The 120035-nt window shown below is 54.5% G+C and overlaps 10 protein-coding genes and 3 long non-coding RNA genes across 25 annotated transcripts; 5 read left to right on the top strand and 8 right to left on the bottom strand.

Annotated features, from left to right (window-relative positions):
* Window positions 1-7625: 7625 nt before the first annotated feature.
* Window positions 7626-10174, bottom strand: LOC134170318 (uncharacterized). The gene is made up of 3 exons (XR_009967231.1): window positions 9577-10174; window positions 9287-9472; window positions 7626-8352 (listed from the first exon to the last, which is right to left on the bottom strand). It is a non-coding gene; the product is annotated as an uncharacterized LOC134170318 (long non-coding RNA).
* Window positions 10175-14049: 3875 nt separating this feature from the next.
* LOC134170086 (uncharacterized) lies at window positions 14050-15808 on the bottom strand. The gene is made up of 2 exons (XR_009967121.1): window positions 15530-15808; window positions 14050-14268 (listed from the first exon to the last, which is right to left on the bottom strand). It is a non-coding gene; the product is annotated as an uncharacterized LOC134170086 (long non-coding RNA).
* A 1088-nt stretch (window positions 15809-16896) lies between these two features.
* LHX5 (LIM homeobox 5) lies at window positions 16897-23869 on the top strand. Of its 6 annotated transcripts, XM_062631149.1 has the most exons (7): window positions 16897-17346; window positions 18924-19147; window positions 19563-19748; window positions 20248-20525; window positions 21750-21915; window positions 23418-23595; window positions 23673-23869. In XM_062631149.1, the coding sequence occupies exons 1-7, from the start codon at window positions 17174-17176 to the stop codon at window positions 23722-23724; spliced, it is 1257 nt and encodes a 418-aa protein (XP_062487133.1). In that variant the 5' UTR covers window positions 16897-17173; the 3' UTR covers window positions 23725-23869. The 6 variants fall into 6 exon arrangements, with proteins under 6 accessions (XP_062487133.1, XP_062487131.1, XP_062487129.1 ...); XM_062631147.1 differs by having other exon boundaries at window positions 16899-17346; window positions 19563-19752; window positions 20267-20525; window positions 23418-23869; XM_062631145.1 differs by having other exon boundaries at window positions 16900-17346; window positions 23418-23869.
* Window positions 23870-28373: 4504 nt separating this feature from the next.
* SDSL (serine dehydratase like) lies at window positions 28374-30352 on the bottom strand. Of its 2 annotated transcripts, none has more exons than XM_062631633.1 (8): window positions 30316-30352; window positions 29882-30071; window positions 29752-29791; window positions 29530-29669; window positions 29224-29312; window positions 28907-29134; window positions 28688-28812; window positions 28374-28593 (listed from the first exon to the last, which is right to left on the bottom strand). In XM_062631633.1, exons 2-8 carry the CDS (start codon window positions 30047-30049, stop codon window positions 28400-28402), a joined length of 984 nt encoding a protein of 327 aa, XP_062487617.1. In that variant the 5' UTR covers window positions 30050-30071; window positions 30316-30352; the 3' UTR covers window positions 28374-28399. The 2 variants fall into 2 exon arrangements, with proteins under 2 accessions (XP_062487617.1, XP_062487618.1); XM_062631634.1 differs by having other exon boundaries at window positions 30336-30346.
* Window positions 30353-31961: 1609 nt separating this feature from the next.
* On the bottom strand, window positions 31962-36402 carry PLBD2 (phospholipase B domain containing 2). Its single transcript, XM_062631152.1, has 12 exons — window positions 36160-36402; window positions 35971-36064; window positions 35730-35888; window positions 35158-35258; window positions 34625-34839; window positions 34453-34547; window positions 34221-34381; window positions 34033-34128; window positions 33740-33811; window positions 33475-33627; window positions 32611-32773; window positions 31962-32532 (listed from the first exon to the last, which is right to left on the bottom strand). The coding sequence occupies exons 1-12, from the start codon at window positions 36375-36377 to the stop codon at window positions 32365-32367; spliced, it is 1695 nt and encodes a 564-aa protein (XP_062487136.1). The 5' UTR covers window positions 36378-36402; the 3' UTR covers window positions 31962-32364.
* A 1066-nt stretch (window positions 36403-37468) lies between these two features.
* Window positions 37469-42391, top strand: SLC8B1 (solute carrier family 8 member B1). 2 transcript variants are annotated; one of them, XM_062631168.1, is made up of 15 exons: window positions 37471-37826; window positions 38100-38252; window positions 38325-38377; window positions 38476-38533; window positions 38739-38844; window positions 38926-39093; window positions 39168-39275; window positions 39357-39413; window positions 39581-39711; window positions 39828-39969; window positions 40340-40461; window positions 40604-40757; window positions 40843-40923; window positions 41323-41387; window positions 41474-42391. In XM_062631168.1, exons 1-15 carry the CDS (start codon window positions 37668-37670, stop codon window positions 41669-41671), a joined length of 1755 nt encoding a protein of 584 aa, XP_062487152.1. In that variant the 5' UTR covers window positions 37471-37667; the 3' UTR covers window positions 41672-42391. The 2 variants fall into 2 exon arrangements, with proteins under 2 accessions (XP_062487151.1, XP_062487152.1); XM_062631167.1 differs by having other exon boundaries at window positions 37469-37826; window positions 39168-39413.
* An 825-nt stretch (window positions 42392-43216) lies between these two features.
* Window positions 43217-90028, bottom strand: TPCN1 (two pore segment channel 1). Of its 3 annotated transcripts, none has more exons than XM_062631166.1 (28): window positions 89194-90028; window positions 73314-73378; window positions 69626-69750; window positions 67124-67300; window positions 65744-65857; window positions 65355-65485; window positions 64458-64546; window positions 63853-63887; window positions 63201-63259; window positions 62323-62422; window positions 61195-61311; window positions 60144-60268; window positions 58863-58911; window positions 58612-58675; window positions 57539-57583; window positions 56495-56551; window positions 56352-56405; window positions 54941-55013; window positions 54613-54720; window positions 53358-53429; window positions 52450-52539; window positions 51605-51720; window positions 50870-50916; window positions 50262-50330; window positions 49761-49845; window positions 48335-48471; window positions 47023-47103; window positions 43217-45847 (listed from the first exon to the last, which is right to left on the bottom strand). In XM_062631166.1, exons 2-28 carry the CDS (start codon window positions 73372-73374, stop codon window positions 45725-45727), a joined length of 2403 nt encoding a protein of 800 aa, XP_062487150.1. In that variant the 5' UTR covers window positions 73375-73378; window positions 89194-90028; the 3' UTR covers window positions 43217-45724. The 3 variants fall into 3 exon arrangements, with proteins under 3 accessions (XP_062487150.1, XP_062487149.1, XP_062487147.1); XM_062631165.1 differs by lacking the exon at window positions 89194-90028 and adding an exon at window positions 72539-72777 and having other exon boundaries at window positions 73314-73368; XM_062631163.1 differs by lacking the exon at window positions 73314-73378.
* RITA1 (RBPJ interacting and tubulin associated 1) lies at window positions 48587-94718 on the bottom strand. Of its 2 annotated transcripts, none has more exons than XR_009967123.1 (3): window positions 94534-94718; window positions 93054-93887; window positions 48587-48599 (listed from the first exon to the last, which is right to left on the bottom strand). XR_009967123.1 is itself a non-coding variant. In XM_062631177.1 (3 exons), the coding sequence occupies exons 1-2, from the start codon at window positions 94716-94718 to the stop codon at window positions 93398-93400; spliced, it is 675 nt and encodes a 224-aa protein (XP_062487161.1). In that variant the 3' UTR covers window positions 93058-93172; window positions 93355-93397. The 2 variants fall into 2 exon arrangements, 1 of the variants encoding a protein (XP_062487161.1); XM_062631177.1 differs by lacking the exon at window positions 48587-48599 and having other exon boundaries at window positions 93058-93172; window positions 93355-93887.
* On the top strand, window positions 75973-87881 carry LOC134170100 (uncharacterized). Of its 2 annotated transcripts, XR_009967126.1 has the most exons (4): window positions 75973-76194; window positions 79580-79705; window positions 84579-86358; window positions 86491-87881. It is a non-coding gene; the product is annotated as an uncharacterized LOC134170100 (long non-coding RNA). The 2 variants fall into 2 exon arrangements; XR_009967125.1 differs by having other exon boundaries at window positions 84579-87881.
* An 85-nt stretch (window positions 94719-94803) lies between the features above and the next one.
* Window positions 94804-102364, top strand: DDX54 (DEAD-box helicase 54). 2 transcript variants are annotated; one of them, XM_062631161.1, is made up of 19 exons: window positions 94804-94865; window positions 96570-96708; window positions 96791-96861; window positions 96934-97119; window positions 97609-97658; window positions 97762-97803; window positions 98052-98147; window positions 98229-98350; window positions 98528-98589; window positions 98703-98834; window positions 99263-99473; window positions 100142-100276; window positions 100449-100670; window positions 100762-100835; window positions 100917-101123; window positions 101232-101377; window positions 101449-101562; window positions 101643-101747; window positions 101881-102364. In XM_062631161.1, exons 1-19 carry the CDS (start codon window positions 94824-94826, stop codon window positions 102278-102280), a joined length of 2556 nt encoding a protein of 851 aa, XP_062487145.1. In that variant the 5' UTR covers window positions 94804-94823; the 3' UTR covers window positions 102281-102364. The 2 variants fall into 2 exon arrangements, with proteins under 2 accessions (XP_062487145.1, XP_062487146.1); XM_062631162.1 differs by lacking the exons at window positions 94804-94865; window positions 96570-96708; window positions 96791-96861; window positions 96934-97119 and having other exon boundaries at window positions 97610-97658; window positions 97743-97803.
* A 426-nt stretch (window positions 102365-102790) lies between these two features.
* Window positions 102791-105044, bottom strand: CFAP73 (cilia and flagella associated protein 73). The gene is made up of 7 exons (XM_062631175.1): window positions 104863-105044; window positions 104317-104401; window positions 104107-104211; window positions 103840-104040; window positions 103523-103744; window positions 103088-103246; window positions 102791-103003 (listed from the first exon to the last, which is right to left on the bottom strand). Exons 1-7 carry the CDS (start codon window positions 104919-104921, stop codon window positions 102878-102880), a joined length of 957 nt encoding a protein of 318 aa, XP_062487159.1. The 5' UTR covers window positions 104922-105044; the 3' UTR covers window positions 102791-102877.
* A 545-nt stretch (window positions 105045-105589) lies between these two features.
* Window positions 105590-114504, bottom strand: VSIG10 (V-set and immunoglobulin domain containing 10). Its single transcript, XM_062631176.1, has 8 exons — window positions 114213-114504; window positions 112798-113082; window positions 109266-109547; window positions 108152-108445; window positions 107562-107672; window positions 107144-107156; window positions 106242-106399; window positions 105590-106143 (listed from the first exon to the last, which is right to left on the bottom strand). Exons 1-8 carry the CDS (start codon window positions 114295-114297, stop codon window positions 106073-106075), a joined length of 1299 nt encoding a protein of 432 aa, XP_062487160.1. The 5' UTR covers window positions 114298-114504; the 3' UTR covers window positions 105590-106072.
* Window positions 114505-115241: 737 nt separating this feature from the next.
* On the top strand, window positions 115242-117610 carry PEBP1 (phosphatidylethanolamine binding protein 1). Its single transcript, XM_062631178.1, has 4 exons — window positions 115242-115439; window positions 115739-115848; window positions 116335-116435; window positions 116785-117610. Exons 1-4 carry the CDS (start codon window positions 115305-115307, stop codon window positions 117000-117002), a joined length of 564 nt encoding a protein of 187 aa, XP_062487162.1. The 5' UTR covers window positions 115242-115304; the 3' UTR covers window positions 117003-117610.
* The last annotated feature ends 2425 nt before the right edge of the window (window positions 117611-120035 follow it).

Raw genomic sequence — 120035 nt, forward strand, 5'->3', positions numbered from 1 at the left:
CTCTAAAACCCATTGCACACACTCCCAAACAGTCCCATTCAGCTACACACCAAGGACATGAGAAGAGACACGCACCCAGCACTGCTATCTCCCAGGCCCTATCCTGCATGCGAGTGCCTGCAGCAGGGGGGGCTGCCCTGAAGGAAAGAAAAGGCTGAGCTTGGACCCAGTTTGGATTTGCTTCCTGCCTCCATCCCGTATTTACGGATGTGACCTTGAATGAGCCTAGCAGCACATCACTCCTGTCTCATTCAAAGGAGGTATTTATTTGTTCCCTGCCAATGACATGGGCCGATGGTACCCTCTGAATTCCAAACAGGGCTCAGCTCTGCTTTGAGAGTCTGCATGGCTCTGCTAGAAAACAGAGAGGAGAGAACCCAAAAAGCTGAGACCCGGTTTCTTCATTGCCCCCCACATCCAAGGGCTCTGTGCAACTCCGTGATCCCACCAAGTGGGCTCAGTGCGGTGCTGGCACTTTGCACATGGGTTTAAGAAAGGAACCTCAGGTCCCCAGCAAGCGTCAAGGTCCTCTGCTAGATACCAGCACTTAGGGACTGCTCCAAAGCAGCATCGCCAGAGCTGGAACTACAGAAGGCAAGCAAGCACCAGGTTAGGAGATGGAAAGGGTGCTCAGGTTGGTGTGAGCTCTCCTGTGCTGATGGTACTCACTGTCCCAGCATCACCCTGCTATCATCCCACATCTCCACACACGCCAAGTTCAAAATCAGCTGTCTGCTAAATAAAAGGAGAGAGAAACCTTGTTCTTCAGGACATAGTGCTCTGAATTTGCCAGTCATCTGATGGACACTCAGTACCCCTAAGCTTGTGGCATGCACCGAGGACAGGGAGAGCTAGAAGTAGGGTTTGGTTTCCTAAAGGTGAAACCTTCTCCTCTGTACAAACTCTTCCTCAATGAGATCACCTGAACAGGTCCCCAGAGCACAGGAGCAGAGGAGGAGCATTGAATTCCAAAACCAGCAATAACCTCAACACTCTTTGTGGTTAAGAGAAAACCAGCTGAGCCTCAAATACAGCAGAGGCAAATTCATCAGTGCCAAACTCAAACCCCTGGTGTCTGAGATGAGGATACCCCATTACCTGGACACAGCAAGCTCCATCCCATCCCATCTGAGCAAGGTGAGCCCATGCCAGCAGCAAGTCCATAGTAATGAGGCAGGTTTGACATCGGGCTGGAAACACAAGTCACATCCAGGAGCACCAGGCAGCAACCACCAGACAGGTCTATGGTGACAAGAGAGGTCCAAGTTGGGAAGTTAGCTCACAGGTCCACATCAAAAGGGTCGATAGCCAGACATGGACAAGGCTGAAGCAAAGCTCAGGAGGAGAGCAAAAGCCCAGGCCTGTGCTTAAATAGACCTCCTGCCCATGGGCAGAGGGTGTGGAAGGAGACCCCAGGTGAGGCTGGTCAGAGCTATTGAAGCCTGTAATTGCCCACAGGCCCCTGACACCCATTGCCTTCAAGGCTGGGAGGCTTATCTCAATGGAATGAGTGCACCAAGGCAGAAATGTTCTTCCTTGGGCTGTGGGTGTTTGCTTGCATCCTGGTGAAATTAAGAGGTGTGAGCAAAGGTACTGTATGTCAAGTGGACATTCAACCTTTTGGTTAGATTGAAGCCCCAACAATTGGTCCGTGGCAGAGCCAGGTGAGTTTTGGTAGCCACAAGACCCTCTCTCTTTGGGGGTATGAACTGGTTGCAAGAGCCAGGGCTTTGCAGGGTAACAAGAGTATCTCTGAGGTAGGGGCACATCTGCCCCATCACCACTACCATGTAACGCCATGCTCCCCAGCAGGCACCCCAACAGACCCTACCGCAGCCGCTGCACCACGGGGCTCCTCACATGCTTCTACAGGCAGATCCTTCCTCACAGGAGACAGAAGATGCTCATAAAGTCACCCTTAAGCAGAACACATGTATGATAGATGAATCAATACTTTCAAGCTGTAAAGGAGGAGCCCGGCGTGTCCACCGCAGCAGATGGAACAGGACCCAGAAATACCTCCAACCACATGGCACCTCCTAGGATCAACCCAGGAGGGAATGTAAGGCTTCTCGGCCAGAATGTGAACCAGTTATCTTCTGGCAAACATGATGCCCTTCAGTTCACCAGCACTGAGAACAAAACCACCATTTCCACCCCATTCTCTTCTTGTTTAAATAGGAGAGGGAGAGCGAGCTGTAGCAGGCAACGGAGCAGAAAGGGATCTAGAGGAAGGCACTGCATCCCAATGGGAAAGAGCCAGTGGCCACTGCCCAAGTGAAATTCCAACCTTATGATATAATGGGCTGCTTCTAACCAGTGCTTGCTATTAACTTCGGCACTGGCTTAAACCCCCTGGCCTCAGGCACAAGCAAAGCAGAGCTCACATACTGTAAATGTTAATACTGCTTTAGCACTGTAATAAGCTAAAAGGTGGACGCAAGATCTGGCACATTAATTCCTTTTTTCATCTTTTTAGCACATTTCAGGGTAATATGAATAATAAATATTTGAGCTCAGGAAGGTTAACGGATGGATAGCCCTGGAGACTGGGACTCTCGAGGTAGGAAGGCAGCAGTTCCCTTCCTCATATCGGTGTCTCCAGCAGCGATCCAGGGAATCGGCCTCCAAAGAAGAAGTCAGGAGTGCTTTTTGGCAGGAAAAGAGCTGGTGCAGAAACTTGTTGCCTGGCATATTTGTTCACACTTCAAATAAGGGCTTTTGGCTTGGCGACTGAATAGAGTGGATGTTCCCAAGCATCACAAGGCAAAGCTATGGAGAGAAAAGAGCCTCATCCATCCCAGCACAAGCTCTCGTTGAACAAGCCAGGTTTGGTCAGCAAAGGGTCCCCAGATTCAAAGCTGTTCAGGTATCTAATTCCTACTGCAGCTAGGCCTAGATTCATGTGGACTGAGGAGCTCAGTGATGGAGAGTGGTCTAGAAACAGAGGCAGTGGATGGATCCAACAGAGACATCTCCATTAGCCCTGAGTCTCCCGGTCTGGCCTTGTCCTGCAGGCACTGGGTCTAACTTAAAGGGCTTTTGGTGTCTGTCTCTCTGCACCCACACGACGCCTCTAGGTGTCTGCAGATGCTGAGCATGGCAAAGGCTGGGCTATTGGGAGAGCCGGGTGAAAAGCCTTGGGCCTTGCCCATCACCTCCGGATTGTGAGAGTACCACAACAGGGACAACAGTGCTTGGGAAGAAAGTCACAAAGCTTTGGCATTCAGTCAGGCTCCACCAGAGAGCCCCAGCTCACCGCAGAGCAGAGAAGCAGTCTAGAAGGGATGTGGAGCATCTCCTAATCCAGCCTCCCCCTCCACAGCAAGACAGGAGCTGTAGTGCTGCTTTTCTGTGTGGCCCAAGGCTGGTGGACACCAGCACTGTGGGACTCCAGAACACCCAGGACACATCCCTTCTCCTGGTAGCTGGTGATGGGATAGGTGAAGGAGGCATGCTCTGCTCCCATGATGTGTTACTACAGGTTAAGGGTGCAGGAGGAAGGTCTCAACAGTGCAGCCAACCCGGGGCAGAGACGCAGTCCCCTTCCTGCCTTACGGAGCTCTCCAGGATCTGTAGGGGCTGATGGGGCAGAGGTGCTGCATCCCCCTGTCTGATGCCTGGTGCTCCCATCCTGACCAGTGCTGCAGGAAACTGGGATAAGCAAGAAGCACTGGGCTTGCACTGTTCTGGGAGGACACTCAGGGATACAGGGCAACTGGCAGGAGACACGGGAAGGGCAGTCTGGAGAAGCACTGCTTGATGGAGAGGGATGCTCAGCAAAGGGCCGGGTAGCACAAACCAAGGGGTGACCACTGCAGGTCGCTGGGACCCTCGGGAGGAAGCAGCCATAAGGCCACAGGGCTGGGGACCACTGATGGCCAGCATCTTGGATGCCGGGGGGCTGCAGCGCTCCTCACCAGCCCCATGCCCACCTCCATGTGCACACACAGATATCCGCAACCATCTCCTCCGTACCCCAATTTGGGGGGGGGGAGAAGGATGTACAGCCCCCAACCGCTGTCCAGGGGTGTGTGCCTGGGTGCTATAAGAGGCTTGAGCCCCCCATCCCCATCTTCTCCTTTCACTTGGCTCACCCTTGCGTGACAGCAGAGCCCCCCCTCCTTCCCTGGCAATCCTTGGGGGATATCAAGGGCAAGGAAGAGAAGGGTTACCTGGAGGAAAGGGTTGCTAAGCAACAACCCCCCCGGACCCCCCCTCATCAAGCACCGCAAACCCAAAACTCGTTCCAGGCCTGCAACCAGATTAGCATATTAATGAGGCTGTAATTTCCCTGGAATTGTCTGCACGTCTATGCCCGCTCACAGCGCACTGGCCCAGGAGTTTGCTATGCAAATAAACTGGTTTTACAGGCTGTGGCTTAATTAACTCATCAAGTTCATCTCCCTAACAAAAAAGGCAGACTAACTGCGGATTAATGGACCTGTGTTTGCTCTTCTCTCTCTCTCTCCCTCTCAGCAGCTCCCCAAGGCAATGCTTCCCTGTGGACCCTTCCATCCCCGGCCGCAGCACTGGGTAGATCCTCCATCCTCGCAAGGAGATAAATCCTGGGAAAAGAGATGGGGGGGGGGGGGGGGGGGGGGGGGGGGGGGAGGATCTTAACTCTGCTTCCAGCAGAGTCGGGGAGGTTTCCTCATCGACTTCAAGGGGAATAAGATGGATCAGGCCTCAGGGATGGTAATTACGCCTTCAGTCGAAGCTGGCAGGTGACCACTTAAGAGAAGGAGGTGGCACATCGTGGCACTGTCTCTTTAAAATGGTTGTCTCTGTGCAGATCAGGGGTCGGGGAGTTTGGGGAGCGGGATTAAGGCACCGTTTCTAGGTGAGCTCTGGCAGTCCTGCTCCATCGCTGACAGTGTGGGGTCAGAGCAGGCGAGAAGGATGCTCTCCCTCCTGGGTTAATTAGAAAGGCCCCTCTTGCCTGCATCCCATGCTTGGTGACATCCTGTCTGGTGAAAATGACCCCCAAAAAAGTAAGTATAAGGATTTACAGAGCCATGCTGTAAGAAAAGAGGAAATTCACACAGCCCATACTCTGTGTTCAACAGCAAATCCCTGCACCGGAGCTTCCTTTGAACATCAGCATCACTAAGACTTTATTTCCCTTTCCCTTCCCTGCTTTTCCTGTTCCCCCTTTCCTTCCCTGGGAAAAGGGGAGCAGTTTTCTGTGGTTTTCTATGTGCTACCCAAACAGCAGCTATTTGGGTTCACATGTACCCAGGTTGCTCACACATCCGTGGGGGTTTGGAGGCATGTGGAGCTGGGCTGAGAGCCCCGAGGCTGCGTGTGAAGTGACTCCAAGTGGAGATGAAATGTCTGAGCATATCTTTTCCCTTTTATTTCTTCCTGCATTGTCAGTTAATTGGAGCTTGACCTCCAGGAAGGTTTTCCACAGCTGGGAAGGTGGCCTAGGATACTGAATTCCGAGCTTAGGAATGGTGGGAATGGTTTCTTCGGCATTCATAGGACGAATTGTGCTGGCCCCATGCACAGAGCCCCGAGCAGCAGAGAGCCCAGCCAGCCAAACAAGCAAGGGGAAACTGAGGAACGGAGCTGCTGAAAGGGACTCAAGGTGGCCCCATGGCCACACAGCTTGGGCCCTTGGCTTCCAACCCAACAAGCCACAGCTTCCAGCTGCTCCATGCACTCAACTCCACAGCATCTCCTCAGGACCCTTCAGTAGAGATCCACGTCTCCCTTGGAACAAAGTTTAGGATCCGTCAGATGAAACCCATCCCTCTTCCAGCTTACAGCCACCTCGGGATGGACTTCAGCTGAAGCTTTCTTGCTAAAGTTGGTTCAGACTGGACAAAGTCCTTGAAAAGAATCCGGCTGCACTCAGAAGCTTTTCTGCACTCACAAGGAAATGGACTGCCTGACCTGAAAGGTCTTTTCCATCTCTAATTTCTGTGGTTGTGCCATTCATCCCTCGTCTTTGAAAGTGTTTCCTACATGAAACATCCAGTAGAAGGGGAAAAAATGATACTAAATAATCTCTTTTCATTTCCTCTCATCATTGTCAGAGATTATGAGAGGTGAGGGATATTTCTGCTGTGACATTAGCCAAGCAATGGAACAGAAAAGGCAAACCAGGATTCAGCTTAGCAGCCAAGAAAGAAGCTATTCATGCAAGGTGGGATAGGAGGAGACCTGCTTGGAGACATCCTTTTGAGGAATGCAATTGTTCCCTGGTTTCTCAGATCTTGACAAAATACTGAGCTGAAGGAAAACCGAACATCCTGTAAGAGCAAAGGAGGAAGGAACCAAGGAAAGGACCTCACTCACAATGCTGTTACCAGGAGAGACAAGGAGCCACCAGAGGAAGGCCTGCACAAAGGGATGCTCTTTGGGATCACTGGAGCCAGCTGTGTATTTAGTATTCCTAACATCCTTCAAGGAATTTCTCTCCTATGAGCTTGTCCAGTTTCCATTGAGCTCTTGCAGCAAAGAGTTCCAAGGATAACTCATTGCAAGAAGTATAGATTCTCTTATATCGTACCTCTACTACCTTCACCTGAGCATATGAAAAGGGGTTGGTTTCATGTTGGTCTTCTAGTAGCTGTTTCATGTAGGAAATGCTATCAAAAGCATCATGTAATCTCAGCAAGGAGATAAAAAACTCCTGAGGTCAGCCAAGACATTCCCTTGGGAATGGTGAGTCTTTCCATCTTGAAGCATGGGCAGGAACTGGGAGTTACTCCAAACAAGGGCATAGGAGAGGTCCACTGGCTTGTCCCACCTCAGCTCCCCATCCCAGCCTCAATCCCACTCCTCGAGTCCATACAGCTACATGGAAGCTGTCCCATCCCTGCAGACTCTGTGTCCACTGCTGTATCCCTCCACTCCCCATATCTAAAGCCCCCGTGGTGAGGTTGTCTCTTCTCCCTTGCCTACCTGGTGACTTCAGCTCATAGCATTGCATCAGCCCAAGGTAGCTTATGAGGGATGAACTGAGGATCATCAAATTACACCTTTTTCCCTGTCAAATAATGCCTTGCAGCTGTTAATTCTTCCTATCCCACATGCTCAGCAGCAAACACAGGGTCATGTTGCTGGAAAAAAAAAGAAGGCCCTTTCAGCTAGTTTCTGCTTTAAAAGTTGAGCATGGAGCTGGATGAATGGTCCCATCAGGAGGTTTCCAGAAAGGCTGAGGAACCAACACTGAGGGCATGCTTGTGCAGACAGCCCAGCGCCGCGCATGCAACCACTCATCTGATGGCATCAGGATGGTAAGGCAACGGGGGACAGAGCTGCTCTCCCTAAAATGAAGGGGAAATGGGGGAACACCACTGGAACAAACCCCTGTAGGAAGGCAGGCTCAGATTTCATTGGTGGTGTGGCGATCAGAGGTGGTTTGAATGATAACTGCCCATCTCCATCAATGAGGAGGTGTTGATGTGAAAGGGTTTTGTGACCATAACACAGGACTTTCAGCTCTTTTTGTTTCATTGATTTAATGGATTTTCATTCTCTTCTGTCATTTTCTGGGAGCAAGAGAAACAATTTAACCCCAAACCCATCTCCAGCATCGCTCCTTTGCTGCAAAATGCATTTATACAGTTTGGCACTTTTTGAAACAGACTAAATGTTTTTCATCACAAAGGATGACCCCACATTTGAACACTTCCCAGCTCCCGTTTCTCTCCATAAGAAGGACCAATCCTTTAACAGCCAACATTCCAGGACACTGGAACGTTTCTTTTCTCCTATGTAGCCACTACTTCAACAAAAGGGGGAAAACATCATTCTGGTACAGAGGAAGGGAGGGAAGATGGGACCTGAGAGGACCAAGTGGTGGGAAGTTGGATCTACACAAGCTGAGCCTTGAAATTAAAGATTTCCTTTTTATGATTAATGAGGAGAGGGATAAAAGGAGGGAACAGATTTAAAAGGGGGAGACATCAACTTCTCCATCGCTGAGTCGGTGCCTTTCACAGGGGAAGCTGCTGCTTATCCACGAGTGATGGGGCTGGATGCAGAAATAACCAGGCTCGTGCTCCACGGGAGGTCAGACTCCATGATCACCAGGGTCCCTTCTGGCCCTAAAATCTATGAATCTATTGACGCTCTGAGGCTTAAAAAGCAGCAGCTGCTCCTATGCAGCACCTAGTTCTCATAAGCATTTGGAATAATGGATCCATATTGTGCCAATGCATACTAATGTTAATATACATTTGCAGCATACAATGTGATGGCTTTGGAGACACCCGGGTGTCAGATTGAATCAGTGTCAGTGACACACCGTAGCAGGACTTCGCGGCAGGTCCCTGTTGGCTTCTCTGGTGGGAAGCTTTCGCTTCTTTGAAATGATTGTGTTTATCCCTTATGTTTCTGGAGAGGGAAAGAAGAGGAAGGAAGAAAGGAATCGTAGCAGGCTCACCATAGGACTGGTGCCTGCAGGTTGCAGCCTGGTTTTCACCGGGTTAGAGGTGTGGATGTGAGGGAAAACAAAGAACAATTCTGCATGAGGAGTGACCGAACAGTTCAGAGGTGCAGCCTTCTGCTCTCTCTGTTCATCTCTTCTCATGCACCAGTGCAAAGAAACGAAGAGCCAGGCCCAGGGGCTGCTCCCAGCTCTGTCCAGGGAAGTTGCACAAAGCATTTGCGAGCCAAAGACCTGAAGCTGCCGCTGCCCCATTTAATCCCCACCCTGGCTTTCAAATGCAGAATCGGGCTGAGAGAAAACGGCCTCTTTAATTGCTGCCCTGGGATGGGATTGAGGGGGGCACAGGAGGGACACGCTGCTCCCTCTGCACCCACAGCCATGCATGTGAGCACACATGGGTGTGCAAGTGGGTAGAAGCACTCCAGGCTGCTTGAGCAGGACGTGGGGTGCCAGGGGAAGGTTTGCACCCCAGGCATGGTTTGGGGAGAGGGGGATCTGTGTGCATACACGTGCAGTACCTTCACACTTCCATATACACATGCAGACACCTTGTCTTTTCATAATAACCAAGCCCACAACAGCCTTGCCTGAATTCCCTGCCAAATTCACTGACATGAGCCCACATAGGAAGCTGGCCAAAACACGGAATCACAGACTCACAGAACGGTTTGGGTTGGAAGGGAGCTTAAAGCTCATCCAGCTCCAACCCCTGCCACAGGAAGGGCACCTTCCACTAGAGCAGCTTGCTCCAAGCCCTGTCCAGCCTGGCCTTGAGCAGTGCCCAGTCAGCCCCAGTGCTGGGGACAAAGGGGCTCTGTCACCACCCAGGTACTGCAAGGGTTAAAAGCATCCCCACACAGAGGATGCCCCAGGACTCACCTGCAGCAAGGCCTGGGTGGATGGAGGTCTCCTTGGGGGTGCCGCTGCCCTGAGGAGCATCTTCAAGGCTGGATCCCACATGGTGGCTGAGGTGAGAAGCCCTTCCAAGGTTGGCCCTTGCTCAGCTGTGAGAAGTGGCTTCCAATGTCAAAGCTAAACCTATGCTCCCCCATGATGGTTTTTGCCCTGCTCCAAAAGCAACAACGACAACAGCAAAAGCATTTAAAGGATAATGGAAAGAAACCAAGAACCCACAGGGACCCCGCTCCCCTTTAAGCCCTCAACCTTACTTCACAGTCCTACACAGCATCCTGCTGCCAAGTCTTCTCTCTTTGCACCTTGGGAAGTCCAAGGTACCCAGGTACTGATAGGAGATCCCTTGACCAGAACAGGTGGGGCTGCTTTTGTGGTCCTGATTGTGGTTAAGATTAGAGCAGGTTGTGCATTTCTAGTGAGGACTTGACAACAAAAGCAAGTGGGGATGGAGGAGAAGGAGAGACAGGAGAAAGGAAGCAGCATGGCTTTGTGCCCGGGTGACGGTAACAGTCCAGGAGCCTCACTGCACATTGGGCAGCTGATGAGGTTAGGGAGGTCCCAGGCACAGTCTCCCCTTTCCCTGAGGCAATGGAGAAGTTTCAACACCCCTGCCCAGCATGAGGTGCCCCTGGCTTCTCGCCTAGGTTGTGAAATGGGCATTGGAGCCCACTCAGCCCCACTCACGGCCCTAAGGCCACCCCAGGAAGGGCTCTCTCCTCCTGCCTAAATAAAGAGGAAAACCTCATCTCCTGGTGGAAAAAGATGGGGCTGAGGGACAGTGTCAGCTCCCACAGAGCCTGGGTACATGAGAGAAGGCAGAGCTGCCGAGATGGGTGTTGTGAGGGCTGGTTTTGTGTGCCTGTGTGTGCATGTAACCTGCCCAAGGGTTGTGCTTGAGAGCCGGGGAGGCAGAGGAAAAGAAGGTTCAGGTGTGTGCAGGGAAGCGTGTGCATGAGTGGGGTACATGCACATACATGGACACACATGAAGGGACAGTGCGGGTCGGAGGGTGCGCTCAGGGAAGGGGCGTGAGTGTGTGCAGGAGAGGACGAGGCAGACAAAGAGCCGCACAGGCGGGCAGGGGCAGACCCCGGCCCTCCCCGCGGTGTCGGGGCTGGGGGTAGGCAGGTGAGCCCTGCCCGAGGCTCCAGGCAGGGGGGCCATGGGGGTGTTTGTGCAGGAGGGACGCGTCCGAGCATCGCCTCCCGTGAGCTCGGGCTTTGCCACTTCGTTTCCTCGCCGCCTGGGTCCCCCCCCCTCGTGCACGGCTCGGGGCGGGCGCGCACTCGGGGTCTCGGTTCTAATCGCAGCCGCTGTAAGAGGGAAAACCCCTCGGAGCCCCCGCCGGTGCCGACCCGTGGCAGAGCCGCTGTCCCCGTCGGGGTTGAGCAGGTCACGTCTGTCCGGCACCGGGGCGGGGGGGATCCGGTGAGCCTCTGCTTGAGGTAACGCCTTGCTCGTGAAATTCCGGTCTCGCTGGCAAAGACCTCCTGCGGGAGGGGAGAAACGGGGAAGGAGAGAAAAGCAGAGAGAAACCGAGAGATCGGGGCTGGATGTGTGTGAAATGAGAGGGGAAAACGAAAAACAGAGCGGGGAGGGGCGGGAGAGAAAGAGAGGGAGACAGAGAGAGGAAAACGGGATAGGGGGAGAGAAAGAAAAAGGAGGAGGGAGGGGAGAGAGAAAGAGAACGAGAGAAGGGGAGAGATTTGAGAGACAAAAAAGAAAAGGAGAAAAAAATAAAAGGAGGGAAACAGGGGAAAAAAAAAGAAACTGAAAAAAAACCTAAAAATAAATTAAAAATAAAACCAGAATAAAAAACAAATGAGAAAAACGGTTAAAAGAAAAAAAATCCCCAGAACAAACGGGAAAACAGAAAAAGGAAAAGGGTTTTAGAAAAGTAAAAAAAAAAAAAAGGAAAAAAGGAGATAAAAGAAAAAAAAAATTAAAATAAGGAAAATAGGAAAATAACAGGAGAAAAGCAGAGCGGGGAAGAGCGAGCGAGGGGGAAGGAAGGCGGCACAGAAGGAGGGGAAGGCGGAGGGCAGCCGTGCCCGGTGCCCGCGGGGCCAGGCGGGAGCGGATGGGCCCGCACGGTTCAGGACCCTGGAGAGCTCCGCGGCGCCGGACTCTGGGGCCCGGGGGGGACCGGAGGGGCCAGGGGCTGGCACGAAGGGAGCCGCGCTTCCAGGGCCTGGCAGGGAGCAGGGGGGAACGGGGTGGGTCGGGGCCGCTGTCCCGGCAGGGTTCCTCCATGCCGGGGCTGAGCCCAGCGGGACCCGTCCCGGAGCGGGGCTCCGAGCCCACCCGGGATGAGGGAGCGGGACAGCGGCGGCCCTGCTCCGGCAAACCAGCCCCCCCCGCCCGGGAGCTGCTCCCGCAGCCCCTCCTGTCCCCATTGGGAAGCGTGGCTCTGGGGCGCTCTCAGCCCATCCCTGTCTGTGTCCCCTCCGAGTCACCCCCGGTGCCCGTTAACTGGAAGGCAGGAGCGCTGTAACCCGGCCCCCTCATCCCGCCCGCAGGTGCGGGCCCTCTGCTCCCCCCTCCCCATTTCCCACTATAAATCCAAGGGACAGGATCCGGGGGGCACAGCCCGGCAGGGACACCCAGAGACCCGCCAGGTTTGGGGGTCCCCGGGACACCCAGAGACCCGCCAGGCTTGGGGGTCCCCGGGGATAAACCCCCGACAGAGCTCGCTTCAGCCCCGACGGGAGCACCTGGAAGAGCTCCCTTTCCCTTTGCAGCTTCAGACCTAACCCCCCCTTCCCCATTCCCGTCCCTTTCCCCCCCCCCAATCAGAGGGTTTCGTCCCCGCCAGCGCGGACTCCCCACGCACCGGCTCGCTCCGTCCCGCCGCTGCTATGCGGAGCTCCGCGGTTGCCGCCGGCTTTTCTCATGCAGATTCCCTCTTTCACACCTCCCAAACAAAAGCAAACGGGGGCATCGCCTCGCCGTGTCAACACACACGCTCATTAGCGGCAAGGCGGCGGGGGGAGCGGGTGGGAACGACTCGAGCAGCCCCTCCGGGGGGGCGGGCGCTTCGGAGGGAGGCTGGAGCGGGCCGGGGATCACCCGGGGAAATTTGGAGCGAGTCCTTCAGCGCATCCCGTCCCAACACCCCCATCTCCAGTCAATAAGTTCCGAAGCTTTGGGTTTGGCTGCCTCCGGTTCGTTTGTCGCAAACACAACGATGCTCACAGCCAGGCTTCGCCCACCCGCGCTTGGGCACCGCGGCGAGCGGCAACCACAGGGCCCTCGGGCCGGGATGGGATGGGTTGCATGGGGCTAAGTCAGCCTTGGGGCAAGGAGAACGGAGCTCGGGATGGGGCTGGAGCTCGGAGGGGCGGGGGGGCAATTAACGCTTCGCCAATTACCGCCGTCCAAGGGAGAAGAGGAACTGATTGAAACGGCTGTGAGGAACCGCAGGGAAAGTCCGGCCGGGAGCAGGGCGAGGGCAGAGCTGGGGGTTTACTCGGTCTGGTCTGTGGGATTCTTTCCCCCCGTATTTCGGGTCTGGTTTTCCCCTTTCTGCTGCTTCTCTCGGGGCTTCACCCCGCCGCCGGCACCAGCAGCACCTTCCGTTTGGTGCCGTTTCTTCCCCCGAAGCCCCGCGCTGGGGCTCGGAGGGCAGGAAACTGCGAATTCGTTTAAAACAATAAAAGCGGGATAAATAAACCCAGCGTTCCCCTTGCTCTTCGTTTGCGTTTGAGGTTGGGGGGTGGTGTGGGTTTGTCGCTTTCTTTTTCACCCACCCGCCTTTACAGAAACACCCACGGCTAGCAAAGAGCTGCCGCGGGGCACCCCCACTCCCCAGCACCCGGTATGGGGGGGGACGCTCCAGAACCCCTCCATCGGGGCCTTGTATTGTGAGAGATGGAGGGGAGAAGGTGCGGGGAGGGGGGGGCCCGCGTGGGGCTCCGCGCATTGTTTGCCGCGGGTGAACCCGCACACACATTTACACGCACCTCGCCCCCCCTCTTTTTCCCCCCAATAATACGGAAATTTCCATGTCCCAGCTGCCTTCCCCTTTTAACCTTGGTATTAATTTAGGACGGATCTTTTTAAACGCCCCTATAATGCATGCAGGCGCTGCTGGGGGTTTATCTCTTTTTCTCCTTTTTCTCTCTCTCTTTTTTTTTTTTTTTTTTTTTTTTTTTGTACCGTGGGTTATATTTACACCCAAAACAAAATAATTACACTTTTGTTGGCGAGAGAAAGCTGGTGATTAGGCTGCGGCTCTTTGCAGCGAACCCTTTCTCAGTGGTACACCAGGACAATTTTTCACGGCTGGGTGAAATCAGACGCGGGAGGTAATGAATCCTGTGAGCTATTTAAATTTACAATTTGTAACGCAGTCACTCAGAAACGCCTATGGCCCGGCGAGGAGATGCTTGCTGGGTTTGTTTAATGTTAAAACCTGCACCGTCCCCCCTCTCCTACCAAGGGGAAGGAGGGGGACGCGGGAAGAAGAAGCCTCTTCCTTCCCCAAACGCGCTCCCGTCCGCAGCAGCCCCGCGGAGGAGCGCGGAGCGGTGCGGAACCTCCGCTTCCCACCGCGCCCAGCCTCGGCTTCCGCGGGCCGGGCAAAGCTGCGGAGCTCGGCCCTGCTCCGCGCTGCTCCGCGTTTCCTCCGCGCTTCCCGGCCTACAACCAAAAAGAGTTGGAAATATCAACCCGAGTCGCCGGCGGAGCATCCTAGCAGATAGATAATTAATTACAAAGCACAGGGGGAATATGCAAACCGCGTATTACAAATTCTACAGGGCTTAACTGATTGGAAACAGATTATTATCTTGTTTGTCTTTTGTCTGTTTCACTTATCCCTCTGCCGTCTGCTGGGCTGTAACTTGATACACTTTATTCTTGAAAAGGGGCTTTTCTCTTTTTTTTTTAATACATAAATTCCATCAACATCTCGCATAAGCGACGCTGCTTCTCTGTGCGTTACCCTGTTAAAACACAATAGGTTTATTAGTTACATATAGGCGGATATGATGAGGCTGGTATCATGGAGAACGTGGCTGATGGGCTCGGGGCGGGGGGGTGGAGGGAGGTATTTGGGGCTTTGGGGCTTTTTCCCCTCCTCGGCTTTATTTATCCTTCTTCTTCCAAACAAAAAAGGGCGCTGAGAGAGGCAGCGGGGATCGGGGACCCCCGATATCCTCTCCCCCGTCCTGCATCACAGGGGACAGCAGTGGGGGCGGCCCGGCTGTCGGTACCGATGGGGAAGGCACCAGCCGGTAGCAAGGGCCATGAGGGTGTGCGCGGGGACAAGAGACGCATCCGCACATGGCCCATACCGTTATCCACAAGGAGCCCGTTACGGCGTGGCCCCGCATGCTGCTCCCGGCCCCGCCGTCGGGGCTGCGGCTCTCCGCGGATATGAAAGACCCGCGGCGGCTGCGAGCGGGGCCGACCCGGCCCCGGTGCTGCTGGACCCCGTAGGAGCCTTCCCCGAAAGCCGGGGTCCGCAGCGGGCAGGGCCCCGCTCCGAGGCCCCAGAATCCCCCCAACAGTTGCCCCGCAAACTTGGGCAGAGCCGCGGCTTGAGCGCGGCAGCGATCGGCGGCCGATCCGGTCCCTCTGCCTCCCTTCGCCGTTCCTGCCCGTTTCTTCCCCTTTTAATGCGCTCGCCTCCTGTTGTATTTCTTCCCTTCTCTCTTCCCTTTCTTTTCTTTTTCCTCCTGCCTTTGTTTCCTTTCGTTTCCTTTCCCTCCTCTTCCTCGCTCGCTCGCTCTGGCGCTTTTCCTTCGCTCTTTGATGTTTCGTTTCCTTTCTTTCCCGTTCTCGCCGTCATTTCCTCCTATTTATTTTCCGCGTTCATTTTTCCTCTTCCTTAATTTTTTCTTAATTTCCGCCTTCTTTCTTACTTTCTTCATTTCCATTTATTTATTCGTTCTTTCATTTATCTCTTTTTTCTTACCTTCTTTTTCTTATCGTTCCTTCGTTTTCAGTCCGTTTTTCCTTCCGTCCCTCCTTCTTTCCTTCCTTTTTTTTTCGTTTTCGTTCATTTATTTTTATTCACTCTCTCCTTTACTTTTCCTTTCTCATTTTATTTTATTTTTAAATCAATGTTTTTGGACACGTTTTCTCTCTTTCCTTCGCTATTTTTCTCTCCTTATTTCCCTTTCCTTTCTCTATTTCTTACCCCCACCCTCTTCTCTCTGCATTTTCATATTTCGATTCTCGCTCTTTCCACACACCCCCCACCCGAGGGCACACACAAAACCTCCACCACTTCCCCTCCGATCTCCTCGCATCTCGGCGGGTGGATTTTCTTCTTTCTCCTCTTTTTTTTTCTTCTTTTTGGCGCTACCGGACACGTTTCCGCGGGGGGGAAACAACACAAACAATTAGAGATTTAGGCATTTCGGCAGAGGAACGGACGGGAATGGGGACGGGAGAGCCGGCCTTCACCTGCCCCGCCGCTTTCCTCCTCCTCCTCTTCCCCACGACCCCCAGGGCAACCCCATTTCCTCCCCGAACCGCGGGGAAACAGAGGGAGAAGCTGCCGCGCTACCCCTCACACCGGCCGCGCTGGTCAGGGAGAACCCCCATAACCCCCTTCCGTAGCACCCCCCCCCAGAACCGCTGTACCGGCTCCAGTCCTTCCATCCGTCCCCTCCAGCACCACCGCTCCGCCGCACCTGGAATTAAGGAGAAACAACGGTGTCGGAGGCGCTGCCCCCCCCCCCCGGGGGTCCCCAGCGACTTACGCGGAGTGCGGAAAGCCCATGGGACAAAGACTGAAAGGGGCGGTTGTTGGGTGGGGGGGGGGGGTGCGCATACCTCCGCGCAGCGCGCAGCCAGGGCAACTTTTCATCCTGCCACGCTGCGCGGGGTGACACCCCCCACTCCAAAATCCACCCTCCGCCCCGTTTTCCTCGCTTTTTGCTCTTCCAAAACCAACCTAAAATGAAATCAAAGTAAAAGACTAAATCAAGTCCCAAACCTGGCGCTGCTCTGCCCCGGGACCCCCTAAAATCCGCTTTTAAAGGAAAACAAGCAAAGGAAAAGGTTTTCTTTTGGGGGGAAGCGTGGTTCGCGGGGGGCCCCCCCGGCCCAGCCAGGTGCGTACTCACTTGCCGGCCCAGGTACAACCACCCTCAACAATAGAGGCGCGTTGTTTTTTTCCCCTCTGTGCCAAGCACAAGGCTGGAGCCAATTTAGATATGCTATAAATTAAGAGGTTGCCATGGTGACCGCGCTCCCATTGGCCGCGGCCGGGACGACGCGGCCCCCGACGTCACCGAATCTGAATAAGGATGCGCGAATTACTAAGGCGGGGGACAAAGCTGGCGATGGGGACAGCATGAGAGTGGCGGCGGCGGAGCTCAGCGAGGCACCGGGGCTGCCGGCTGCAGGGGGGGGGTTCATGCACCCCTCCCGCCGCGCCCGCTGCCGCAGAGCCCGCCACCAGCGCGGCCGCCGCTCCGCCGGCTCCCGGGACGCTCCGGAAGGACCGAGGGGGGCGGTTGGGTTGGGGGGTTTATTCTAATTATTATTATTATTATTATCATTATTATTATTATTATTTCTCGGGGGCGATTTGGAAATTCCCCCCCCCCTTTTTTTTTTTTATTTTATTTTTAGGGGGGGCGCATCCTTTTTCCCCTCCCGCCGCCGATGCTCCGGAGAGAAGAAGGGGAAGAACTTGACAGCCGCCTCGCTGCCCTCCCCTAAATCTTTTCGTTATCCCCTCTTCTATTTCTCTGTGATTTGACCATTATTCGATTTTTTTCCCCTGCATTTTTGAGTCGTCGCCGTGTGCCGGCGAGGGGTTTTTGGGCTTTTTTTTTTTTTTTCCCTTCCTTTTTCCTTCTCGTTTGCGCGTCTCCACCCCCGGCGGAGGTTATGATGGTGCATTGTGCGGGCTGCGAGAGGCCGATTTTGGACCGGTTCCTGCTGAACGTCTTGGACAGGGCATGGCACATCAAATGCGTCCAGTGCTGCGAGTGCAAGTGCAACCTCACCGAGAAATGCTTCTCCAGGGAAGGCAAACTCTACTGCAAAAATGACTTTTTCAGGTGAGCATCCCCCTCCCCTTCCATTGCACCTCGCCGAAGGGTGCGGAGGTTCTCACCGTCCGCGGCCTCACGGAGCTTTGCGGGGGGCTCCCCGCATCTCCGCCCATCGCTTTGCACTGGGGACCCGCACCGAGTCCGCTTCGGAGGGGGAAGCGCAGGGGGGGGCTGCGCTTCGGACGCTGCTGCAGCCGGAGGTGGGGGCACCCCCCCCATGTCTCCCCATGACCTTGCCTCCACCAGCACCGGGCCCCTCTCCGCCGGTATCGTTCCTCAGCCCGTTCCCGGGACACCAGGCCCCGGTGAAGCCGGTGGCCAAAACCTTCCCCCCCCACTTTTACCGGTCCTTAAACGCCCCTAATGACTGCGATAAGGTTCCCCTGAGGAAATTAGGGGCCGGGGTGGGAAGGGGGGGGCAATGACTTATGACTCCTAATGCTCCCACTACATCAACGTCACGGGGAGCAGCAGCGAGGGAGGCAAGAAGTTGTGCCACGACCCGAGGGGAAAAAGGGGGGCACCCTGCATGGGCCCCCTCTTCCCATAGGGCCTGGCAGCAGCCGGGGACCCGCTAGCGGCGGCCCCGCGCCAGGGTTTGGGGGGATTTATTGTTTGGTTTGGGGTTGTGTTGGCTTATTTTATTTTCATTTTTATTTTGCCTTTTTTTTTTTTGCTTGTTTTGGGGGTTTTGTTTTTTTTTTTTATTATTATTATTATTTGGGGGGGTGTTTTGTTTTTATTTGTTTGCTTTTGTTGGGATTATTTTGGTTGGTTGTTGTTGGCTTTGGGTTTTGTTTGATTTTGGGGGTTTGGTTTTTGGGGGGGTTGTTTTGGGATTTTTTTTGGCTGTTGGTTTTGGGGTGGTTTTTTTGTGGGGGTCTTTTTGTCAGTTATTTTGCTGGGTTTTGGATTATTTTTTTTCCTCGCGGAACCGTTCCCAGCCCGTTCGAATTCCCTGGAATTGAGTTTAATTTTTTAAAGAAGCATCTCCTGGGGAGTAAAAAATGAAACAAAGCAAAAAAATCCCAAACCAAGCCAACAAACCCGGCTCTGCCTCCAGCCAAGAGAAGGAAAACCGGAGCTTTCCAAAGCGCCATTCCCGACCAAGGAGAATTCCCCCCCTGGAGAACGGGACAGCGCGGGGCCCGGGGGGCACTTCGGGGAGCAGAGCTGCTTACACCGCCTCCCGTTGTTGTTCTGTCCTGGGGGCTCAGTGTCCCCCGACCCCACCGCTCCCTTTCCCCGTCGCTCCGGCCGCCACCATTCCCGTTTCTTCGCCGGGATTTCCAGGCCGACACCTGAAACCTCCCGTTCCCTTCCCGGAGTCACCGGTTGGAGCGAAACCCGCACCCGCCCCCCGCTTTGCGGGCTGAATGCTCCCTCCTCATCCTCCCCCCCCCAAAAAGGGACAGCAGGGAGGGGGGGGGGAGTGGGTGGGATTCTCCCGTTCCCCCAAATCTCCCAGCGGGAGATGCTGCAGGCTCGGACTCCCGCGGTGGGATTTGGAGCAGGGGGGCTCGCTACAGAGGCCCCATCGCCGCCGGGGCTCCCAGCTCTTCGCTTTTCTTCCCCCTCCGCAGGAGGTTTGGTACCAAATGCGCCGGCTGCTCCCAGGGCATCTCCCCCAGCGACCTCGTCCGGAAAGCGCGGAATAAAGTGTTTCACCTGAACTGTTTCACCTGCATGGTCTGCAACAAGCAGCTCTCCACGGGCGAGGAGCTCTACATCATCGACGAGAACAAGTTTGTTTGCAAAGAGGATTACTTGAACTCCCCCAGTCTGAAGGAAGGAAGCCTCAACTCAGGTACGAGCGGCCCTGCCCTCCGCACCGCCCGACCCCCGGAGCTTTAGGGTTTTTTTTGGGGGGGGGTGTGGGGGGTAAGGGGCTGCACCCCGCAGCCAGCCCGACCGTCATCGTTAATCCGCGGGGAGAGGGAGGGATGTGGGGTGAAAGCCTTCAATCGGGGTGGAAGCGATCGCACCCCCCGAGGGATGCGGACGCGCATGGGGCAAGGGGCGGCCGAGGTGCAGCCCCGCAGCATCGCTCCCAGGGGCAGCATCCCCCCCCCCCCCCACCGGACGGTGAGGAGCCAGGACCCCACACCCCGTCCACCCCGGCCTAGCCCGGTGCCCCTCCTTCAAACCCGGGAGCATCCCCCTGCGAGTGTGCCCGGTCCCCCCGCGCCGCGGGCCTGATCCTTCGCCTCCTTTCAACCCAGAGGCAAAGCTCCCATTTGACTTCCTTGGAAGCTGTCTCTGCGTCAGGACAGCAGGATCAGGCCCACTCCCGCTGTCCCAGCCATGCCGGGCGCCTGTGCTCACCCCCTTCCGTGGGCTCTCTCTCCGTCCAGCACCCGGGGCCGGATCCTGCCACGTCAGTCAGTGGGGCCGCTGCTGTGAGCGAGGCGAGTAGAGCATGGCCTTGGGGGGGTGCTGGCATCAGGGGCCCCGGGAGGAGGGGTGGCTGCGTGGGGGGGGTGAGCCAGGCTCAAGGCAGCGACTGGGGCCCCCACCTCCCCAAGCCCCGACAGGGACCGGCCGCATTTTTCCCTGCGGCGCTTCCCGGTGTGCAAGGCGCAGGCGGGGGGAAAAGGGGAGCTCGGGGGCCTGAGGGGGGCTTGGGGGATCCCCCCGTCCCCAGCTGCCCCCGGACGGCACAACGTGGTGCACAGGGCCCGGTCGGGCAGAGTTTACCTGGAGCTCTGTGTAATGCTGGGGGGCTGATGCTTTCGGGGTACCAGGGGGGCAGAGGTGATCTGCACCTCTTGCTGCTCTCCAGCACCCCCAAACGCCTCTCCTGGAAAGCAGCCGGGCTGGGGAGGGCAGAGGAGAAGGGGGGTTGATGTCTCCCCTAAGTTATCCGCACCCCCCCCCCCCCCCTTCCTTTCTGGGTCTCCTTTACAGTGTCCTCATGTACAGACAGGAGTTTGTCCCCGGATCTCCAGGACCCCATGCAGGACGACACGAAGGAGACGGACAACTCGACCTCCTCGGACAAGGAGACCACCAACAACGAGAACGAGGAGCAGAACTCGGGCACCAAGCGGAGGGGGCCCCGCACCACCATTAAAGCCAAGCAGCTGGAGACCCTCAAAGCTGCCTTCGCCGCCACCCCCAAACCCACCCGCCACATCCGAGAGCAGCTGGCCCAGGAGACCGGCCTCAACATGAGAGTCATCCAGGTAGGGCAGCCCCAGCCCATGGTCCCATGGTGTGATGTGGCATCATTCCCATCATAGAACAACATCAGCACTTCATGGGGCCATTTCCTCCCATGGCAGGGGAAAAACCCGCATAGGAAGGGAAGGAAAAGAGGTGCTGTAGGAGCTCTGATAGCTCAAGGCTGTCACGGTCTCCCCTAGGTGCTGGGAAGGGGCTGGGACACTGAGGCTGATCCCATGAGCTCTGGAAATGGGGTCAGGCAAATCCCATCCATCCCCTGACAGCGTCACACCTCTGCTCCAGTGGGATAGCGGGGATCCCCCATTCTGTGCTATAATGCACCGATCCCATGGGGAGCGATGAAAATCAATCCCAAAACATAAGCCGGTCTGAGGCCTTACCGTCAGGACTCTCCAGCGTGCCCAGGAGATGGATGTTCCAGCCTTGGGAAAGCAAGGAGAAGCCATTGCTCTCTGCAGGCAGCCCGGCACTTCCTTACTGCACTGCCCCCGTGAAGAAAATCCCCGCGGAAATATAGGGATTAATGGGCTTTAATAAAGGCACTAATAGGGGAGGACTCTCCGGCTTTGCCCTTAGCGGAGCTGCCATTCCGGGCTCCCAGCAGAGGGAAGCAGGAGAAGGGCCCTGGAGGAGCGCAGTGCGCTCGTTCCCTTGAGCTGCCCCATCCCGGGGGATACAGAGGGGAAAGGAGCCATAATCCAGACACCGCAATACCAAGACAACACGGTGGCCTGGGCCGTGGATGAGACGATGCCCCGTGGAGAGTCGGCTGCATCTTCCCCTTCCCTGTTACCTTCATCCCCACCGGTCAGCTTTTCCTCCCGCTGCAGCAGGTCTCATCTTCCTGCAACCTGCTTTTTGCTGCCACCCAGAACTCCTCCCCGCCTTTTCCTACCCTCTTTTCCTCCCTTTTTCTTCCTACCCATAGAAGAAAATTCTCCCTCTTGTATTTTCTGACTGCCTTCTCCCTTGTAGACACAAATCGGCTGAGGATGCATGCAGGGGGACGCAGCCTGGTTGTTTGGGGGGGGGGATGTGTGTACCCCCATCCATGTTTTGGGATTTACTAGCAGCAGGAGGTGTGGGTTGTCATTAAAACATGGGAAAACCCATGTGGGTGCAAGATTCCCATCCCCTTCTCCAGCCATCCCTAACCAAACACGGGGAGGGGGTGTCCCCGGTACCCCCATTCCCTTTGGATCCTGACGCTGGCCCTGCCGCAGGTCTGGTTCCAGAACCGTCGGTCCAAGGAGCGCCGGATGAAGCAGCTGAGCGCGCTGGGCGCCCGCCGGCATGCCTTCTTCCGCAGCCCGCGCAGGATGCGGCCCCTCGGCGGCCGCCTCGACGAGTCCGAGATGCTCGGCTCGACGCCCTACACGTACTACGGAGGTGAGGGACCCCTGCCCCGTGTCCCCACCCGCTCCTTCCCTCCCTCTTTCCCATTGTTCCTCCCATATCCCCCTTTCCCGAGCCGCCGCAGCATCCCGGCTCTCCCCGTGCTCACGTCCATGCACACGCTCCCCGCCGTATGCACACACACGTCCACGCAGGCTCGCACCCACGCCCATCCCCCGGGCCTTGCGGCGGCCCCTCTCCCCGAACAAAGCCCCAGCTGCGGGGCTTTTGTGCCCCTTTCAGGCCGCATTTGTTCCAATTACCTCCCGGGCCCGCAGCATATGGAAGGTCACTGCCGCCGGGCCGCCCCCCCGCCGCCGCCCCGACGGGACTGGATGGGCGCAGCGGGGCGGCCCCACCGCCTCCCCTCTCCCCCCGCTCCATGCAGAGCCCCCCCGAAGCCCATTTTCAAAGCCTCCCCTCCTAAGAGGGGCTTTCCACGCACCCCTTGCTGCCCCCAGTGAGTTTCTAGATCCCTTCTAAGCTGCTAAATATATATATATGTATATTTCCCCATTTATATATATTTTACCCCATTTTATTTATATAGATTTTTCCACATCGTATATATTTTTCCCCATTCCCTTGTATGTTTGGTTTTTTTTTCCCTATTCCATTTAGATATTTTTCCCCCAATTCCCTTTATACATGTAATCCTCGGATCCTTTATATATATATCTTTTCCCCATTCCCTTATACGTTTTTTTACCATTCCCTTTAAATACTTATTTTGCCCATTCCCTTTATACATACCTCTTTCTTTTTCTCTCATATGTTTTTCCCCATTCCTTTACACATGCTTTTTCCCCATTCCCTTTATACATCTTCTCCCTGTTCCTTTATACATACATGGGTTTTGCCATTCTCCTTATACATATCTTTTCCCTCTTCCCTTATATACATATATAAATGTTTTCCCCACTCCTACAATCCTAAAATCAACTAGGTTGGAAAAGACCTTTAAAATCATCAAGTCCAACCATTACCCCAGGACTGCCAAGTACATTAAACCGTATCACTGAGGACCATGTCCCCTTATACATATCTTTTCCCCATTCCCTTATATATATGTTTTTCCTCATTCCCTTTATACATCCATTCACCCATTCCCATATATATCTTTTCCCCCTTCCCTTTATGTACATATGTATTATTTAATGCATTAACCAAGCATTAAATTGAGCCCATCCTCCCCCTGAGCTGCCCCAGCCCCAGCTCCTTGCCCTCCTGTATCCCCTTCCTCCCTCCAGGACAGGCAGGGAGAGGACGGTGAGCGCTGCAGCCCTGAGGACCGGCTTATTTCTCCCTTAGGTTGAGCTCCGATTTGCAGTGGGGTCTTTGAGCCCCACTCCCCAGGAGCCAGCAGAATATTTCGGCATGGGTGGCAATGCGGGTCCAGATTTGTGCCCAGAGGGGAGGACAGGGTTGGGAATGGGGCACAGCGGAGGTTTCATCCCTGAGGGACCAGCTCCATCCTTCTCCCTCCCGCCCCACAGATTACCAAGGTGACTACTACGGACCGGGAGGCAACTATGACTTTTTCCCCCACGGGCCGCCCTCCCAAGCCCAGTCCCCGGCCGACTCCAGCTACCTTCAGAACTCAGGACCCGGCTCCACACCCCTGGGACCCTTGGAGCCCCCCTTAAGCGGACACCACTCCTCAGAAAACCAAAGGTACACGGATATGATCTCGCATCCCGACACCCCCAGCCCCGAGCCGGGGATGACCGGCTCGCTGCACCCCATCCCAGGGGAGGTCTTCAGCGGGGGGCCCAGCCCACCCTTCTCCATGTCCAGCAATAGCGGCTACAGCGGGGCCCTCTCGCACCCCAACCCGGAGCTCAGCGAGGCAGCGGTGTGGTAGGCCTGGTGTGGGCACGTGTGTGTGTGGGGAGGGGGAAAACACCCCCGTGTTCCCCCACCCCACGCGTGTCCCCCCTCCACCCCACGGATAAAGACCCCCGTCCGATGCCAAAACGCATCCCTGCGTCCCCTCCAATCACTGCAGATCCCTCCCTCCATATGGGACCTTGGGGCCACCCCACTACCTCCCCCTCCCGGCACCTTCCCCCCCCAGCACTGGGGGGGGGGATAAGGAATGGTGCCCAGCCCTGAAGACCCCCGTTGGCAGCGGGACCCCCGCCTCTCGGACCAAAGCTGAACTTGCCTGGACACACAGGTCCCACCGCCCCGGCGGCTCCTGGGGGGCTCTTGGCAGGGCTCCCCCCTGCTCATTAGCATCCTTTTTAATTATCCCCGACCACATCGCAGCAGGGGGGAAACGGGGAAGAGCAGGAATAACACCCCCCAGCCCCTTCCCTGCCCTGGTTTTCCGTTGTTCGCCTTTTATCCCCAAGGACAAGGCGGGTTTGGACCCGGTCTTTGGTTCAGAGGGGGTGTGGAAGGGGGTGCCCAGGGCTGCCCCAGTGACTGGCTGAGATTGAGCTCCCACACGGTGGCAAAGACAGAAAGAGGCAACCCCCCCACGCACACACTAACCAGGGAAATAACCCAGGACAAACCCAAGCACCACCAGAGCAGAAATCAAACCCTGAGCCTCACCACCGAGCTCCACCCCAGCGGCTCTGCCGAGTTACGGATGTATCATAGTTTTTGCTTCTAGTTTCTTTATTTTGTATAAAGGAGAAACAAATAAAGTATGGTTTTGTGTTTACTGATTATTTATTGTACTTTTAGTCACGGGAGGCTCCCAGGGTTTTCTATTCCGCAGGCTGGGGGGAGGGGGGGGGGATATAGAGTGGGAATGACAAAATAAAGAGGAAGGAGAATGGAAAAGGAAAGGGGAAAAGTTGTTTGCTGAAAGCGCCGTGGGTTTCCTGTCCCCGCTGCCTCTTGCGGAGGCTGTTAGTGTGAATGGCTCTTGTTGTTCGATGTGAATAAAGAACCTTTTAGTTACCTACTGCTCGGTCACCTGGTCCCTTTCGTTTCGTTTTGTGATCACTCCAGAGAAAGGCAAAGCCACGGGAGGTGCTGGTTGGGTTCCCCCATTGCAGCCCCCAGCACTAATGTGGGGTCGGGGGGAGCCGCTACCAGCGCTCCCCTGCATAGGATGGGTACCATGGGCACCTCAGTGCTGCTGTATCACCCACCTGGTACTCCAGAACCCCCACATCCCCCCAGCTCTCCATCACTTGGGGGGGGGGCACATTCCCCAGAGCAGAGAACCTGGGACATGATTCCTTTCTTCTGGGGAAGGGATCATATGGACACCCCAAAATCCCCCCCCCCAAGCAGTCCAGAGGCACCCTCAGCCACGCTGATCACCATGGGATGCTGCATCCCTACAGGAATACTGGGACACACACCACGGGGGTGGGATGTCCATGAACCCCATCTGCACCATGCAGGTACCAAGGGGAGGCAGGAGAGGGGTCCATCCCCACCAGCATCCAAGTCCATCCCCATCTCTCTTGCTTTTCCCTCTCTTGTTTTCCAAGATCCCAAACCAAATAAAGCCCACAACCGGCTGCAGCTCTGAGCTAATATTTAAAGCGCACAATCGTGGCAGAGCTTAGAGCTTCCCCCCCTCCCTTGGCTTGCAGGAAACCGATAGAACCAGAATGAATTACCTCCTCTGCCTGGCTTACCAGCGTCCCTCTCTCCTGACCTGAATTTCAAGTCCTGGCTGGGTTGCAGCACGGAGCGCTGATGATTTATGGAAAGCCAACCACTGCTCTGCATATTCCCCTCTGCTCAGCCAAGTGGTGGAATTTATCCTTCCTATGCCATTACCAGCATTAATAACGGGGTGGCAAACGAGCCGGGCTGAGCCCTGAGGAATCCCTCAGCCTGAGACCATCACAGCAGCTCAGCACACAAAGCACCTTTCCCTCTTTTATCAGGTGGGGAAACTGAGGCAGGATTGAAGCTAGGCCCTCCCTCGTGCTCCACCCCTGCCAGGTTGGGGTTATCAGGGCTTGTTATAAGGATGGGGCGTTGCATTGTTAAATAGCTCCCTCCCAGCATCGTTCTGAGGGTTATAAATGCAAGCACAAGGTCATTCAGTGGGTGAACACGCTGCCTATTATGATGATCATTGCTATTACTATAGCCAAGGCATACACTGGAGGGCTGTCAGCAGGCTGCTGGGCATCCCATCCCTGCAGGAGGGATTTGGGATGCTCCAAGCTGCCTCCTCCCATGCAGGCGGCTGGGGCTCAGCACCCATCCGAGCAGGGACCCGCTGGCACTGAGGGGTGTTTCTGGTTGGGACCCGCAGCTCAGAGCTGGTTGCAGGAGCGAGGCCTTGCCCTGCTTCTCTTGCCACCGGCTACTGCTGCCACCCCATCCCTGCAAGCACCCACCTGCGGCTTGGTGTCATGGAAAGGGCTGGATCCAGGACACAGAGCAGGGAGCAGATGGGTTCAGCCCCTGAGCCGCAGCCAGGGCTGGGTCCCCATCACAGCCAGGGTCCCCGCTGCAGCTGGGGTCAGGGTCCAGTATCACAGCCAAAATGGGGGCCCCACCACAGCCATGTCACAGCCAAGGCAGGGATCCCCCCCCCAGCAACATCATAGCCAAGATGGGGATGCCAAGTGTGGCCACGCCACCCTCAGTGGGGTGTCCCCCACGTAACCTGCACCCCCATGTCCCTGCCTTGGCCTAATCTTCCTCAGCTGGCGCCCAAAGACCAAATGCTCCCTCAAGGCAAGAAAGGGGGCAAAGCTCCCCGTTGGGGTCACCCCAACCCCAGTGTCAATAACCCCCCATGGGACCATGCTGGGGACACACCAGTGTGAGCTCCCGGCTCCCCCCAGGCCCAGCAGAGCATCCTTAGTCCTGGGGATGAATTCCTTTCCCACTTCCAGCCTTTGGACAAGCATCATTGCTATTTTATATTGTATTCTGACTTTTCCCCCTTTTGGGGGGAGAAAAAGGAAGGGGAAGGTCTGCAGAAAGTGGAAAATAACCAGGTTTTGGACCCGGGATAAAAAGTAGCTGGAGTAGGTTGGGCTGACTCCTTACAATTAATAGTGTGTCTTGCAATAGGATTCTCCAGCCCTTGGTGCTCCTTGGAACACCTTTTTCCATAAGAGATTGCTCACGATGGAGTGGCAGAGGTTTGATTGATGGGGATTTGGCCTCCAAGAGGCAACTGGGGAGCAGGCCTGGACACTGGGAGAGATGGGGGGAGGCAGGGAGGGTGCTGCTGGGGGGGGCTGGCCAAGAGAAAGAGCTTCATGGGGCTGCCGGTGACACAGGGGCTGAGCCCCCTCTGCTCCAAGGGGAGAAGGGGGGCACCAGCAAGACCTTAGAGCAGCTCCAGTGCCTAAAGGGGCTCCAGGAAACCTGGAGAGGGGCTTGGGACAAGGGCCTGTAGGGACAGGCCAAGGGGAATGGCTTTAACCTGCCAGAGGGGAGACTGAGCTGAGCTCTGAGGCAGAAGCTCTTCCCTGGGAGGGTGCTGAGGCGCTGGCACAGGGTGCCCAGAGAAGCTGTGGCTGCCCCATCCCTGGCAGTGTTCAAAGCCAGGTTGGACACAGGGGCTTGGAGCAAGCTGCTCCAGTGGAAGGTGTCCCTGCCTGTGGCAGGGGTTGGAGCTGGATGAGCTTTAAGGTCCCTTCCATGATCACCCAGGAATGGAAAGAAGGACAGGGGAGAAATGCACTGAGGGACACAACACCCAACAGGAGGTGCATTAGCAACAAGCTAAAAGGAAATGCAGCACTAGTGCAGGAAAGCCTAGAGGAAAAGAGGGGTTAGGAAAAAGAGTGCTATGGGAAGAAAGGGGGATCTTGTGGCTCCAGGATGGGGTCTACACACACCACACCCCCCCCCATCAGTGCACCTCAGAGCCCATGGGTGTTAAACACAGCCAGGGAGCTCCACCAATAAATCACTGCAACCAGCAGGTCCATGTGTGTTATTCTCTTCTGACCACAGACAGAGCGGAAGGAATGGGAGAAGACTGTAATAATTAATAATCATTAGAATAATAATGCATAAAGGCAGTCACAAAGTAATTAGTCAGAGAAGGAGTGCTTGCTAATTGGGGTGGGGAGCTGCATCCAACAGGGAGCAGGGGGTGCGGAGCAGGAGCTCATCCAAGGGGCAAAGAGGGGTGCGTGTACCCCAGTCCTGCCCTCGGACGGGCAGGAAGGGCCCTGGCTCCATCCCTGCCTGCAGGGTGAGCCCTGGCTTCACCCACCCTGCGTGCCTCAGTTTCCCCATCCTCTATAGATGCTGTGTGCTGGGCAGGGACTGCAGGAGGAGGCAAGGGGTCCAGCTCAGGGACCAGGCTCTATTTGGGTTATCCTAAAGGCCAGTCTGGTGTGACACAGTCTGGTGTGAGGCACCGCTGCCCATGGCAGCGGGGTGGAACCGGGTGATCTTCAGGTGCTTTCCAACCCAACCCATTCCATGGTTTGGGAAGGACCCCACACGGGCCACGGGCAGGGATGCCTCACACCAGACCGCGTCACACAGGGCTCCGCTGTGCCCCCCGCCTCAACGGACATCACTCCAGCCCCAGCTGGTCCTTGAGGGCGCGGAGCTGCGCGGGCCGGATGCTGCTGCCGCCGCACACCACCAGCACCACGGAGGCCAGCGGGGCCCGCAGCCGCCCCTCTCGCTGCAGCCGCTGCAGCCCTTCCGTGTAGAGCAGGGCCAGGGCAGCGCCGCACGCCGGCTGCACCAGCATCCTCTCGTCCTCTGCGGGGACAAGAGCCACCCTGAGCCGCGCCGTCCCAACCGGCACAGCACAGGCTGCTGCCCCCGGTGCCGTCCCCATCGCCCCCCGGCTCACCCAGGAACTGCTCCACAGCCCGCACAGCATCCGCGTCCTCCACCACCTGGGAGATGACCTCGCATTCCCGGGCGCACTCCAGCGCCCGCGCTGCCACGGTCTTGGCTCCCAAGCACTTGGCAACGCTTGGGATAGAAGTGGATGGGGTGTTCCTGAGGACCCTTCATATGGAGCTGGGCTGAGACCCAGCAACTCCTCGCACGCCCGGCACGGCCTTACCTGGTGATGTCGGGCAGGGTGATGAGCCGCCCGGCCTCCAGCGCCGCGTGCAGGCTGTGAGCCCCCCACGTCTCCACGGCGATGATGGGGGTGTCCTGCCAGCCCACCCGCCGCAAGCCAGCCACGACACCCGCCAGCAGCCCCCCGCCACCCACCGCCAGCACGATGGCGTCTGGCTTGGTGTCCAGGGAGTCCTTCAGCTCCTGGACCAGGCTGGCGTGGCCCTGCCTGCGGAGTGAGGAGGGGAGGATGCGGCCCAGAGCATCCCGGCCATGGGGATGGGGATGGGGAGCTGAGCACCGGCAGCACTCACTCACCACACCAAGGGGTGGTCGAAGGGGTGGATGCTGACCCAGCCCTTGGTCTCCACCAGCTCCAGGGCTCTCCCGTTGGCATCATCCCATACCTGGGGAAGTAATAGGGGCTCCCTGCGGCCACATCAGCTTTCACACCCCCCCAGAAATGGGTCCGTCATCACCATAAACCCACAGAGGCACTGGGTTGAGGTCTGGGGTCCCCACGGTGACCATGCTGCAGTGCCGGGGTGCAGGTGATGCAGGACGGGGGTTTGCCATGCGCACCGCAGAGATGCTCCCACCCCGCACACCCCCAGGCTGCGGTACCTGTCCCGAGACCTCCACCTCTGCCCCCATCTCCTGCAGCCTGCGCACGGTGCCGGGGCCGGTGCTGCTGGGGACCACCACGGTCACCGGCACCCCCAGCTTCTGCGCCGCGTAAGCCGCGGCCAGCCCCGCGCTGCCCCCTGCGGGAAGCGGGGGTCAGGAAGGGCTGGATCCCCCCCTCCACAGCCCTCACAATGGGCCCCCTGCTCCGGCTCCAGTTACCTGAGGCACAAACGAAGTGGCTGCAGCCCTTCTTGGCAGCCTGAAAGGCAGGAGAGGAGGGAAAGGGATGGGGTTTACCCCCTCGTTGTGCCCCGTAAGGGCAGGAGCAGCGCCTTGGTACAACCCTCACCTCCTGGCAGAGGTGGCCGATGCCCCTGATCTTGAAGGAACCGGTGGGCTGAACGTTCTCCAGCTTCATGTACACCTTGGTACCCGCGGCCCTGGACAGGGGCAGGCTCTCCAGGAGGGGTGAGACGATGTGGAAGGGCTTTTGGCCCCCGCTGGGCTGGGCTGCCATGGCCTCAGGGGTGATGGATGCTCTGCTGTGGAGAGCTGGGTGAGGCACTGGCTGCTCCCCATGGGTACCCCCCGCTCCCCACAGCTCCGCTGCCCGCCTTGGTTCCATGGGGGCCACATGGCTGGGACAAGGCTGTCCCCAGATCCACCCCCAGTACCGCAGCAATGAGTCCTCCCTGCCAGAGCCCCATTGCAAGCAGGGCCACCCCATCTCCATCCTCCATCCCCAAGCCCCCCCTGTCCCCAAGCGCCCCACGGTGGGGTTACCCAATGTCCCGTGTCCTCACTGCGTGTGCTCAGCTCCGGACGGCGGAGGTGACGCCAGGGGGGCCGTGCCGATGTCCCCAGGCCCCCACGTGAGCCGGCAGCAGTTAGACATTGCCCTGGCTGTTTGCTCACAGCCGGATGGGCTTTGGCATCCACAGCACTGGATGCGTGCCCAAAGCACCCAGGCCATGGTACGGGCACGGTGCCGGTGGCCCAGGATCAGCCAAGTCCCAGCAGCCTTCAGGTGATGAAGTGCCAAGGAGATGGGACATTGGGAGGCCAGGAGAGGGGGCAGCTCCCGAATGACTTTGGGGATCCCCAAGGGTAAGACCCCTGCACCTGAGCACAAGCCCTCGGGTCCATGTCCCAGGAGGCTGGAGGACTTTGCCCATTCAACCTGAGCCCATTGCCCCCACAGCAGCCATTGCACCCTTATGCCAGCCCTGCCAAGCCCCACAGCAGCCTTGCTCCCCCCCCCCCCCATCCCAGCCTCATGCCCCATGGAACAAGCCCCTGTGTGCCAGGAGGGGTCAGGGGGTATGAAGGTCCCAACAGGGGACTCACTGCACATGAGCTGGCATAGGCATGACGCAGACAAATGGGATGCACTGCGACCCCCCCCCCAACTCCCTGGCTCTGCCCCACTGTCACAGCAGTGAAACAGACCTGGCATGCTATGGGATTGCAGCCCCAGGATCCAAACCGGAGCTGGCCTTCCCCAGCAATGGAACAACTCCATGCTCCCATTAGGCTTCAGAGTGAACAGCGCAGAGCAGGGCAGGGCATCACAGGCAGTGCCACACCACGCTGCTTTGGGCACATGGGGACTTGCAATATGGGATGTGGTGAGGATTCCTTCAAGGGGGGCACACGAGCTCCAGCCCCCCCCCCCACCATCTCCCAGTGGCCGCAGATGCTTCCCTGCGGATGGGACAGGGATGTGGGACCATTGGTGGCAGCGCAGGGGAAGCGGTGCAAGGAGACCCCGCTGCTCATAGGGAGGATGCTGGAGCCAAGCTCAGCCCTCCTCAGCATGGGTGCACCCATCCCTCCTCATTGCTCTCCTTCTACCCCGGGAAACCAAGGCACAGGGAACCCCCACACCAGGGACATAGGCATGGATTCTGCCACCCCCCCAGCACCCATCCCTGTGGGATGGCTCCGGGGCTCCCATTGCAGCTTTAGGGGTACCAGCCCTGCTGCATCCCCGCTCCGTGCAGCCCCCAGGTTGCTGCAGGGCCCCCCAGGCCTGGTGGGAACCTGGAGCCATCAAAGCGGAGCCGCAGTAGCTCATTAATCCCCCGGTAATGACCTCGTTATTCCTAACGAAGCAGCGGGATCAAGGGAGCTGCCCTAAGAGGATTTTGCAACGGGGGTTTTGGGGCTGGGGGGAACACAGGTGTCAGAGGGAGGGGGAGGCAAAAGGGATGAGGAGGGACACCCCATCTGGGGGGGGTGAGTGGTGGGGACCTCCCCGTTTCAGCCCCACACCAAGTACGCAGAGAAAGCTCAGCACCCCAAAAGAGGCCAGCCTGGAGGGCTGTGCACCCGACCACCAAGAAGCAGGGAGCATCCTGTTAATGTTGGGGTGTGGGGGGGGAGAAGACCGCTGCGTGAGCCCAACCCTTATACGAGACACCAGAGAATCTCAGCAGCGTGCAAAGCACAGCCACCCCCTCTGCTGCACGCAGAGCACTTTATTTGTCACAGCCAAACCAGTTCACTGCCCTGCTCTCTGCCTGCGGACCAGCACCAGCCTCCCAAGGGGGGGGGGTCCCCTTTTCTGGGAAGAGCCCCCCCAAAACCCAGTGTCAGCATCCAGGGAAAGGTCCCAGAACCCCATGGCTGGGAGGGGACACGGTCCCAGTGCAGCTCAGCACCACGGGGACACGGCAGTGAGAGGCAGAAGCAGAAAGACCCTGGGGTGCAGGGGACCCCCCCTCCTTGCACCCAAACCAGTCCTGTGGGCGCAGGGGCGACGCTGCGGCCCCCACGAGGGATTCCCACACAGGGATGCCCATGGATGGACGGGCTCATCCCGGTGCCTGCTCAGTCCCAGTGGACCTTGATGGGGGGGAAGGTCCATAGGTCCGGGTGTCCCATGTGCAGCAGGGCGCTGCATGGGGACGTGCTCCAGCGGAACGGGGGCACATCATCCCAGGCAGGACCACTGGCAGCCACCAGCGCCAAGGTGGGGACCATGCCCGAGGAGGTGACCTGGGGGGGGGACACAACACGTCAGCAAAGGGCTGTGGGAGGGGGTGCACCCCTAAAGAGGGGGGTCCTGGCTCCCACCTTCATGTCGGTGCCGCCGTGGCAGCGCTGGCGCAGGGCAGGGAAGGGGTAGGTGCCGTTGGGGGGGTTGAGGTCAGAGCGGGCGGAGATGGCGTTCTCTGCGTTCTGGGGGGGGTCACAGCCCCGGCACCGCGACAGCGGGTCCTGCAGGTAGTTGTTGGACCTGGGAAGTGAGGGGTGGGTGATGGCAGGGAGGGGAACGCGCATCATAGAGACACAGTCACAGCATGGGGTGGGTTGGAGGGACCTTGAAGCTCATCCAGCTCCAGCCCCTGCACCCTTGCGCTAGAGCAGCTTGCTCCAAGCCCCTGTGTCCAACCCAGCCTTGAACACTGCCAGGGATGGGGCAGCCACAGCTTCTCTGGGCACCAGCGCCTCAGCACCCTCAAAGGGAAGAACTTCTGCCTTAAATCCAACCTAAATCTCCCCTGTTTCAGTTTGAACCCATCACTCCCTGTCCTGTCACTACAGTCCCTAATGAAGAGCCCCTCTCCAGCATCCTTGCAGCCCCCTTCAGATACTGGAAGCTGCTCTGAGGTCTCCACGCAGCCTTCTCTTCTCCAGGCTGAACAGCCCCTATGTTCTCAGCCTGGCTCCATACGGGAGCTGCTCCAGCCCCTCAGCATCCTCGTGGGCTCCCCTGGACTTGCTCCAACAGCTCCATGTCCCTCCTGTGCTGGGCACACCAGCACCACACACAGCACTGCAGGGGGGTCTCACCAGAGCAGAGCAGAGCAGAGGGGCAGGATCCCCTCCTTCAACCTCCTCCTTTCCATGCAGCCCAGGACAAAGCCACCACCCCTGAGGGCTGCAACCCCCCGTGTGGGGGGCACCCGGAGGCCTTGGGGTGCCCTCAGCACCCACCTCATCAGCCGCACCATGGAGTCCAGGTCATGGACCAGCGTCTGGTTGCGGCGGAAGATCTGCGCGCGCGGGTTCTTGTCGTAGCTGAACCAGTCCCCGTACTTCTCCACCAGCTCCGGGGTCCCGCTGGCGTTAAAGACCTCCTCGAAGTACCTGGGGTTTTGGGGGGCAGTCAGCACCCTCAGTGCTGCGGGTTGGGGGCAAGGCCCAGCATCGGCTGTGCCCCTCTTTAACGGGATGGGGACGGGGGCTGGATGCAGCTCACGGCAGGTTGTAGCTGGCCCAGTAGCCCTGCTGGTACAGCAGCTCCGTCCGATCGGCCACCACCACCAGGCCCCTGCGTGGGGAGGAAGGGGATTGAGTTGGGATGGATGGGGATAGGCCGGGAAGGGGAGCAGCCCTGCCGGGATTCCCACTCCATCCAGAGCCGCACAGGCAGCTCCAGCCTGTATTTGTATCCCCAGCACCCAATTCCCACCCATTGGGCAGGGGCAGCTGTGGCTTCCCCAAACCCATGGGCGACGGGAGAGGGGATGCTCCCCCCATTGCTCAACTCACGGGATCTGCTCCAGCACGGTCAGCACGCCCTGCGGCGGGCTTGCTCTCCCCGGCGTGAAGGCGTTGTAGTCCACCACCATCCACTGGTTGTTGTACCTGGCACGGGGAGAGGAGGGAGCATCCCTGTGGCACCCAGCCGCATCCCTGCGCGCGGTCCTCCCAGCCTCCGGACCCCGGCGCATCCTCACGTGCCGCTGTTGAAGCGCCGGAACACGGCGGCCCACTCGGCACCGCTGCGCGCCAGGCGGTTGGCCACGATGTTCCGCAGCCACTCCAGGACGCTGCCGCGCGGCTCCAGGTACTTCCACCGCGCCGGGTTGTTGTTCCCAATGGTGGTTTCCAGCGCGACCTGCGAGGAAGGGAGGCTTTGGGAAGGCGGAGGGGCCGCGGAGGGGTCCCCCAGGGCCAGACCCCACTCACCAACCCGCTGCTGAGGATGTAGAAGTCGTCCCCGGAGAAGATGGTGCCGGGGTAGGAGGAGAACACTTGGGTGCTGCCAGGGATCTGAGCATTGCCTGGGAAAGGGGATGTGGGAGCAAGGGAGCATCAGCAGGGGGGTATCAATCGCAGCCCCCCCTCCCAGCTCACTCACCAGCACCCGAGGTGCGGAAGGGCAGCGTGTACTTCTTGATGACGCGCAGCATGGACTGGTAGGAGGTCCACGTGTCGTGGGCAACCAGGAGATCCCGGTGTCCCGGCAGCAGCTTCAGGAGGGCAGAGCAGGAGCCTGAGCCCAGGACGCGCCGTGGGGAGGAGCGGTTCAGGGCTGACTCCAGGTCCTCCAGGTCACCCCCCAGCTGCAGCAGGCTGGGGCAGGGAGTAGGACACGGGGTATGAAGTGGGGGACACCGCAACCCCGGAGCAGGGCCGCATCCGGAGCTCTCTGCACATCAATATCCAGGCCGGGGGTGCTGCTCCATCCCACCCCAGCACGGGCACCAGTGCCCAGCAGGGAGGGAAGGAAACTGAGGCAGGCGGTGAAGCAGGCTCGGAGGGGTACCCAACACCCAGCCCACGGGGTAGGGAGGAGCCCCAGCAGCAGAAGGGTTTGAGTGGGACAGAGCTGGGCATCCCTCATCCCCCCAACCTCATCCCCCCCTCCATCACCCCCCAGAAGGAGCTCACAGGAAACCAAAGGGTGACAGAGAGACCCTGCCCCGGGGGAAGTCCAGGCGCCCGTTGTAGCTGTCCTCCAGCCCCTTCAGCTGCAGCAGGGCCAGGCGCACCTATGGGGACAGGGACAGGGCTGGGTACCACAGGGGCACCCGGAAGGATGCTGGAGCACACAGCAGGTCTGGTGCTGCTGCAGAGGCAGGATGAGGCACAGGGGGAGCCTGACCATCAGTGTGGCTGTGACTCAGCACCGGTGGCTGGTGGGGGGGAAGGAGGCAGTGCTGAGCCACCCCATGGGCACCCCAACAGGGGTACGTGTGGGGAGAAAGTCACGAGTGGGATGTGCTCATCCAGGGGAGGAGGATCCTCATCCCTGTCATCCTGCATGGAGCACAGCCAGGACCCGGGCACCTCTGTCTCCATCACAGCCCCAACTGATTTGGGTTGGAAGGAACCTTAAGGCACATCCAGTCCCAACCCCTGGCAGGGACACCTTCCACTGGAGCAGCTTGCTCCAAGCCCCATCCAACCTGGCCTTATGTTAGCACGGGGGCCACCCAGGGTGCGGGGTCCCCTCTCCTCACCTGGTGCCAGTACTCGGGGTCCTCCCCCTTCCCCATCTGCTCCTCCATCCAGCCCAGGTTTGCCTCCAGGTAGCTCCGCAGCTTCTCGCAGTACTCGCTCTCGTACTTGAAGGGGCCGCAGTACCCCACCATGGTGTTCATCCAGTGCATGTACATCAGCTGCGGGGCACGGCACCGCTCAGCGAGGGGGGGGGCTCGGGAACCAGACAGACCCCAACCCCACGGGGGTCCCCCCCCTTACCTCCTCGGACACGGCCGCCTCGGCGAGCCCGGCAGCATAGGCCTGCAGGGTGTCACTGTACGAGGCGTTGGTGCTCACCTCCAGGAAGGCCCATCTTGGGGGGGGGGGGGGGGAACACACAGGGGTTAGAACCGGGGCACCCCCGCCCCCGACGGCTCCCTGCGAGCCCCCGTCGCGCCCGGTCCCTACCCCACAGCGGGGATGCGGTCGTCGAGGCTGGCCCAGGCGACAGCGGCGGGGCTGCGGCCGGGCAGGACGCGGAGCCCCGAGCGCGGCTCCAGCACCACCGAGACGTTGCGGGGCTGCGGCGGGACGGGAGCGGGGCTGGGCCCGAAGCGGGGGGCTCCGGGCAGGGCTGCGGACACCGCGCACAGCAGCAGCGGCAGCGGCAGCCCCGACACCGCCATGGCGGGCAGGGAGCGGAGGGGCAGGGACAGAGGCGGGGCTTGCGATGGCCGCACCGCCCCGTCGGGTCCCGCTGCCCGCCCCGGGTGCCCCCATCCTGCCCCCAGCCCCGGTCCCACGGGCGGGGCACAAGTGGGTGCCCCCCCCCCGTGTGTCTCCCATCAGGGCAGCCCGTGGGGAGCGGGTCAGGGTGTGGGGACCCCATTGGGGTGATGCGCGGGGTGTGGGTGCCCTGGGGGCAGTCCCTGTTTACTGCAGGCAAAGTCCCCTTGGGGCGCGGTGGGGCGGGCACAGAGGCCTCGGTGCACCCCCCCCCCCCCAGCATCCCTGCACCGCCGTGTGTCACCCCCAGCACCACCTGAGGCCCGGTGCACTCGTGCCGTGCCATGGAACAGGGGGAGGGAGGGATGGGGCTGGACCCCCACAGCGGGGGCACCCAGTGCGGGTCCGTCCGGGTCCGCGTGCCCAGCAGCATCAGTAATGCCCTTTGTTGGATCAGCTGGAAAAGGTGCCACGCGCTTGGGGCTATTCCGGGCTGCGCAGCACCCGAAGGCACCGCACGGGTGGATCCCGGATCCAGCGCTCCCAGATCCCTGTGCTCGGTGCTGTATGAGCCACCCAGCCCCGCACCTACAACGGGGGAGCGCAGGGCACCCACCGAGAGCAGGACCCGGGCCGCGCAGCCAAAGCTCCCCGGTGCGGTCACAGGGCCCCGCCGGGGCAGCACCCTCAGACCATGCCTGCGATGAGCTCACAGAGGGTGCCCCCCCCTCCCCAGACCAGGGGCGCATCCCGCGGGGTGCGTGTCCCGCACAGGGCACCGGGACGCGGAGGGAGCTCCGTGCGCAGCCCACAGCGGCGCGGTCGCTTTAAGAGCGGAGGGTGGCGGCCCCTTTAAGATGCGGGCGGGGCGGTGGTGCCGGGGGGGGGGGGATCAGCTGCCCGCGCACAGCAGCGCGGCCGCGGCTCCAGGGTGGGTGCGCGGGGCGGGAGGGGACCTCGGGTACCACCGGCATCCCCCCAGCATCCCCTGGACCTCCATCCCCTACCTTGGGGGTGCCCCCTCCCCTTTGCTGCGCTCGGGGCTGACCCCCCCCCCGCTGGGGACGTGTCGCCGCTTTTTATCGTTCTTTTCATTTTAATTAATTATTATTAATAATAATTTGATTTTTAATTATTTATTTTAACCTTTCCTTCCCCCCACCCGGGGATACGGGGATGGGGGCCCGCGACCTGCCCCCGTTCCCCCTCCCCGGAGGCCGCTACCAGCGGTAGGTGCCCCCCAACCCGCTATGGGGCAGGGTGCTGTGGGGCTGGCCGGGGTGCTGGGCTTGGCCGGGGTGCTGGGACTCGCCGGGGCGCAGCCGGCCGGGCCCCCCCCGCTGCTGCTGGACCCGGGGCGCACGGTCCCGCCCGGGGGGGAAGCGCAGAGCCACGGCCGGGACCTGGATGTGAGTGAGTGTGGGGCGGGGGGGATGAGGCGGGGTTTGGGGGGCCCTGTCCCTGCTGCCCCGTTCCTGCAGCCGGGCTTTCCTCCCGGTGGGAGGGGGGTGATGGGGGCTCTGTGGGCCCATGGATGGGGACAAGGGCTTGCACCCCCCTGGCCCAGATGGGGAAACTGAGGCAGGGCTGACGGTGCCCAGCGGTGCCCCTTACAGGAGGGCAATGGGGATGGGACCCTGGGGGGGAGCCTCTGAGCCCCCCCACCCTGCTCTGCCCCACAGTGCTGGGAGGTGCGGAAACACAACAGCTCGGAGTGGTGCCGCTTCATCCGGAGCAACCCCGACTGCCGGCTGGACGGCGGCTTCCTCAACTACCTGGAGGGGGTGTTCTGCACCTTCCCCCCCCGGCTGCTGCCCCTCGCCGTCACCCTCTATGTAAGGATGGGCATGGGGGATGCTCTGCGTTAGGGGCACGCGGTGGCACTGACCCCTCGCTCTGGCCCGCAGGCTCTCTGGCTCCTGTACCTGTTCGTCATCCTTGGAGTGACAGCAGAGAAGTTGTGAGTAGCCCCATAGAGGGGATGGTTCCTGGGGTGAGGGGGACCCCTGTGTCCCGCGGCTGCCCCGTCACCCTTCCCCACCTCTTCTGCCTTTCCAGCTTCTGCCCCAACTTGTCGGCCATCTCCACCAACCTGAGGCTGTCTCACAACGTGGCAGTATCCTTGGCACGCCATGGCCGGGGAGGGCGATGCTGTGATGGGGTCACTTTGTGTCCCCTCAGCACCGTGCCAGGGGAAACCCATGCAGAGCATGAGCCATGGGGTTGGGTGCTGGCTCCGGGATGGAGCCCTGTGGCGCAGAGCGGGCAGACACCCCATGTCCCCACGGGAAGGGGTCTTTTCCTTGACGTCCCTTCTCCATGGTGTCACCTTCCTGGCCTTTGGCAATGGGGCACCCGATGTCTTCAGTGCCGTGGTGGCCTTCTCCAACCCGCGGACGGCAGGGCTGGCCATTGGGGCTGTCTTTGGTAAGGAGACCCCCCCCCATAGCAGGGGGGTGGGATCGCTGTGGGGCATTGCCCCTCACAGGGAACCTATTGCTTTGGTAGGTGCTGGTGTGTTCGTGACCACGGTGGTGGCTGGTGGCATCGCCCTGGTCAAGCCCTTCACAGCCGCCTCCAGGCCCTTCCTTAGGGATGTCATCTTCTACATGCTGGCCGTCTTCCTCACCTTCCTGGTGCTCTACTTCGGCAGGATCACACTGGGAGAGGCTCTGGGTGAGTGCTGCTGGGGCTAGGGGGCAGCAGGAGCATCCTGGGGGTGCTGTAACCCCCGCGGGGTCCCCATGCAGGGTACCTGGGGCTGTACATCTTCTATGTCCTCACCGTGGTGCTGTGCACGTGGATTCACCGGTGGCAGCGGGGCGATGGGCCGGGCCCTCCCGGAGCCTGGGAGCCAGGTAAGGCTCATGCCAGCAGGACCCCTGCTGTGCTGGGGTCTCCATCCACTGCTCCCTCCTCTCCTCTCCTCTTCCCCACAGAGATGCCGACGGATGCTGAAGAGCCGGAGTCCTCGGGCACAAACAGTGGGGACTATGGTATGTGGCTCCCAATGGGCCCTGCTCTGTCCTGAGGCTGTGACTGAGCCCATGGGGCAGCTATGGCTGGGTGCAGGGGCCACGCAGGTGACCACAGCCCCATGGTATAGAGGGGTCGGGGGGCCTGGGGAGCCCCCATCCCGCTCAGCTGCCGTATCCCCTTGCAGGTGAGGAGTACCGGCCCCTGCTGCCCTCGCGGGAGCCCTCCCTGCGCATCCTCACCACTGCCCTCAGCCCCCTGGACTGCCGCAAGTGGAGGAGGAAGCCCTGGTACTGGCGGCTCTTTAAGGTCCTCAAGGTGTGTAACTGGGGACAGGAGCCAGGAGGAGCCCCTCAAAGAGGGGGCTTGTGATGGGGATGGTTGGGGATGGAAGATCTTGGGGTCCCCTGCTCACGGCTGCGCACCGTTCCCAGGTGCCAGTGGAGCTGGTGCTGCTGCTCACCGTTCCCGTTGTGGACCCTGACAAGGATGACCTGAACTGGAAGAGACCCCTCAACTGCCTGCACATCGTCACCAGCCCCCTGCTCTGCATCCTTACCCTCAAGTCGGGCACATGTAAGAGCCCTGAACAACCCCAGACACCCAAAAGAGGATAGGATGGGGCTGGGATGGCCACCAAAGCCCTAGGGACTGTAGGAGCCCTTTGGAGTCCTGGTGAGATGAGGGTGGGACAGTGCAGAGCCGAGCTGGGGGCCCTGCTTTGCAGGGGGATGGTTCTGTCCTCCCCATAGGGGTGGGGATTTGGGGCCCCCAGCATCTGGGTCCTAAGGGGACAAAGGGGAGCAGACTGAGGCACAGAGGGGAGTAGCCCCATGAGAGCTTAAGGCAGAGGTTGCTTTAAGGGGTAAGGATTTACCTTGTACCATGAGCCTGGTTGGATCCTGCCCCAGCCCATTTTGGTGCTCCTTCTTCCCTCCATGTGCAGATGGGCTGTACCAGATCCAGGGCGTCTTCCCAGTCTGGGGACTGGTCACACTGGTTGGCTCTGTCCTGGCCATCATCATCTTCATCACCACAAGCAATGAGGAGCCACCCAAGTACCACTGCGTAAGGTGTCCCTCAGCCCTGAGTGCGCACTGGGGACCAGCCAAGCCCTCCTTCCCGGTCCCCAGGAGGGACACGGCTGGTTGGAGCTGTGCAGGGTCCCAAGGGATGCACCCAGGGCCCAGCTTGCCCCTCTTCTGGGCAGGTATTTGCCTTCCTTGGGTTTCTGGCCAGCGCCATGTGGATCAACGCCGCGGCCACGGAGCTGGTGAACATCCTCCGGACCCTGGGCATCATCTTCCAGCTGAGCAACACCGTGCTGGGCCTGACACTGCTGGCCTGGGGCAACAGCATCGGGGGTGAGGGCTCTGCTGTGCCCCGGTGCCACCCCATGAGCTCGCATCCTCCTGGCAAACACCAAGGTTTCCCTTTGTCCCCCTGCAGACACGTTCTCGGACCTCACCATGGCACGGCAGGGCTACCCCCGCATGGCCTTCTCTGCCTGCTTCGGGGGCATCATCTTCAGTATCCTTTGGGTGTAGGGGGAAGGTGGTAGTGACACTTGAGGATCCTGGGAAGGAGGTGAGCAGGATCCATCCCAGGGATGCTAGCAGCCTTCCCTATGCCCTTCCCAGTGTGGTACCTTTGAACAGAGGTGCTGCAAGGTTGGAGCCAGCAGCATTCCCATTGCTGTCCCAGCACCAGTGGGGCTGGAACTGGCAGGTTTGGGATCTGCCAAAGGTCAGATCAGCAGGTGTTGGGTGGTCCCTGGACCAGGCTGAAGCGTCTCCTCCTAGAGTGCTCCAGGTTATATTTGCCTCAAACTGGCAATTCTTTGGGCTGGGCACCAGCCATGGGGTGCAGCCAGCTCCATCACTCCCGAGGTCTCCTGCTCTGCTTGTCTTCCTCCTGAACGTGCTGCAGACATCCTGGTTGGTGTGGGACTCGGGTGCCTGCTGCAGATGACCAGCAGCCAGCTGGTGGTGAAGGTAAGGCTGCAGGGACACAGCGGCATGGGTCAGGGTGGCAGCAGGATGCTGGTGTCACCCTACATCACTGCCCATCTCTCCGGCAGCTGGAGCCCGACAGCCTCCTGGTGTGGGTGCTGGCTGGGGCCCTGGGGCTGAGCTTGGTCTTCTCCTTCGTGTGGGTGCCTGCGCAGTGCTTTCAGCTGGGCAAGGCCTATGGCATCTGCCTCATCCTCTACTACCTGGCCTTCCTCTGCGTGGCCCTGCTCACCGAGTTCAGGGTGATCCGGCTCTCCGCAGCGTGAGCAGCCCCGCTGCTGGCAGGAGATGCACATCCAGCTTTGCTTCCCGGCTGGATCACTGGGAATCCTGTCCCCTCTCTCCATCCCTGCCAGGGGGACCAAGGGCACCTCAATCCCAACTGTGCCGCTGCAGGCATCGCATGCCAGCCCTTGGAAGCTGTTGGAAAGGAAGAGGAGCTGTGAAGTCATTAGCTACGTCTTCTCCCTGCTCTGTTTAAGCTTGTTTAACTCAAGGTGGCTCTGAGCAGGTTAAGACCTTGGCTTCCACTGGTCTCAGTGGCAGAGGAGAAGCCAGCTCCAGCCCATGGTCACAACAGGAGAGGTTTTACTTCTTCAGCCACTTCACTTTCCCTTCCCCATCTCCATCCTTGCTGCTCTGGGCCTGGGCAGTCCTGCTCCATGGGGTAACACTGCAGGTCTGAGAACAACTTTGTCACTGCAAAGCACATGATGTGTTTGTGCCGCAGGTTTGAAATAGCTGAGGCAGAGCGAGATGGGGTTAAGGTCAGCCGAAGCTCCAGGGCAGTGCAAGCAAAGCTGGAGCAAAACCAAACCCAAGGAGCCTGGGTTCCCCTGTCTTTTTAAGCTGTGTTTTTCAACTTGAGTTTCAGATCCTAATTCCCTCCTCCTGGGGTGAGCAGAGCTGTAGGGAGGTTTCCACACACAGTGTTGGCCTTTAAGCACCGTAAACCACACCGAACTGCAATAAAACCCCCAACCCCAGCCTCGGCTCGTGCTGTTTGTGTCGAGGGTGTTCTCTGCTGCTCAGGGGGAGCGTCACACAGCCCTTACCCTGTGGAGCTGAGCCAGCAGCAGTGGTTTCCTCTGGGTTCACGGGCAGTTGATTTCCCAACACCAGTCACATGCGCCTGACTCGGCCGTTCCCAAGCGGAGCTGCGGTGTCATGCTGCTCCTGGCACGGGTCCACATGGGACATTGCTCTGCTCCCCGGGATGGGGACAGCGCTGGGGTGGCCCCAGGACCTGGGGATGCAGGGCTGGAAAGCAAAGGGCTGTTAGAGACACAACCGCATCTATGCTCCGTGAGGGGCTGTTTGGCAAGAGGCACAACGGCCAGACCCGGTTCCTGCTCCTGGAGCCTTCCTCCTTTCCCTAACCAGACACAGGCGTTCACAAGGAGGTAACGCTCCCGGTGCCTGCAGCCACTGGCTCCGCCCTGGACCTGCTCACAAGTTACAAGCAGTTGCTGGAATTACGCAGGAGATGAGCCCCACTTCCTTACGCACGGCAGGGTTAAAGCAATCCAAACCACAGCCAACGCATGGGGCCACAGAGCGCCCTCCTCACCTTAAGCACTGCGTTGGGGTAGCTGTAAAAAGCAGGGGGTTGAAGGGATTACCTTAATATTAGGGCAGGGGGAACGCAAAAGGGAAGCTTTGCACTGTCCAGGGGCAAGAATCCAGGGCACGCATGCGGAATGTGCCCACATAAGCAGTCGCCGCCGGAGAGGGCAGACACCTCTTCAAGTGCTTCAGCTGCAGCCGAGCCCCACTTGTGGAATACCACGGGAAGGAGGAACGGAAGCCGCTGCCTTTACAAAGCCCAGGATGCTTTTTATTAGTGTGCTTGGAAAAAAAAACAAACGATCTAGAGAACATTTTACAGCTGTGTCCATAAAATCATGTGCTAAACAACCCCAGCATACAAAACCCTGCAGTGCTTCCTCCCTTGCTCCCTACAGCATGATTGTCTCTGTCGTCAGTCTGTGTGTCAGGTGGGGAGAGGAGGAGAAATAGAAGGGGATGCCCCGTACTCAAACTTTGTTTCCTTCCAAAACCATATGGAAGAAGTAAACTGTGACCCTTCTTGGTGTACAAAAATATACAGTCTGTACATGGGGGCAGCTCAACACCTCAGGAGCTGTGGAAGCAGTGCCTGAGCCCTGAACCCCATCCAAGCATTCCCACCTCCGTGACAGCCCTGGTATTGCATGGGAAGCAGGTTAGTGCCCCCTCAATAAAGCTGCAGCTTCTTTTACACCCAAACCCCATCCCTGACAGCCCTGTGAGGAGAAATAAGCTGCAGGGGAGTGCAGTGCTTAAACACAGTCACGTTTTGTTTCCCCCTCGCCTTCACAGTGCTCATCCTTTCTGCCCACAACTTAACAAACACCACCTCCTCCATCCAGCCCCAGGACTAACCTGGGTAAGGCTCCCAGGCTGTGGCTCCATGCAGAGCAACAACTGCACTGCTCATTAATTTGTGGTCGAGTTTATGGTTTGGAAAACAGCCCTTTAAGATCCTTCTCGGTTCAGCTCAGGAGCAGTTTCATACCTGCAGGACCCAGAAAGGAAACAAGAGTTGCCCGGAGGCATGCAGGGAATCTGGCAAGGGTTGAGAGCAGCCACTGCCTGGAAAGTGGCTCTTTCCATCCCAGAGCCCAGATGCTCCCCTCTGTGCTCTGTGCAAGGAGAGGGTTTCAGAAGCAGCTCTGTTCTTCCCTACTTTTGAAAGGCTCATCCACTCAGGGAATGCTCCTGAGCTGCTGGGCAGGATCAGTCGTCTCCCGCTGTCCTTGGGCCATGTTGTGAGGCTACCAAGGAAAACACAGGTACGTGGGACAAGGGGAATGGGGACACACAGATCTCCCACTGCCTGATCTGCCTGCAGGAAGGAGAAAGCCTCCCCTGCAAGCTCTACTCTTAGTTTGAGCCTGAAGAAAGATCAAACAGCAAGAGGCAAGGACAGCCTCACTTTCTGTGCTGTCAGGAAGAAGAAAATGGGACTTACAAGAGACAGGCTCTCACCACGCTGTGGGCAATGAAACACACGCAGTGATGCAACCTGCCATGATCACAGAAGAAACGTGGCAGGATGGGAAGGGATCCCTCTCCCCCTTCCTTCCCACCCCTCAGCAACGAGGTCTGGCAGCCTCCTTGCCAGCCACAGGAAAGAATCGCTGTGTCCCGTGTTCCTCCTGCATCCAGCATTCAGAGGAACAGAAAAGCTCTTCAGTGGATCCTCCTAAGTTCTGACTCAGTCAGCATCTGCCAGGCTGAGGAACATCTCTGCACAGGAGAGAGCAAGGGAGGAGCAGCACTGCTGCACTGTATGAACAAAGCAGTGACCTGGCAGCTAGCTGATGCTCATAAGCTCTCCCTAACCCAGAACCAAGCTGAAATAAGTCAGACTTGGAGGAGCAAACTCTTCCATTGCTTCCTCTGAGTCATCTATGTGAGCTAAGGACCAGCCAGAGACTTGCCACTAAGTGGCAGAGGTCAACAGCCACCATCACCCTGCAGGATCCCCCCTCTGAAGAGGGAGAAGCTCTGGGGTTTCCAGGGGTGATCCCAATCCTGGGCAGTACCTCTGAACTGACCAGCAGCAATGCAGATACCGGATAGCTGCAGTAGAGACAGACTTTGTCTCCCCAAACTCCTGTCCAACCCATGGTCATAACATAGTAAGATGCTGGCCCTCTGCCACAGAACTGCTCAGGGACAGCCAAATTCAATCATCAGAGCTGGATCTACTACAGGGGGTGCATCTAACTGTGTCAAAAAGGAGGGGGAAGGCAGACTGCTCTTCCAAAAGTGCTGAAATTTCACACAACCTCTCCTTTTTTTGCATAAGGAAAGGTGGAGAAGAAAGAAAAGCTCATTCCCTGATCTCTTATTCCTAGGTTAATGGTACCCTTTAAGCAAAAGAGCTCTCAAAAAGGGCTAAAGTTTTAATATTAAGCAGGTAGCTCTGGCGCATTTCCTGCTGTTAATGGATTACACAACCCTTTCCCCAAGGTCTGTTAGTGGTAAGACAAACAGCAGGCTGGAGCCTGGGCAGTGGCTCAGGGGGAGAAGGTCTCTGTCCTGTCCGAGCTGTTTGCTCTGTGCTGAGCATGGCCATCATGCTCAGTGTGTGTGTAGCAGCCTTACACAGAGTCCCCTGGGCCTCTGGTTTCCAGCAATTCACTGCCTAGGGGAAGAGCTTGAAACCCTAAAGCCAAACACTGAACAGATCTATATACACCATCCCGATATATACGCTGTGAAGTAATACTCTAGGTTATTGCATAGAAGGTGGCTTGCATTAGCTAGGCCTAAATGACAGTCTGGGATCGTTGTCGGAGGCTCGAGGGCTTCACAGAGCTGTTGGAAGCAGATGCAGGCTCTTGCAACGGTGTCTGAGTTTCCTCTTTTCTGGAATGCTCCTCATACCATTCCTGCAACAGGAAATCAAACACACCAAGATAAGGCTCTGCCCCACACTGGCCCTGCAGCCCCCCAAAGGACCCTGAGGGCAGGGTGCTTGGCTGCTCTGCCCTTTGAGGGCACACCGCCTCAGGCTCCAGGGGCTCATTCCACAGCCCTGGACACAGCCCAACCTCCTGGAACAACCTGGTGAACTGCAGCATGGTTGTGATGGATGCACCAAGACCTTCCCACCCACAGCCCAAGCAGGAAGCACCAGCTACAGTTGGCTGAACTGATAAAACCTGAGCAAGGAAACATGCCTCTCTCAGGATGTCTCTCCTGAACCTCTCCAGCTTTGATGTCTGTGGGATATTTGGGATTCGTGGAGTTGCTCCCAGTCCTGGGCAGTATGTTATGAATCAGAGACCAAGCTGAATGGGTGGGGAGCTTCTCTGCAGATTTCCATCCACCTCCATGGTAAATAACACGTTTAATTTTATGAGGGGTTTGAAGACTCATACCCAAGCAAGCTGCCCAGGGACAAAGGACAGGTTTAAATGGGTATGAAATTAATTCTTTCAGTACTAATCATTACATTAGCCCACGACCTTCAACCTGGAGGTGAATATCTGGAGAGGAGTACAGTGACCAAAGCCATGGCATAAAGCTCCTGACCATGAAGGGCACTAGCAAGAACCCCTCAATCTAGAGAATGACCTGATTTAAGTGTTTCCCATCTTTGTGAGCTTGCTAAAGGAAAACCAGGCAGGAGAACACTGTGTCTGTCAGCCAGACACACCCAAGCTCAAACACAACCACATTCCAGTGGCTTAACAAATCCACCTGCAGCAGCCAAGCCCCAGGAACACAGCACACGTGTACTCGTAGCCCCAGCAGACACATCCACCTCGGTGAGTCCAAGCTCAGAGCCTACACACCCTGTGAATGGATGGAGCTGGGCTGACACACACCACGCTGAGCACCTCGACACACTGAGCAGGCTCTGACATGCTCTGCGGGTTAAAGAAGCCCCTGAGCACAAGAACTGGTCTATTTGGAGCACACTTCATCTACTGGCCACCCTCCATGGCTGCCTGGGTCTTGGAGGAAGGAGGCCTCTAGTGTTTAAAAGGATGGTTTGTTCCTCTAGGTAATGTTTGCCTCACCAGAGGCTTGCTGGTGTTTCCAGCTGAGGCCCACATACCTGGATCTCCTCCTCATACATCTTCATACTCAAATCACTCTTGGTTCTTGATCTGCGTCCCAGAAACACTGTTGACATTTGCTAAAATGTTGGGGGAAGGAGGAGAAGAAAACAAAGACAAAGACATTCATTAGTCACCGAGCAGCTCACTTGGTCAGCTCCTGGAAGGGCATCCTCCATGCTGACACCCATCATCCACCGAGGAGCTCAGGCTATCCTGGGCTCCTTCTGCTGTCACGGGAAAAAGGCGTTTTAGGGGGCACCTCACCTAAACAAATGCAGGCATCTACTGCAGGCTGAGCCAAATTGCACTGAGCAGATCCCCAGAGACTGCAGAGGGAGATGGGGCTCAGACAGATGTGTCTGTCAGTGCTGCTTCATTTAGTGCCTGGAACAAGGCCTCAAGCTCAAGCTTCCAAGTAAGATCCTGCCTAAGAACAATCTCAGATCCCACTTGCCTAGACCACACTATTTACTTCATAGGCCTGGACTTCTTAAATCGTGTGCACAGAGAGCTGAAATCTGAATTACTCTCTGACTGCATAAGTTACATGCACAGGATTGAGAAGCAAAAGATGTTATCATCATTCTGTACTCCACTGCGAGGCCGAGGACAGCATCTTCCTTTGCTTTATTGTCTTGACAACTGCTTCTGAGCAGTATCAGCATGGCTATTCTGAATTTTGTCTGCATGAACAAGAGCTCAGCCTTTAACCAAGCCAACCAAAGCAAATAAAGGTCATTTAAGAGACCAAAGCACCTGCACTTTATAGTGGTGATACAAGAACATAATGGCTATTATTAAAACAACCACTTAAGCTCTTCCCAGATGCATGAGACAACAGTTCTGAGGCAAGAGGTCAGCTCATTTTTCAAACCGTCCATCCTGGTCTAAACCAGTGCCATGGTGTTTGGAATCAATACCACCATATTGCTGCATAGTGTTTTGGGACTGCCCAAGCCTATATGTAAGATGGCACAGAGAGGGCAGCAGAATTACAAGACAGTGGCTTCCTTAGGGAAAAACAAACCTACTTTTTTCCAGTCAATACTGGGCAGGACAGCTCTAAGCAAAGTCTGCAGACAACAGCAATGAGCCTTTGTCTTTGTTGAGGCTATTCAGAGCATTGGGGAAATTCAGCTGCTGCTTCCCTAGAACAGCAAAACTTTGTGCCCATGCTGCAGAGTCTCTCCAGTAGCTCAGCTCTCAACGCTACAAAGACAAGTGCAGTGTCTCTCAAGACAGCATTTGTGGCCTTGGCATGCCTCCCTCCCTTGGAGCTGAGAGCTTGCACTCAGTGTTTCCTCTTACCCCATATTTGTCCATCTGCAAAACGATCTTCTGCAGCTGAGCTGTCTCACTGGCACCTGAAATCCGCTTGTACAGCTCAATGATGCCAACCACTTCCTCCTTGAAGATCTCCTTCTCCAGCACAATGCCGTTGTCTTCTGGAGAGGCAAGAAGAAAGAGAAGTCTCCAAGATGAGCATTGCTTCATCAGCCACTATTATAACCTTGGAAGGCAAAGCTTAACAGCACACAGGACCAAGCCAGATGTCAGGCACAGCCTGTACCTGCTTCTATGACTAGAACATGTAATGTCTTTGTCGTGCAACAAGGCAGGGAAGAAGTTAACTAGCGTGTAGGGCTAGCGAGCATTGAAGCTTTAGAAAACATCATGCTCCTCAGTATCTTGTAGCTATTTGTTTGCCTGCAAATTAAGCAGCAAAGCAAATAATCACAGGGGAATTGTTGCCTTTTGACCTTCAGCTGCCTGACCCAGCTTGGGAGTTCAGTGCTAACCAATGTCTTTCACTGCACCTTTAAAACAGGGTGCAGGAGGGATCACGATGGGAAGTGTTGCTGTAACTAACAATGCCTGGTGCCTATAGGCCTGTGGCACACAGATTTGATCTTCTGGCACCTAAGGACGAGGGGCTGATCAAAGGTACTCCTGTGGCTGGGGCCTGCATCACTTTGCTGTGGTAGATTCTCAGGTACTAAATGTATGAGCACAGAATCTCCTTCCTGCAGAAAAGTGTCAAGAATTATAAGGACTAATTTGCACGGAGAATGACTAGAAAAGTCTGGGTGCAGCTCACCTAAAGGACTAGTAGGAGAAGGGCTGTAAGTGATTAATGTGTTTATGGCACCTAAATTAGCAGGTCATGGAGTTACATGCAGCTTCAGACAGCCAGCTCAGGAGACAAAGGACAGTGAGTAAAACTGATGACTCACAGGGGTGAAGGCATGCAGAGACCAGTCCCTGCCAGCTCCTAAAGGGGACATGAAGGCATGTCCAAAACCAGCACACAGTCACCAGCCTAAGTACAACTGGGACATGTGGAAAGAACAGGACAGAGAGAGTCCATTGTCCTCCATGTCAGGGCAGAGAGTGCTGGGAAACCGCTTGGATACCGCATTTTGGTACTTGAATGCCGGACAAGCCACTTGGAGACATGTTCTGGTGCCAGTGGGTGTATTAGTGAGGAAGGAAATTGGTTTAAAGAGAATAAAGAATTCCCTTCTCCTCCTATAAGGTCTCTTGTTCAGCTCTGCTACATCACTGCTCTAATGTTTCCTAGATTCCTTTCCTGAAATGTGTCAGACTTCTACCTTCAAATAATTTGCTTGAAATGGCTCAAGTATTTGATCTTTCCTGGCTAATCTTATTGTCTTTTACAGATGTAAGATGCCAGGGAGAGAAGACACAACACTGTAGGTCAACCAGTCCTGACCTTCTGAATCCTGGTTCTTCCGAGTGTAGTTCATGCGGAAGACAAAAGCATCCAGAATAAAAGCCACGATGATGGTCATCACCACCTGGGAAAAGATGAGAACAGAAGGGATCAGGAGGCTGCTGCTGCGGGGGGTTCTTCCAGTCCAATTCAACAGGAAGCTGAGCATTTGGTCTGTGCTTCAACTCTATGCTCCTCCATGGCAGAGGAGATGCACATCACACATCTACCTGTGAGTAAACTACTAACAGTCAACTACAACAGGGACATGCTGCCCTAGTCCTTACCCCAGGCCCAGATTTGTGCAGCATCAGCTTTGTCAATGCCCTTAAATTCAACTTTCTGCAAGTGATGTGGACTCACACTTGTTTCTGGAAGACGTTTAGGTAGAAGAGCAAAGCTGTCCTCATTTAGGGATGGAAGCTCCCTCTGAACACAGTAAAAGCTGTCTCCCTTCCTCATTCCCACTATTAGATGCAGGAAGCATGTCCAGAAACCTACCATGGTCACAATATAGAAGATCATGAAGTAAAGACGGCTCCAGTGAGTGGTTTGGGATGTCACCCCTTCCTAAAGAGGAGAGTGAAGAAGTCAGTAGTGTACAAAAGAAGGGAGAGTCAGCTGTTAACTGCTTGCCAACAGACATAAACCAGCATAAATACTCTCTCTCATTCATGACTCTGTAGCTAACCCTGGAACTGCCTTCGCAATGCTCAATGCCCCAACTGCTCCTTGCAGCTAATCTGCCTCTCAGGCTAGAAGGAGAGGTTCCTGTATGTGACACACAGAACATTTAAAGCTCGAGGCTGCGGGAGACGTTGCTGCTATGAGAACACATCATGGACAGCAGGGTGACAAGCTGGAATACAGAGTGACTTCATTTGTGCAGATTGTGAAAGAAACGTGGCCTGAAGGCTGCTCCAGACTCATGCCCAGCAGCATGCCAGAGCTCAAATGCCAGCCAGTGATCAGGACCAAAAGATGTTTGGCAACAAGTGACAGTGTTGGGCCTGTCTCCAGCCACCAGGGGAAGAAAGCAGTGGTGGCCTGGAAGATCTAACTCGAGTGGCTAAGAGCCTGAGCTGTCTGTACACACAAGGTTTACTTACCATGATGATGTACCAGTCATTGACGACCGTCAGCTCAAACAGCGTCACTGTATACAAGTGGGAGAAAACCACAGACAATTGCTTTATCCATCCTGACCTACTTTACAGTGATTCTTAGATAAAGTATTTGACAGGGAAGACTGAGGCAAGACACCAAAGGTTAAACACAGCCAGCAAATCCAGAGGCAGAACCCTCATCACTGCTATTACTTCAGACAAAGAGCGTTAGGTCTACAGAACCAGGAGCACGGCTTAATCTGTGTTTCTTAACAGAATCAGAAGCAGACCTGGCTCTTTCCACCAGAGAGCACAGAGACCTCTGAAATCTCCAGCAGATAACCATCTCTGCTTATACACTAAGAAAAACCATGGAGAGTAACAACACATTCAAGTTATTCTTCATCGGTGGGTTTATATAAATGCATTAGCATCACTATTGGCTCTTTAGAAGAGTAGTGACTTAAAGCCCTCCTTAAATACCTCTGGAAGTCTGGTCTGATCACCAGTCAGAACAGATCTGCTGGCTTCACGCTGGCTTTTAAGAGACCCTATGGCTTACCCTGCAAAACAGTCATGGCACAATTAGCCAGCTGGAGTTCTCCAGACAGAGAGCTGCATTAGTTGGACTCTGGGAGAGTCGCAGGCTTATATGAGCATCCCAGTCCTGCCATTCAGCTCTGCAGGAACACAGAAGCACTAAGGAATAATCTTTGCTACAGACAAAACTGCCCTTACCAAAGCTGTTCAAAATGTTGTCGAAGTTGTTGAGATAGTAATAACCTTCCTCCACAACTGTCTTGTTGCCAACTGTATGATTCACCCAGCGGTAGGCATCTGCAACTGTGCTTGTGCTGGTTGGAGAAACCAGGACAAAGAATGAGACTGGAAAGGCAAGGCAGATCTCAAGGGTTATAAATACCAGAACACTTTGAAAGTGCTGAGCAGCAGTTTCTCCTTCTTGGCCAACACTTGCCTTTTCCTCTGAAAGCAAGAGCCTCTCTCCTTCACAGTTCAGCACAAGCCCAGGGAGCACATAAGACTTTCTAATCATTCAGCAAATATTATAGTAGAGAAACTGAGTGTTTGAGTTGGACTCCTGGGCTCACACCCTTAAAGCTCGGTGTTTCCAAGTGCTCTGCCATCATTTAAGATAAAAAGGGTACAGGACAGCTCAGCTTCCAAGACCAGGTGAATTTAACTTGGTACAAAGTGAGGCCTTAACTATGTAACATGTCTGGACAAGCAACTCTGGCATCACCAAGGTAGAGCAGATGTTACTAGAGTTTCCAGTCACAGCAGCGTGAAGAAGTGCAGCTCCCTGAAGCAAGTCAGAGCTCATTAAAACCAGCCAACCTACCACAGAACTCCCTCCCTTTCCAAACCCTTTCAAAAGCCATTTCATCCAATCTTGCATACATAGAGAAGTGAAGTGGCTCCTAGATTTTCACAGCCTTAGTTGCAAAACTCCATTCAGACCCATTCTCTGGCCCCTTCTCACAGGGAGATAAAGCTGCCAAAGCTCACTGCTACTGCCTGTGCCCCAAAACCACTGCAGAGAGGGGAAAATCTGCACTACTCACTTGCAGCAGTTCGGGTAGACCACGCCTGCAAAGAACTCCATGCCAACAATGGCAAAGCAATAGTAGAAGATCAGCAGGGTTAAACCTAGGCTGGAGGCAAAAACAGAAAGCACTGTGTTACTGGAGAGTTGCTAGGGCAGGGGAACAGTCACAGGCTGGCTGCTCTCAAGGCATTTCCAAAGGATGGGAACCCCAGACCACCCTCCCTGCTGCTGTGGCTCTGCAGTTCTCTGCCTGCTCTCACTCAAGAAGCCCTAGGACAAGGAGCTTGGCACTCACTGAAAAGAGAAAGTAAAGGGCAGCCTGGATCCCCTCCCAGTCTGTCTTTTGCTGGTAAACAAAAGCCTCTCCAGTTTCTTTATTGAAGAACAACACACACTGTTTCTGCCCTCTCCATGTCCTTGGATGCAGGGACTGTGCCAAGAACAGGGTTCTCTAACTAACGCGCTCTGCTCAGACCTCCTTCAAGGGAATAAAGTCTGAGGATGCCCCACTCAAACACCAAGCTCCTTCTGCCCCACCATTTCACAGTAATGCTCTTCAGTGGTTGTACTAAACATCTGGGGCTGAGTATATTCATGTCAATGTTCCTCCCAAATGGACCTCCCTTCTCATCAAAAGCTGGGGTGGGGGAGACAAATTGAGCACTGGCTTGTAGTTATCCTCCTAACACAAAAGTAGGAGGAAGCCCAGGGTGCTGGAGCGTTGCTTATCACACGCTGCTCCAAGAAACTGGAAGATGAACACCTCACTGCAGCACACTGAAGGATCAGTAACAGCCTACTGACAGATCAGAGCAGACAGATCAAATCTTGAGCCGGTTTGACAGGTCCCTATCCTAGACCCCAACCCTAGACACTAAACCCTCACTCCCCTCTCCCCACCATCACCAAAGGAAAAGTTAGTACCTGGCCATCCGGGGGAACAGCTCAAACATAGTGTCCAGGACGTTTCTGTAGCGTTTCTTCAATTTAAATAGCCTGAAAGGAGAAGCCTTTAAAGGAGAAGCTTTAAAAGGAGGAGTTACCTACACACGGCAATGCTGCTGTGGTGGTACCACAGTTCATTCTACGTCCCAGGTCAATGAACAGCAAGGTTTCTTGATACCAAACTCACAGGATCCGCTCTTTCTGCTCACCTAACGGTGTCCCACTGTCCCACCTGAATGTTTATGGCACATTCAACCAAGTGTTCACAGGATTGAGGAACCTCAAGGAAAAGTCAAGGTCTTTTTACACAGCACGATGCAGAAATAGCAATTTAACCAACAATAAACTGCAAGAACTTAAACTAGTCCCATGCACAGGGTCAGGACTCATCACTCCTTTCTATCCTTCCCCCACAACCCAATAAAAATTGATAAAAGAAAAATACATTGAGCTAATGTAAGAGTTGGCAACCCCATCAGCCTCTAGAGAGAAACACAGCTGCCAAACACAGCCTTTGGCAGGGCAGCAACAGAGAAAACAGTATCCCCCCCCCCGAGTGTCATAAGGGGTTCTTTAAATCCTCACTGAAGAGCTAAATCACATTAGTTTGTTTTTAACAGAACAACATTTTGCCTCCAAGCCTTCCCACTGCGGCCCTCACACTGTTCTGCAGAGGTACATCCCAACAGCCTCGAAACGAGAGGGTTAATCAGACCCAAGTAACTGAGCTGCAGGGAGGTTACAGGCCACAGTCTCGCTTCGAGTGTGTGAGACGTAGGGAGAGCAGGGTTGCACTTCACCCTAGAAGGCAGCATCCTTTGAGAACTGTAATTTCTGGTAATTCAATGGAAATTATTAAAGTGGCTCAGGCTGGCTCACCCTGACACAACAGCTTTCCTCTGAACAGCCTCAGACCATTTAGAGGAGGTGTAAGAACCCCACGAAGGCAGACACAGGATAATCTGCCCCTGGTAAATCCCTTGATCTCTATTAGAGATCAGCTTAAGCTCCAAAGCACAGGGTTTCGTATGCCATCCCAAGTTTTTGTTATCATTCATTTTGATAACTCTGGCTAATCTCATTACCCCACGCAATTCCTGCTTGCCACGGTCACGTACCCACAGAGCAATCCTTGCCCTCTCCTGGTAAGGAGCTCTGTCCTCAACTGGATTGATGGAAAACAAGCCTGGCTGTTTTCTCCCCTCTGTATCCCCCTCCAGCCTTCCCATCTCACCTCAGCAGCTGAAGGGGTCGCAAGACCACAATGAAGTAGAAGGGTTCCATGTTAAACGCCAGTGCCATGAGCCCCAAAAACGCAAACAGGGTGACTGAGAAGTCAAAGCTGGAGAGAAAACGGAACAAACACCACAATAAAATAAGAGCAATGATTTAGCACTAGTGTTTCAGCAGAGAAGAGGTACTTGGTGCTGCTCCAGCCTAGCAAGATACACAAGGCCTGCTGATGGCCTCGTCTACAGGCCTGAAAACTCATCTCAGGGGTCAGTCCTTCTCACCCAAGCATTTTGACCACCTCTCTCTCAACAACATCAGTGCACACTTACAGATTCCAGCCTGAGGACAGGTACTCGACAGGCCCCAGCCCAGTGGTCTTCAGGAGCAGCTCCACGCCATAGACTGTAAGACAAGATGACAGCCATGGTCAGAAACGAGCAGCATCACAAGGAGGGCTTATGCAAAGGTTTGCCCTCAAAGATGTGTGGTGCTTTAAGCGCAGGACTTCTGAACATAGGTTTAACAGACTCCCACTCATCTTCCTTATTCTCTGTGTGATGCCAAAGAGACATTTTCCCTCCAAATCAACGCATTTCCTTGTATTCATGGTGATTTCTCTCCAGAGCAGTCTACAAGCCACTTAGTTGGCTGACATCCTATAAACATTGAGGCACAAGCTCCTGTAGGAAAGGCCAGAAAGTGGTGCAGGGAATTCAGTCCTGCCTGTTCATTTCCTTCTACCTCAGTGGAACATATTGACATCCCATAGCCTAGCCTTGACCTGCAGGGAGAGATGCTTTCAAAGAGAAGCTGTTCTACTTTCACCCTCTGTCTTGGCAGCACCCTGTGGCCCTGTATGTTAAAGAACACCATAACAACGTGATGATACCCTGTTTGTCACTCCCAAATCCTTCTTTCCAGGTTCCAAGGAGGGCGGTGGAGAGAAGTGAAGAGCTGGATGACAACATCCTTGTTAAAAGAAGCACTGCAGAGTGCCTCTGCCTTCAAACTTCCCTAACAAGTGTTTTGAAGCCTAATGGCAGGGAACTAGAGCTATTCTTTAGAGTAACCTCTCCTAGATTCTCCAAAGAACCTCCTTTTGCAGTTTTACATGCTATTTTCATTCAATGGAGCTATACTTTGCTTCTCCTCAAGCGAGAGACGCTGGCAGGAGAGGGGAAGTGAATTCACATCACTGGAGAGTTCTACAGCAGTGCACTGAGCCAGTACATGAAGATAAGCAATTGCTTGTACCATGTAAATGGCATTCAATCAGAAAACTCATCATTTAGTTCACCCAGTCCTTTCAGTGTTCTCCTCAGCCCTTTGCACTCTGCACTCCAACAGCACTGCCTTGCTTTGTGTGGCAGATCTCCAGCAGACCAGAGCTGGTAATGCCTCCTGGAACAGCCAGTGTAGCACAGAGCAATGTGAGCAACTCCACACAGCTCCAGCTCTGGAGGAGCTCATCACTCTGCACACTGTGCCTAACAAATGGGGCTGCTCTGTTCCCAGGGCTGAAGCCAGAAGAGTAAGAAAGCAGCTTTTGCAGAGCTGCAGCAAAGTTCACATGGGCATGTGTGGATGCTGACAATCCCTGCTGGGCACAGCACCACTCTAGATGGAATCTGTACACCTGTGGTTAAGTTTTAACTTCAAGCTGAACATAGGAACAGAGCTGTCTGTTCTCTTTCCAACTCCTTATGAAATGGCATCCCTCTGTTGGAACCATCAACTTACTTGTGAGGAAGACTATGTAGCTCCATGGGACGTTTCTGGAGAAGAAATTCCCTCCTGCAAGACACAAGAAGAGCTTTGTCTGGCCTTCCCTGGTTTTTAAACCCCAGCATCACAGTCAAGAAACAAGCTGTGAGGTTGCCTACCTTGCAGCATGAAGGTTTCAACAAGAATCCAAATTCCATTCACAGCCACCACAGTATCTGGAAAACAAAGTAAAAACTTACAGCAAAACCACTGCTGGAGCAGAGGTCATACATTTCCTAGGCTAATAAAAAGAGCACAATAGAGGACAAGTGGCAGGGTCATTGTTTGCAACCAACACACTTATAGACTCTTCCATCCCGAGTGTTCCCAGGCCTTTAACAGATGTGGTACCTTTATCTTCAGAAGGAAACAAAACCAGTGGTCTGAATCAGCTCAAATAATCATCTTACATTCTGCCATGTTATTACCTGTGTATTTCAGCTTCCTCCTGGTTCTGGAAGAAGATCTCAAGGACCTTTGAGTTCCCAGCAGTGCAGGAAAAAGCCTTGTTGGATCTATCGCTGCTCTCCAACATTCAGCTCCTGAGAACTGGAGGTGCAGGACCTCTCCTTTTCACTCAGATCTCCTCACTTCACTCAACCTCCTCAGTTTAGTATCCCAATTTACAAAAAACCTTTTCCTCCAACATTCAAAACCTCCAAATGACTGAGCAGGAACAGATCTTTCAGAACACAGCTGTGTTCTTCTAGAGAAGAGGAGCACAGAATCATTCCTGCAGTTGCCAAGGGATCCCTTCAGCAATAAGGATGCTTGCACCTTCTTAAGTACAAACAGAAGAAGGTGTTTGACTGACAAGGCAGTTCCTTACCCAGCAAGATAAAACCCTCAAGGCTTGTGAAAGATCCCACCAACCTACCTGAGCACAAGCAGCTGACTCCTGCAGACTCAGACCCACAAGTGCGTTACGAAGCAGTGAACCAATGAGCCTCCCTAGAAGACTCAACACAGTGAGAGCTGAGTCCAGGCTGCTGTAGTGCTTGGTACAAGCATGAGGGTCCCTCCCTCTCTACCAAAAGTGTACCTGGGCAATGGCTCAGAGCAAAAACCAGGCCTCACCACACTGAAGACCTTGCAGTAGCTGGCAGAAGCAGCATACCAGCCCCAAGGGAGCCAAGCAGAGACTGTTTGTTACTTCTACTTACACATAGTGTATTGGAACACGCGGGACTTCACAAGGATGTTGATGCCTGCATGAAGGAAAGTATGACAAAACACATGTTTATGTGATCCTCCAGACCTCACACAGATTCCTCTATCATCTTCTTAGAGACATTTCTCATACCAATGCTCAGCACTGAAGCTATACAGATTAGCAGATTATTAACTTGCACCTCTTGGGACCAAGTTCCAATTTCCTCTAGGATTTTAGCAGCAATGAACTCGCTATCCTTAATCCCCAAGATGCCTTTTTTTACCCCCTCTGTATCCTAGTTCTGTGGTGTGGACAGAGGTAAATGCAGCTGCTGAAGCTCTGTCTGTGTTTGGAACAACACACATGCTGTCACGCAGGGTTGAGTGCATCATATGTAGGACCCCCAGGGCAGCTGTGTCTTGGGATCATGATGGTGTTAACTGTCTCCCACTAGTATGCAAGGCTGAGAAAGAACTGCAGATAAGTTCTTATTTGTGAATGGCTACATTCAATCAGCAAACCTGGCACCTGAGAGATAAATCACATTATCAAGACAGATCACGCTGATCTGTCACACCTCTTTCCCCTTCCTGAGCAGCTGCACTTAGAGAATCATAGAGTGGTTTGGGTTGGAAGGCACCTTAAAGCTCATCTAGTTCCAACCCCAACTTGACTTGTATGAGCGCTGCAACCACATCTTGGAAGTAGGAAGCCCAAGTTTTGTGAACACACTCCACAGTCACTGCAGTGAGTTGCTGTCTGGGGTATGGAGCAGCTCTATGAAGTACTGGATTTGGGACTCATAAATCCCCACCTAACTTCTGTGCTCAAAAAGGAACACAGGCCTCCATGACCTCAGGGATTGCTTCTGTGAAGAAGTCTTGTTTTAAGGAAGCCAGGGTCAGAGCACAGGGAATATTTACATTCCCTGGAGACTCAACACACAGAGAGTAGGTTAGCAGGCCTTCATTCAGTGGTTTACCAGGGACATAAGAGAAGACCCCTTCAGAGGGCTTTGTCATTGTGCAGAAATGCCCTTCCTGTTAGCTGAACATATGCTGTCGTGAAAGCACAGCCTGTTACCTTTAAAAATCAGGAATGCTGTCCTTGGAAGGTCATCAAACCAGTGCTCCCGATTTCGTTTTGCCTGCAAGCAGAACAGCCACAGTCAGAAGCAGTCGATGCTACACCCATACAGAAACATGCAGTGATGGACACCCACCTTATCCCCATCATCTGCTGCTTTTAGATTGCCTTGCTTTCCTACCCACCTTCTTTTTACTCACCGGCCTCCCCCACACACTTCCCTTCTTTTCCACCCAGTAAATACTCACCTTCCATTTTAAGCCAACAACTTCATAGAAATTGTAAAAATCCTTCAGACTGCAAAACAGAAAGAAGCATCTGATCAGAGCCTTGGAGCTGGTTACATCCTTAACTCTCCTTGGCAGGCAGCAGCAGCACAGAGTCCCTGGAAGTTATTAACTCCTTATTAGAGCTGAACCACAGCTGACAGAACTCAACACTGAGCTCTTCCCAGCCTGGCCAAGGGTTACTGACTGACAACATGCACAAGAGGGGGCAAAGCCAACTTTCTTCTGCTACAGTTCTTAGAGGAAACTCTGACCCTGCTCATCTCCAGAGCTCTACCACTGAGAGGGAAGTCCTGAGGCTTAGATAGCAAACTGAGATAGAGTTTGTACTACTCTTCATGAAGAAGCCTTGGACTGTCTTAATGCCTTGTACAGTCCCTTTGTATCATCTTTGCACATTTTCTTTGCAAGGTAACAGTGGAATTTGAACAAGGCCATGAAGGCAAAGAAACTCATAAACCATGAATGCCTGTCTAGGTGCTCAGGGTCAGGCCTCTAACAGCTTTTAGCTGTCTGGAAGAGAGGATTCCGAACTTCTCAGACTTGTACTGGTGTCCTTAGGTGCCTGCATTTAAAACCTCAGTTTTTCTCCCTATGCCCTTTTCAATACTTCTCTGTGGCACTTGATTATCAGGAGAAGCATCAGCACCACTTTCACGGGAGACTCACTTGAAGCCTATCTGTGGCCAGAACAAAGGAAAAGGACGAGAAGTTCTCCTGCTCTATTTCCCTCTACTTCCACGCTGGCTGGAGTTGGTTGCCCCCATCCACCCACCAGGATGGTAATTCTCTGCTTCATAACACAGAGGAGAACAGTCCTGAAAGCACCACCAGAACCAGAGCTTAATTAACAAAGCCCTGAGGGACGCAGCCAGCTGCTGGTAAAGCACAGAAACTTGTTATGCTGTGAGGCTGCACTGTGTGCAGAAATGCTCTTTGCAGGCTCTGATGCTGTTCCTTGCTCTGCTCTGGCAGGGGAGGTGGGGAACAGGCTGCCAGCAGAGCGCTGTATCCACAAGAGGGCACGCAGGAACTCCACCGCCTCCGAAGGAAAACCTCAGCTCTCAGGGTACCCACCCCTCCAAGCTGCTTTCCAGGCAAAGCCTTTCAATCGCTTAACTCTATCCCCACATCTCAATGTTCGCTCCCTAAACCCAGCCATCCTTTCCAAAATACAGCCTATAGCTTCAGAGAGTAAAGCAACCTCCCTGCTCTGGGTGCAGCGCTAAGACCCCATCCTACCTGACTAAAGGAGTATTGCTTTGATTCAGTGCTTTGAAAGTGAGATAGCGCTCTCTGGCACACATCCGAGGCTTGTAAAACCGCAACAGCCCTTCGAAGTGCTTGAAGGAAATTCCAGACGGCCTCTGGAAACAAAGGAATGCTGTCAGAAGCAGCGACATCGGGCAGAAGCACACAGAGGCTAACAGATTGAATTCTCACTCTGGATTCGGTTTAGGCAGGATTTCTCCATCACTGTAAGATGCCATTAGAACTAAGCCCCAGAAGTACCCTAAGCTATTAGTTCAACGTGCTGAGTTAATCCCAGAGCACAGAGATCAGGAATTCTCCTGGCAATCAGCTCCCCCCCAGCAAATGCAGAACTCTTCCCTATTGCCCTATCATGGGAAAATTGTCCAACCAGACACCTCAAGCAACCGAGTTCAATCCCTCTTCGTGGGAAATTAGTAGGCAGCCTAACAGATCCCATTACTGGCACTACTTTAAGACTATCAGCTATGTGCCCTAAACATGAACTAATCTACTAGAAGTGGGTTAGTTATTTTTGGGTCTTATTTCTTTTGCTGCTCCGTGGTTAAGCAAGAAATCAGCCCTCTCCCCAAGTGCTCTGTCCTCGTAAAGAGCTGTTTGTATGTGTGTTAGCTCTGTTTCTGAATCATTTACTCATGCAGTACTCAGCAACTGTACCAGTTCTTCACCTGTATGACCCGCCCCTCCTCTCAGTACTGGTGCTTGAGAGGCAAGTCAAGTGACCCACACTGAATCAGAGAGAAATCAATGCCTGCGTGCACTCCAGAACAGATTTCACTCATTTTATCAAGTCACTTCCATGATCTCACACTGAATTTCAGACTGCTTTGGTTTTCTTCCAGAAACAGATACACACAAGTCACATGAATGAAAAACCCCAGTAGCCTTTGGTGTGATTACAGGCGACAAACCCCAAGCATCTCTTTTGGAACATGCTTTTTAAACTCTCTGGAGCGCTGGTGGTGTTAGAACGCTGCTGACCTCCCTCCTGCTGCACCCCAGTGCCTGCAGAGCCCTGTACCTGCTTGGTGATCAGCAAGCGGTACGCGTGCTGGATGGCCGTGCGCTTGTGCAGCAGCAAGGACTTGAACTTCCTCTTCTCGATGTCATTGAAGGTGTCAAACACAACAGCCAGAAGCTGCAGAGAGAAGACAAGAGAGAAAGTCATGTTTTGATCTTTATATTCTGCAGCTACCCGAGGTACTGCTTCTTCAAAGAGGCAGCATCCAGCCTAGAGAGGCAATGAGAGGCACTGCCTGCAGGAGGCATTTATGACACTGACTGAGGCAAGCGCAGTCAGTGAGGGCCTGTTGGCCATAAGGGATCCCACAAAGGGATCATCACCAAGCACGCTGCACACACACTGATCCGCTTTCTGGAAAAGATCCAGATGCTTCAGGCTTCCCATACACTTGCCAGTGGCTCTAGGAGCTAAGGCTAAACCTCACACATGCCAACAGAACAGTATTAAAAGGTCTGGTAAAATGCCGTGATTTCTTCCTGGAAAGCAGGTTTTGAGGGTTCTCTTTGGATTCACCCTTCTTTGGCAAACCCATGTCAAAACTAACCCTCCATCTAGGACAGCAGCGGTGAAAACCAAGCATCAAATAACTCACCTTGGATTGCAGAATTCCTCAACTCCTTTGGCAAGCCCTTTTCCACCACTCACATCCTGCCCTGAGCTGGTCCTGGCCCTGCCCTAGATGCTGCAAGCAGAGCCAGCACGGCAGCCATGCTCTCACACTGCAGTTGTCAGCACTCAAGTCCTGCCACCCTTAGTAATTCCATCTCCTTCAAACTGATTTAGACAGTATTTTAGGCAAGGCCAGATCATAAAATGCCATTTTATGATAAATAATTAAGCCAGAAAAGGACAATAAATTTCATGCAACCGAGTATGTCACTCCAAGCATGATATTAATGTGAGAGAAGCTGAAAGATATCATTTTGATTTTGTGTGATTTAGTTCAATTCCTTGTGGTTAAACATTAAGAGAGTCCTGTCTGTAGCAAAGCTGCCATTTCTAGGAGTATTCTGCCAAAGGGGCTCAGGTTATGACAGAGGACTTTTGGGAATGGGGAAGCCTCTGCTGGGTAATGAGCTCTGAAGTCAGGCAGAGAGAATGCAAGTGCTTCAACAGGGGACTCACCAAGTTCATGATGAAGTAGAGCTCAATGGAGAGATACACTATGAAGAAGACACAGGACCAGGGGTTCCGGGCGTAAGATGGCATCATCACATCAGGGAAACTGCATCCAAAAAAGACACAGATCTAAGCACCAAACAGTTCATGCTACACATCCCACTACAAAGGCAAGAGGCACAGGGGTGTGTGTAATCTCACAGCTGAAGAGCTGCACATTTCTGCCTAACAGGGCTGCTCGTGGCACAGGTTTGTGCCTAGCAACGAGCAGCAGGAACGTGGAAGCACGCTGAAAAACATCAATACAAAAAGCACATTCCTTGCACATCCCCAAAATCAAATGGGCAAAAGGGGGTTGGAACAGGGCTAAGGGCTGTGCTTTGACATGTAGCAACAACAGCACCACACCCTCAGTGTGAGGGGGTTACAACCTGAGATTTATTCCATCCTTTGCTAAATTCCTAACCCTCAGAGCTCTCCTTCACAGTGGATCAACGTTGACCCGCTGCTCTTATCCCCCTTTCCTAGTAGATAGGTGAACTGAAGTGGAGGAATAGGAGGTTACTTCCCAACAGCAAACTGTTGGCTGGCAAAGGAGCACAAAGGGAAACTTTCCCTTCCTGGTGCAAGGCCTAGTAAAGGCGTTTCCCCCCCTATTGCCCTCACAGCGATGAAGTGGGGAGCTGCTCAGAGATAACTCTGCATCTGAGGTCACAGTGTCCTAAGCCAAAATGAAATACCAGCTCTTCCCATGAGGCTGACCCAGGGAATCTCCCTCTCATGCAGAGGAAAAGAGATGGAGCATTTCTGCAAACAACCTCATGGCTCTGCCAGGTTTCCTTAAGGACAAAGTGAAACCCTGAGCTAGGAAAGCATGAACTTACTTCGAAGTGGTCAAAAGCACGAAGAGATTCACGAGGCTGTTCTCTAAGGTATTGAAGTACTGAAAGAAAACACTCCCATGACAAAACGCAAGCAGAATTTCACAGTGACATTTCATTCACAAAACAAACAACCCGCTCCCTCCTCCCTTCAATACGGGCAGCTCTGCAAGTCCCTGCTGCCTCCCCTAGGGAAAGGGTACTTCAGCACTGATCTGGTTTAAAGGTCTCTAACAGATGGCATGTGAAGTGTTAAACCAATTAAAAGCTCATCCATTTGGAGTAGTCACTCCCAACAAGTTACAGACTCACAGCAGCAGGAAGTAGGGGCTGTTAAGACGCTGACAGCCACAGGCTGTCACCCAGACACCTTCCTCCCCTGGGGACAGTGGCAGGCAGCTCATCTGACTGAATTAAGGCACCAAGAACAAGGAACAACTCTATGAATGTTCCCTTTGGGACATCCTGTCTTTAAGGAAGTTCTCTGCACTGTCTTCCTTCCGAGCAGAGGGCAAACCAGGGTAACACTGCCAAGCAGCCTCTGACCAGCTTGTACGTGGCCTGCCAGGAACAGGCTATGTCTACACAACAGTTTGATTCTTCAGCCTGTTAAAATGGGACTGAGGTTTCAGCTGCAAGAATCAGGGATACTCACCGGATCCGAGTGGTTAGGGGAAAACAAGTAAAAACCTGGAGAAGCAGCAGGGAAGGGAGAGAAGAGAAGAAAGGGGGAAAGAACAAACAAAACCAGTCTGTTTAATGTCACACATTAGTGAGTCTCTGTTCCCAAAAAGAAGGTCATACAAAGAGTAAGCCCTCTTTGAAACCATGAAGAGAAGAGTATCTGGAAGGCCTCCTCCATACAGATTTGTCAATACATGACATTGGCATTGCACCAACCCGTTTGGAAAGCAAACTTTCTGGGGATGGTTTGAGTATAGGACTTGTAACAGGTACACTAGATATATGTATTTGTGGGAATGTAGACTAATGTTACAAGGATTGAGGAATAGTTGATGGAACCACAAACAAACAGAGCACAGGCTATCCTTTAGCAGAGATCAAAAGGACCTTTGTCTCAAAATCAAATACTCAGCTTCTAGATCGTTTGGATCTTTAATTCTGCCTTCCAGATGACTGCAAATGAAATGGGATAAATGGAAGAACTTGGCAGGACTTTGAGTCTGATCAGCTATATATTCATCCAGGCTGTGTGTCTGGTATAAGAGCATGACTTCACATTCCATAAATACAACTCACCCAGGATGGCAAAAATCACCATGAAGAAAAGCAGGAGGAGAAGAATGTCAATAAATGGTGGGAGGGACTGGAAGATCTGTCGCAGATTTCTGCAAGATAGAACAGCAATGAAGTAAAACTTGCATGTTTTCTCTTCCAGGGTGGCAAGGAAAAAACCCCTGACACACCATATTTGAGGACTTCCTTCCCACTCCCTCCAAGGACTCGAAGTAGAAAGCTAAGATTGTTTCCAAGCTACCTATCTGTCCTTTGCAGGCAGCTCTCAGGTACTGCAAACAATACCCATGTCACCCTGTCAACTTTCCTGCTCCAGACTAAAGACAAGCTCTGTGAGTCATTGTGCAGTTTACAGACAAACCTGGGAGCCAGAAACAATACAGCCATGTGTGCTCTCTGAGGTGGTTTACACAGCTGAGGACAGTACACATAAACAATAGGACAAGGGGTAATGGTTTTAAACTTAAACAGGGGAAGTTCAGGATAGATATAAGGAAGAAGTTCTTTACTGTGAGGGTGGTGAGCACAGGGTGCCCAGAGAAGCTGTGGCTGCCCCATCCCTGGCAGTGTTCAAGGCCAGGTTGGACAGACCTTAGGCGACATGATCTAGTGCGAGGCGTCCCTGCCCATGGCAGGGGGCTGGAAGTGGATGATCTTTTAAGGTCCTTTTCAACCCAAACCATTCTATGATTCTATGAGCATATCCAAAGCTACTAACTATGACATTTTCCTGCATTGCCAAGACACCAGGTACACTTCAGCCACAATTACAAAAGATTGATACAAGATCCGAAATGCCCCTTAAAGACACATCCTGAGATGCCTGCAGGATCAGGGTGCTTTTCCTACCCTGTCAGTCCCAGACATGACAGCAGAAAGCCCAGGCAGCTGCCCCCTCACCTTCTGACAGCCCCACAGTAGCGGCAGTCCACCAGGAAGATGCAGCGCAGAGCTCTGGTGATGCGCACGTGCGAGGTTTGGCGCACCAGCACCACGATGGCCTCGATGAACTGTACAAAGAGCACACAAGTCTGCAAAGAAAGGGTTAATGAGAGGCACAGCTCAGTCTCCTTTTGGCAAAGGCAAAGCTCTCACTGACCACCCATTTCTTTGGACACTTGGAGCATGGGAGTTGTCCCTGAGAGCTTAAGAGACCTCACATGAATCACTTGGCAGCTGGGACACATGGCTAAGTCATCTCTGCTACAGCACAGGCCAATGTTTAACCTGGTTCTTTGGTTCCTGAAGATGCTGAAGGAGAAACACTAACATTCAAACACACAGCTTACCTTTACCATAGTCCTTTTGTGCCTGATAAAGGTTTGGAAGCCCAGCCACCTCATCTTCATGGAGAGTTCAAAGACCACCACAATTAATGCAAACAGCTCCAGGGTTGCATGGACCTGTCAGAATGCAGCAAAGCTTCTGGTTAAAAGCAGCAGCACAGCAGAGGCCAAGCTTCCGCCCTTCCTTTCTCAAGAAGCACATGGGTTTGACAATAGTCTGAGCACAGCTCTGACACAGGCCAGGAAAACCCAAGGCCACTCTCAGAGCTAACACAGCACTGATTTGCTTTGTGCTTTTACTATTGTCCTCTGATCAGTATGAGCTCAGAATTTCCTGAAATCCACATCCCTTTTGGACTTGAAGAACACATCCAAAAATGCATTGATACATTTGAAACAAAAGAGCAAGACCCCAATAACTTCAGCAGAAACACCTTCAGAAGACTGAGACTGAAGTAAGACTAGTGTAATGCAGGAAGAAGAGCTGCTGGGCAGTGAGGATTTCCATAGGGAAAGGTTTCCTCTTGATTCAGACCTTCTGGACAACCACAGACAGGGTCCTATCAAGCTCTGGAGGAGAGCACTGCTTTGGGCAGTGCTGAAGGACCCCGTCCCTGTTGTAATATGCAAAATGCAGCAGAAAGAAGACAACAGAATTTTCTTACAACTTCAGCTTTAGTCACAGCTCAAACCCCAACTGAGTTATGCAGCCATGCCTCATCTTGAGCAATTCTCTGACCCCAGGTTGTCATGGCTGTTCTACACCCCTGGCATGTCCTACAGTACCATTAACAGCCCCAAAAGCAGATGTACATTCTCCCAGCAGCAACAGCAGCTCCTAGCACTGTGCCTGACCAGTGCTACCTCATGAAGCGGTTGTGGACTGACAACAGCACGCACCACTTTGTGTGCCCCTTCTCTCAGCCTGCGTTTTGGGAATGTTAGACATAAATCACTCACATGTTAAAAACAGTGCTCACAACACTGGGAGGAGAGGCCAGGAGGAGGTTTAGCAACCTGTCCCAGGCTGAGATCTGTTTGCATTCTAGGAACCAGTGATGGTGCTGAGCTAAGGACACTAACCCTGAAAATGACTTTAACAGCACACAGATTCTTGAGTTATCACAAGGGAAAACCACACACTCCTCATCTGCACAAATGGAGAAGATGAAATAAATGATACTTTCATTGTGGTCTCTGCCCATCTGATGAAAAAAGGATGTTTTGCTGGCTGGCTTTTCTGCTTTCAACCAATTTACAGAACAAGCCAGGTGGCTTTCTTCCTGCCACTGCTCCCTTCTTCCTCTATGCTTAGCCTTCTTCTTCCCCTCACCCAGCACTGCAGAACAGGCAGACTTCTTCATTGTGCCCAAAAGTACTTACAAAGATGCCAAGACGGAGCATGGGAACAGCTGGTGCTTCGCAGAGAGACAGCAACAGGAGCAGCAGTGCAGTGCTCAGCTCCATTAGGTAGAAAAGGTGATTGTGTGCAAAGAGGTAGGCAGCAAGTGCTTTGGCGTTTTTGGGGTGAGTGAAGAACTTGTCATTATTTTCTCCTTCCTAGGGCAGCAGGAATAAAGAAGAGAGCAGCATCAGCAACTCTTGGTATTGTAACAGAGCTTTCCACATGAAGAATACAGACTTTTAGAAGGATTAGATACAATTCCCATCAGACTATCCCCATGTTACAGCCTAGCATTGATCTATTTATCGAGGAATGAGCTCTACACACACAGGACACTCCCTTCCGTTCATAAGCACGTTTCAGTAATGAAACTCCTTAACATCCACAAACTCCTGCTTCAGAAAGCCTTAAAATGAAGAGTGCTGAAAGAGTTTATAGAGGCAAGCAAAGAAACTTCGGTCAACACCCCAGCATAAACACAGCACGCACTTGCCATCACTTCCACATGTTTACACGTTGCTTTGATTAACTTCCTCAGGACAGACCAGGAAAAACACAGAGATAAGCTCCAGGGCACCTGCCTCACAGTGGCTCCTCTTTATCTTGGCCTTGTAAAATGTCTGGGAGAAAACACTGGAGCACACACAGTGTTTTCTACTTCAGGAATGTGGGAAGACAGACTCCATGTAAAATCAACAAGCCTCAATGCATATTTCTCACTCCCTCTTAACTAGAAAGCTTAATTAACAGGAAAAGGTCAGGTACTCCATCTTAGCAATCTGCCTGCGACTGATTTTTACACAGCTACACCAGTGCTATCTTTACCTCTAGGATGAAACTTTGCTTGGGGAGAATTTAGAGGGTTTTCATGCAGAAGCTCCCAACAGCTTCTCTTCTTTCTTGAGTCAGTGGTTTAAGCAAGGGAGCCTTTGTTACTCACGGGAATCTTGCAGCCAATTGGAAACCATCATAAGAGACCATTTTTGCTCCACTGGGTCACTCAGATGCACAAGAAAAAATGGTTTGTTTGTGGGTTTTTAAATTAACATCTTTCCAGGTAGGCAATTACTGTAAGGACAGCAAGCTATTGCTATCAAAGGCGAGTAACTGTGATTGCAAATGGGTAACAAGGTCAGGAAACAGGCTCTCTTCTACGAAGTGAAGCATTCTCGAGACTAATTCAGAAGAGGGTTTCAAACATTTCTCATTTACTCATCTTGCTTTCTGCTGAAGAACAAAGGAGCGCTGCCAGGTCAGGCAGCCAGCTTGTGAGCAGGACAGAACCCAGCAGCGAGCTCCATATCCCTCACTCCAAGAGAGCTGCAGCTCCCAGCAGCAGGGCATCCTCATTCACGCTTGACAAAACACACTTGCAGGATGAAAACCAGGCTCAATTCTGCCTCTCGGTAGCCAAGCAATTCAAAACATTGCTGGACAGCAGAGCGCTCTTATTCAGATAAGACACTCTTGCCTGCAGCTACTGGTTCAAATAAACAAGCTGCATGCTCTTTAAGTTCTGCCTGCTTCAGTTCAAGGGCACTGTCATTATGACCACTGGTCAAGGCAGCAGCAAGAATAATGTGCATGTGAAGGGCCAAGCCTGCTGTGTACATTACCATCAGCCACTGCAGCAACTCAATGACACTTTGCAGAGTAGCTCCAATAATCATGAGTTTAAACAAAAGCCTGGGAGGGCCTCGAGCCACCAGTGCATTGTCAGTGTTGCTCTTGTGTCTTACACGACTTCCAGGGCTTGAATGATGCTAAACAAACACCCCAGGGCCACCCATCCAACCTGCAGCCAAGGCAGGAATAGGACCTGCACTTCCAGAACAGGACCTGCACTTCCAGAACAGGAGATGTCTCCAGGAGGGCACTGACCATTCACGCTGGGATGACTGGAGAGATGACAGGACAATCTGTGACAAGTTACAGACATCTCCATGGCAAGGTGGCAGAACTGAACACACACTGAATCCCTCAACTACTACAGTCCTTGACACTAGAAGAGATGGGAGGGGATGGGTAGCTTCTTCAGTTGCTCCCAAATGACTTGCCAGAGGTCATGTGAAGGTGCTTCCAGCACTGCCCCATTCTTAGAATCATAGAACCACAGAATGGTTTGGGTTGGAAACAACCTTAAGAGCATCCAATTCCAACCCCCTGCCATGGCTAGGAGCATTTACCACTTCTTTGGGCAACCTGCCTCACCACCCTCACAGCAAAGAACTTCTTCCTTATATCTAACCTGAACTTCTCCTGTTTCAGTTTGAACCCATCACCCCCTGTCCTATCACTACAGTCCCTGATGAAGAGTCCCTCTCCAGCATCCTTGTAGCAGCTTCTCTTGTTCAAGCAGATTCCTTCACAAGGAGCTAATCCATTAACCTCAACATGGAAGCTCGATGTTTCTTCTATCAAAGCACTACCAGAGTTTGAGCAGTCCATTTTTCACACAGCACCCCAACAGCAGGGCTCACCTGGAGGTAGATTGCTGCCTCTTGGTAGTTCATTTCCCAGTTGTGTCGGGCAGAGCTTTGCTGCGCGCAGCAGTCCCCCGCAGCAGGGCTGGATGCGTCATTAATAACATCATAGCTACCTCCATCTGCAGCAGTAGAATAAGAGACACATTGATTCACAATTAAGCAAGCTGAGATTGATCAGGAGGCATGAAACAAGGCAGGCACCAGGACCAGAGACAAACATCAAGAGGTGGCAGAGTACTCAGGACACCACCAGCCTGTACATAGGCAAACTGATTCTTTGCATGTAAGAGCTTAAGGGACACACTCAAACCCTGCATTTCAGCCCAAGAATGCTCCCAGAAGATCAGCAAAAGAGACAGCATCTTCTTTAACACCAATACCCCTCTGATGGAAACAAACAGCAAGAGTTTCTCTTCATATTTCGCTTCCTATTTCTCTTCCTATCCAACAGATTGATGTTGGAACTTTCAGGTCTCATCACGAAAACCCTACCAAAACCTGCTTTACTGAACACTAGCACCAGATTTCATAACTAAAGATTTCATTAAAGGAATGAAAACACGTGAAACCCAGGCATGAAGACAATTACTGCTCAAAAAGGGAATGTCACCTGCTTGCTGCTTCTGGGATTTGGATTTGGATGTTGCACCTTTGACAAAGAATATACCTCAGTGAGACCTGCTTAGGATCAAGCATGAAGGCTGTGGTGGAGCTGCTCATGCACTCAGTGCTCCAGAGTTTCAATCACTACCCAAAGCACACAGTTCTTGCTCTCAGCAGAGACTTCCCTCCTCCAGTGCCTCATGTTCCCAAAGACAGCCCATGTAAAATGGATCTTGCCAGTGCAGGAGTGCTGATTTCCTGCTTTTCACGAGCACAGAAGCTGTGATGTGGTAGCTTGTTCTCTCTGTGCTGTGAGAAGTTACCTGAGGGTGGGAGCAAAATGACAATGAGGTTCTTTGCCTCTCTCGTGACAGCATGCTGAAGATTTGCTGCATCTCTTTGCTAGGACAAAATAATCCTGATTGAATCAGTGATTCAGTCCCTTTAGAACAGCCTCCGGAGGGGATAAAATGCCAATGCCAAAAAGATCTACCCCCACCAAGAGAAACAGCACCACTGTGCTCCTGGCACAGAGGCAGGGAGTGGGAAGCAAGCAAAACCCCTTCACCAGTGTGGAGCCCCAGCTGCCTTTTCCACCCTCAAATCAAGGGAAGAAAACATTTCTCTGGGATTTGTGAAGCCTTTCCAGATTGCATGCTCAGATTGCTGAGAATCCTGCAGCATGAAGCCTATTTCTCTTCCTCGCTTCCCCCAGAAGCTTAAAATACCACTCAAAATCTGGACAAGTGTTTGAATGAGGCTGATTCCTCGCCCACATCCCTTTCACACCTTGAATGATCACATTGCTTGAACAAAGTGAATGACGGAGCTTTTTATTTATGTCCAGGACTGGAATCTTCTGGGTTTGTTTGCTTTGTAATTCAAAGACGACAGCAACATGTATTATATTGTGAGCTCTAAAGAGTTCTGAAATATTAGTATTTATGAGGCTTTTACCACGTGTGCCTTTCAAGGAGACAGACTGCAGCCTGACAGCAAAAACCCTTCTGCATTTTCAGTGCTCCTTCTGTCATAGAATCGTAGAATACCAGACTGGTTTGGGTTGGAAGGGACCTTAAAGCTCATCCAGCTCCAACCCCTGCCACAGGCAGGGACACTTTCCACTAGAGCAGCTTGCTCCAAGCCCCTGTGTCCAACCTGGCCTTGAACACTGCCAGGGATGGGGCAGCCACAGCTTCTCTGGGCACCCTGTGCCAGCGCCTCAGCACCCTCACAGGGAAGAGCTTCTGCCTAAGAGCTCATCCCAATCTCCCCTCTGGCAGGTTAAAGCCATTCCCCTTGGCCTGTCCCTACAGGCCCTTGTCCCAAGCCCCTCTCCAGTTTCCTGCAGCCCCTTTAGGCACTGGAGCTGCTCTAAGGTCTCCCCTTCAGGAGCCTTCTCTTCTCCAGGCTGACCCAGCCCAGCTCTCTCAGCCTGGCTCCAGAGCAGAGCTGCTCCAGCCCTCGCAGCATCTCCATGACCTCCTCTGGCCTCGCTCCAACAGCTCCACGTCCCTCTTGTACTCTTGCCCCAGAGTTGGATCAGAACTGCAAGGGGGGCATTCAGGAGACACTAAAATAGCACAGAATCCACACCTTGGCTGCACCAGCAATTTTAGCGAGGAGGGACATATTAAGCAGGTCCTTACAATATTACCATGTTATTGCAGCATTACAGTAGAACACCAAAGCATGCTGTGGTCAAATCAGTGAAGGTTTGCGGCATTAAACAAATTAAGCATTAAATCAAAAGATGCCAAAACCACCTTTGCCCTTTTTCACAAAGACCAACCTCTCTTTGAAAAGGATCAACACTAGGAAAAGAGACACCCCAGCAAAACCCCAGGCCCCCTCTCTGCACTTCACACAGAGGACTCACAGCTGAAACAGAAGAGATGTCCCATGAGATCAAGGTTGTGAATACAAAACAGCACTCAGAGATGCAAATCAGCAACAAAAAATAACTCCAGAAACCCAAGATGTTTTCCTCCTGTCTCAACCAGGCATCATCTTTCTAGGCACAGAAAATGTACTGGTGAAGTGGGGAGCTGCATTTTGTGGCTCAGCTCCTTCCCCATCAGGTACCAGAAGGTTGATCGAGCACCCCTGAGGCAAGAGCATCATCTGGATAATAAATAATAATAAAAATAATAATACATTTGAAAAGCAACCCTCTGCCTGTTTGTTTGGCAGCCCTCCAGCTAGCTAATTTCCTCAGCTGCTCCCATGATAACAATGACACAGACTAATGCAACCTCCAACTCCGCTCCGCTCGTGCTGCAGAACATCCCCGACGGCATTTACCATTAGTATGGAGCTCAATGAGATAGGAGGATCTCTCCACAGGACTCCCGTAATCCTCGAAGTAGATGGCAGGCTGCTCTCTCCACTGCATGGCAGCTCCCACATCGGGAAGCAGGCACGCTTGGCTTCAGGGACGGGGCCAGGGAGACAAGTCAGATGTGAAGTTCCTCCCTCCCTCCCCTCCGAACGCCGATCCTCAGTTCACAGCTCCTTCAAGGGGAGAGCTGCAGAGCTTTCTCCTGAAGAAGCTACAGAAAGCACAGAAGGTTTTCCTCTGCTCTCTGCAGAACTAAACGTTTTCTCCCCTCCCCTCTGAGGAAGGTGGCTCAGACTTCAGTTAAATCGTTTCCCTATCGCTGTCTAAGCAGCAGGATGTTTCTAAGTGCAAGTTGTTGGAAGGCTTAGCTGCGGGACAAAGAGCTTTTAAGCATGACCGTGGTGGGGAAGCCAGGTTTCGTGTGCCACGCTCTCTTCTTTTGGAATAGAGCAAGAACTTGCTCACCAGTGAACGTGAACAGCTAAGGGGATAGGAGTCCAAGTGCTGACTGCTCACAGCGAGGAGCCTCCCCCCTGCCCCCCGCAAGCAAAGGAAACAGATATTTGTGGAGCTCACAGTACAAGGGGCATGGCAAAGTAAACGAACTGAGCTGCTCACAGATGGCAAAGCTTCCTTCCACACTGGTGTAACTTATCCCAGGCGTTCCCTGAAAAGGGAGAGAGGGAAAGAAGGGGGGGGGGGGGGGGGAAGGAAAAGCAAAACCAGCTGGCTGCTTACACAAGGCATCCGGAACGATACTGCCGGGACTCCAACATTCCCATTCAGTGCAGCAGAGCATGCTCCTGTGTAAATAGTTTCCATATGTCATCATTACAATAAAAAACAAAAAACCACAAAAAAAAAAACAACAAAAAAAAAAACAAGAAAAGAGAAAGAAAAAGAGCAGGAGCAGAAACTTTGCAGAGCCCAAACTTCTCCCTTTGCGAAACAAATTCCCTGCTTAAGGGAAGGGAAAAGTCTCCTTTGGCTCAGAGAGCAAATATACTCCTCTGGTTCAGAGATGCTCATGGGGGATCTCGAGAGCAGAGCTGGAAGGGGAAGAAGGGACAGAAAACATTCCCAGGAATACACCACCCCTCCCAGCCAGGCTATTACATGTCAAACTAAGTCAATTCAGACTCTCATTGTTTGCTCTTTGGTGTCTGCATTTGTTTTAATCGATAATATATACGTATTTTTTAATCCAAACTAGTAACCTCCTAGAGATTCAAAGAGTTATAAACAAACTCTACAGGGTAGCTCTCCCATTTGCCTCCGAGCTCTCCCAGTCTGGCTCTCATTAGCCTGTTTGCCAGATGTTCTGCTTTCTAGATAGCACACGCTTTTTATGGCATTACACTGAAACAGACTGAGATGCTCCTAATTACCTCGCCTGTCTCCAAAGCCATGTGCCTTTACTGGACTCACCAGGGCTTTCTCCTACAAGGCTGAGGAAGGTCTTGATGGAGCTGCTCGTTGCCATCCTGCCAGGATAATGCTATTTTAGCACGCATACCTGTGATAACAGAACTCTGCAAGCTGTGTGGAAGGCAGAGCAAGTGACATAATGCAGCAAAAATATCTTTATAGTTCAATCTGTCATTCAGACTGACATCAGCAGCTTCTCTGGTGCACCCTGTGCCAGCGCCTCAGCACCCTCACAGGGAAGAGCTTCTGCCTAAGAGCTCATCTCAGTCTCCCCTCTGCAGGTTAAAGCCATTCCCCTTGGCCTGTCCCTACCCCTTGTCCAAAGCCCCTCTCCAGGTTTCTTGCAGCCCCTTTAGGCACTGGAGCTGCTCTAAGGTCTCCCCTTCAGGAGCCTTCTCTTCTCCAGGCTGACCCAGCCCAGCTCTCTCAGCCTGGCTCCAGAGCAGAGCTGCTCCAGCCCTCACAGCATCTCTGTGGCTCTTCTTCATTAAATATAATCTGGTACCAACTTTGTCCTTTCAGCCTTGTTCATAAGAACCGTCTTGCATTTACCCCTACCCTTATAGTCATAATTTCTTCTTCATGAACCCGGTTAGGGCACACACTTGCCAGCTGTTTTTTCACAGGAGCACTGTCTTTTCCTATTGGAGCTGGATACACTTCCAAGAGGGCAGGCTGTCCAAGGCAGATGTGGCTCCCTAGAGCTGAGCAAATGCTTCCGAAGTTTGCTGTGAGAGTCCATATGGATGTGTAAGCAGCACTAAGGTCTCACTGGGAGGCTTCAACCCCTCTGCAAGCAGGGAAAGGGCATGGAGCAGGCTGAGAGTGACCTGGCTTCAGTCCCTCATCACCATCATTGCTGTGCCACTTAACCAGAGCCTTTTCTCCTCAGGCTTTGCATTCATCACACCACCTCTGTTCCTAACACTATCCCTCTTGACTGTATTTGTACCCAATTACCCTAACTCACAGAGCTCAAGCTTTCAGTTAAAAGGAAACTGAACCAGGCACCCAGCAATGCTGGAAGGCCATGGAAGAAGGCAGATCCCAACAGGATCAAAGATGCTTTCCCAGACCTCCTGACCTGTCCCAGTGCAGGATCCCCAATGCTGGCTCAAGCTGCCAGCTCTCTGAGGCTGCAGTGAGGATGAAGAAGGCTGCAGGAGGAGGACAGCATTTATCTGTCAAGAGAAGCAGCAGCACTCCTCTCTCCTGGAAAGCCAGGAACTACATGAGGTGCCCACACAGAAGACAAATCCATGAAAAACCATGGAAATGAAGTAGATGCCTACCCTTCCTCAATACAAGCTGTACAGGCGCCTGCAGTCCCAAAGCCAAGATATTAGTCAAGTATGCTGGAGTTGTACCAGCACCAACCATGGCATTTTCCCTTCCAAGTGCTTACATGCCATGTAGCTTCACCTCCAGAGGATTTATCTCCCCACTCCATTGCGGCTGATAAGAAACTGCTCCTTTTCAAGTGCTGAAGCATGAACATGTGTGCATTTGGCTTCTTCAAGGCCAGACTCACCTACCCAGGAGGAACAAAAGCTGGAAGCTGCCTGGAAAGCGCAGCTGGTTTGGCATTTGGCCACACATCTCAGAGGTGAGAGATACAGACAGCGAAATCACTGCCTTCAGTGCCTGATTGCCAGTTCAGCACCGCAGGAGCGAGCTCTGCAGCTCAGCACATCCCAGCGCCTGTCCTGCTTTCAGGAGATGTTATGGGGAAGTCGGAACAATTTACTAGCCGTTTGTTGCCTAGGAAAAGCAGGGCAGCTCCAGAGTACAGTGCCAAGCCCTTCTGCTGCAAGAGAAATCATTTCCTCGCGAGTATTTCAAGTCAGTGTAACTGAGTCACGCTCCTCCTTAGAGACGACTGCACAGCAGAAACATATGCAAAGGCCTCAGGGCTCTTTGTCTTACTATACCCTCACAGCACTCACTTGCTGTGAAGCTCAACAAATAAAGTCACTTCTGCTTCCTATTTAACACAGAAAAGTTTATTGGTAAAAATATGGATGTTGCTACTTCCTGTTAGTGGCATGAGGCGACTGAAGCACTGACCCCACCTTCCCCTGAGAATCCAGGCAGTTCCTACAGCATCAGCATGAGCTCCCTTCATGTTATCATCCACCACACTCCAGGGAGCTGAATCCACATGAAGGAGGAGCAGATGTCCCTCAGCATGGTAAGCCACTTCTTATCTATTATTGCCTCGTATCAGTTGTGCTGCCTATCGTCTTATAGCAAAGACAACTTAAGCCCAGCGTTGTTTAATTAGAGGACCGCTGTATCCTTGCTAACATCTGCACTGTACACATGTAACAACCCTGATGCACAAGCTGAACACGAGGACAGAGCAGCTAAAGCTTGGGAGGAAACTGTTTTGTCTCAGCAGAAGCCATGGCTCCGGCCAGCAATTGCTCTGAGTGGGTCAGAGCCAATAGTCAGTTAACCCTTTGCTTTGCAGCTCACTCACCATTCAATGGGGGATGAGCTATGACAATTCACTTGGACATTTACCTCCTGCACCACCTCACAGGGAAAAAAAGGGACATTTGTAAGAAAGAAGAAGACAAAGCAAAAGGCTTCTAAGAAAATAAGGGTAAGGGATCAGTTAGTTGGAGATCCTCATCTGTGCAGCTCACTGCCTTGTCTCTTAGGGCATCCACCCTCCTTTGATCTCAACACTGACTCACTCTGGGCTTGATTCTTTTTCCTCTTGCTATGTTGGAAGTTTTGACCAGAAAATGCTTGACTGCTGGCCAATTGTCACTCTTGAATATGTAGCAGCAAGAGGCAGAGGGACAGATCCCTTCCACTTGGGATGCCTGGGATCCACACTCAGGTTAGTGAGAGGCTTCAGTGGCTGGAGATGAATTGACAGATGCTTTGTCACCCTTAGAGAGGCCAGCCCTGACCCCTCTAAGCCTCCCATAGCTCACTGATACACACCAGACCACACAGCTCAAAAGCCTCATCAAAGGAGGATCCCTCCTGGTGTCCCAGAGCTGCATCCTGCAATAACAACATTACCTGCCTTACCAGCTCTTGCTCCTCAGCTGCATCTTCTTCCAGCAGCTCACACAAACCACTGCATGCATAAGCCCTCTTCCACAAAGCTGCTTTCTGCCAGATGTGTGACTAAATCCTCCTGCATGAGAAAGTCCATGAAATACCGTAAGAGAGCCAGAACCTGACATTCCACAGGCTAAGACTGTGTAACACTGGAGTACCTGCTTCTTAACAGAGCTGCAAAGTCCAACCACAGCAGTTTTATTCTGTAATACTCACATAAAAGGTTGTGTTAGGAAAATACAATTAAGAATCTCGCTAGTGTGTTAAAGCAAACTGCTGCCTGTTTCATATCCTTTATTTCTGATCTTCACAAGCGAACCTCCATACCACAAAAAGGAGAAGTCAAAACCACAACAGAAGGATCATCTACAGCCTTACATCACCAATCATTTTATATGCGCCGTAATCTTGTCAGACTGATCCTATCACAGCAACAAAGGCTTTACAGACACAGAAATAGAATTCTTCTGTAACTGGGATTAAATAGCCGAGCCACTGAGGGGCTTTACGATACAGCTGATTTAGAATGGAATAAAAACAACTGGATATAATAAAGGTTTTACTTACCACCCCCCAAAATAAAGAGACAAGCTCAAAGAGTATGGCTCATGAGAGGCCAGACATGAAATACACACAATTCCTAATGTACTTTTGGAGGAAGCAACAGGAAGGGAAAGAGACAATATCTGAATCTCTCAGATAGAGCAGTTCTTTAACATACCCTGTTACATGAAGGAATTTCCTCTTTTTGTACCAAAAAGGGAAACTGATGCCTCATGGTTTTAAGACGTTAAAAGATCTGCTTTAGCATCAGTAACAACACAATGTCAGCATTTTAAAAGCACGTTCCTCATTTCAATTCTCCAAAGCAGAGCCTTTGGATTTGCCTGATACCGTTTGGAAAGATGTTTGATTAAGCTGCAATCTGGCCTTTTTACCCAAAGCAGTGTGCTGCCAGGTCCCACTGCCAGCTCCAACCCTCCAGGGAAGTCACAGCTAGCAATGGGAAGGACTTTCCTTATGTGAGGAAACCAGTATTAGTTTGGGCAAAAACCTCCTGCATGACCACCCAGAACTGGAGCAGGACTAGAACAGAGTAGGCAGCAATAAGGCACACCCTAAAGAGAGAGGGACAGCAAGAAAATGAGATAAATTCAGTTAAATAACAAGATTATGGCAAAACTCCAATGCCTTACCATGACAGGCTGAGACTGATGGCAGTTATTTGTTGTGGTACAGTAGGGAGAGGTAGGTAATTGTGTTTTGTGGTGCCAGAACACAACTCCACCACGCTGGTTCTGAATGATAACACAGCCACAACTCCTCTGCCTCACCATTGTGCCTCAGCCAGGAAGGAGAAGCTGCCAACTTCAGAGGAAGCTGCACATAAAGGGATGGGGAACCCCCCAGTCTCTGGTGCTGTGTAACTGCTCTCCAGTAAGATCTCTGCACATGTGGCAGGAACTGAAGAGGTTACATGGCTGTGGAGGAAGGAAGGAGTTAAACCATTAGCGAGGAAGGAAGGAAGGAGTTAAACATCTGCAAACCAGCAGCCAGGGGGGTTTCCCTCAACCGGTCCTTACTCCAGGTGCTACAGTTCTCATGCTTAACCCTATCTTCAGAAGACGGACAATTTTGATGTCTAAAGTCTTCCAGCACTGCAGAACTCTCTCCAACTCTCAGGAAGTGATTCCAAACACTGTCAAATACGTGCTTATTCCAACAGACACAATTTCAGTGTTACCCAGTTACTGAAACTACCTCTAAGCCTCATGGGTCTTGGATGAGCAGGAACAAGGGCACTAGAACCACACCAAGCATGAATACAATGGCACCATCACCTGCCTACCCTAAACATGATTCTTATTGTAAGGTCTGAGGAATACACACCTCATATACACACTGGACAAGTGTCCCACATGCTCACTTTCAGCTCAGTTGATCGTGCAAGGAACATTGCAGTTGGCGGAGGGACAACACGTAACCCCTGTGACAGCCCCTGCTAATAACATACCTATTCACCAACCACTCCCAACCAGCTGGATTTTGAGACCTGTCCCTCAGACTCTTTGCAGACTCACTGCCTACACAGTGTTGATTTGTACTGTTCACTTCCTCAATCCAAATGCTGTGGGGGTGCCAAAGTAAATATCTTCTCAAAACGGCATCAAGCTCTCTTGCAACCTCACCAGGTAAGTTAGAGCATGGGTTCAGCTCCATATGGCACTCACCTTTCCATAAACTCACACTGGCCAACATGGAAAACTGCCCTTTAAGTCCAGATCTTAGAAGAGCTGTTGCTGGTTTCCCATTATTTTGCCTGGAAACCCTGTTTGGCTGCAATGTCCTGCCTGGTGCAAAATCTCTTCGGGGGCTAGAAGGAAGTCTTTATCACAGCAATATTCACACTGCAGCCCTAAGGGAGAATAACAAGTGATCTGCTGCTTTTAAATGCCTACCTCTAGATTCAGCTGTTTAACCTCTATTTACCACAGGAATGGAAGAACAGAGCATGCAATGACCAGGTTATCTGTTTTCTCAACAAATACACACTACACAGAGGATTTCTTGAGCTTCCCCAGAGCATTACTGACCAGTGGTCAACCTTGAATTCCTACCAGGTCAGTATCACTTCACATGTCTTTTTGTTTCTCAAGTCCTTTAAAGCACCTTCAAGTCACAGAATTACAGGATGGGATGGAAAGGACCTTAAGATCACCCAGCTCCAGTCTGCTGGCACAGGCAGGGACACCTTCCACTAGAGCAGCTTGCTCCAAGCCCCTGTGTCCAACCTGGCCTTGAACACTGCCAGGGATGGGGCAGCCACAGCTTCTCTGGGCACCCTGTGCCAGCGCCTCAGCACCCTCACAGGGAAGAGCTTCCTCCCTACACCCAATCTGAACTTCCCATTTCTCTTCATGATTTTCTTCCACTCCTTTCTTCCTTTGCTATACAGCAGTGCAGCTGCTTTCATGGCAGCCACCACAGGCATGTCTGCACCATGTTTTGCTACCTCTCCAACAGCTTTAAAGCTTCCATGAGCATTTAATTGTGCTCTCTCAAAGCATAGGAATAATTTTCCATGTTTTGACGTCTTCCCCTTTGCAGCCACCAGAGATAAGGTCCTGCCACCAGCTTTGTGTTTGAAAGGAAGGGGCTTTGCCTTGCTCACTTCCCCCTTCCTGACTCCGAGGCCAAACTCCTCCTTGGGAACTTGCTTGGAAGCATTTACTGGCAGGACCAAAGCACCTGCAGCAGGTCAGGAAAAGGACAACACTTACTACTACTTGCAGGTAGTAAGGCAGAGATACAGAGCAAAGCAGCCAAGCAGTCAGCAAGAATTCCTCTCCTCAATCCCATTTCCGGTACTTGTGTTCTGCTCAGCACCCTGGCAAAACAATGTTCCCCTCAGCACCATGAAAACAAAGACACAAAACCCAGCAGTGTTTTCCTATTTCTGCAGTGACTCACCATGAGCTAAGTGAATACCCAGCTGGATATCACTGGGAGGTGGTGCAGGAACGCTGCATCGACAAGAGGGATTACACAGCCACGCCTGTGCCTCTCACCAGGCACGGATGCCCCCAGCCAGGCTGAGTGTGTCACAGGAAAAAGGGGATGGAACATGGAAATACTTCCTTTGGAGCCTCATACCCCCAGCCAGCAGCCCGAGAGCACTTACCCTGGAGGGTGGCATTCCTTCCTCCTCCTCCCGTGTCTGATTATTCTATAATGGCATGGCCAGGCCACCAGTACATTTTGACCCTGGCGGGTTCTCAGTGCTCTCACTTGCAGGATTGATCACTTCAGCTTCATTCTACAGGCATTTCTTCATTTAGTTAACAAAAAGCGGGAATGTATTTGTGCATTCTAGTGCAATCCTTTAGCAGCTACATTGCTTTTGTACAAAGAACTTTCCCAAACGCACTGAGGATAGCGAGAGTGCTCTCAGAAAATCAGTTATAGTTGGAATAAAACACAGATGATGAGACAGTCCCAGATGACAATGTTTGCACACACATGTGTGCGAGGCAGTCATGTAGGAAATGCAGGAGTCCAGCCCCATAGAATGAGGGGCTTTAACAAGGCTGTGCAGAGAGATACATCCTAAATTTTATTCCTCCACATAACTGGGAAAGGAAAAGCCTTTTGTTCCAAGCAGACACCACCAGACTGTGACTACGGATCACAATAATAATCAATAATCTTTGAGGCCAGAGGTCACAGAGATGCTGCGAGGGCTGGAACAGGCTGAGAGAGCTGGGCTGGGTCAGCCTGGACAAGAGAAGGCTCCTGAAGGGGAGATCTTTGAGCAGCTCCAGTGCCTAAAGGGGCTCCAGGAAACCTGGAGAGGGGCTTGGGACAAGGGCCTGTAGGGACAGGCCAAAGGGAATGGCTTTAACCTGCCAGGGGGGACACTGAGATGAGCTCTTAGGCACAAGTTCTTCCCTGCGAGGGTGCTGAGGCGCTGGCACAGGGTGCCCAGAGAAGCTGTGCCTGCCCCATCCCTGGCAGTGTTCAAGGCCAGGTTGGACACAGGGGCTTGGAGCAAGCTGCTCTAGTGGAAGGTGTCCCTGCCCGTGGCAGGGGTTGGAGCTGGAGGAGCTTTAAGGTCCTTTCCAACCCAAACCAGGCTGGGATTCTATGATTCTATTATAAAAGCAGCTCTGGATACAAGCTCCAACCCACCCCACTATGATCCGAATCACACTAGGCTCCTCTTGTCATCCTCAGGATCCTTTGTCAGCTGCACAGTGCTGTGGTGGATCAATATGAACACACCTTTCCTGCCTCCCCCTCTCCCAGATGCAAACACCAGCAGTGGCGGTGCGTGAGCTTCCGGCTGAACTGCTCACTGGCAGCAGATGGATGAACCCCTAAAGCTCCCTGTAAAGAAAGCAGCCATGTAAAAACCAGGCATCTTCTCCACATGCAAAAAGCAATTATGCTAAAGACACAGGGAGAGCCCTGCAAGGTCCAGATCAAAAGCCAAAGACGTTGGAGGCAAGAGAAAGACCTATCAAATTCACCGCACTTTTCCCAGCTTAAGGATCAGAAATGGAGCGTTCTGGCTCATAAATTCTACTTCCAGCAAATTCAAGCTTAAATCCCCCCGAAGGCAATAAGGAAAAGGCAATCAACAACAACTCTAACCACTTCACAGATGCTCCTGTTTGGTTTATACAGCACTTCTTACAGCATTCAAATGGGTAAAATGGGATTTCAACGCAGGGGGGCTGACGGCAGCAGGCAGGATTCCTCGCTGAAGATACCAAGGGCAAAGGAAGTTCTGAGAAGCATCGTATTGGTTATGATGAGTGAACTCAGCGTGCTCAGCCTTTGCTCATTTTAATCTGCCACTAAGCAAGCTTGGCTAAACTGAACATCTTGCATCGACAGTGCCTTAAAAATCCACAGGAATCACCAAAATGAACAAACTGATGCGTTCCCTGGGAAGCCATGAAAAAACTCATCACTGTTTGTTTCCAACTGTTGTTCCGCTTCCCGAGCCAAATGTTCCCAAGTCAGCTGCAGTGGCTGAGGAGTGACCGGTTAGAGCCGGAAAGTTGTGGATTTTAAACTGCAGCTTGAACGCTTTCAAGCTCTTTAACATCTTTTATAGTTCCAGGACTGCCTGTTCCAAAAGCGGAGCCCTCCGATGCCACAGCACATGCCCTTACCCCAACATCTTCCAACTAAAGCCATCACCTTGGGGAGAAACCACTTGGCTTTGCCTGTTCTGCTCTCACACCAAAAAGATGTGAGCTGTGTCATAGAGAAGAGGCACACAAAAGGAAGGGGCTCTCACCTCAAAGCATCAAGGTCATTACCCCTGTGTTCACAAAAGGAGAAGCAGCTTCCAGACTCCTTGCCCCACTCCACAGCATCCTCCCTAATTTACAGTGAGCATGTTTGAAGGATGATATCCATTGCTAGGGCTCCGGGAGATGACAAAGGAGAAAGAACCATTTGACTGCAGGATAATAGAACACTAACCAAAGTCATCTTTACCTTGCATCCTCTTTTACTCGCTCACATTTGAACAGCATGGGGCATTCAAGACCAAATCACTTGGACTTCTTATTTTTTACTGCACCAAAGAGTCAACAGTGCTGGGATTCTGTTGGACAAAGCTTCCTACTGTGAAACACACAATGTGTGCATTGTGCCAACCCATCTCCTGCAGGGCGAGGAAAACAAGGCAGGCTTGGAAAAAACACACACATGATGACTGCAGCCCCCAATCCCTCCTGGTACTTTGCTCCTTCTCTAGGTACCACAGAGTCCTGTTGAGAAGGTCTCAACACAAATACTTTTGTGAGGTCTCGACAACACCGTGTTGTTTCTCTTGCAAAGGTACCAGCTCTACCCATTCTGTACAAGTACTTAAAGCATAGCTGAGGTGGTTGGTCCTGCCTTAAAAACCCCTGAATTCTCAGGATAAATGACATTGCAGAGGGTGATGCGTTTGGAACTTAAAAGCAGAAACACATTTTCCACTATTTCTAACATTGTTTGAAAGATACCCAACATCTAAAAAGCAGCATTCACCTCCTCCCTCTGAGTTCCCAGTGCTCATCACCCAGGGAAACAAATTCTACTGAAGGAGAAAACAATAATCTCCTTATGTTTTGGGTGTTCATGTCCCTTTCCAACATCTTCACCCCTCACGCATCTCAGAAGCAGTTCTGCTTCGCTTTGATTGCTTAAAACATTCATTACAAGTCATCGAGGCCAGGAAAGGATTAGAAAATCACTGGCAGAAGACGGGAAATGCAACAAGGCTGTTAGGTGAGAGAAATGAGACTTTCAGAAGCATAAACAGCAACCCAACACCGAGCTACCACTTGTGCTCCAGTAGAAAATTCCTCCCTCTGTATACATTTTAAGCAGGTATATATTAAGAAAAGCAAATCATGCACAGCAATGCGAAGCTGCACCTTGTCAGAACCAGGTCATGAAGGCTTCCTGCCCACTTCCAGGCTTCCTGCCCACTTCCAGGGAGGTGTCATCCGTGCTTTACGGATGAGACATGCTGACCACAGTGACGTTAACTGACGTACCTAGGTATGAGGAGGAGCAGCTTCAACAGCAAAACTAGACTGCTTCCAAAACTGAGATCCCTGTCCTGTGCTCTGGCCATGCTTCACCCCTACAGGCTGCAATGGAAGCACTGCTACTGGAACTAATGAAAGGCAAATCAGCCTAGGAGCCATGAGGTGGGAAAATATCCTGCCCAGCATCCAAGAAAGCCAGATAACCAAAGAGGCTGCTGGAGAGCCCGCCAGTGAGAGATCCCAGGATCTGCCAGCTCCATTGCAAGCCTTTACATGTTCCCTCATCCCTATTTCCTCACACCAATTAGCTGCAGCATTTCACAACCAGAGCCCAAATCCACATAAGCTTTGAAATCCTCACTTTCCCACAAGATCCTGAAGGATTCATTAAATCTGTTAGATGGCTGACATTTTAAATGCCTGTTTTCCTTCACAGGTAGCAAAGTCAGGATGCTTTCACAGCAACTAAAGCAGTCGCGCAAGCACAGCTACTGAGTTTGTGTGGTCGCAGCATCTCCCCAAAACTCAGGTATTTATGGTCTGATCCCTCAGTCCATCAGAAAACACACTTATTTTACACCTGGAGAGCTCTTTCATCCTCGGATGGCACTACAGGAAGCAGTGGGAGGAATGAGGCAGAGATGTTTGTGGAGCAGGGACTCACTGCCCAGATGAGCTGCGAGTTACCAGGACAGGCTCACTTTCCCTCACTGCTGATACAAACATGTTCTGGACCCTGATCCAACACAGAAGAGAATTATAACACTTCAGGTTGCATTGGTCACTGCACATGTCAAAATATCCATGTCTCAAAAGAACAACATTAACTGCCCTCAATCCAAGAACAAATGTCTACCTGTGGATTGGGAGATGAATTGTCTGTTGTACAGAGCATCCATTAATGCTATAATTAGACTCTGTGTCCAGAAACATGATTTTCCATCAGGCAGCTCCACAAAGAACAGCTTTGCTGAAAGCCTCTTCACACATCCCATCACAGCATGGGGCCGAGGTGCAGAAGCAAGGCGAGGGGGAGGCCTCCTTCAGCAGCTCCAACAGCACAGCACACACCACACACTGCTCCACAGACAACACCCACAGCCTCCGGGGCAGTCACTGCTTTCCTTACCCACAGCCACATTCCTCACCAAGGACTCTGGGCCTCTTGCTCTTCCTCAGCAATGCACACTAGCAACGCTTCTTCTACCCAAAAGCCCAGGCTGGCTCTAGTCCTCCTGACAATTCACTCCTCAGGCAGCAGACCCTGAGATCACAAAGGCTCAGCTGAAACTTCAGCCTTCCAAGTTTTAACTTCCCATGTTCCAACAACCCTTCTAGAAAGCATCTCACCTGGCTGTTGCAGTTGCTCCCTCCCCTCCCCATGTCCAATAATTCATTTTTACCTCAACAGCAGATGCAGCTGCTTTCTTGTAAAAACCCAGAGTTTAAAGATGACTTCTTCCACTTGCCATAATCCATTGTGTGGGAGAAACAGACAATATTATATTGTTCCCTGTATGACACTTCGAGCTGTACTTTCTGCTCTGAACACACTGAAACTCCACTTGAGGCTACAGCAATTTCCATGCGGGAGGCAAAGGAGGATCTTGCATCTGATCTAATACAGGCTAAATCAATGTGCACTCATTTATTGCTTCTAGTTGCCATCAGCTCAAGGAGAGAAACTGCCCTAGAGTTTCAAGGCTATCCATGCCGCCTTTGTCTAGGGAAAACATTGGAGATCTGTTGAGAACCCCATCTGAATGCTTCCCAGGAGTGTGGGTGAGGGATGGGAGTCACTAAACCCTGGCTGCTTCTCACTGGTTTCAGCACATCATTTTGGGAGAAGTCGCGTAAGGATTGCATCCCTTGGGTCTGCCTTCTACAGAAATGCAGTTCCTGGTAGTCATTCACTCAGAGAGGTGCTGGAAAGCTTCATTAGAGCGTGTGCAGCACTTGGAGATTTTCAGGTAAAATGGATTAGGGAAGGGCAGCATCATTAGCATGGATTCAAGTGATGAAAGCACTTCCCTCTGTCTCCTTCAGCTGCTGGAGCTTGAAAGGAAAACTACCCAGCACCACAGTCCTATGTGTTGTAGTCAGAAAACCATCAGCACCACAAGGACCACGGTTTTCTGGATGTGGTCTGAATTCCCATCACCTTTACAGGATTCTGACCTTCTGCTGTGGCTGTAAACAGGAGCCCCCTGGAAGAGGTGTCTCCAGCATAAACCAAGGCAGAGCTTTACTATTCCTCTCCATGCAAGGATTTTCTGCTGCTAAGTGTGATTAGGGAGATTAATTTTTGCAGCTGGACATTTTATTTAAGAATATCATTTTCCACCCAGTTTTCTCCTTTAGCTTTCATTTATTCTAACCCAAGACACCCACTTACCCAGAAGAGGACTCTTCTGCAAGGTTCACTCTTGCACTTCAGTCCTTTCTTTGGCATCAACAACAGACTTGTTTTCAAAAAGCCCTGTTATTACTTATTGCAGCTTGTCTGCATTGACAAACAACATCAAGAGTCCAAAACTATGAATTCATTTATCCAAGGACCCGATTGTAACAAAGCCACATTATGGCTCAAGTTGTTTGTTTGACTTCTAAAGCAAAAGAAGTTCCTTAAAAGCCACGAGAGCTGAGACATTGAAATCACACAGATACACAGTGCTCAGGATGGAATATGGATCAATATTTAGAGAGGTTCATTGAAACAGCAACACAAAACAGCTTGGTTCTTATCAGCTCTGGGTGTATGATTCAATACAACTTCACACCTTTACACCCACTTCACTTTGTCTTTCCCTCCATGTCACCTGGGAAGAGGCTGGTGGGTCCTTCACTGCAAACAGTCCCAGCTAGTATCTGGGAAGAGACTTCAATAACAGCTTTGTGTTTCACCTGCCACCACATCTCCAAGAGCTGATGGCTGGGCACAGTAACAAGTGAGCTATTCCTCCAAATGCTGGCTGAACCATGAGAGTTTAGGCATAAGGAACACAGAACCAGAAGGAAACTGCCTTCTGAGCTGCCCTGTCCCATGCCTTCATCATCACCCTGCCAGCACTCCCCCTCCTGAAAAGGGCTTCTCACATCCCTGAAAAAGACAAGCTGAACAAAAACGTGAAATCACACAGCTCTGTTAATGCCATTTCAGTCCTCAGCAGAGGAGTGGAGGCAGAACAGAAGGGAAACATTTGAATTGCTCCCAGCCTCCATGGGACATTGTGCATTTCACAGTGGATTTCCTTTGCAGGCAAAGAGGAAAGCTGGACCACACATTCTGCTTCCTAAACAAGCTTACTTTGCTAGCAATGGCATCAGCCTGTTCACTCACTAATTCAAGCTTCCCGCTTCTCAGAGATAAATAATTGTGCCTTTCATGTTGTTTCTCCAGCTTTCTCCTTCTAATCTTTCATTCCCTTCTCCCAGTACTCCCTGGCTTCACAGGGCTCTGTATCACCCAGTATCCCTTGCATAGAATAAGCTTTGTAATTTCTCAGCAATTTCAACTCGAACAGTGATTAAAACAGCAAAACTTCTTCAATGCCAAAAGACCCTTTATGCAAAGAATCCCAGGAAATGAGTTCTCAAAAACCACACAGCAATCTTTCAAGCAGCACAAAATTGGTCCCTAAACAGTTTCCCTGTATTTCAAGTGAAGCAGACTGGAACAGTTTTATTTATTAATATGCTCATCCTCACACTTGTGCTTTAACATGGTGGCTTTAAAGAAGTTGTGTGAGGTTTATCACTGGGTTAAAGAGATGGGAGGTGGGTGGAAGAAAAAGATGAGTGAAGAGGGATTAAAAATTACTCACAAGAAAGCCTATAAATATACCAGTGGGGTGAGGAAGCATTCTCTCTTCCATTTAACTTTAAATTAGAGAGCTAAACTTTAAAAGACAAAGAGACGTAATGGAGCAAAGATGCAGCAGAGCTGAGAGAAAGTCAACTGGGCAGTTTAGCCAGGGATGGGTATTGCAGAGGTGGGAGAGGAGGAGGGAGAAGGAATCTTGAATGTCAGGAACCAGCCCCTGGCTCAGGAAGTTGCAGGAGGAAACTGAGAGAAGCCACACGGTTGTGATAGAGAAATCACAGCACAGGATCACAGAGGCAGTGTGGATTAGAGGTATAACGGAGGAAAAAGGGATGCCAAGCCAGGAAATTATTTATTTGTTACAAATGTTAATCTCGTGGCAGCAAGGGCTTGAATAGGCTCACAAGACCTGCCAACACACCTGCAATGTAGATTGGAAGTCAGAGGCTGTGCTGAGCCAAACTGCTCAAATACATTCAGTGAGGTATAACATAAACCAAAGACTCACTGAATGTGCACAACCACATCTGCTGTTCCCATCTCTCCAGTGCAGGGCCATGGCTTTGACAGAGATATGCTGAGGAGAAAGCAATGCTTCCAAGAGGTGGGCTTGTGTTTCCTCCCCTCCTGACACGCACAGCCTGGCACTGTCCCACTGAATACTTTGGGACTAACATAAGTGTATTCTCTAAACGTACTCCAGCTTCTTTGGTAAGAACACACTGAAGATGTTAAAGTGATTTAGCACCATGTATCACTTACCTGACTGCAAAAATCAGAACGTAAACTAGAAACAGGCAAAACAAGAGTTGCAAAGGAATAGGAAAATCCTCCAGAACATCATCAGAGCCGCTGTATCTGCCAGCTCAGGCCACAGGTACAGCACAGTGGCCAGTGCTGAGGAAAGGAGATGCCAGTGCGCAGGAAAGGAGATCTGAGCTTAAGGACAATGAGCTCCCAGGTTATTACACGGAAACCACAAAGATGTGTGTTAGAAACAGCAGTGAAGGACCTGTCTACCCAGTGTCCTTCCCCTCGGTGCTGGGAGTAAACAAGCAACACAATAAGCAACTTCCTGATCTGGTTTTCCCAGGCAGGCGGCCGGGATGCCGAGTGACAGCTCCCAGAGGTTCAGGGCCTGGCAAGCACTACAGAGAGCAGCCACTACAAAGAGGGAAAGCAGCGAGGCCAGCACAGCAGGCAGGAAACAACGACAAAGTGATCTTACTTTCATTAGGCAGCTCCTCCCGGTCCGCATCATCGAGGGGGGCTGAGGCGCTGCTTCCACTGTCATCCAGGGTGAGGATAAGGGGAACGTCATCATCCATGCTCACAGCCATCCTCTCCCTTCAGAGGCTCCTGCTCCAAGCACTTTAAACGATGCCTGTTTCAGTTCCACTTGTAACATTGATGTCAAAAACTCTCCCCAGGGATTCCTCCACCTGGGGTGTCTTCTATACGTAAGAACACAAAGGTATGCGGACCCATTTCTCGAGACCACAGCTCAAAAAGGATCTAGCAATTTGCTTTCAAAACGCAGCACAGGATACCAGACCCACCGGCAGGATTTACGCCAAAGCTAAACGCAGAAAGCCAGGTCCAGGCCGCTCCTGTCAGCGCACAGCTCGCACCGCAGCACGGAAGCAAAAGAAAGTGCTTCTTGACAAACTCCTGAGCACTCGGCGCAGGAAGCGAACAGGAGTGCCGCATCCAGAGCCAGCATGATGCTAAGTGTCACCACCGCACACGGCTCTGTCCCCTGCCATGCCAAAGCGCCTCAGCTCCAAGTGCGGAGGGGAAAGAGGCCGGGTTGAGGCCGCACACATGAAGTTCTCGGGGGCTTTCCTACTGGGTGATGCCACCGGCACAAGGTCTCGGGGCTCTTTAAGAGCTGGAGGAAGAGAAAACTCAAGCAGGGCCTGGGCAGCGTCACGGGACGCCCCACAGCCGGTACCGCCGCGCTGCCGTCACTCCCCCATCTCCGTCACGGCGGAGGCCGCATCCCTTCAGCGACAGGCCGAGCCCCCCCGGGGCACCGGACGTGCGGCTTCGCGGCGGACAACTCCCGGGACCGCGGCCTGCGGGAGACAGGGACACCGAGACGGGGCTGGCACCGCGCTGGGGGAGGCGGGCCCCGCCCCGCTCCCCTCCGAGGCCCTCCCCGAGGCCCCGCCGCCCCCGGCCCGCTCAAACCGGCTCCATCCCCTCCTTGCCCCCCCCCGGCCCGGGCAGCGCCTCCCGCCGCCGGACCTCAGGCACGGCCCCACCGAACCGGCGCCCGCTGCGACACCTCTCCTCAGCGCCCCGCCGCCTCTCATTGGCCACGGGCAGCGCGGGCCTCTCCCTCCAGCCAATCCACGCTCCGCGCACGCTTCGCCCCGCCCACCGCCAGCCCTCGGCCCCGTCGAGAGGCGCTGAATTATTCCCGCCTCCCCCCACCCGTTTGGACTCGCCATTGGCTCGCGGAGCTGTCACTCCGGCCAGGCGGGGATGCTGATTGGGTGCGGCGGTGGGAGGAAGGGGCGGGCTCTCGGGGGACACGGGCGCTGGCTGCCATTGGCTCTGCTGAGGACCCCGAGGAGCGGTCGCCTAGCAACGGTGCGGCGCGAAGCCGGGCCCACAGAGGAGGAGGAGGAGGCGGTCGCCATGCTCTCATGTCAGGCCGCTGCCCGCTCTAAGGGCAATTACCTGGCTCCTGCAGGCTGCACATGCCGTTACAGTGCTGATTTCAGCGGAAAGCACCCCTCCACCACCACAGCTGCAGCCACGGAGCAAGCAGTTTCCTCACAGCATCACCTTTGCCAGCACGGAGAGGCTGCGTGGTCCCCAGGACACAGAGCAGTGAGGCCGCTGCGGATGAGGTGAGGTGAGTGCTGAGAGACACAGGAGCTGGTGCAGGCTGAGAGAGCACAGGTAACACTGACCACACATAAAGCCATCCGTTACAGCTGTCTGCAGCACCAGGGCTGGGCACAGCTGGATTGGGAAGCTAAGCGGTCCTCAGAACGACTGGTGCTTTGCTGGGAGACACAAGGCAAGGGTTGAGTCGATGGCGGAGAGAGTGCTGAGCAGATGGGGAATGAGAACTAAGAGCAGCAGCAGGCAGGACCCCATCTGTAACTGAGCATCAGTGACACTGGGCAGGCTGAATCTGAATCACAGAATAGATAGGGCTGGAAAGCACCTTCAGATCACCTAGTTCCAGCCCCAGCCTCATTTCATGCACATTTGGTGTTGGCTTCACACAAGCATCAGCCTCCTGCAGGCAGGGCAGCCCACAGCAGTAACAGAGCAGCTTTGGCTCATGTGATGGATGCACAGCTCCGGTAGAACAAGAGGACAGGGCAGCAGTAAAGAGTCAAATGTGAGTGAGAACCACAGGACAAAATCCATACAACCCATTTATACTGTAAGCAATACGGTCCGTGTGGTGTAAAGAGTGAGGAAGTTACCCACGGCTTACATTTTGGGGCAGTTAGCCCAGATTGCTGCTGACTCCCCTCAGTGGATCCCACTCATCCACCCGCTGCTAGGGAACAGGGCTCTGGCTCTTGTGTCAATCCTTAACCCTCTTGTCTCCATCTAGTGTCCAAATCACACTTCGGTTTCTCTCCCAGCCCACTTGAGACACCTGCAGGCTTGTTTGGCACCGTGCTGGCATCCACACGAAGCTGAACAGCCTCAGCCCCATCAGCATCCCCCGATGCTCCAACTGCCTCTGTGTCGCTGCAGTCTTTACCCAGCTGGACAGCACTTGCACTAAGGCAGAGCCTGCCAGGGCTGGCTGGGAGGACACCAGAGCATGACAAGACGACTTACTGTTTGACATTGAGCTCTCCTGCCTTTCAAGAGCAAGAATAACCTTTCTTGCCAACAAACTGGACCAGAATCACAGGCCCCTGGCTGGCTGCCTAAGCTCCAGTGCCCTTTGTGTGCTGAGGTGGGTCTAACCCCCGTCCTGCTGCTGCTCGAGGTGGCAATAAAGGCATTCCTGGGGGCAGAGTGATGCCCTTACCCTGGCTAGGTTTGTCCTTGATTGAATTTGAGGGAACGGTTCCCTTTGTGTGGGAGTTACCAAGCTCCCAGTGACTTCCCTGCAGCCTCCCTGCCCAGGGGAGCAGACCCCAGGTCGCCCAGCCCGTGTCCTTTATGTGCCTCCCTACCTGTATTCCCTCAGACCGAGCTGCACTTTCCCACCTCAGGAATGGACATGGAGGAGCTGCTCTGCTCAGCCAGCCTTTGGACACGCTACCCATGTGCGGATCACACAGCAGCAGCCCACGGTCCAAACATGAGGCCCAGCAGATTTGCCTTGGACCATTTATTCAGTGATGAGCTTGGTGTTGCTGTGAGAGCACCCCATGACCCTCAGTACAAACCGCAGGATCACGCGTTCACTCAGCACGTCCTCATCACCAGAAGCTGCTGAAATGCCTGTGGCAGACCCTTCTCCATCACAAACCCCAACCAGTCCAGGGGCATCCCACCAGCAGCAGGACACAGGGTGATGCCAGTCCTCACCTTCTCCTTCCTTGCCAGAGGGGACCATTAAAGCGCTGATGAAAGGCCAGCAGAGAGCCACCAAGATGGCCAGGGCTGGAGCATGTCCTGTGCACAGGGGCTGAGGGATTGGGGCTCGTTCAGCCTGGAGCAGGGATGGTTTTGGGGGGCTTCAGAGAAGCCTGTACCTGGGAAGAGGAGGTGACCATGAGGACTGAGGCAAGCTCTGTGCAGAGCAGAATGAGAACAGACACAAACCGGATCAAGAAAGGCTCTGCCTGGATATCAAGGGAAACTTTTCACCCCAAGGACAATAAAGTAGGGTCAGAGGTTGTGCCTGCCCCTCTGTCCTTGAGGGCTTCCACACCTCACTGACAGGAGAGCAGCCCAAGCCCAGTCACCTGCTTGAGCAGGTTGGACTAGAGATCTCCTGCAGGCCTGTCGAGCACGAGCGATGCTGTGGCTGTACACATGAGGGAGGACGCAGCAGGACTCCTCTCATGGAGCTGGTCAGCGGAGGTGCCATCAGGACCCTCAGACCTTAGCTCTGTCCCTGCCCGTCCCCACCACACTCCGCTATAGCAGTACCTGTGCCTGGTCCTCCTGGACTCCATGCTGCAGGCAGTCCTGTCTCCTGCTGCTCCAACTTCCCAACTGGACTTCCCGGTCAGAAGGAACCTGACCCGTTACCGCACCTCTGATGACCACTGGGCAGTCAATGGAAGCTGCTGTCACCACCACGGCTGTCCCACTCTGGTGCTGCAGGAGCGTGCCCTGCGCACGGAGGTCACTGCCCGCTTGGCACTGCAGGCACGCACGGCTCCCAGCACAGAGCAGCCCCATCCTTCATTTCCAGCCATGGAAAGGTGCAGGGTCCTCATGGACTTGCCCATCAGGAGGTCTTGGGTAGGCATCCAGAGGGATGTCTGGCTTCACTTCCAGGGAGGCCTGGCCTTGCAGGTACTTGCTGCCGTGCTGCTCCTGGCCAAAGGAGGTCCGGACACACGCTGTGACCGACCCAGCACCCGAGGGGCCGCGGGGGCTGTCAAGGGAACCCCGTTTTTACACCTTCCTGGCTTGGGGCTGTCCAAAGCCCGGCAGGGCCCATCCAAGGGCGTGCTTGGGCAGCCCAGAGACTGGGGTCGTGCTCTGCCTGCGGAGCGAGGCTCGCTCTCGGGACGCTTCCACACACAGGATGTGTCCCGTCGCGACACCTCCGAGCCCGCTGCGGCCGGCGCGTGGGCAGCTCTTACCGGGGAGCCCCTGCAGCAGCGGGAGAGGCCAGGCTGGGCGCGGGGGGCAGGCGGGGGGCTCCAGAGCAGAGCCTGGAGCTTGGCTACATCTTCCTTGGTCATGCGAGGAGCGGCGCGGGCCGGGCCGAACAGGGACTCATCACAGAAAGACGGAGCGTGGCCTCTCAGCCTGCGGGACACAGGAACCGTGCACCAGGATCGGCCACCGCACACGGGGGAGCATCAGGGTCACCCAGCACCCTCCTGAGGGCCACCCGCCCACCCCTGGATACTGAATATAGAGACTTAGACATAAGCAAGGCTACAGAGGTTCCTGAGCTAGGGTTTTACTGTGTATAGAGGAGACAGAGCGCAGGAGCTGCAACACCAGGACCAGGTGCCTTCTCTCAAACCAATGCAGGTTCCTCCTTAGAAACAGGTAAATGGCTGTGAAAGAAACAGCTCCAGGAGCCTCTCAGGGCTGTAAATCAGCCCACACAAGGACACGCAGTTAATCTGGCAAGAGCTCATCAGGGACTGCAGCAACAGGACATGGGGCGATGGGTTCAAACTGAAAGAGGGGAAGTTCAGGTTGGAGATAAGGAAACTCTTCCCTGTGAGGGTGCTGAGGCGCTGGCACAGGGTGCCCAGAGAAGCTGTGGCTGCCCCATCCCTGGCAGTGTTCAAGGCCAGGTTGGACACAGGGGCTTGGAGCAAGCTGCTCCAATGGAAGGTATCAAGGACTTGGAGCTGGATGAGCTTTAAGGTCCCTTCCAACCCAATACCCGCAATACCGGGGGTACGGGTACAACCGTGCCCCCGGGACCCCCGCTCACCTCCGCTGGCCGCTCGGCCTGGACCCGGCACCGGCAGCATCTGCCCATGGCGGGGCGAATGCGGGCGGAGGGGGACGAGAGGCCGCGGGGCTCCCGAACAAGGACTCGTCCACGAAGGATGCCCGAGGACGGCGGCAGCGGCGGCGGCCCCCCCATGGCACCGGGGCCGAGCCCGCTGCACGCATGGCCCCGTTCCGCTTCGCTCCGCCCCTTCCGGTTCCGGAAGGGGCGGAGCGAAGCGGAACGGGGCCATGCGTGGGGTGAGTTCCGCTTCCGCCGCCGTTACCGACATGGCCCCTGCGCGACCCCGCCGCCAGACCCGGGACGCGCCGGTACCGGGGTGGGGGGGACGGACGGGAGGAGGGGGGAGGCCACGGCGCGCGCGTTCCCGCGTCCTCTGCGCCGGCGGCAGCGCGCCACGTGTGTCCGGTGCACGTGTCCCGCGTCCACCGCGTGCTGCTGGGTCTGGTACCCGTGTACCCAGTAACAGTGTGCCAGTACTGATATCCACCATACTGGTGTCCCAGTACCGGTGTCCCAGTGCTGATATCCCCCATACTGGTGTCCCAGTGCTGATATCCACCATACTGGTGTCCCAGTGCTGATATCCCCCGTACTGGTGTCCCAGTACCGGTGTCCCTTGTACTGGTGGCCCAGTACCGATGTCCCAGTGCTGATACCCCCATACTGGTGTCTCAGTACCAGTGTCCCAGTGCTGATATCCCCCATACTGGTGTCTCAGTACCAGTGTCCCAGTGCTGATATCCCCCATACTGGTGTCCCAGTGCTGATATCCCCCATACTGGTGTCCCAGTGCTGATATCCCCCGTACTGGTGTCCCAGTACCGGTGTCCCTTGTACTGGTGTCCCAGTACCGATGTCCCAGTGCTGATATCCCCCATACCGGTGTCCCAGTACTGATATCCACCGTACTGGTGTCCCAGTACTGATGTCCCAGTACTGATATCCACCATACTGGTGTCCCAGTACTGATATCCCCCATACTGGTGTCCCAGTACCAATGTCCCAGTACTGATATCCCCCATACTGGTGTCCCAGTACCAGTGTCCCTTGTACTGGTGTCCCAGTACCGATGTCCCAGTACTGATATCCCCCGTACTGGTGTCCCAGTGCCAGTGTCCCAGTACTGATATCCCCCATACTGGTGTCCCAGTACTGATATCCCCCGTACTGGTGTTCCAGTACCGATGTCCCACTACTGATATCCCCCATACTGGTGTCCCAGTGCCAGTGTCCCAGTACTGATATCCCCCATACAAGTGTCCCAGTGCCAGTGTCCCAGTACTGATATCCCCCATACTGGTGTCCCAGTACTGATATCCCCCGTACTGGTGTCCCAGTACCGATGTCCCAGTACTGATATCCCCCATACTGGTGTCCCAGTGCTAGTGTCCCAGTACTGATATCCCCCATACAAGTGTCCCAGTGCCAGTGTCCCAGTATTGATATCCCCCATACTGGTGTTCTCCATATCGGTGTCCCAGTGCCAGTGTCCCATGTATTGGTGTCCCAGTACCAATGTCCCAGTACAGATGTCCCAGTACTGATGTCCCCCATACTGGTGTCCCAGTGCCAGTGTCCCACTACTGATATACCCCATACTGGTGTCTCAGTACCAATATCCCCATTACCAGTGTAAGTAACCATTCTCAATACTGATGTTGTCCCCCACCTTGCTCTCCCAGTATCAGTGTCCCAGTACTGATATCCCCCATACTGGTGTCCCAGTGCCAGTGTCCCAGTAGCAGTGTCCCTTGTACTGGTGTCCCAGTAGCAGTGTCCCAGTACTGATGTTCCCCATACTGATGTCCCAGTACCGATATCCCCATTACCAGTGTAAGTAACCATTCCCAACACTGATGCCTCCCATGCTGCTGTCCCAGTGCCAGTATCCCCAGTATTGCTGTCCCAGTATCAATGTCCCCAGCACCATTGTCCATGCCCTCCATGCTGGCAATGCAGAGCTGCAGCCTCTGGCACCACTGTGGCCGCAGCCGTGTCCCCACTGTCCCCAGGTCCCTGTGTCCCCGCTGCCTGCCTTCCCCAGCACCAAGGAGGAGGATGATGCCGAGGCCGATGCCGAGCCGGACACACGGGCCCTGGTGCGGGCCCAGAACCAGAAGAAGAAGAAATCCGGTGGCTTCCAGTCAATGGGTGCGTGTGGGGCCTGGGGCAGCGGTACCCGAGTGGGGACCGTCCCTCACCTGCACCCCTTCACCCGTCCCCATCCCCGCAGGCCTCAGCTACCCCGTCTTCAAGGGCATCATGAAGAAGGGCTACAAGGTGCCCACCCCCATCCAGAGGAAGGTGAGCGCGGTGGGTCCCCACCACGGGGCGGTGCCGGTGGGACGGTGCCGGTGACGGTGCCGTGTGCCGCAGAGCATCCCCGCCATCCTGCGCGGCCGGGACGTGGTGGCGATGGCGCGGACGGGCAGTGGGAAGACGGCGTGCTTCCTAATCCCCATGTTCGAGAGGCTCAAGGCGCCCAGCCAGGCCGGGGCGCGCGCCCTCATCCTGTCACCCACCCGAGAGCTGGCCCTGCAGACCCTCAAGTTCACCAAAGAGGTATGGGGTCAACAACGGGGTGAGTGGGGACAACAATGGGGTGAGTGGGGACAACAGCGGGCTGAATGGGGTCAACAGGGGGGTGAATGGGGACAATAACGGGGTGAATGGGGTCAACAACAGGGTGAATGGGGACAACAATGGGGTGAATGGGGACAACAGCGGGCTGAATGGGGTCAACAGGGGGGTGAATGGGGACAATAACGGGGTGAATGGGGTCAACAACAGGGTGAATGGGGACAACAATGGGGTGAATGGGGACAACAATGGGGTGAGTGGGGTCAACAATGGGGTGAATGGGGTCAACAACGGGGTGAATGGGGACAACAATGGGGTGAATGGGGTCAAAAACGGGGTGAATGGGAACAACGGGGTGAATGGGGTCAACAATGGGGACAACAACGGGGTCAGTGGGGTGAATGGGGACAAAGAGGGGAAGGGGTTTGGTTTTACCCCCCCCCAACACCACGTTTGTTTCTCACCCTGCAGCTGGGCAAGTTCACAGGCCTGAAGACAGCCCTGATCCTGGGAGGAGACAAGTGAGTTGTCCCCATGTCCCCACTAAAGCCTCCGCCGAGCCTGGCGAGGGGCTGAGCTGCCCCGTACCATCCGGTATGTCCCAGCCTCTCCCCGCTCCCACAGGATGGAGGACCAGTTCGCTGCCCTGCATGAGAACCCCGACATGTGAGTGGGGCCATGGGGAGGGGACACAGTGGGGAAGTGGCCCCCAGAGCCATCCGGGGACATCAGTGGTGCTTGCAGCCAGTACACCTGATGGATGCATCCCGGTGTTCCCTTGGAGCACCTTCCTGTGCTCCCCAGGGGGGACAGTGGAGTCTGTATTAGGTTGGATTTGGGACCTGTACCCACAATGGAGTGGGGACACTGTGCCCCCCCCAAACCAGCTCCCATCACCAGCTCTGTCCCTGCAGAATCATTGCCACTCCTGGGCGCCTGGTGCACGTGGCGGTGGAGATGAAACTGAAGCTGCACACGGTGGAGTACGTGGTGTTCGACGAGGCCGACAGGTCCGCAGCGGGGTCCCCGGGGCGGGCTGGGCACAGAGGGACCGAACAGGCGCTGCCATGTCCCGTGTCCCCTCCCTGCAGGCTCTTTGAGATGGGCTTTGCCGAGCAGCTCCAGGAGATCATCGCCCGGCTCCCGGATTGCCACCAGACCGTGCTCTTCTCCGCCACGCTGCCCAAGCTGCTCGTGGAGTTCGCCCGGGCTGGTGAGAGCACGGGGCAGGGACACGGTGTGATCCCACGGCTGGGCTGGGGCCGGGACTGCCAAAACGGAGCTGGGATAGCGCTGGGCCAGGCGGGTGTCCCCGAGCCGAGCGGTGGGGCTGGTCCTGGTAGCGCATCCCATGTGTGACACGTGGGCTGTGTGTCACCGCGTCCCGCAGGCCTCACCGAGCCCATGCTGATCCGGCTCGATGTGGAGTCCAAGCTCAGCGAGCAGCTCAAGGTGAGATGGGTTCGGGGGGAGCTTGAGGTGGGCTTTGCGCCCCCAACCCCTGCAAGCACCCTGTGGTGTGGGGATGCAGTGGGGCTGAGCTGTGCCCCCCCACCCCTTTGCAGCTGGCTTTCTTCCATGTGCGTGGGGACGACAAGCCGGCTGTGCTGCTCCATCTGCTCCGCACTGTGGTGAAGCCCCAGGACCAGACGGTCGTCTTCGTGGCCACCAAGCACCACACAGAGTATCTCAAGGAGGTAAGTGGCATTTGGGTGGGGTGGAGCTGGGACCCCTTCCCAGGCTCACTTGGGGTCTGCACTGGTGGGCATAGAATCACAGAATGGTTTGGGTTGGAAAGGACCTTAAGATCATCCAGTTCCAATCCATGGCATGGGCAGGGACACCTCACACCAGCCCATGTCACCCAAGGCTCTGTCCAGCCTGGCCTTGAACACTGCCAGGGATGGAGCATTCACCACTTCTCTGGGCACGTCCTTGCTGGAGTCTCTGCCTCTGTTTTGCTGGGTTGCAGGAGAAATCCCAGGATGTGATACCATGGAGGTGCTGCATCCACTTACCCCTTGGAGAGAGCGGGATGTGGGGTCTGGGTGGGCACCCGGGGCCCTGTCTCTTGCCTGTGGGTGCGTTCCCTGGTGGGATCTGATCCCTGTTCCCCGCTCCGCAGCTGCTGACGGCGCAGGGCATCCGCTGCACACACATCTACAGCTCGCTGGACCAGACTGCCCGCAAGATCAACATCGCCAAGTTCTCCCACGGCAAGTGCCCGGTGCTGCTGGTCACCGACGTGGCCGCCCGAGGGCTCGACATCCCCATGCTGGACAATGTCATCAACTACAGCTTCCCCGCCAAGGCCAAGCTCTTCCTGCATCGTGTCGGTGGGTGCCGGTGCCCTGCGCAGGGTGCATTGCAACCCGGGGGTCCCTCGTGGTGACAAGGAGGGTGCGAGTCCCTTGTCCCCTGTTTCATAGAATCACAAGATGGTTTGGGTTGGAAAGGACCTTAAGATCATCCAGTTCCAACCCCCCTGCCATGGGCAGGGACACCTCACACTAAACCATGGCACCCAAGGCTCTGTCCAACCTGGCCTTGAACACTGCCAGGGATGGAGCATTCACAACCTCCCTGGGCAACCCATTCCAGTGCCTCAGCACCCTAACAGGAAAGAATTTCCTCCTTATATCCAATCTAAACTTTCCCTGTTTCAGTTTGAACCCATTACCCCTTGTCCCTGTTAGGCTGGCACTGCTGATCCTGCCTCGATGGGGATATCTCTGGGGCAGGAGGTGACATCAGGGGACAAAGCAGTGTCAGAAACATCCCTGATCTCCCCCCTCGACTCTGGGAGCAGGGCTGGTGCCTTCCCTTTCCGATGGCACCACCATGAGCTCCCCTTTTCCCCCTTCCCAACAACCCACATCCCCTTACCACCCATGCCCACCTAGTAAATGTCACATGCATGTGCTCCCAATGGCACCAGTAAGTCCCTGCTGGGCTTCCATCAGGCTTGGGCTCTGGTTTCCCACTCTCCTCCATCCCTTTCCAGGTCGTGTGGCCCGAGCTGGCCGGAGCGGCACTGCCTACTCACTGGTGGCTCCCGATGAGATGCCCTATGTCTTTGACCTCCATCTCTTCCTGGGGCACCCGCTTGTCCTCGCTGGTACCCAGGAGATGCCTGCTGGTAAGGTCCAGACTGGGACACTGGTTTTATCCATTTCATGGAGGGGTATGTTCCCCCAGGCATGTTGGGGATGCTGATTTAACACCACTGAGCTCTCCATGGCCATTTGCTCTATTAAATCTTATGCTGCTGCCATGCCAACACGCTGACGTGGTGTCTCCTGGTACTGCAGATGCTGGTGGGGTCCTGGGCCGTGTCCCCCAGAGCCTGGTGGACGATGAGGAGTGCCTGCTGCTCACGGACCACGAGGGCTCTCTCGAGCTGCGGAGCCTGCGCCGTGTGGCTGACAATGCCCACAAGCAGTACCTGAGGTCCCGGCCCGGCCCCTCGCCCGAGTCCATCAAGAGGACAAAAGACATGGACGTGTCCCAGCTTGGCATCCATCCACTCTTCAGTGAGTTGCTTTGGGGACACCGAGGGAGGGGACCCCCATTCCCATCACCAGGGAGCTGATCTGTGCCCCTCTCCCTCGCTGTGTTCCTCAGGCGCTCGCTTTGAAGACACGGAGCTGGAGAGGCTGAAGTTTGTGGACAGCATTAAAACCTACAAGTCCAAGGCGGTGAGTTGAGACCCGTTCTCTGTCTTAGTTGGGTGGGAGGGAAGGTCCGTGCCGCTCATCCCATTCCCGCTCTGGGATCAGACCATCTTTGAGATCAACGCCACGTCCCGGACGCCGGCCAGCACCGTGATGCGCTCCAAGCGGCGCCACGACCGTGCCCTCATTGAGAAGTACCAGCGTGGGCAGCAGGAGAAGCGGGCGGCAGCTCTCAAAGGGCAGGGGCTGTGCCCGGCACCCCCTGCCCCTGAGGAGGGAGAAAGAGAAGGCGACAAGGAGGAAGACCTCCAGGTAATGGGGCAGGGCTGGGGGCTGGCCATGGACACACGGACCGGGAGCTCTAGGCTGTGCTGGGGGCTGATGCAGTGCTTTGCAGGGTCCTTCCTTGATCCCTTCCAGGACGTGTTCTCCAGCATCTCGGGCCAGAAGCGAAAGCAGGGCCGAGGGGGAGAAGGCGGCCCCAGGAAGAAGCTGCAGCAGTCGGCGCAGCAGGACAAGGACTTCTACATCCCATACAGGCCCAAGGACTTTGAGAGCGAGAGGGGGTGAGTCTGGGGGGGGGCTCCTGCTGCTGCCCTGCCCCAGCGGGGCTGCTCTCACCGCCTGCCCTTTGCAGGCTGAGTGTTGGTGGCGAGGGCAGCCCCTTCGAGCAGCAGGCAGCCGGAGCCGTGCTGGATCTCATGGGCGATGAAAACCACAACCTCAACAAGAGCAAGCAGCTGCTCAAGTGGTGAGTGGGGACTGTCCGTGGGCTGAGGGGGAGTGGGATCAGGGCTGGGGGGGGTTCCACCGCTCTCCCCTCTCCCACAGGGACCGCAAGAAGAAGCGTTTTGTGGGGCAGACGGGCCAGGAGGACAAGAAGAAGGTGAAGACGGAGAGCGGGCGCTACATCAGCAGCTCCTACAAGAACAACCTGTATCCTGCCTGTGACTGTGCCCTGCTCCTGGGGAGCCATCCCATACCCACGGCAGGGGGGGAGGCTGGTCAGACACCGCAGTGGGTCAGGCAATGGGGAGCCACCACACATCCCCTTAACGCACCGGCCCAGCTATGAGAAGTGGAAGCAGAAGTACAAGGTTGACGAGCGGGATGAGGACGAGGAAGAGGGACACAGCCGGGGGCAGTTCCGCGGGAAGCACCGGCGCGGTGAGTACCTGGAGCAAGGGGTGAAGCCCCCCTCATCATCCTCCCCATTGCCTCACCCCAAGCATGGCCGTGTGCCCCCTGCAGGGCCCACGCAGGCCCCGGCCCGGGTGCGCTCGGAGCTGAAGAACAAGCAGCAGATCCTGAAGCAGCGCAAGAGAGCGGCCAAGCAGCGGTTCCTGCAGAGCGGGGGACTGAAGCGCCTCAAGGCCCGCAACCGGCAGCGCGTGCAGGAGCTGCGGCAGATGGCCTTCGGGCGCAAGGTGCAGGGCACCAAGAAGGGCAAGATGAGGAAGAGGGTGTAGGGATGGGGGCTGAGCCCCGGCGGCTCCCCCCTCGCCTGGGCTGGGCACCGGGGAAAGGGGCATTAAATACGCGGCCGGTTTGGAGGACTTGGGCTCTTCTTTGTCCTTGTGAAAAGCACTGTGCCTGGGGTGATTCCTCTTTGGGCCACCACCAGGCGCAGTCCTAAACCAAACAAGTGCTGCGGGTGCATGGCTGGGTTATACTCATGGATTGGTTTGGGTTGAAGGGACCTTAAAGTTCATCCAGTTCCAACCCCTGCCATGGGCAGGGACACCTTCCACTAGAGCAGCTTGCTCCAAGCCCCTGTGTCCTTGAACACTGCCAGGGATAGGGAATATTTTGATGGGACATGCGTGAACATGAGCAGCAGCTCCCCCACTGTGTGGTACCCAGGTCCCACTTGCAGGAGGGTACCCCGGAGGGTCAGGCTCTGCCTTGGGGTGTCCCATCCCCTGCGCCAGTGCAGTGCCACCCCACTGTGCCTGTGCCACTGCCCCTCGCGCTGCCTCTTGTGGGTTCCCAGATGTGTCAGGCAGTGACCTCCATTCCCAGTGCTGTGGCTCCATGCTGGCCATGGCAGCGGTGGTCCCAGGGGGTTACTCGTGGCTCGGTGGCACCCCGGCACCCCTGTGATGCACACTGGTGGCTGCAGGACACGGCCCCAGCTGCCTGGGCTGCAGCTCAGCGCAGATGGCAGCCAGGTCCTGCATGCAGAGCAGCACCTGCGGATGGGAGCCTGATGCCACAGCCATCCGAGGACAGGAACAGCCCCGTGTGCCCCTGCCCGGGGGAGAGGCTGCACTGACCGTGTCCAGCTGCGCCTCGGTGTCCTCCAGGGCCACGTCTGTGCAGACCTTGAGCGGCGCAGTGGTGAGGTGGAAGAGGTTGAGCACTGCCAGCTTGATCTGCGCCAGCAGCAGGGTCTTCTCGGTGGCTGTGCTTTGGGCATGAGCCCAGCAGGACTCCTGGGCAGAGAACAGCAGAGAGCCTTTGCCCCCCCACTTCCAGCCACGTCCCCTGCAACCCCTCCCCTGATGGGACAGGGACACCCGGGGATCCTGGCTGTCTCCCCCATGCACAGCTGATGCTGCTTTATGGGTGCATGGGGAACGCTGGCTCAGCCCAGTGGATGCAAGCCAGCTTCCCACCACCACCACACTGGGCATCCCCCTCTTTGTCAGGTTTTGGGGTCCTTCTGCTGCCCCTCTCCTGGTCCTTATGCACCCCACGTCCCTCCTTACCCCCTGCAGCACCTCACGGTGGGCAGCCTCCAGGCACGCATGGAGCTGGGCCCGCTCAGTGGCGATGCACAGGAGCTCGCTGAGGGTCTCCTCGCGGTACCCCCGGAGCCATGCCCAGCCCCGCGCCAGCCGCTCCTGCCCCACTGCTGCCTCCTGTGCCAGGGCTGCCCGCAGGGCCAGCAGTGCCTCGAAATGGGCCAGCATGGATGGGACATCCTGGAACTGGGCACCAAGAGGGGGCTCAGAGCCTGCAGGGGTAGGGGGCCCGCTGCACCACATGGGGCTGGCCCCACACAATGAGCCTGGGATGTGCTCACCTGCCCCATCCTGGCCAGCACGTCCTGCAGGTAGCTGTGGAAGCGCTGGAGGCTCCGGAGGCGCTGGGCTAGGCGGTCCCTGCGCTGCTGCAGCCCTGCAAGCTGCTGGTGCAGGCGGGCGGCCTTAGCATCCTGCTCCGCTGCCTGTACCTGCGCCTCTGCTGCGCGCTGCAGCACCCGCTCCTGCCTCGCTGCTGAAGCCTGTGGTGTGGGGACGGGGTCAGCAGGACCCCCATGGCCACCCCAGCCCCAACCCCTGCACAGCACCTTGAGGAAGGCAGTGAATTTGAGGACAACGTCCCGGAGCCGCTGTTCCCTCTGGTCCAGCTGCTGCCGGCGCTGCGCCAGGCGCTCCATCCTCTGCCGGAACTCCTGTGGGGACATCAGGGATGGCAGCGTCCTATGGACAGCCCGTGCTGTGCCAGGGGTGCAGCACCCGGGCAGGGGACACATGGAGGGGCCGGGGTCTGCCCTTACCTCCCGCTGCCTCTGCAGCTCCTGCTCCACCTCCGCCACCTCCCGTCTCTTCAGCAGCAAGCGCATGGAAGGCCGCAGCGCGACACTGCCCGGCACCGGCACCGTCCTGCCATGGGCTGTGTGGAGCTCACCGTGCCCAGGAGGGGGGAACCCACCTCCATGGCACGAGCATGACCCCCAGGGGCCACTGCTGCCTGCCTGGGCTCGGCACCAGGAGCCGGGCCTGCTTTTCCATGCAGGAGTTGGTGGTTTTATCCCTGCCTTCCCAGTTACCACTCACCCTCCCTCCCCGCTTCAGCCTCACCCCACTTGGAGCAGCATTCCAAGGAAGGGGATGGGCATCTTGGCACAACCTCGGCTCTCTGATTAGAGCCTGGGGCATCCCCCTCTGCCTCCCCATAGCCCACAGCAGGGCAGCAGCTCTGCAGATCCCTCCTTCCCAGGGAGGCAGCAGGAGCTCTGCTCCTGGAGCAGAGGGAATGGTGTGAAAGCCACACGGGAGCGTGTCGGGGAGCACCTCTGCCCATCCCAAGGGATCTGACTCACAGCAGCCGCAGCTTGTCCCGGAAAGCCCTGCTCAAACGCTCCTCCAGGTCCAAGGCCATCCCTGCTGGTGCCTTCCCAGCACGGAGGACTCGGGGCAGCCGGGATGGCGGCAGCACAACACCGTTGCCAAGGGCAGCCGGAGCCTCCGGCTGCTCCCTGGGGTTTTCCGGGCCTGGCTCCAAGCACAGGGCCTGCACTCAGGCTCCTGGGGACACTCGCAGCCCTCTAAACCCACCCTGCACCGCAGGCCCCCAGCCCTCAGACCCTGCTCCAGCCTCCATCGCCCCTTCAGAGAGCACCGCACACCAACAGATCCCACGCACTGCCCCACTGAGCGCTCAGGGGTGTCCCCATCCCTCCTCCATCTCTCACTGCTCTCAGCACACTTCACCTCTCTGCGTGCCCAGGAATGCCTCCCCTTTCCACCCCACGCGCCATCAGATCCCCTTTGTTCCCCCATGTTCCATGAAGCCCCCCTCATCCCCCATTACCCTTCACATGCCCTCAGGTCCCCTCTGTGCACTCCCTTCTCCATCATCCCCACTTCACACAGTTGATTATTGCTGGTCCCCTCTTGCAGAGCCCTCTGCTCCTCTCCATGCAGATCCCGCTCCCCTCATCCCCTCCCCGTAAGTCCCCTCCATGCTTCCCACCACAGCCAGGCATCCCCCTCAAAACCACTGCCAGCTAACTCCCAACTTAGACACGGCGCAGCATTCCAGACGGATTAGGGGAAAAATGTTTTATCATAAAACCAATAAAGCCCCCTATAGTCAGCAGCACCCATGTCCTGCCCATGCACCACTTGTTTCTTCTGTCATCCCAGGACCATTGTGGCCCCGCAGTGACTTCCTCCATCGCACTCCTGCAACCCCAGCACTGGTCATGGGGACCATGCCATAGCCCCATGCTGGTATCTGAGTCCATCAAGGGGAGCAGGCTACAGACACCCACTTGTGAGCTCTGCCTGCACTGGGTGCCACCTTGTTCAAAAGGCATCTGAGACAAAGAGGAAGGTGAAAGAGGGGAAATGGAGACACGTGGCTGGGTAAGGACAGAGGGGAAGCTGGGGAAGGGGTGAGTGGAGAAGGCAGTGAGGATGCTCTGACCGATCCAGCCCGCTGAGGACAGCCTGTGCTCAGCCACACAGCAAGGATGTGCCTGGCGCTGGGCATCCAGCTGGAGCTCTGTGTGCTTCTGCTTCATGGAACTATGAGCCTTGTGTCTCCTCTCCCCTCATTTCCTCTGCAGAGCCCCTGCCATGCTGCTCGCCATCATCACCTGCACAGGGCACAGAGCAGCAGCATCTCAGCAGGAGCCAAAGAACAGGAATCCCTCCCTCCCAGCAGGAAGAGGCTGCAGAAGGCACCAGGGCTCACCTTCCATAAGGCACTTGAGATAAGGAGCCGGAACGCTGCTCCCATTGACCAGTGCCAGCACCTCCTGCTTGGCAGAGCTGCTCATGGCCTCTTCTTCCCCATTCCCATCGTCATCATCTGAGTCCACCAGCACTAGGATGTCATCTGAGTCTCGATTCCTGTGAGGAGCAGAGCATGCAGATGCTAAAAGGCTGAGGACAGCCTATCCTGACTCTCCCTCCAGCCTGTGCCCCCTAGGCTTTGACCAGCCTCTACCCCAAAATGACCAATGTTGATGGACTCCTCCAATCCTGCACTAACCATGTGCAAAACCAGCTCGTTTCAGACCACCACCACATTCTGCACTGCTTCCCACTCACTTCCCAAGTCCTCCAACCACTTCACAAACATTCATGTACTAAACTTCACCAGCCCCTCCAGAGAGGAGCTGTCTTCCCTCCTGTACGGATGGGGAAATGATGGCACCCAGAAGAGACTTCCCATGCTGCAGCTCCACAGCTGTGGGAAGAGGGGCAAGGGAAGGAGCAGGGCCAGGAGGAGTGCAAGCTGGAAGTGGGGAAGCAATGTGGTGCACCCAAACTCCAAGGTGGCACTTGTTCATGTGCATCCTTCCTGAGGGGTAAGGACATGGTGCAGTCCGGTTACTCCTCCTCAACTTCACTGTCCCTGTGCAATCCCAAAGTGACTGGGATCCTGCTCCTGCTCTGACGCCAGGTGTACCCCTCTCTCCCCTCAACCTGCACCCATGCCAGCCCCACCACCCCCTTCCACAGGCACAGCTCCCAGGTAAGAACAGCTCTGCTCTGGGAATGGCTCCTGCCTCAGAGGTGGATCCCTCTCCTCTTGCAGGAGCCTCACTAGTGAGGCCTCGTGGGACTGCACTGAGGAACATCAGCACTTACCTGAATGCAGCACCTGAACGGGAGAGAAAGGAAGGGAAAAGAGCATTAGAAACCAGCCCCAGAGCAGTCCCAGTTTTACTGCACAAGCCCTGTCTATCCTGCCTGGGAGAGGATGGTCTCTTGCAGCCACATGTGGAGGCTCAGACAGGAAGGTGACCTGCCCATGTATGCAATGGCAGCATTAGAGGGCTCACAAGGAAAGGGGAGAAGGCCCACCACAGTACAGCTCCCTAGAGAAGGGGAGGGGGAGAACACAGCTGCTGTTTCAAACCCATGTGACAGGGTTTATGACCAGGAGCAGGGTGAGGCCCAAGGGCTGTGGTGATCATCAGTGGCTGACTCCAGCACACCAGGAAGGACAAGCAGGTTGGGGATAAAACCAGACCAACCCAGTCCCTATGCAGAGCAGAACTCCTACCTCTGAGGCACAGCAGGGGACTGTAGTACAAGACAACCCCGGTGACAGTGAGGACAGCCAGCAGGGACAGGACCACCACGGCACCCACGACCCCAACAATGTTCACTGGCTCTGTGGAGAGGAGACAGAGCAGGTCAGTTGTCAGGAACAAGGATGGATGAGGAATTTCCAGTGCAAGTAACAGAGCAGGTCCCAGCTCCCATTTCCCATCCCAGCAACAGTCACACCAGCACAAAGGGTGAGGGTTTCAGCCACTCAAGCTTCATTGACTTAGAAGTGACCAGTGCAGTTTTGTGCCCACTTACATTTAGTGACAGTGAATCAGCCCCTGCACAATGCACCTCGAGCAGCTTGGCTCTTGGAGGTGCTCCTCTGAGCCCACAACCCCCAGGAGGGATCAAGGATGTACCTCTCTGGCCCACTGCTCTGAGGTGAGGGGAATTGGTCCTTTTCACCCTGGGCTGAAGGGAGCCAGTCCTGCATCAACACTTGCCACAAGAGCATGGGAAGCATCAAAGGATGTATGGAAGGCAAAGAGGACTCTAGTGCAAACGGCCCCAGTGAGCTGTGTCCCCACAGTCCCCACTCACCCTTCACTGTGAGGCAGATGAAGAGCTCCCTCAGCCCCACAGGGTTCTGAGCCTTGCAGACGTAGCAGCCCCCGTCGGTGGCCTGGGAGCAGTTCTGGATGGTGAGCCGGGACACGTTGCCCTCCTGGGCAATGAGGTACCTGCCTCCGGGCTGGATCTCTGCCCCTGGCTGGGTGATGCCCCGCAGCCATGTGAGCCTCGCTGACGGGGTGCTCTCGGTCACTCGGCATGTCAGGGTCACGCTGTCACCCACCAAGCAGGTCTTTGGGGGATCTGATTCCAGTGAAGGGATTTCTGAGCAGCCCCGGGGCAAGAGGAACAAGGAAAGAGTCAGGGAGGGAATGGAGGAGTTTAACAGAAGGAGCAATCAGCATCTGCCTGATTAATAATCATTAACAGGAGGAGGTCAGGCAGGAGTCTGGGCTTGAGCACTGAGGGGCTGGCATTCAGCTCACTGGCAGGACTGCAGCAGCCTCCCAAGGACAATCTGAGCAATTTCACATTGCTTGTCTGACACCCATCTTTGTATCCCCATTGGGATATACAGATTTATATCTGCCAGTGGGAAGACGGCAGAGAGGAGAAAGGCAGCCCAGGATTGCTCCTTGGGATCAGCAGAGCTCTTGTGTAGCTCTGACAAAGGAGGATAAATACAGCTCAGGTTTCCCAAAGCAGCTTTAGTCAGATCCCTCAGATGCCTGATGGGGGTCTGGGGACATCCATGACCTCCCTCCCCTAAGCCCAGCCCTACCAAACTTAACGTCAAGCTAAGCAAGGCACAAAAACCACCTCCCACTTTCACGCAGTGCTTGCACAGGTGAAAAGCTTCGTGTGGGACGATTCAGCCCCTGAAGATGTACCCAAAACACAACTCACCTGCAGCTGTGCCCTGATGGATCTCAGCTGCAGGACTTCCATGCCTTGGGCAGCCACCTCTGCAGAAGCCCAGCCCTGCTACTCCTAGCATCTCCCCCTGCAGCAGGCAAGTGCCTGCAAGCCTGTCTTGCCTGAGCCCTGCTTTAGTGCTCTGGAGGGCCGAGGATGACCAGGGCTGCTGCCTGCCCCACCATCAGCAGGCTCCTGAATGGCCACTAAGGTGGGCAAGAGAACTCACTTATCTCCACAGTGCACGTGGGCTCCTCCTGCCTGACCACGTGGCTCCCCACACACTTGAACACTTGGCGGTGGGAGAGGTGGGAGCTGTTGAGCGTTTCCACGTGGGTGTCCGAGGAGCTCGTGGAGCTGAGGACCCAGCTCGAGTTCTCCAGGTCCTGTCCCTCTTCTCTCCAGTGCAGGGTGGGGTGGGGATACCCCCCAGGCCAGCTGCAAACCAGCTGCAGCATCAGCCCCGATGCGGAGGTCTCAGCCCAGCACTTTGGGGTTGACTGTGGTGGATCTATCAGAAAGGACAGCACGTGGTTAGAGACGCTTTCAGGTCACAGCTCTTGGTGTCCCAGGGGCTGGAACTCCCCCAGGTGCTGGTGTTTGACATCATTCCCCTTGAAAACCTTCCTGGTTTCCCTGCTTATCTTCTCCCTGACCTGTGTCCCACAGCCCCAGGGAGAGCACAGGTCTGAATGACAGCCAACAGGGACCAAGCAGGGGCTGTCACAGCAGCCACAGCCAAACCCTGAGGGACTATTGCACAGGGAGGAGAAAGATCATTGCCACAGCTTTATCCAGTGGAGCACCTAAAGCGCAAGACAAGCACCTAAAAACACAGTGAGAGAACCAAATCTCCACCCTGCCCTTGGTCCTCATGCCACAGCTACAAAGGGGTGACACCGATTCGCACTACTTGACAACAAGGATCAACCTGTCCCCATCACTGAGACAAGCATTAAGACTTCTCAAGGGAATGTGGAAAGCATCAGGGCTCTTGCTTAGGGACAAGCCACCAGCTCCTCAGAGCCACTACCTCCAAGCTGGAGCACTTCCCCAGTCCATGCTGAAGGAAGAGGCTGTTCCTAGTGTACAAGATGCTCTGCCCACAGGGTGACTCCAGCTTGCAGGGCCACAGATACGTGCCACTGAAGCCAAAGCAAGTGTGCTCTGCTCCTGCCCAGCACCACTGTCACTGCCACATGGTATTGCTCACCTGCACAGCACACTCTGTGTCCACACCATGCTGCAGCAGTGGGGACAAACTCCAGCAGGGAACAGAAGCAGGGTAGGTCACCACTGGCCTTGTGCCAGGGCCACCTCATCACCGCAACGACTGTGTTTGTTATTTAAATACAGGAACCACGACATGGTGTCCGGAGCAGGTCAGAAGGCAATAGAAACCCAAGAGCAATCCCTCAGGCAGAGCAGGGCTTTATGCAGCAGGAGTTCCTGAGTGTCTCCCATGGGATGGTTTCACAGGCACACACCCATGCTCAGACAGACACACGTGTCTTTAACAGCCACAGGGATTCTGGACTCTGATCCAGGCAGCATTAGCACACCGTGCCCCTGTGGCTGGCTTACCTGACCCAACCAGACACCACTGAGAGCTCAGCCCCTCACAGGAGGTGTCAGAGGGATGCCTGGGATTTATTTTGTGGAGCGTTTATTCAAGTGACTTTCAAATGACAAAGGAAACAAGTCACCATCATGGCAAAACCCCCTGTGAGCTCCATTCATACCTTCCTGGGGCTTGGCTTTACACACACACAGCTCGTATAATCTTTGAAACCATCCAGCTTTGGCAAGGAATTTCTCGACACCACTTCCTCTGCCTCAGCTCTAGGGAGGATCACAACTCACCCCAAACCCTGGCTGTGGATAACAACAGCAACCTGTCAGCCTGAACCACCACAAACCACCCCACTTTGAGAGGCAGACCCAGCACAGGAGGAACGTGCTTCACATCCTGGACTCCCAGGCTCTCCCAGTACAACTCCAGTGCCCAAATGCCAACAGAGATCTGTTCCCAAAGCGTTAACAAACCACAAAGACCTAAAAACCTCTGATCTCCCTCAACCAAAAACCCTCAAAAAACACCAGCAAAAAGGACCTCATGCCCACAGAGAAGCCCACAGCAGCTTGTATCACACTGGACACAACCATACCAAGGAATCCCTTGGAGATGTGCAACGCACACCATGTGCTTCCAATCCAGAACAAACACAGACCAGCACCTCAAGACAGGGCTGCAACTTTGTTGTGTTGCTAGAAGCAATACTGCTGGTGGGAGTTTTAAATGCAGTGTTGAGCAGAGAACTTTAAGTACAACCCATGAGACAGTTGAGAAGCTTCAACCTCCAGCATTTGCTGATGCTGCTTCTGCTGATCTAAAGCACCACCAGAAACACCTCTCTTGCCCATTTTAGGGCACACCAGTGTCCCAGATCACCTTTGGAAATGAATTTACACATTAATTCTGGGCTAGTCAATGAAGCTCAGAGGCAGCACCAACACTTGGCATGCCATAGGTATCTTTTGCTCATGTGGGGTTGGCACCAGTGCTCCAGATTGAGGGCTCCCCCTCCCCAGCGCTGTGCCTACATATATATATCCTCTGAAGCAGGCTGGGCTTTGAGTCCCTCACTCCAGCTCCCTGTGACCCTGCAAAGCTCGTCTGCAAGTGCCTTGACCCAGGAATGAACGTGACCTTTCTGAGCTTGAATCTGTACAGAACAGGCACAACTTTTACAAACACCGAGGAGCAAGGAACACCCTGAATGCAAACAGAAAACACCTCTCACGTACAGCAGGCGTTGACGGCAAGCCCAGCATGAAAGGAAGGGGCTGAGAGAGCACAGAGTGTCACCAAAACATGCAGACTGACAACAGCCCTTCCCTCTCCTCAACCCTGTCACATGGACTCGGCTGGCACAGAGGCCAGCAGCTCAGAGCCCAGCTCACAGCTGGTTTGACTTGGGGAAGGGTCCAAGAATGGCACCAGCCACAGGACCTCCTAATCTGCATGAGGCTGTTCCACAGAAGAGATGAGGCATCCAAGGAGGATACTGGTCCTGCACCAGCAGCGTGCAATGTGACTTCAGAGCTCTCCAGCCTGGGCTTGTGAAGGATTCAAAGGGGATGAATGAACGAAACAGAGATGGGAGAGAGCACCAAAACACACAACAGGACCAAAAGGCTGAAAGAATGGCCTGCGCTGGCACGCTCCCAGCAGGAAATTTAAAGAATGGGGTGTTTCCATCAAATTCGGAAGGCTTCACTCTCAGACTTGGCACAGACAGCTTCTGAGCTGAGGTCCCTCCATTCTCCCACTGAAATGAACAGCACAGCAGACCGATTTCAAACAGTCTGTAAGGCAGTGAGCAGCAGCCCCCATCCTAAGATATACGAAGGCTCAAGTCAGCCATGTTCTGAGGCACAGGACCAAGTACAGGATATGAAAGATCTGTTCAAAAACTAGTTCATCATCACCACCGAGGAAGGAACTGAAGTGACACAGTGAAGAGTTCACTGCTGGTGCTTCATCCTCAGCATCACACACAACTGGTCCTGGACAGACCTTACAGATACACATCCTCATGCTTGGGAGTGAACCTGTAACTGAGCAGCACCAGCCTGCCCACAGGTTTTGCACGATGTGGCCACCTCGTCCTATTTGACATTGCTTTTCCAACACTGCAAATGAATGTGGGCTCCTGTGGGACTGAGGGGAGGGAATTCGAGAGGCAGGACAAACTTACTGGCTACCAGGAGCTGGACCCTGTGCTCATGGTCTGTCTGGTTCAGCACCTCTTTGCAGGTATAGTTGCCTTCATCCTGCGCACGCAGCTCTGTGATGCTCAGAGAGCTGTTGTCAACCAGGGAGAAGCGGACATCCGGGGGGAAGGCGACCCTTGAGGAGAAGAGTGGGGGGAAAGAGTGTGGATCCCCTTGGAACCACAGCACCTCGGTGGCTTCTTTGGAGACATTGCGGCACAAAAGGAGGATGCTTCCTCCAACCTTCCCGAAGACCACTTCCTCTGTTCCTGCAAAACAGAAGGGACAGCATTAGGGATGTAGGGAACCAGCAAAGCCCTCTTCTGCCAGCAAAGACCTGTATATATATATATATATATATATATATCATATATATATATATGAGATATACATGAAGACCTGTATATATGTATATTATACGCAAAGACCTATATACATATATATATGATATATTATATGCAGACATGTATATATGTATATATGATATATATTATAGACAAAGTCCTGTGTGTATATATATGATATATGCAAAGACCTGTACATATGCATATATGATATATATTATACACAAAGACCTGTGTGTGTATATATATATTATATGCAAAGACCTGTACATATGTATATATGATATATATTATACACAAGGACCTGTATATATATATATGATATACATGCAAAGACCTGTGTATATATATGTTATATATCATACACAAAAACCTGTGTGTGTATATATATGAGATACATATATGCATACACAAAGAGGTGGTATCCGTCCAGGTCTCTGTGATACATACCAACCCTCCAAGGTGCTTGTTAGGGGCCCTGCTACCAAACTATCCCCAATACCCATTTGGCAACTACAAATGTTTGTTGCAGACACGGTCAAGAGGAGGGACACAGCTCAAAAGCCCCAACAGGGAAGCAAGAACCAAGCCATTTCTGACCCAGAGGAGGCCAACAGAGACCCAAAGGAGAGCAGTGCTGGAGCACCAATACAGCGAACGGCAATGGCCACGCTTGGCCCATGCTCTGGGGACCACTTGCCCGAGAGCTCAGGCTCCGAAAAGGAGACAAAAGCCACCCCAATACTGGTGATGAGGAAGGTGGAAAACTGATGGAAAACTGAGGAACTGATGTCCCCCTCTCACCTCTCCCACCCTCCCCTGCCAAACGGCACCCCACAGGGCTCTGCAGCAGTCCCCCCTTCCACCACCCTCCCCTCAGCATCCGTCCCGCTTGTTTCCAACGGGAATCGTGTTGTTTTATGCACCAAAAAAAGTACTTTTCAAACCGAGAAGCCCGCACCGGGGCCGGCCCGCAGGTGCGCGCCGCGCTGAGGTAAGGGCTGTCATGGCCACGGCCCGGCGCTCTCAGCTCTCCTCCCCTCGCTCCCCGCTACCTGTGGCGTCCCTGCGCGGCACCAGCCTCCACACGCAAAGGGCGAGGAAGAACCGCGCTGGCGGGGTCCTGCCGGGGAACCGCATCGCCGCCGCAACGAGCCTCCCGCCTCGGGGAGGCGGTGCTGCCCGGCCAGCGGGCAGGAGAAGAGGGCGGGCAGCTCCGGACGGGCCCGCCCGCCTCCCTCTGCGCCGGCCGGGGCCGCGGGTCCTGGACCAGACCCTGCCGCCTCAGCCCGCCATCTTGGGCGCCGCCATCTTGGGCGCCCCCCGGGCCACGCCCGCCATCTTGGGTACCCCCCTCAGGGCAGGGAGCCGGGCTATGGCCGGCGGTGGTTAACACAAGGAGGATGGTGCTTCCACAGCAAAGCGAAGCAGACGTAGTAAGCAAAACCTCCCAACCGGAGGATCTGCCGTAATTCAACCGCTCAGAGACACCCCGAGAGCAACGGGAGCAGGAAGCACAGCGGTAAATGGCTGTGAGCCTCGCCGCAAGCTGTGTGGTTCTTGGGGATGGGGTTGGAAAAGAGGCAGGCAGCAGGTTAAGGCAAAACTGGACAGCAGCAGAGCGCGAAGAAGGATGGGGAGGAGGAAGCAGGTGGAAAGGGGAAAGGATGAGCTGCTCTGCAGCTGGAGGGATCCCAAGGACACACGCGACCAGGAAAGATGCGACTGCTTTCATGTTTCAAGGTGTCCCTTGGATGTGAAGGTAACACAGCACAGCCAGCGCGCTGCGCACTTAAAGCAGCGGATGCATGAGGAGAAAAGGTCCCGGTACATAGGTTTCTGTGCTAAGCGATGCCAAGTGACCCCAAGGGCTGTGTCCTCAGGCTCCTCCAGGACCGCCTGGGCAGGGCACAACACGACCAGCTCCGCACCTCATTAATAACCTAATTAGGTTAATAACCTAATTAACACTGGGGCAGCAGAGCCCGGCCCCTCCCGCCCTGCGCCAACACCGAGCGGCACCGCCTGGGGGCGCCATAACAGCTGGAGCGTCTCCACCAATGGGAACGGAGCGTGGCGGCGCCTCCGCCAATGGGAGCGGGGAGGCGGGCACGGTGCGCAGAGCTCAGGTCGGTGCAGCCGGAGCCATGCCCGTGGACCTGGCGTTGTGGAGCGGGCCGCTGAGCCTCACCGAGGTGGAGCAGAAGCCGGCGCAGCCCTTGCGGGTCAAGTACGGCTCCGTGGAGATAGATGAGCTGGGCAAGGTGCTCACGCCCACTCAGGTGAGGGAGGGCCCGGCCTGTGGTGCAGGGGGGCGCGGCAAAATGGCGGGAGGCGGCCGGGCCTCTTGGGCCTCCTCTGTGGCAGCTCCTGTGGGAGCCTCCCCGGGTGCTGAGCTCTGCTGTCGGCTCCGGCCCCGCTCCGTGCTGCCGGAGAAACCCCGGCGGCTCTGATAAGCCGGGGGTGAGCCGGTACGAACGGCCTTGAAGTGCGCGGTTTTTGGTGCGTGCGGTGGGCAGGCGTGCGAGCAGGGCGGCTGGCGTGGAGCTGGCTGCTCCTGCTGACGCTGTCGTCCCTGCAGGTGCAGAATCGCCCCACCAGCATTGAGTGGGATGGCTGTGATCCCCAGAAGCTTTACACCCTGGTTCTCACGGACCCAGATGCGCCCAGTAGGAAGGACCCGAAGTTCAGGTAACGGGGACGGGGCAGCTCCCTGGGGTGATTGGGGAAAGTGGAGCATCGCTCTTGGTCTGATCAGGGGGTCAGGAACGTGCAGCAGTGAGTCTGTGCCCTTGTATCTCCCCTTGAGACAGGGACAGCATGGGGAGGAGCAGCTGCTTTTGCCAGGGGTGGTTGAAGGTCTCTTGTAGCTTAGAGTAGCACAGCATCGTCTGCTTGCTTTAATTTGGTGTGTGTGCGAGTTAGAATTAGGGCTCTCTGTGGAGGCAGTGCAGGCTTCAACCTGGGGCCAGCTCACCCTTCTCAAGCCAAGCTCTGCCTATCACATAGCCACAGGGCAGGAGGGCAGACCCTGCTCTAGGACTGGCAAACGAGGAGGGGCAGTTCTTCAGCTGCAGTTACCCTGTCCTGACTGCAGAAAAGCAGCAGCCTGGGGCAGTGAAGGGTCTTGCTGGGGCTGTGATGCAGCCTCACTGCTTTTTGCCGTTCTCCTTCCAGGGAATGGCATCACTTCCTGGTGACCAACATGAAAGGCAACAACGTGAGCAGCGGGACTGTGCTGTCCGATTACGTCGGCTCCGGCCCTCCCAAAGGGACAGGTTGGTACTTCCATGTGGCAGTTCCCGTGCTCCAGGCACAGTGGTGCTGTGTCGACCAGATGCAGAGAGGAGGGTGGGAGCTCTGCAGGAAACTGCCTGCCTGCTTGGCACGTGCCATGCTGCAGGAATGGCCCACACAGCACAGCTTGTGGCTGCATGTGCTCATGGCTGTTATGAATAGCTGCCTGGTTCAAGGCCATCACAGTTACACACAGCATACTCAGGCTGCGTTCCAAGCCTGGGGAATGCAGGCCTCCATTCCCCAGCACTCCCGGGGTCACTTCAGAGCAGACCTGGCCCCGGGAATCGCAGGTGCATGGCCCTGGTAACGCTGTGTTGCTCCCCGCAGGGTTGCACCGCTACGTGTGGCTGGTGTACGAGCAGCCCAAGGCGCTGTCCTGCAACGAGCCCATCCTCTCCAACCGCTCCGGGGACAAGCGAGGCAAGTTCAAGGTGGCCTCTTTCCGCAGCAAGTACGAGCTGGGGGTGCCGGTGGCTGGCACGTGCTACCAGGCCGAGTGGGATGACTACGTGCCCAAGCTGTACGAGCAGCTCTCGGGCAAGTAGGGCGCGGGGCGGTGAGGAGGAAGCACTGTGCAGCACCCCAGGGACCGGGCTGGTCGGAGCACGTGGCTGTAGTTCTGTTTAGTTAGTGAATCGAACCTAACTGCTCCCGTTCCTGGAGCTGTAACCTGCCCCTGCCCCTGTCCTCCCTGAGGCTGCTCCGTGTCGGTGTGCTCCAGCCCCGTGCTGTGCTTCTGCTGGCTCCCGCACATCCAGGTGATCACTGTAAGGGCCACCACCCCCAGGCTGACCTGCTCAAGGGAAGCCAGACCTGTGTTAGTGTCCCTGCTGTACTGAAGGTGGTGTGGGTACAGAACCACTTCTGGGGTGGTGCTGGCTGCGTAGTCTCCCTTTTCCAGGAGAGGAGGGGGCAGGCGAAGGGAAACCCTCATTTCTGTCGTGTATTCCTTTTACCCTCAAGCCTTTGGCCAGCGCATCCACTGCAGTGAACCACTAAAGTAGTGAGGGTGCAGCTAAGCTGATTTATAGCACTGCCTTCTGTTCTCTGTTGCCACTCAAAGCTGAGAGACCACTTCCTTTGTCGGAGTTCTGTTGTGTCCCGATCTCAATGTGCTGTTTGCTCACAGTGCAATTAAAAACGTACCAAGGTGGACGGTGTGGTTCTTGTCTTGGGGGTGGAGGGGGGCAGCTTGGTGTCACCATTCCTTTCCTCCTGGTGGTGCACCCTAGAACTGGAGGTGCTGGAGGAGTGCAGCTCCAAGCAGCCACGTCCTATCCAACAACTTAACCTTGTCTGGATCCGTTTTAATCTACATCCATTTAATCTACATCCACTCACCTCGAGGCTCAGCCTGCTGTCACAGCAAACGGTGCTGCCAGGCTGGCTGTGCAGCTGCAGAGAGGACACTTCTCGGGGTGCTACTGAAGCTGCTCTAACTCAGCAGCAGTGTGACTGATCCCCTGAGAACCTTCTGTCACCAGCCTTGAAGCTCTGCAGCTGATGAGCCCCTCCACCTGCAGAGGTGACGCGTGGGCTGTCCCACATGGGTGCAGAACTGGAGGCCTCATCACCCCACAGGAGCCCACCGCAGAGGCTCCACCAGCTTTACTGACCTGCAGCCAGGCTCCAGCGTCCTGGTTGTCCTCCTGATGCTCCAGCAGTGAGGCCTGGTGCTGCCTCCCGAGTGCTTAAAGTGGAGAACGAGCCTTTGGTCCAGTCTGGCATCTTTAAAAGGTTAAAAGATGGGGCCAGTGTAATTCCCAGAGAAGCTGTGGCTGCCCCATCCCTGGCAGTGTTCAAGGTCAGGTTGGACACAGGGGCTTGGAGCAAGCTGCTCTAATGGAAGGTGTCCCTGCCCGTGGCAGGGGTTGGAACTGGGTGACCTTTAAGGTCCCTTCCAACCCAAACCAGGTTGGGATGCTGTGATACTCTACCTCATGGAACTAAAAGCTTTAAACTGGTCCCTTCCTGAAAGGAAGTGAGTCTGGAACTGAGGAAGGGGCTTGGGTTCTACCCCAAGGCAGTTTGTCAATCCAGCCATTAAACAGGTAATCCAGATGGGAAACATCCCCACCTGCTCCAGCCCAACATCCCCATGACCAAGCGGATCAAGCAGCAGGGACCCATCAGCTCATCCATCCTGGGACTAAACCCAACCTCAAACCCCTTCACTGCCTGGAACAACAGGTTTGGGGTTGGGACACCCACATGGTGGGGGGGTGACCTCCCTGTGCTCCCACCATCCATCCATCCATCCATCCATCCATCCATCCATCCATCCATCCATCCATCCATCCATCCATCCATCCATCCATCCATCCATCCATCCATCCATCCATCCATCCATCCATCCATCCATCCATCCATCCATCCATCCATCCATCCATCCATCCATCCATCCATCCATCCATCCATCCATCCATCCATCCATCCATCCATCCATCCATCCATCCATCCATCCATCCATCCATCCATCCATCCATCCATCCATCCATCCATCCATCCATCCATCCATCCATCCATCCATCCATCCATCCATCCATCCATCCATCCATCCATCCATCCATCCATCCATCCATCCATCCATCCATCCATCCATCCATCCATCCATCCATCCATCCATCCATCCATCCATCCATCCATCCATCCATCCATCCATCCATCCATCCATCCATCCATCCATCCATCCATCCATCCATCCATCCATCCATCCATCCATCCATCCATCCATCCATCCATCCATCCATCCATCCATCCATCCATCCATCCATCCATCCATCCATCCATCCATCCATCCATCCATCCATCCATCCATCCATCCATCCATCCATCCATCCATCCATCCATCCATCCATCCATCCATCCATCCATCCATCCATCCATCCATCCATCCATCCATCCATCCATCCATCCATCCATCCATCCATCCATCCATCCATCCATCCATCCATCCATCCATCCATCCATCCATCCATCCATCCATCCATCCATCCATCCATCCATCCATCCATCCATCCATCCATCCATCCATCCATCCATCCATCCATCCATCCATCCATCCATCCATCCATCCATCCATCCATCCATCCATCCATCCATCCATCCATCCATCCATCCATCCATCCATCCATCATCCATCCATCCATCCATCCACCCACCCATCCACCCACCCACCCACCCATCCATCCATCCATCCATCCATCCATCCATCCATCCATCCACCCACCCACCCGTCAGTCCGTCCGTCCGTCCATCCGTCCATCCATCCATCCATCCATCCATCCATCCATCCATCCATCCATCCACCCATCCATCCATCCATCCATCCATCCACCCATCCATCCACCCATCCATCCATCCATCCATCCACCCATCCATCCATCCATCCATCCACCCATCCATCCATCCACCCACCCATCCATCCACCCACCCATCCATCCATCCACCCACCCACCCACCCATCCACCCATCCACCCATCCATCCACCCATCCACCCACCCACCCACCCACCCACCCACCCACCCACCCACCCATCCACCCATCCACCCACCCACCCATCCACCCACCCACCCATC

This window comes from Pezoporus occidentalis, unplaced genomic scaffold (genome assembly GCF_034315485.1).
Source record: "Pezoporus occidentalis ecotype Australia unplaced genomic scaffold, CSIRO_AGI_Poc_V1 ctg37, whole genome shotgun sequence".
Classification (NCBI taxonomy): Eukaryota; Metazoa; Chordata; class Aves; order Psittaciformes; family Psittacidae; genus Pezoporus; species Pezoporus occidentalis.

Bases quoted from the DNA above. Each gene is read 5' to 3' on its own strand.
- DDX54 (XM_062631161.1), top strand. From the start codon at position 94,824: ATGGCCCCTGCGCGACCCCGCCGCCAGACCCGGGACGCGCCG. The intron at 96,862-96,933 runs GTGAGCGCGGTG...CGTGTGCCGCAG, and splicing joins CCACCCCCATCCAGAGGAAG to AGCATCCCCGCCATCCTGCG. The intron at 101,748-101,880 runs GTATCCTGCCTG...GCACCGGCCCAG, and splicing joins AGCTCCTACAAGAACAACCT to CTATGAGAAGTGGAAGCAGA.
- SDSL (XM_062631633.1), bottom strand. From the start codon at position 30,049: ATGGCAGCCCAGCCCAGCGGGGGCCAAAAGCCCTTCCACATCGTCTCA. The intron at 29,792-29,881 runs GTGAGGGTTGTA...CCTGCCTTTCAG, and splicing joins TCGGCCACCTCTGCCAGGAG to GCTGCCAAGAAGGGCTGCAG. The intron at 28,594-28,687 runs GTGAGCCGGGGG...TTGTCCCCGCAG, and splicing joins GGCTGTGGAGCAGTTCCTGG to AGGACGAGAGGATGCTGGTG.
- SLC8B1 (XM_062631167.1), top strand. From the start codon at position 37,668: ATGGGGCAGGGTGCTGTGGGGCTGGCCGGGGTGCTGGGCTTGGCCGGG. The intron at 38,253-38,324 runs GTAAGGATGGGC...TCTGGCCCGCAG, and splicing joins CCCTCGCCGTCACCCTCTAT to GCTCTCTGGCTCCTGTACCT. The intron at 39,712-39,827 runs GTGTGTAACTGG...CACCGTTCCCAG, and splicing joins GGCTCTTTAAGGTCCTCAAG to GTGCCAGTGGAGCTGGTGCT.
- VSIG10 (XM_062631176.1), bottom strand. From the start codon at position 114,297: ATGCGGTTCCCCGGCAGGACCCCGCCAGCGCGGTTCTTCCTCGCCCTT. The intron at 109,548-112,797 runs GTAAGTTTGTCC...CCTTTCTGATAG, and splicing joins GGTCCAGCTCCTGGTAGCCA to ATCCACCACAGTCAACCCCA. The intron at 106,144-106,241 runs GTGAGCCCTGGT...TGCCCTGTGCAG, and splicing joins TCTCAAGTGCCTTATGGAAG to GTGATGATGGCGAGCAGCAT.
- PEBP1 (XM_062631178.1), top strand. From the start codon at position 115,305: ATGCCCGTGGACCTGGCGTTGTGGAGCGGGCCGCTGAGCCTCACCGAG. The intron at 115,440-115,738 runs GTGAGGGAGGGC...TCGTCCCTGCAG, and splicing joins AGGTGCTCACGCCCACTCAG to GTGCAGAATCGCCCCACCAG. The intron at 115,849-116,334 runs GTAACGGGGACG...TTCTCCTTCCAG, and splicing joins AGGAAGGACCCGAAGTTCAG to GGAATGGCATCACTTCCTGG.
- TPCN1 (XM_062631163.1), bottom strand. From the start codon at position 89,305: ATGGCTGTGAGCATGGATGATGACGTTCCCCTTATCCTCACCCTGGAT. The intron at 67,301-69,625 runs GTGAGCCCTGCT...CTGCTGCCCTAG, and splicing joins AGGCAGCAATCTACCTCCAG to GAAGGAGAAAATAATGACAA. The intron at 53,430-54,612 runs GTGAGATGGGAA...TTCTCCTTTCAG, and splicing joins CGACCCCTTCAGCTGCTGAG to GCTATTTAAATTGAAGAAAC.
- LHX5 (XM_062631145.1), top strand. From the start codon at position 17,174: ATGATGGTGCATTGTGCGGGCTGCGAGAGGCCGATTTTGGACCGGTTC. The intron at 19,749-20,247 runs GCGAGTAGAGCA...TCTCCTTTACAG, and splicing joins GGGCCGCTGCTGTGAGCGAG to TGTCCTCATGTACAGACAGG. The intron at 21,916-23,417 runs GTGAGGGACCCC...CCCGCCCCACAG, and splicing joins GCCCTACACGTACTACGGAG to ATTACCAAGGTGACTACTAC.
- PLBD2 (XM_062631152.1), bottom strand. From the start codon at position 36,377: ATGGCGGTGTCGGGGCTGCCGCTGCCGCTGCTGCTGTGCGCGGTGTCC. The intron at 34,840-35,157 runs GTGAGCTCCTTC...TCCCTGCCCCAG, and splicing joins CTGTCACCCTTTGGTTTCCT to CCTGCTGCAGCTGGGGGGTG. The intron at 33,812-34,032 runs GTGAGTTGAGCA...CTCCCCACGCAG, and splicing joins ACCGTGCTGGAGCAGATCCC to GGGCCTGGTGGTGGTGGCCG.
- RITA1 (XM_062631177.1), bottom strand. From the start codon at position 94,718: ATGCGTGCAGCGGGCTCGGCCCCGGTGCCATGGGGGGGCCGCCGCCGC. The intron at 93,888-94,533 runs GTGAGCGGGGGT...TGTGTCCCGCAG, and splicing joins AGGCCGAGCGGCCAGCGGAG to GCTGAGAGGCCACGCTCCGT.
- CFAP73 (XM_062631175.1), bottom strand. From the start codon at position 104,921: ATGGCCTTGGACCTGGAGGAGCGTTTGAGCAGGGCTTTCCGGGACAAG. The intron at 104,212-104,316 runs GTAAGGGCAGAC...ATGTCCCCACAG, and splicing joins AGCTGCAGAGGCAGCGGGAG to GAGTTCCGGCAGAGGATGGA. The intron at 103,004-103,087 runs GTCAGTGCAGCC...TCCCATCCGCAG, and splicing joins CCGAGGCGCAGCTGGACACG to GTGCTGCTCTGCATGCAGGA.